Here is a 144,179-nt window from a genome sequence, read left to right on the forward strand (position 1 = left end):
TGTGAATCTTTTCTGTACTCTCTCCAATGCCCTCACGTCTTTCCGAAAGTGCGGTGCCCAGAACTGGACGCAATACTCCAGCTGTGGCCGTGCTAGTGTCTTATACAGGTTCAACATAACTTCCTTGCTCTTGTACTCTATGCCCCTAATAATAAAGCCCAGGATACTGTATGCTTTATTAACCACTCTTTCAACCTGTCCTGCCACCTTCAGAGAGAGAGAGGGGGGAACAAAGAGAGAGAGAGAGCAAGAGAGAAAGAGGGGTGCCAGAGATAGAGAAAGGGGGGACAGAGAGAGAGGGGGAACAGAGAAAGACAGGGGGAGGGATAGAAAAAGAATGGGGAGACAGGGAGAGAAAGGGGGGGGGGTGACAGAGAGGGGGGGACAACACAGATAGGAGGGGAACAACATAGAGAGGAGAGGAACAACACCGGTGGGGGGTGGGGGAAACAACACAGAGAGGGGCAGAACACAGGGAGAGACAGACTGAGAAGGAGAGAGAGTGATCAACATCACTCCTGACAGATGGACATCTATTTGCATTACAACAACAATTGTGTGGGCAAACATTGACTACTTGTGCAAGCAGGGATGTGCAAGGCAAGTTCTTTACACAGAGGGTGGTGAGTGCCTGGAACGCTGCCAGGGGAGGTGGTGGAAGCAGGTACGATAGCAACATTTAAGAGGCATCTTGACAAATACATGAATAGGATGGGAATAGAGGGATACGGTCCCTGGAAATGCAGAAGGTTTTAGTTTAGACAGGCATCAAGATCGGCGCAGGCTTGGAGGGCCGAATGGCCTGTTCCTGTGCTGTACTGTTCTTTGTTCTTTGTTTGTTCAAGCAAAAAAATGCCAGGTATCTCACTAAATCAGTGTCCAATATAGTGATGAGAAAGCAAGTCAATAAATTAGTCTCCTCATTTAAAGCTTCTTCACAAAAATGCTTATTTGTTGTTATTTTGATTAATAGTAAGATAAATTTTTAATGTCTTTATCTTTCCGAAATTGCCTTAATGGCCCCCTATGTAAGACAAAAATTATAATGTGGCTTCCTCCATGTGAAAAGGTTGGATAACCCCAGTTTAAGGGATCAGAAGCGAGGACAATCACATTCTAGCTTAACTGGGTTTAGGTGGCTAACTTAATCTCTGTGAGTTTAGCTGTAAACAACAGACATTGTTCAGCTGGCAGTGCACTGCATATGTATTGGAAACATTGGGCTGCAGGCTGGATTTGAGGTTAGTCAGAGACCACCATCTACACACACAAGGTGGGAGAAACAATTTAACGACTTCAAGCAGCATGTAAACCCTTTCAGGTGTGCAAATTCTGACTTAAGGAGCTGAAGCTGTAAAGAAACCCAAGGATAGGCAAACAAAGGCTGTTTGGCTATTAGCAGTTTTGCTGAAAGTTCATAAGGGAAATGAAAAGAATGAGAAATTGATGCAAAAATAGTTAAAGATGGAAGCAAGATAGTGGAGTCAGAGAATGACTTACAGAAATGTTATGAAGTGGAAGTTAAACTGCTGTAGGAGAATTAAATTCAGGAGTTTAAAGATATGATTGTTGAACAACAAAGAGCAGGAGTATTTTTCTGAGATTTTCTACTTAATGGATAGGATTTTACCATGGGCTTTGGAATCCCGATGTCGGGATGAAAAGGGGGGTCCCAGGCCCGCACCTGCTGGCAGTGGGACCGACTCAGCAATTTCACCAGAGGTGGCCTCCTAATTGTTTGCCCCCAAGCTCACTGTCCAATTAAGGACAGCAGGTGGGGTCCCAATGCTATCGGCCCAATCAGAGGCCCAGCAGCCCCAGAGCCTCAGCAGCCCCATTGGGAGAGGTGGGCACTGCAGAGGTAGCTCGGACAGATGCAAAAAATTTAAAATCAGAGGGGCCAAGCAGGGGCCCCCCCTCCCTGGATGCCCCGTTGGGTCCGGGGGCAGCCTTCCCTGCCCCCTCTTTAGGGCATAAAACCTCCAACTTTAATGGCCCCTATGGACGTCACAGGGAGGCGGCCTCCCCACAAGGCGGGGTCTTTTCCGCTGTTGGCAAAATACCTGAAGAACTGACATTAAGAAGGTCTTTAATTATTCAAATTGGCTTCCTACCTCCATTCGGCGAGTAGCTGATGCACATCCAGTTCCGTCACTGGGAAACTTCCCCAGCAGCAGAAATACGTTAGGGGGCTTCCCGACGTGGTTCCATGCTATTTTCCCACTGCACCCCCAACCCCCACCCCCACCTCTTAGTCTGCCACCCGGAACTGGCAAAATCCTGCCCAATGTTTCAGTAGGAAGGAACAATCTCAAAACTGAAAATAGAATGTTTACGAAAGGGAAATCATGCTTGACAAATCAACTGAATTTTTTGAGGATGTAACTAGTAGAATAGATAAGGGAGAACCAGTGGATGTGGTGTATTTGGACTTTCAGAAGGCTTTCGATAAGGTCCCACATAAGAGATTAGCATGCAAAATTAAAGCACCTGGGATTGGGGGTAAGGTACTGACATGGATAGAGAACTGGTTGGCAGACAGGAAGGAAACAGTAGGAATAAACGGGTCTTTTTCCAAGTGGCAGGCAGTGACTAGTGGGATACCGAAGGGCTCAGTGCTAGGACCCCAGCTATTCATAATATATATTAATGATATAGATGAGGGAATTGAATGTAATATATCCAAGTTTGCAGACGACAGAAAGCTGGGTGGGAGTGTGAACTGTGCGAAGGATGCAGAGAAGCTCCAGTGTGATTTGGTCAGGTTGAGTGAGTGGGCAAATACATGGCAGATGCAGTATAATGTGGATAAATGTGAGGTTATCCACTTTGGTAGCAAAAATAGGAAGGCAGATTATTATCTGAACAGCGATAGATTGGGAAAGGGGGAGGTGCAGCAAGAGCTAGGTGTCCTTGTGCACCGGTCACTGAAAGTAAGCATGCAGGTGCAGCAGGCAGTTTAGAAGGCAAATGGTATGTTGGCCTTCATAGCGAGAGGATTCGAGTACAGGAGCAGGGATGTCTTGCTGCAATTATATAAGGCCTGGGTGAGACTACACCTTGTGTATTATGTGCAGTTTTGGTCTCCTTATCTGAGGAAGGATATTCTTGCTATGGAAGGAGTGCAGCGAAGGTTCACCAGACTGATCCCTGAGATGGCGGGACTGAAATATGAAGAGAGATTGGGTTGATTAGGCTTGTATTCGCTAGAGTTTAGAAGAATGAGAGGGGATCTCATAGAAACCTACAAAATTCTAACAGGACTGGACAGACTAGATGCAGGAAGGATATTCTTGATGGCGGGGGAATCCAGGACCAGGGGTCACAGTCTAAGGATAAAGGGTAAGCCATTTAGGACTGAGATGAGGAGAGATTTCTTCACCCAGAGAGTGGTGAACCTGTGGAATTCCCTCCCACGGAAAGCAGTTGAGGCCAAATCATTAAATATGTTCAAGAAAGAGTTAAATATAGTTCTTACGGATAAAGGGATCAAGGGATATGGGGAGAAAGCGGGAACAGGGTACTGAGTTTGGCTGATCAGCCATGATCATAATGAATGGTGGAGCAGGCTCGAAGGGCCAAATGGCCTACTCCTGCTCCTATTTTTCTATGTTTCTAAAATGTATGTGGTGGAAAGGATCAGCGAGAGAAGAAATGTGAGAGACGTAACTATAGTCTAAAGGAATGTAGAATGGAAGCTGAGACTGAGACCCTCAAGGAGAGAGGCAGTTGTGGCTGTTCTGGAAAGTGAACCGAGAAAGGGACTGGGACACTTGACTGGTTTCCCAACACCCCTTCCCCTTACTCTAAATCATTGCACCCCCTCCTACCCACCAACAGAGAAACAAAGACATTGTGCAGCAGGACAAAGAGTTAAATTCAACCCTTTTACGCCAGACAGACAAGATTGCTTGGTTAGATCCACCAAGAATAACAAAAAGATCAGGGAAAAGAGAAAGAAACTAGAAGCCTACAAAACTGCTGCCCGAACCTTCACCATACACCATTCAGGTTAGGACACAAATGGTAAGTCTGACGTTTCGAATCAGTACAGAATGGAGTTAAGTAGCAACCATCAGAATTGAAAACTGTTCTGATAAAAAAAAATGGATAAGTAAAACACTACAGGATTTCTTTTGTTGTCAGGGTACTGTGTTACAACCAGGTGAGACAGGCATCAAGAGGTTCCCTCTCAGCCTTTGCTTGGTTTGACGGTAACAGGCTTAAATTTTTAAAACACTGTGTTTTTACTCCGCCTCAGTAAATCCTTGTTCACTGCTCTCTAATTGTAAGGCAAAGAAATTAACCAGACAGGTTTTCTTAGATTTAAACAAAAAAGGTGTAAGTTTATTAACGTTAAAACTGTAATTCGGTTAAACCTACTACAAATACACGATGCAACCATACTAGCATGCATACACAATAAACATGCATAGATAGAGACAGAAAAGTAGAAAGAATAAAGGGGAAAAGTTTGAAGCAATAGCTGGGGTTTATTTACTGTCCTTTGAGTTCGATGTCGCATCTTTGATTGCAGGTAACTCTTGCCATTTCGTTGGGGCCCAGTGCACGATTTCAAACTTGTTTTGATGTAGGAGTCTTCACTCTTGAGGTTTAAGTGACTTTAGTGGATCTGGAAATTCGTGAGAGAGAGAGAGGGAGCCAGGCAGGAGAGAGTCTCTTTCTTCAAGTTCAGTTGCAGTCTGACCTCAAACTGTTCTGTGAGCAGTTCAAAACCAAACCTGGGCTAGAAGGTTATTCATGTGACTAGTTTTTTTTAAACAAACCCTCCTGCATTTTGTGGATTCTTTTCATCTTTGCAGACACCCGGAGTGGGGGAGGCGGGGAATGGGGGTGGGCAGGGTGGGGGGAGGTGTGGGGAAATGGAATGCTGGCTTGTTCCACGTTCAATGTCTGGTGATCAAAATCCATTTGGGTTAATTGGATCAGAGAGCAGTTCTATTGTCTCTCCAGACAACTGTCTCTTAATATGCAAAAATATTTCCAGCCACTGCTGTGATTTCTTTAAACAAGTTATATTTTCAATCCAGCAACAATTTAAAATCAATGTTCATATGACGAAATTAATATGCCTCATTCTTGGCAGGTGGGGTCTTCATGACACCTCCACACCCAAGGGAATGAAATGCGATTTTTAGAAGAGCATTTCATTAAAAGGGACTAGATAGAAGAGTAGGTACATGAAAACACAGACATGCATCTCCTGCCTGTCTTTTCTTGGTAGTAGTGCTGCTTTAAACTGCACTTTTTGGCATACCAATAAACATGTGATATTTGGGGAACTTTTTCAGTTTGCACATTTCAATGACTGCCTAAGGTGTCTTTGTTCCTGTTGAGGTCTGCAGGGGAAGGGTTAGATTTAATTAGCCCTAGGTTGGAGTTCTGCTCATGGGTGTCTGCAGTGGGTGGATCCACTGTGAACTAACTTTCAGTGCTTTGATGAGTCATGCAAGGGCTTTTCACCTTAGGAGAGGTATGGTTCTTTTTTCTCCTGACTGTGGGGGAAGATTCTCTGCTAATCTTCCCTTTGTCCTCTGGGACACTCCTGCTCCCAGGTATTTGTCCAGATTCTACTGCATACTCCTGTGGCACTTCGACTGGGTGAGGCAACATCCTCACAGTTTCCCGGCCCTCTTGAGGACTTTCTTTATCTCTGCAGGTTCCTGTAATTGCTGTTAGCAACTCTGGTGGGGTGCTTCTGGTGTCTGCTTTAACATAGGAGGATGTGGGATCTAACTTTTCAAATATTTCGGGGTTGGCTGACCAGACAATAGGGGTTTTCATCTGGAATTCCTCCCAGACTTCCTTTAACCTGCCCTCTTTGTCCTTTATCCCCCTTTCCTCTCTTGCCTTTTGCCAGCCTTATGCCTACCTCTATCCTTTTGATCTCATCAGGGGTCCCTTACAGTTCACCAGCCCTCTGCTGTAGGGCCCTCCTAATACCGGTACAGGACTTAGGGGTGCAGATTTCACTGTATGTTGGGGTTTTCCCTCAACCTGGCACATGTGGCAACTCCTGCAGTACTCCACCACATCTTTGTGGAGTTTTGACCAGTCAAACTGCTGTCTTATGTGGGCTTTGGCTTTTCACATACTGACATATACCGCCACTGTAATCTCATGGCCCATTCTTAATATTTCTCTCCTGTACCTCTGCGGCACCACTAACTGGTGAACCACTGTCCACTCCTTTCTCTCAGGTCTGTGAGGAGAACTCCATTTCCTCATCAGCACCTCATTCTTTAAATAGAAGCAGTTAGGGACTCCCTGTGCTTCAATTTCAGACTGGGCAGCCTGTACTAACCCTTTCAATACTGGGTCAGCTCACTGAGTCTCAGCTAGGGAAGATTTATTTAATTCATGCTCTGGGTCTTCTAACTTTCCAAAGAAAGTCTCAGACAGACAGACCTCATGGTAATCTGCCTGCAGTACCAATTCAGTCTCCTCCTGGGGAGCTGGTTTGATCATGGTCTGATTCACTACACATTCAGGGAAACTGCAGGGACCATCTCCTGCCACCGCCCTGTCTCTCTGACCTCCTGCAGTCTCTCTTTCACTACTTAGGAAGCCACCACCTTCACCCCCGCCAGATCATTACCTAGGAGCAGTCAACCCTGACCACAGGCAAACTAGGGACAATCCCGAGAGTCACCGGTCCCTAGGTCGCACTCCAGGTGCACCCGGTGTACAGGTACAGGCATATACTGCACTCCAATACCATTCACTACCATTCTGGTGTTCACTGCACTCTCTGGGGGAAAGGTCAGGCCTTTTCCCAGTAAAAGGAATCTAATGGCCCCTGTATCCCTGAGAATTACTATGGGCTTGCTTGCCCCACTTGAGGGGTATGGGGTTACTCTCCCTTCAGACACAAAACCCTGACAACCTTCAGGAATCCTATTAAATTTTCCTGCATTTGCTGCAGTAGGCTCTTTGGATCTTACTATTACTGCAGTTAAAGCCACAGCTTGTTCTGCTGTGCTTTCCATCAGGGCCCTTTCTCTTTCACTGAGCGGGTGTGCCCTCATTAACCCTACAGGTTTTCCCTTTAGTTTCCAGCAGTCAGCTCTTAGCTGCCGTGCTTTATTACAATGGAAGCTCACAGGTCTCTGGGTCTCACTCCTGCTCTCAGCGCCTTCCTTTTTGGCTGGAGGAGGGCCCCCTGTGTCTCCTGCTTTTCCTTCTCTCCCAGGACTGCTTGGGCTTCTATCACCTTCCCATCCTATGTCCTTTTCGGATTTGTGGGGGTGACTAGGAAAGGCTTTCTCCTGGGGAACCGACTTAAAAAAAAGAGAGCAAATTCATCAGCCAGAACTGTGGTTTGCCGAGCTTTATGAACTTTTTGTTCCTCTACATGTGTCTTTATGAAGAGTGGGAGAGAGTTTTTAAATTCCTTTAACAGAATTACCTCTCTGAGATTTTCATAGCTGGGCTGCACTTTAAAAGCCCTCAGCCACTGGTCAAAAGCCAGCTGCTTACTTCTCTCAAACTCCAGGTAAGTTTGATCAGCTTGCTTCTTGAGGGTTCTAAACTTTTGGTGATAGGCTTCCGGTACTAACTTACATGCCACGAGGATAGCATTTTTGTCAATTCATAATTGGATGAACTCTCACCTGGCAACATGGAATCAACCTCATGGCCTTTTCCTGTTAGTGTGCTTTGTAGCAGGAGATTTCAAGCCTCTTTAACTGCCTTGCAAGATTTTAAAAAGATATAAAAAATGCTTCCACGTCTCCCTCATTGAATTTTGGAATCAATCGGGAAAATGTTCACAATTCTGTACCCAGCCCTGAATTACAATCCTCCATATTGGCTGTTAGAGTGGAATTGACTAAAATGAACCACTTGATGCTCAGGTCTGTTCCAATCGTCAAAAGTGGGGAGTAAGACGATGGGTTTACCATGCGCTTCTCCACTGAACAAAGGAAAATCCACAATAGTTATACAGTTACTCAGCCCATCCCGGCTGGACACAATACAATCATAACGGTTATTGATCACATACATTACATTCATTACCAATAAAATTATTAATTATGCATCATATGGTTGTGGGGATAGTTCATGGTACGCCCCTGACCATCTCAGCTTGTTTACCAAACCCCCCTTATCAACTATCCTTGAGTCTTCACAATGAATCCTTCTACGTCTATCAGGCCTGCATTCCTAGTTGTTATGTGTAGTCCGCAATTAGACAGAGCAGCTGTCTTGTGCACTGATATGGGGGGCCCTCTTTGGTCAGGCTGATTGCCTGTGCTAAGCAGTACCATGCTCAAGGCTGCAAGCTAACTAACTTGTCCCACAATGCCTTGGGTAAATACCCCATTTTGTAACAATATGTGGCTACACTTATATCTTGTATATATGTGTTTATTTATTTAGCTGCATCGGCCACAATTTTTCTCTCTACATTGGTCATACTTGCACTGGGGTTACTCTGTTGCCCCCTAGTTAACTCAAGCCGCCTCAGCAATCTTTTCACATTCCTCCTGGAAGGCTCTCTCTTTCTCTCTCTCCTCTCTCTATTTTTCTTCACTTTCCTTCTGAAAGGTTCGTTCTTTCTCTTTCTCATCTCTCTCTCTCTTTCTTCAAATTAAAGTTTCCACTGTTTTAATTGTATCTTTGCTAGCAGTACCCTGTCGGAGTCTATCTCTAAACCTGTTTCTGCTTATTCAGATTCAAGGGAAAAATGGTTGGCCACTTGTTTTATATTTAGAGATACAGCACTGAAACAGGCCCTTCGGCCCACCGAGTCTGTGCCGACCAACAACCACCCATTTATACTAACTCTACAGTAATCCCATATTCCCTACCACCTCCCTACACGAGGGGCAATTTACAACGGCCAATTTACCTATCACCTGCAAGTCTTTTGGATGTGGGAGGAAACCGGAGCACCCGGCGAAAACCCACGCAGACACAGGGAAAACTTGCAAACTCCGCACAGGCAGTACCCAGAATCAAACCCGGGTCCCTGGAGTTGTGAGGCTGCGGTGCTAACCACTAGTCTTAGGAGTTCAGACTTTCTAGCCTTGGCACGGACCGTGATCCCACACAGTTCAGCCATTTTCCTCAACTCTTCCATAGACAGTGCTTTTAACTTATCCCAAGTTATTTCACCCTGGCTTGGGGAGTTACTGACTTTAGCCGCAGACATCTTAGTATTCTAGTACACACAGCCATAAGAAAACCTGTATTGAAATCTTTTCTCTTTTTGATTGCGATCAATTTGACTTCCCATTTCCAATATCTCATTTGTCTGTGGGTCGAATCCTGGACGAGCCCCCAAATTTCTGTTGCAACCAGGTGAGAAAGGCGTCTAGAGGTTCCCTCTCAGCCTTTGCTTTGTTTGATCCTAACATGCTTAACGTTTTAAAAAACCATGTTTTTAGCTCCCCCTCAGTGAATCCTTGTTCACTGCTCTCTAATTGTAAGGCAAATAAATCAACCAGACAGGTTTTCTTAGATTTAAGCAAGAAAGGTGTAAGTTTATTAACCTTAAAATTCTAATTTGTTCAAAACTACTATGAATACGTGACGCGACAACACTGGCAAGCATACGCAATAAACACAAACGTAGATAGAGACAGAAAAGTAGAAAGAATAAAGGGGAAAAGTTTGAAGCAATAGCTGGGGTTTATTTACTGTCCTTTGAGTTCAATGTAGTGTCTTTGATTGCAGGTAACTCTTGCCATTTCGTTGGGGCCCAGCGCACGATTTCAAACTTGTTTTGATGTAGGAGTCTTCACTCTTGCGGTTTAAGTGACTTTAGTGGATCTGGAAATTCATGAGAGAGAGAGAGAGAGAGAGAGAGAGAGAGAGAAAGCGAGCCAGGCAGGTGTGAAGCTCTTTCTTCAAGTTCAGTTGCAGTCTGACCCCAAATTGTTCTGTGAGCAATTCAAAACCAAACCTGGGCTAACAAGTTACTCATGTGACTAGTTGTTTTTAACAAACCCTCCTGCATTTTGTGGATTCCTTTCATCTTCATAGACACCCGGAGTGGAGGAGGGGGCGCGGGGAAATGGAATGCTGGCTTACAAAGAACAAAGAACAAAGAACAGGACAGCACAGGAACAGACCATTCGGCCCTCCAACCCTGCGCCGATCTTGATGCCTGCCTAAACTAAAACCATCTGCACTTCCGGGGACTGTATCCCTCTAATATTCTAAGTGTGGCCTAACTAAAGTTCTGTACAGCTTGCCGCATGACTTGCCAATTTTTATACTCTATGCCCCGACCGTTGAAGGCAAGCATACCGTATGCCTTCTTGACTACCTTATCCACCTGCGTTGCCAGGACGTGGAGGGCTCCTGATCCAACTGGCTCACAAATAGTGCTGCAAAGCCACTTACCTTTTACTGAAAACTGTCCTCACTTTCCTTTATCTGTTGGGCTTGCCGAGGATTGGGAAACCTGTTTGATCAGGGCTAAATCTGCAAAAAAACATTAAATTTGAGGCTGCCAGCCTCATTATAATATTTAATGGACAACTGGCCTCCTGGGAGTAGTTGGCAGACCACCCTCTGTACCGTCTCTGTTAAATACGGAAGCGGGCAGGTTGGAGACGGTTTGGATTAGGATGTGAAATTTTCAACATTTTAACATCACACTAGACCGTAACCCACCTGCTTTTGGAGATTAAAACTCACCCATAAGTAACTATGTAACTACAGGCACGCCAAAGAAGTGAACAAGAGGAAGATGACTTGTAATCTATTGGGTATTTGTAAATATGTGCTGTCCTAATCTTGCATGTGTTCGTTATTTTGAGATATTAGGTCCCTCTGTAATTGAGTTGGAATTGAATTAGAGTAACTGAAGCTACCCTGAGTTTACAGACCATGTGTGCATTTTGACTTTGTATGATAGTGTGGGGCGGGTTGCTAACGGGATCAAAATCTACCCAACACTGAGCAAATTAGTAAATTATGTTCTTCCATTGAGTTCCTTTAGTTTTTTTTAATGCTACCTATGCTAACAGTAGAAGAATATCATCAAATATTACAGCATGGTGACAAAGTCAAGTAGAGTTTAGTCTCTCAAAAGCTGTGTCTTTTATCAGCTTCTGACACACGTCGATTGAAGGGACAGAATTCTTTGAAATTGATGTGATATATTAAAAGGGCCTAAGAAGAATTTAATTAATTAAGTAAATGTATGCATACATTGGACAAAACTGAGGACTTTTAGTCTAAATTTTATGGGCTATTGATTTTTTGGCTCTTGAGTAGTCATGTTCCTCTAGGGTTCATGAACAAGATGAAATGGTAATATGGTCAGAACATGTAACTTACATTGACATGAGCAAGCTACTAAGTGTGTGAGGTATAAACAGGAAAATTGCACCACCAATTGGAGTCTAAAATCAATGCTGGCTTACAAAGAACAAAGAACAAAGAACAGGACAGCACAGGAACAGACCATTCGGCCCTCCAAGCCTGCGCCGATCTTGATGCCTGCCTAAACTAAAACCTTCTGCACTTCCGGGGACCGTATCCCTCTATTCCCATCCTATTCATGTATTTGTCAAGATGCCTCTTAAACGTCGCTATCGTACCTGCTTCCACCATCTCCCCCGGCAGCAAGTACCAGGCACTCACCACCCTCTGTGTAAAGAACCTGCCTCGCACATCCCCTCTAAACTTTGCCCCTCTCACCTTAAACCTATGTCCCCTAGTAACTGACTATTCCACCTGGGAAAAAGCTTCTGACTATCCGCTCTGTCCATGCCGCTCATAACTTTGTAAACCTCTATCATGTCGCCCCTCCACCTCCATCGTTCCAGTGAAAACAATCCGAGTTTTTCCAACCTCTCCTCATAGCTAATGCCCTCCAGACCAGGCAACATCCTGGTAAACCTCCTCTGTACCCTCTCCAGAACCTCCACGTCCTTCTGGTAGTGTGGCGACCAGAATTGCATGCAATATTCTAAGTGTGGCCGAAGTAAGGTTCTGTACAGCTGCAACATGACTTGCCAATTTTTATACTCTATGCCCCGACCGATGAAGGCAAGCATGCCGTATGCCTTCTTGACTACCTTATCCACCTGCGTTGCCACTTTCAGTGACCTGTGGACATGTACGCCCAGATCTCTCTGCCTGTCAATACTCCTAAGGGTTCTGCCATTTACTGTATACCTCCCACCTGCATTAGACCTTCCAAAATGCATTACCTCACATTTGTCCGGATTAAACTCCATCTGCCATTTCTCCGCCCAAGTCTCCAACCGATCTATGATCATGGGTGATAACGATCATGGGTAAATTTTGAGATAACCAGATCCAAAGGGTCAGGAACAGATGTGTGAGTATATCCAAGAAAAAATATAAGTCACCTGAATGCACTAATCAAAAATCAATGAACAGGCACGTAAGAGTAGTTAATAATAGGTCATTAATAGTTTTCTCTTGGAGATTGGCTATAATGAACAATGAAAAGAATGTATTTTATGTATTTTGTAACCTGCCAATTACCTGAAACATTGGGGCCATGCAGGGGGAGATAATCAAAGATCTCCTGAAATATGGAAATGGCTTGTATCTGATGTCATGAGTGGCATGATCTTGGAATAGTGCTATGTGCACAAATATGATAAATTGTGCGTGAGGCAGCTAGTATGCAGAATGCATGATGAAGTTGGACTGAAGATGCTCAGTCACATTGACAGCACAACAACATGAAATGGCTAATGTGGTTGTGGAGCATGAGAACATAAAATGTAGCACTACTGATTAAACTTTAAAATGTTTGTTGAATGAGATGTTAAACCGTGTGTTGTCTCAGGTGGACATAAGAGCAGGAGAGTTCTCCCCAGTGGTTTGTCCAATATCTATCCCTCAACCAACATCACTAAAACAGATTTGTCTGGTCATTATCTCATTGCTGCTTGTGGGAGCTTGTTGTGTGCCAATTGGCTGCTTTGTTTCCTACATTACAACAGTAACTACACCTCAAAAGTACTTTATTGGTTGCAAAGCACTTTGGGATGCATTGCGGTCATGAAGTGCGCTAAATAAATCCAAGTTAATCAAAGCACTGGCATATGCTCCTAGAGAAACCAAATCTTCACATTCAAATTAATTAACAACCAGGATAGAGTTAAGCACATGGATATCTGTCAGAGGGATTGATCAAATTTGTAACTCTAAAATTCAGGATAGTGTTCTCTTGAAATTGGGACAACTGAGGGCTGCGAGAAATAGTACTAATTCAGAATTATTCACAAAATGGATAATGGTTAAAAGGAGTGCTGGATCTTTTAAGTACAGGGAATATTTTCATTATAATACAGTAGTATTTTGTGGAGTTTAGTATATTGGTAGTTTTCTGTACAATGTATTGGGTCACATTGTGCTGTGGCATCATCTAATGTATTAGTTAAACATGCAATTGCACATTTAGGGCTGGATTTTATGGGCCCCATTGAGCTGGGGTCAGAGGCAGGGGGTACCCATAGAATCGCGATGGCTGGTGGGAGCGGAGGGTCCATTGTTGCCCCATTGCCAAGTGATTTTGATGGGACCAGGATAGGCCAATGATGGCCTTCCCATCAGAGGTTAACTGAGGCCCTTAAGTGGCCTATTAATGCCAACTCAAGGGCCTCTTCCCACTGGGATCTAACCAGAGGTGCAGGGTGCCTCTGCCATGTGGGGAGGGCATCTTGTAAAATGAGGCATCCTCTCTGTAGGCCTGGGGTGGGGGGGGTGGAAGTGTCCCTCATCTGTGGGAAATCTGTGGCCAAAACTCCACCTCCATGGATCCACTCACCCCTGGACTTCAAGCCCACCCTCCCATACCTCCTCACCGGACTGGCCCCAGAGACCCAGCCTCACTTACCTGAGGTCTGGGGTTCCAGAATTGGGCCTCAGCCTAAGGCCTGTGCAGTACAGGCAGTGACATAGACTGGTTAAACCTAATTAGCACTAATGCTGTGGGAAACAAATTCCTGGAATGTATACGAGATGGTTTTCCAAAACAGATGTTTGAGGAACCAACTAGAGAACGGGCTATTTTAGATGGTATTGTGCAGTGAGAAAGGATTAATTAATAATCTTGTTGTAAAGGAGCCTTTAGGAAAGAGTGATCATAATATTATAAAATTTTACTTTAAGTTTGAAAGTGATTTAGTTCAATCTGAAACTAGGGTCTTAAATCTAAATAAAGAAAACTAAAAAAGTATGAGGGGCAAGTTAGCGGTGGTAGATTGGGAAACTACATTAAATGATATGACGGTCGACAGGCAATGGCAAGCGTTTAAAGAATTAATACATGGTTTACAACACATTTACATTCCTTTGAGGCACAAAAACCCAGCAGGAAATGTGATCCAACAATGGCTAACAAGAGAAGTTAAAGATTGTAATCGATAAAAGAAAGAGGCTTATAAAGTTGCCAAAAAAGTAGTAAATCTGAGAATTGGGAGCATTTTAGAATTCTGTAAAGGAGGACCAAGAAACTACTAAAGAAAGAGAAAATAAAATATGAAAGTAAACTAGCGAGAAACCTAAAAATGGACTGTAAAAGCTTCTACAGGGATGTAAAAAAAGGAAAAGATTAGCAATGACAAATGTGGGCCCATTACAGGCAGCAACAGTGGAATTTATAATGGGGAATAAGGAAATGGCAGAGAAATTAAACAAATATTTTGTGTCTGTCTTCACTGAGGAAGATTCAAAAAACCTCCCAGGAATACTTAAGAACCAAGGGACTAGCAAGAATGAGGAACTTAAAGAAATTAGTATTAGCAAAAAAGTAGTACTGGAGAAATTAATGGGACTGAAAGTTGATAAATCCACTGGACTTGATGCTCTATATCCCAGAGTGTTGAAAGAGGTGGCTGTAGAGATAGTGGATGCATTGGTGATCATCTTCCAAAATTCTATAGATTCTGTAGGGGTTCCTGAAAGTTGGAAGGTAGCAAATGTAACCCCACTATTTAAGAAAGGAGGAAGAGAGAAAATGGGGAACTACAGAATGGTTAGTCTGACATCAATAGTAGGGAAAATGCTAGAATCTAACGTAAAGGATGTGATAACTGGACACTTAAAAAATAATGGTCGGATTGGGCAGAATCAACTTGGATTTATGAAAGGGAAATCATGTTTGACAAACCTGTTTTAGTTTTTTGAGGATATAACTAGCAGAATAGACAAGGGGGAACCAGTGGATGTGGTGTATTTGGATTTTCAGAAGCCTTTCAATAAGGTTCCACACAGGAGCTTAGTGAGCAAACATGGAGCACATGGGATTGGGGGTAATATACTGGCATGGATTGAGAATTGGTTAATGGACAGAAAACAGAGAGTTGGAATAAACGGGTCATTCCAGGTTGGCAGGCTGTGACTAGTGGGGCACCGCAAGGATCAGTGCTTGGGTCCCAGCTATTCACAATCTGTATCAGTAATTTGGATGCGGGAATCAAATGTAATATTTCCAAATTTGCTGATGACACAAATCTAGGTGGGAATGTGAGTTGTGCGGAGGATGCAAAGAGGCTTCAAGGGGATTTAAACAGGCTAAGTGAGTGGGCAAGAACATGGCAGATGGAATATAATGTGGAAAAATGTGAAGTTATCCACTTTGGCATTAAAAACAGAAATGCAGAGTACTTCTTAAATGGTGAGAGATTAGGAAGTGTTGATGTCCAAAGGGACCTGGGTGTCCTTGTTCATAAGTCACTGAAAGCTAACATGCAGGTGCAGCAAGTAATTAGGAAGGCAAATAGTATGTTGGCCTTTAATGCAAGAGGATTTGAGTACAGGAGTGCAGTTGTATAGAGTCTTGGTGAGACCGCATCTGGAGCATTGTGTGCAGTTTTGGTCTCCTTACCTATGGAAGGATATACTTGTCATCGAGTGACTGCAATGATGGTTCACCAGACTGATCCTGGGATGGTGGGATTGTCTTTTATGAGGAGAGATTGAGGAGACTGGGCCTATATTCTCTAGAGTTTAGAAGAATGAGAGGTGATCTCATTTGAAGCACACAAAATTCTTACATGTCTCGACTGAGTGAATGCAGCAAGGATGTTTCTCCTGGCTGGGTGGTTGTGGCGGGGGGGGGGGCGGGTGCATCTAGAACCATGGGACACATTCACAGCATAAAAGGTAGGCCATTTAGGACTGAGATGAGGAGGAATTACTTCACGCAGAAGATGGTGAATCTTTGGAATTCTTTACCCAGAGGGCTGTGGAGGCTTAGTCATTGAGTATACTGAAGACAGAGATTGATAGATTTCTGGATATTAAAGAGATCAAGGGATATGGGGATAGTGCGAGAAAATGGTGTTGAGGTACAAGATCAGCCATGATCGAGTTGAATGGTGGAGCAGGCTCGAGGGCCCAAATAGCCTACTCCTGCTCCTATTTCCTATGTTCCATTGTGTTGTGTGGCACTACCACCATGCTAAATGGCATATATTCAGAAAAGATCTGACAGCTCAAAACTGGGCATACATAGAAACATAGAAAATAGGAGCAGGAGTAGGCCTTTTGGCCCTTCGAGCCTGCTCCGCCATTCATTATGATCATGGCTGATCATCCAACTCAGTAACCTGTTTTCGCTTTCGCTACATGAGGTACTGTGGATCATTAGCAGCAGCAGAATTGTATTCATGGCATTGAGGGTAGCATATTAGCATGGATAGAGGATTGGTTAGCTAACAGGAAGTAGAGAGTGGGGATAAATGGGGCATTTTTGGGTTGGCAAGCTGTAACTAGCAGAGTGCCACAGGGATCTGTGCTGGGGCCTCAGTTATTTACAATTTGTATCAATGACAGACTGTTCTGATGAAAGGTCACTGACCTGAAACGTTAACTTTGCTTCTCTCTCAACAGATGCTGCCAGAACTGCTGAGTATTTCCAGCATTTTTTGTTTTTATTTCAGATTTTCAGTATCTGCAGTATTTTGCTTTTATAAAAGTAGGAATGTTTTGCTACAGTTGTATAGGGTATTGGTGACACCACACCTGGAGTACTGTGTACAGTTTTGGTCTCTTTATGTATGAAAGGATATAAGTGCTTTAGAGACAATTCAGAGAAGATTCACTTGACCAATACCTGGGATGGGAGTGTTATCGCATGAAGAAAGGTTGGACATTGGGTCTGTATCTATTGGAGTTTAGAAGAATGAGAGGTGATTTTATTGAAACATATAAGATCCTGAGGGGACTTGACAGGTTAGATGCTGAAAGGATGTTTCGCCTTATGGGACAGACTAGAACTAGGGGACAGTTTAAAAATAAGGAGTCTCCCATTTAAGACGGAGATCAGGCGATAATGTTTCTCTCAGAGGGTTGAGAGTCTTTGGACCTCTCTTCCCCAGAGACCGGTAGAGGCGTGGCATTGAATATTTTTAAGGCAGAGGTAAATAAATTCTTCACTAACAAGCGAGTCCAAGGTTATCGTGGGTAGGCGGGAAAGTGGAGTCGAGGTCACAATCAGATCAGTCATGATCTTATTAAGTAGTGGAGCAGACTCAAAGGGGCCGAATAGCCTACCCCTAATTTGTGTGTTTGTATGTTCGTATTCAACCACAATCTGTAACCTTATCCCCCACTCTACAGTTATCATCAAGCCAGGGGATCAACACTGGTTCAATAAAGGGTGCAGGAGAGCATGCCAGGAGAAGTACCAGGCAGACCTAAAACTGAAGTGTCAGCCTGGTGAAGCTACAACACAGGACTACTTGCACGCCAAACAGTGGAAGCAGCATGCAATATACAGAGGCAAGCAATCCCACAATAAACGGATTCAATCAAAGCTCTGCAGTCCTGCCACATCCAGTCATGAATGGTGGTGGACAGTTAAACAACTAATTGAAGGAAGAGCCTCCACAAATATCTGCATCCTCAATGATGGAGGAGCCCAGCACATCTGTGCAAGAGAAAAGGCTGAAGAATTTGGACCATCTTCAACCAGAAATGCTGTGTGGATGATCCATCTTGGCCTCCTCCTGAGATCCTCAGCATCACAGATGCATTTGCTTCTGGCTTGTCTAATCTCAGCATGTATACATTCTATTACTTCACAGCTACTACCAGGGGGCCTGTACAGAATTCCCACTACATTCTTAAATCCTTTTCTATTTCTTAATTCTACCCATAACAGCAAAATGTGGTTCCATAATGCCACTGGTGCTGGACCTAAGGAAACACGAAAAGCAGCAGCCGAACTACTTCTGGCCGCTTTTGGCGCAGTTCTCCACGATTGTAAAGGCATGAGCGCAGGTGTGCTCTGTGTGTGCCAGAATCATGCAAAGTGGGCAGATTGTGACATCAGACAGCATCTAATAGTGATTTGACATTTGACCTGTCATTTTGGACCTCGCCATTTAAAGGGATCACCATGGGACTTCCAGATGAGGTGCTTTTGACTTCCTTATGCTGCTGCAGAGTTTAATGAGAGGAGTTTGGAAAAGTTTCTGGATTGAGATGGGAGTAGCGCTGGACTCTGACAAGGAGGTCAGAGGAATTTGAAGGCCTGGCAGCAGAAAACCTGCTATCACTGATAGAGGCTATTGTTACAGTTCTCTTGGACTGCAGCACAACAGGGACATTGAGCTCAGGTAGCAGGGAGAAGAAACTGCATCCAGAGGGAAGAGGAGGAGCAGGAGCAGGGCTCTCAATAGAAGGACATTCCCACCAAGCGTCTTCAGCGAGCACTTTCCCTACCTCCACCAAATCCAGGAGCAGTGTCGAAGGCAGCTACATTTCACCAAAGAGGTGGTCACTGAACTGTGTCACCTCCACAACCAGCCCTTCAGCCAGACAACAGGGTAAGGACGGCACTGTGAAGATCACAATCATCCTCAATTTCTGTGCCCATGGATCCTTCCAGGTGGCAGCAGGCAATATTACCAACATTTCACAGTTCACCATACATCACTGCATCAGGGAGGTGACAGAGGCCCTGTACAGGAGAGGGGACTTTCATAATCTTCCCTCTTACCAGAGAGATGCAGGAGTAATGGGCATGTGGCTTTTCCAGGCTAGAGTGTAGGGAGCTATTAACTGCACACACATAGCTCTGCAGGCCCCACATATTAACAAGGGGATGTTCCACAAACGCAAGGGCTACCATTCTCTGAATGTGCAGTTGGCGTGTGACCATTCACAGGACATCATGCTGGTGAATACTTGCTTTTATCACAGCAGCCCTGAGGCTTTTATCCTGTGCCAGTCACCCATACCCGGTGTATTTGAACCACCACAATGAACCAGAGGTCAGTTGCTTGGTCACAGGGCTGCCCGCTCTACACCTGACTCATGACTCCCCTCCACCAGCAGGCCATGTATGAATAGTGCAGCTACAATGAAAGCCATGCTGACACCAGGAACTTTGTGTAGAAAACCATCGTTGCAAAACAACAGTTTCACTGCCTGAACCACTCGGGAGGAACCCTACAGGGCTCACCAGAGCAGTGTCTCCAAATTCATGGTGGTCTGCTGTGTCCTCCACAATCTCACTCTCATGAAGGTAAAGGCCTTGACACCAGGTCTTTGGCAGACACCTCGGGAGGAGGAAGAGGAGGAGGAGGAAGAGGAGGAGGCATCCGGGACCTGTTCACTCTGGACGGGTTGTCCCTGATAAGCTACTCAACCTCTGATTCGCTTAAAATCTTATCTTAATTTTCCACCTTTTCATCCCTCTGCTATGAACTATCACAGTATCCTCTTGGCCAAAATGTTGAAACAAGGCAGCACGAAAAGAAACTTTTGCAAACAACTTTATCCGACAATTCTTTTGGGCCTCCTTATCTCGAGAGACAATGGATACGCGCCTGGAGGTGGTCAGTGGTTTGTGAAGCAGCGCCTGGAGTGGCTATAAAGGCCAATTCTGGAGTGACAGGCTCTTCCACAGGTGCTGCAGAGAAATTTGTTTGTTGGGGCTGTTGCACAGTTGGCTCTCCCCTTGCGCCTCTGTCTTTTTTCCTGCCAACTACTAAGTCTCTTCGACTCGCCACAATTTAGCCCTGTCTTTATGGCTGCCCGCCAGCTCTGGCGAATGCTGGCAACTGACTCCCACGACTTGTGATCAATGTCACACGATTTCATGTCGCGTTTGCAGACGTCTTTATAACGGAGACATGGACGGCCGGTGGGTCTGATACCAGTGGCGAGCTCGCTGTACAATGTGTCTTTGGGGATCCTGCCATCTTCCATGCGGCTCACATGGCCAAGCCATCTCAAGCGCCGCTGACTCAGTAGTGTGTATAAGCTGGGGATGTTGGCCGCTTCAAGGACTTCTGTGTTGGAGATATAGTCCTGCCACCTGATGCCAAGTATTCTCCGAAGGCAGCGAAGATGGAATGAATTGAGACGTCGCTCTTGGCTGGCATACGTTGTCCAGGCCTCGCTGCCATAGAGCAAGGTACTGAGGACACAGGCCTGATACACTCGGACTTTTGTGTTCCGTGTCAGTGCGCCATTTTCCCACACTCTCTTGGCCAGTCTGAACATAGCAGTGGAAGCCTTACCCATGCGCTTGTTGATTTCTGCATCTAGAGACAGGTTACTGGTGATAGTTGAGCCTAGGTAGGTGAACTCTTGAACCACTTCCAGAGCGTGGTCGCCAATATTGATGGATGGAGCATTTCTGACATCCTGCCCCATGATGTTCGTTTTCTTGAGGCTGATGGTTAGGCCAAATTCATTGCAGGCAGACGCAAACCTGTCGATGAGACTCTGCAGGCATTCTTCAGTGTGAGATGTTAAAGCAGCATCGTCAGCAAAGAGGAGTTCTCTGATGAGGACTTTCCGTACTTTGGACTTCGCTCTTAGACGGGCAAGGTTGAACAACCTGCCCCCTGATCTTGTGTGGAGGAAAATTCCTTCTTCAGAGGATTTGAACGCATGTGAAAGCAGCAGGGAGAAGAAAATCCCAAAAAGTGTGGGTGCGAGAACACAGCCCTGTTTCACACCACTCAGGATAGGAAAGGGCTCTGATGAGGAGCCACCATGTTGAATTGTGCCTTTCATATTGTCATGGAATGAGGTGATGATACTTAGTAGCTTTGGTGGACATCCGATCTTTTCTAGTAGTCTGAAGAGACCACGTCTGCTGACGAGGTCAAAGGCTTTGGTGAGATCAATGAAAGCAATGTAGAGGGGCATCTGCTGTTCACGGCATTTCTCCTGTATCTGACGAAGGGAGAACAGCATGTCAATAGTCGATCTCTCTGCACGAAAGCCACACTGTGCCTCAGGGTAGACGCGCTCGGCCAGCTTCTGGAGCCTGTTCAGAGCGACTCGAGCAAAGACTTTCCCCACTATGCTGAGCAGGGAGATTCCACGGTAGTTGTTGCAGTCACCGCGGTCACCTTTGTTTTTATAGAGGGTGATGATGTTGGCATCGCGCATGTCCTGGGGTACTGCTCCCTCGTCCCAGCACAGTGACCCGAAACGTTAACTCTGCTTCTCTTTCCACAGATGCTGCCAGACCTGCTGTGTGGATCTTATGATGTCAGTCTGAGCATCCACTGCATCATTCATACATTGGGTGGCTTCTGCCTGTGTTGCAAAGGAAGTTGTGACATCAGCCACCAGATGCTGCATCATAGCTGGGTCCATAATTGCTGTCATGGAGTTGGCCACTAGTTCCACGCTGTTAAGGATGAGCTCCAAGCTCTACGCGAAGCCCTTTGCCAACTGGAGCCCAATTCCTCCATGCTCCTTGACAGTGACAGGACCTCTCTGGCAGTTCTGCCAATGTGCCAAGCATCTCAGTGTGCACGTCCATCAGCCTTCTCCTGTATGCTGCCTCATCAATATCCTCATCTACAGTAGAACTCATCTCCAACCTCACTCTCCAGGGAGCTGGCACATGTGCTATCTTTCCTGCTGGTCTGACTGCAGCCCACTCATGCCGATGATTCACCCCATGCTGATCCCAACTCTACACTAGTCTCTAAAGTATGTGTTGCTGGCTGCGATTATCAAGTGACAGTGCTTCTTCAACAGATGTCTGCTGTTGTTTGCACCCTTCATGGTGAGGCTGCACTGCTGGCCAGGCAGCAATTCTTGAGTATTTGAAAGCAGAAATGCTTTGGGCGAGGGAAGTGGGGAGGGGTGGAAAGCAAGAAACCCATGGTCATACCCCCTGCAGCTGCACTTCATGCGAGATAGCAGGATTAAGGCGAAGTGGGATTTGAGAAGGTGCATAAGGCAAGAATATACCATCATCCTGAAAGTTTTTGGTGACACTGGATGTAATGTCCTCAGTCACTGCTGGTCCTATAATGTAGAGCATCATCTCCTCCAAAGGGCTCAGGAGATGCAACCACGCATGTCCCTCACTGGTTCTCTGTTGTTTCCTCCTGTTGTGTGCCACCTTGTCCTGCAAGAGAGAGTAAATATGTCAGCGAGAGTGTTGCAATGTGTTTAGATGATGTGCCTGCCATAGCTGAATTGCTGACATTATGTAGAAGCACTGGGAGGTGGGTGTGAGGCTGGCAGCATTGGTAAGTGTGTGAGGGTTAGGAGTGTCTGAATGTTAGGTATGAGTCCTGATTGCTGTTGGGTGAGTAATGGGACTGTAGTGCATTGAGCAGTATGCGAGGTTGCTCATGCAGTGGGTAGGAGGTGTCATTTGAAGATGCATTCACTGACCTTGACCACTCCTGTGAGATCATTGAACTTTTTCTGGTATTGCAGCCAGGTTCTCGGGCCCAGACTCGAGAAACTCCCCTGACTGGCCACCCACTCCCATTCTCTTCTCAGGGTTTGTCTTGGTGGCATCCCGGCTCCTGTGGAAGCATGACCTATTCCTTCCTCGCCACCAGGTTTGGGCTGATAAGTGGCAAGTAACATTCACACCACACAGGTGCCAGACAATAACGATCTCAAACAAGAGAGAATCTAACAACTCCCCTTGATGGTCAATGGCATCGAATCCCCTACTATTAACATCCTGGGGGCTACCATTGACCAGAAATTGAACTGCAGCAGCCACCTAAATGCTGTGGCTAGAAGAGCAGGTCAGAGGCTGGGAATTCTGTGATGAATAACTCATCGCCTGACTCCCCAATGCCTGTTATCCATCTACAAGGCACAAGTCAGGAGTGTGATGGAGTACTCTATACTTGCCTGGATGGGTGCAGCTTCAACAATGCTCAAGAACCTCCACACCATCCAGGATAAAGCAACCCACTTGATTGGCATCACATCCACCACCTTCAACATTCAGTCCCTTTACCACCGAGGCACAGTGGCAGCAGTGTGTACCATCTACAAGATGCACTGCAGCAACTCACCAAGGCTCCTTTGACAGCATCTTCCAAACCTGCAATCTCTACCACTTATAAGGACAAGGGCAGCTGATGCATGGGAACACTACCACCTGCAAGTTCCCCTCCAAGTCACACACTATCCTGACTTGGAACTATAAAGAACAAAGAACAAAGAACAAAGAAAATTACAGCCCTTCGGCCCTCCAAGCCTACGCCGATCCAAATCCTCTATCTAAACCTGTCGCCTATTTTCTAAGGGTCTGTATCTCTTTACTTCCTGCCCATTCATGTATCTGTCTAGATACATCTTAAAAGACGCTATCGTGCCCGCGTCTACCACCTCCGCTGGTAATGCGTTCCATGCACCCACCACCCACTGCGTAAAGAACTTTCCACGCATATCCCCCCTAAACTTTTCCCCTTTCACTTTGAACTCGTGTCCCCTTGTAATTGAATCCCTCCCTCTGGGAAAAAGCTTCTTTCTATCCACCCTGTCTATACCTCTCATGATTTTGTACACCTCAATCAGGTCCCCCCTCAACCTCCGTCTTTCGAATGAAAATAATCCTAATCTACTCAACCTCTCTTCATAGCTAGCACCCTCCATACCAGGCAACATCCTGGTGAACCTCCTCTGCACCCTCTCCAAAGCATCCACATCCTTTTGGTAATGTGGCGACCAGAACTGCACGCAGTATTCCAAATGTGGCCGAACCAAAGTCCTATGCAACTGTAACATGACCTGCCAACTCTTGTACTCAATACCCCGTCCAATGAAGGAAAGCATGCCGTATGCCTTCTTGACCACTCTATTGACCTGCGTTGCCACCTTCAGGGAACAATGGACCTGAACACCCAAATCTCTCTGTACATCAATTTTCCCCAGGACTTTTCCATTTACTGTATAGTTCACTCTTGAATTGGATCTTCCAAAATGCATCACCTCGCATTTGCCCTGATTGAACTCCATCTGCCATTTCTCTGCCCAACTCTCCAGTCTATCTATATTCTGCTGTATTCTCTGACAGTCCCCTTCAGTATCTGCTACTCCACCAATCTTAGTGTCGTCTGCAAACTTGCTAATCAGACCACCTATACTTTCCTCCAAATCATTTATGTATATCACAAACAACAGTGGTCCCAGCACGGATCCCTGTGGAACACCACTGGTCACACGTCTCCATTTTGAGAAACTCCCTTCCACTGCTACTCTCTGTCTCCTGTTGCCCAGCCAGTTCTTTATCCATCTAGCTAGTACACCTTGGACCCCATGCGCCTTCACTTTCTCCATCATCCTACCATGGGGAACCTTATCAAACGCCTTACTGAAGTCCATGTATATGACATCTACAGCCCTTCCCTCATCAATCAACTTTGTCACTTCCTCAAAGAATTCTATTAAGTTGGTAAGACATGACCTTCCCTGCACAAAACCATGTTGCCTATCACTGATAAGCCCATTTTCTTCCAGATGGGAATAGATCCTATCCCTCAGTATCTTCTCCAGCAGCTTCCCTACCACTGACGTCAGGCTCACTGGTCTATAATTACCTGGATTTTCCCTGCTACCCTTCTTAAACAAGGGGACAACATTAGCAATTCTCCAGTCCTCCGGGACCTCACCCGTGTTTAAGGATGTTGCAAAGATATCTGTTAAGGCCCCAACTATTTCCTCTCTCACTTCCCACAGTAACCTGGGATAGATCCCATCCGAACCTGGGGACTTGTCCACCTTAATGCCTTTTAGAATACCCAACACTTCCTCCCTCCTTATGCCGACTTGACCTAGAGTAATCAAACATCTGACCCTAACCTCAACATCCGTCATGTCCCTCTCCTCGGTGAATACCGATGCAAAGTACTCGTTTAGAATCTCACCCATTTTCTCTGACTCCACGCATAACTTTCCTCTTTTGTCCTTGAGTGGGCCAATCCTTTCTCTCGTTACCCTCTTGCTCCTTATATATGAATAAAAGGCTTTGGGATTTTCCTTAACTCTGTTTGCTAAAGATATTTCATGACCCCTTTTAGCCCTCTTAATTCCTCGTTTCAGATTGCGCCTACAATCCCGATATTCTTTCAAAGCTTCGTCTTTCTTCAGCCGCCTAGACCTTATGTGTGCTTCCTTTTTCCTCTTAGCTAGTCTCACAATTTCACCTGTCATCCATGGTTCCCTAATCTTGCCATTTCTACCCCTCATTTTCACAGGAACATGTCTCTCCTGCACGCTAATCAACCTCTCTTTAAAAGCCTCCCACATATCAAATGTGGATTTACCTTCAAACAGCTGCTCCCAATCTACATTCCTCAGCTCCTGCCGAATTTTGGTATAGCACTCTTCCTTTAGGACCACTCTCGTCTTTGTCCATGAGTATTTTAAAGCTTACGGAATTGTGATCACTATTCCCAAAGTAGTCCCCTACTGAAACTTCAACCACCTGGCCCGGCTCATTTCTCAACACCAGGTCCAGTATGGCCCCTTCCCGAGTTGGACTATTTACATACTGCTCTAGAAAACCCTCCTGGATGCTCCTTACAAATTCTGATCCATCTAGACCTCTAACATTAAGTGAATCCCAGTCAATGTTGGGAAAATTAAAATCTCCTATCACCACCACCCTGTTGCTCCTACAGCTTTCCATAATCTGTTTACGTATTTGTACCTCTATCTCACGCTCGCTGCTGGGAGGCCTGTAGTACAGCCCCAACATTGTTACCGCACCCTTCCTATTTCTGAGTTCTGCCCATATTGCCTCACAGCTCGAGTCCTCCATAGTGCCTTCCTTCAGCACAGCTGTGATATCCTCTTTGACCAGTAATGCAACTCCTCCACCCCTTTTACCTCCCTCTTTATCCTGCCTGAAGCATCGGTATCCTGGGATATTTAGTTGCCAATCATGCCCTTCCCTTAACCAAGTCTCAGTAATAGCAATAACGCATCATACTCCCAGGTACTAATCCAAGCCCTAAGTTCATCTGCCTTACCTACTACACTTCTTGCATTAAAACAAATACACCTCAGACCACCAGTCCCTTTGCTTTCATCATCTGCTCCCTGCCTACTCTTTCCCTTAGTCACGCTGACTTCATAATCTAGTTCCTTACAGGCTTTGGTTACTACATCCTTACTCTCCACTGACCTCATTTGGTTCCCATCCCCCTGCCACATTAGTTTAAACCCTCCCCAACAGCATTAGCAAAAGCACCCCCAAGGACATTGGTTCCAGTCCGGCCCAGGTGTAGACCGTCCAATTTGTAATAGTTCCACCTCCCCCAGAACCGGTCCCAATGTCCCAAAAATCTGAACCCCTCCCTCCTGCACCATCTCTCAAGCCACGCATTCATCCTGACTATTCTTTCATTTCTACTCTGACTATCACGTGGCACTGGTAGCAATCCTGAGATTACTACCTCTGAGGTCCTACTTTTTAACTTGGCTCCTAACTCCCTAAATTCTGCTTGTAGGACCTCATCCCGTTTTTTACCTATATCATTGGTGCCTATGTGCACAACGACAACTGGCTGTTCACCCTCCCCCTTCAGAATGTTCTGCAGCCGATCTGAGACATCCCTGACCCGTGCACCTGGGAGGCAACATACCATTCGGGAGTCTCGTTTTCGACCACAGAACCGCCTATCTACTCCCCTTACAATCGAATCCCCTATGACTATAGCCCTTCCACTCTTTTTCCCGCCCTTCTGAACAGCAGAGCCAGCCACGGTGCCATGAACCTGGCTACTGCTGCCTTCCCCTGGTGAGCCATCTCCCTCAACAGTATCCAAAACGGTATACCTGTTGTGGAGGGAGATGACCGCAGGGGACACCTGCGCTGCCTTCCTGCTCTTTCTCTGCCTTTTGGTCACCCATTCCCTTTCTCCCTCAGCAATCCTAATCTGCGGTGTGACCAATTCACTAAACGTGCTATCCATGACTTCCTCAGCATCGCGGATGCTCCAAAGTGAGTCCATCCGCAGCTCCAGAGCCGTCATGCGGTCTAACAAGAGCTGCAGCTGGACACACTTCCTGCACGTGAAGGAGTCAGGGACATCAGCCATGTCCCTAAGCTCCCACATTGAGCAAGAGGAGCATGTCATGGGTCTGAGATCTCCTGCCATTTTTAGTCTTAAGCTTAATCTTAGTTAAATGAAAAAGGAACGAAAAGTTTTTTACCAATTACACGCCGTTCCTTCACTGTCGCTGTGACAAAACCCTGGAACTGCCTTCCTAGAAGCACTGTGGGTGTACCTACACCCCAAGGACTGCAGCGGTCCAAGAAGGCAGCTCACCACCACCTTCTGAAGGGCAATTAGGGATGGGCAATAAATGCCGGCATAGCCAACAGCGCCCACATCCTATGAATGAATGAAAAAAACCTCCTGTACTAAGGCCTCCAACCACTACCTTAAACAACCTGGGTGCCCTCTCTCTGGGTTGCTGCCCCATTGACAGTCTCCTTCCTTCCCTCAAAGACTTTCTGACACAGTTCCACCAGCTACAATAGCCTGAGTGCATCTCCCCTCTAAGAGGGGCAGGCTGCCTTTATGAAGTGCAGGCTAGATAACCTCGCACGCACCAGGGCCCTGGCTGAGCATACAACCAGTCAGCAGTGTGTTTCGTTTAGTGCTACAATCATTAAAATGAGCAGACAACACAAAGTTTGTGTTACACCTGCCTTAACACAACTTGGCGCGGAGTAGTCAGCATGCTCACTAACAGGAATTTTTTAGCCCATAAGTTCACCACTGCCTGCTTACCTCTCATTATATCTTCTCTTATCACGGAAGTGTTTTCATCCTTAGTCACAAAGGCTACTCCTCCCCCTCTACTATTTTCTCTATCTTTCCGGTCGACCCTATAACCTGGTATATTTAGTTGCTGGTCCAGACTGCCTTGCAGCCATGTCACACCCACCAAGCTGAATTTGTACCAGCAGTTGGTGAACTAATACATAGTTTTAAAGTATGATTCCTTTGCCACTGCCAACTAATTTTATCAGGCAGCGAGCACTCGGCTTCACCAACAACTCCTGAAATTCACCTGCAATTCTTTTCACAGACTTACATCAAAGTATGGATATAGGATTATTTAGGGAAAATACCATAGTCCAGAGTGTCCAATACAAGACTGTTATTATTGTTACTGGTGGAGTGTTCTAAGTTACCTTGCTCAACAAACTTCATTTTTTGTTGTTTAATTTCAGCTTAATTTAGAATTACGTAAGAATCCAAAATAAATTTGCCGCTAATAGTACCACTGTGTCAGTTAGGTAGCTAACGCTTCCTGCAGCACAGGTCCAAGTCTACAGACATTGCATATTTGACCGCCAGCCAAGGTTCAGTGGTAGTACTTTCAGCTCTGTCATGAGTTCACGTCTCACTCCAGAGATTTCGCATATAATCTAGTCTGACATTCCACTGCAATATTGAGGGGTTGTTGCACTGTCGGAGGTTCTGTCTTTCAGAGGTCTGAGGCCCCAACTCCCCTCTCAGTTGGACATAAAAGATCCCGTGTCACAATTTGAAGAATAGTTTTCCTCAGTGTGCTGGCTTATATTTATCCTTCAACCAACATCACTAAAAAGATTATCTGGTCATTATCACTTTGCTGTTTGGGAGCTTCTTGTGTACAAATTGCCTGCCTCATTTCTTACATTACAACAGTGACAAGACTTCAAAAATACTTAATTAACTGTAAAGTGCTTTGGGACATTCTTAGGTCATGAAAGGCACTATATCAATGCAGGTCTTTCTTTTGTTTTACTCAGCAAAGTTACCTTCAGAATCTTTCCTATAGAAGACTCCGTGCGGGTGCAGAGAATAAGGACAGAATGCAAAGTTTTTGAAGTGAATTATAATCAAATCTTCCACTCTGCTCTTAGTTACATAGGTTTAGGAACCTCAGTCGAATATGTTCCATCAGTAAACTGTTTATAGATAGCTTTCTTATACAATTGTCCAATCCTGCGTTCACCCCCTTTCAGAAACTCTGCTGCATTCCTATGTATAAACAAAAATAAGATTAGGCCTCTTTTTAAAATGCGAAATCAAAACTTCAATTCAAGACTGGGTGCTGAATTTTCACTTATATATCTGTCCTAACAGAACAGAGGAAAGAAAATGTTATGAAGAGAAAACAGATTTAAATTGGAAGATTTCAGTCTTGGGTGTTTTAAAAAGATCTGCCTTTAGTTATATATAAAGTTATGTGGTGGTTTTTGAATTTCATTGGAGCTGAAATGAAAGCCCTCTTGCCCTATTGGATATAAAATAAAAGGCAATTCTCAGGAGAAAAGGGTCAGAAGAGATGTTTGGCTAGTCATTCAGAGAGATTGTAGAGACCATAGCCCTGATTTTAACTCTGGATGGGAATCATTTGGGCGGCAAACCCCCCATGTGGTTGGCATGGTGCCTGTGCCAGTTTAACTCCTGAGCCTCATTAACGTTTGAAGGGTGGGCAGGCCCATTATGTCCCCTGAGAGTAATATGGAGAGGAACCATTTAGGACACCCCAGCAGGGGACAAGGGGATGCCACTAGCACCTGTCTCCTGTTGTTCTTTGTGCAAGGTCTAACTGTGTTCCTCTTTCTGATTGCAGGGAAAACAGGCCCATAACTTCACGGAGACATCTAGGACTGGCGATGGGATCCCTGATGGGTGTCCTCTGACGCTGGCAGAGGAGGAGGCTCTGGAGCTAGCGGGGGCCCCGGACACTGTGCAATCACTGATGGCGAGACTGGTGTATCCACACAAGAGTTTAAGGAGACATTATATTGCTGTGTCCACCACCACTTCTGGAGATCCACATCACACATGGTTGGCATGAGGAGATTGTACCAAAGTAACCCACAAATGTTTGTGTTCTCTCTCACAGATCATGGAACATTGGCGGCAAGCACAGCTGCTGGGACAGAGAGCCTGCAGTCGACCTCTGATGAGCAGGAGCAGTCAGAGGATGCACCGCCACATCATTCCCCTGCACCTTCCACTGGCACAGATACATTCACGTTGGGGGGTATGCGCTTGGGCTTAGGTTCAGGGTCACAAGCTGGTGAGAGCCTCACACACACACGCCCAAGCAGCTGATGGAGGCTGTGACAGCCAGGGCCACTGATGGTCGGAGGACTGTAGGTAGCCAGGCCCTTGCTGAGCCCCAGGCTCATGACAAGCCTCTGGTTTCGGCAGCACAGTACATGCTGGAGTTGCATAGATAGGAAAAGGAACATCTGGCAGAGCTTCCAGAGGCAATGAACAGCCGAGCAGATGATGGAGAAGTTCATCCATACCATGTCTCAGGCATGTGAGCGCATGGCTTCCTCCATCGAGAGGTTGATGACCCTCGAGGAGAGCCAGATCCCACAGATGCATGCAGGCCTGCACACCATTGCCTTGGCCATGAGTTGAACTCAGCAGTGACAAGGTGAGAGAAGGATGAGGCACCTGGAGTCTTCTCCAGCTCCTCATCCTTCTATGGTCATCAGGGAAGTTCAAGTGAGCCTTGAAAGGGAGGAGGAGAGGCTGACCTCCACATCTGGGGGCTCCCTTCAGGGGGCTCTGAGTGTGGACAGCGACTCCTCAGCCCCTCCACCAGTGAGGCCAGTTCCAGTAGATGCGACAAGGCTCCTGAACCTGTGCAGGAACCTCTCAGCCAGCCGGGACCTTCAGGCCTCAAGCAGTCAGAGGACATCTGCCAAAGTCATCACAAGCCAAGGGGCAGCCTGATCAGCAGCCTTCCTCCACCTCTTCTGCCAGTGCAGAGGTCACCCTGTGTAGAAGCATACAAAAGCATATAAAGAGCACCTAGACACACTTGGGCTCCACGGGTGTATTAATTGTGGCCTTTGCATTGATTGCTACAATTGAGGTAATAAATAGATGTTAGATTTATTGCTGTAAATGACTCAGGCATTCATTGTTGACTTGTGAGATGCAATCTTCCCCTTGCTCCCTTAATGGGCTGCCCGTTTAGGCATAGGCCGCATTTGGTCAGCATCTCAGATGTGTCAGAGGGCGTGGTGAACCTGCACACTAGGTACACGAGTGCGATAGGAAGAAGGCGACAGGCGGAATACAGTGAGATAAATTGAAAAGATGGGCTTCGAAGAAGTCAATCATCTTCTGCAAACTTCCCTCCTGTCGCTCATTGTCATTGATTACACTTAGCCCCAAGGAAGTGGCAGTGGTATAATGGAAGCAGTACATGTTGACCTTTCTCCAGAGGTCTGCATGATCTGTGGCTGAGCCTGCACAAGCTTGAGCATCCAAAAGTCACTGGTCACGAGCATTTCAAGGAACTGCAGCCTTCCACCAGCTCTGCTCAGGCCACTAGGGAAGCACCTCATAAAGTACTAGAGTCAGACAACCTTCTTGGGAAAAAAAGATAAAGGTTTTAAGAAACTCACAATGGACTGAATCACTTGAATGGGTGAGAAATAAACGGGAGGTAATTATTATGTTTTGCACTCAATTAATCACCTTTATCATATTTGGCACTTTGGTCTGCAGTGTGGTTTTATAGCAGTTCACACCCTGCATTGTCAGATAAGGACTGTTTTGGAGGGAGGTTCTGTGTAAGAGCTCATGCAGGGGTGTGAGAAGTTCAGCAGAATCATCGGGTGATCAACTGATCGCTGACATCACTGGCTGCAAGGCACTGATATGACCCTCCTTCCTCTGCCGATTCCTCTTTCCCCGCTGTGTTTTCCCCATCTGATGATGCCTGCTGTTGTTGTTCTTTCTCCTCCAAATGTCAGCCTCTCTGTAATGCAATGTTGTGCAATATGCACCACACCACAACCATCTGTGATGTTCTATCTGTGACATTTTGCATGGACACCCCCCACCCCAGCCCCCACCCCCCACACTGCCGAGTCATCCAGACAACTAAACCTTCTCCATCTCCTCCTGAACCACAATAAAACTTCAAATGCCTTTTTAAAACATACATTACTGGGCCATTTCTGGCCCTCGATGGAGCTGCTGTTAGCTTTGTTTGGCAGGGAAGCCATCACGAGTGTCCCATTTAGACATCAGGCAAAATATATTGTTGGAACTGATAATGTGATTGGAGGCTGATTTTAAAGAAGGAGTTCAGTGGGTGTCTTTGCCCCTGCAATTTCAAATTGCTATCGGTATGATCAGTGCACGAGATGGATGGATAAGTTGTCTGCTCCATTTCAACTCCCCCTTTAATACCATAGTGTTTCATTTTTGTAACAAGTCTATGAGTGCTTATGATAGTTCAGTAGAAATGGCTGAATTTAAATCTGCCACGGTGGGCGGATGTCAGTGTGTGCGGGAGGTGAAAGAAGTGTCATGCTAGGCCCCCATCTGCCAAGAATGAGGCACATTAATTTTGCCTTGAACGTTGATTTTAAACTGTTATTGGAGTGAAGAAAGGACTTGTTAAACAGATCAGCTGTGTCTGGAAAAGACACTTGCGTATTAATACACAGTGTTTGGAAGGACAAAGCAGCCATTCCCTGACACATTCAACCCACAATAGACTTTTGATCATCAGACATTGAAGGTGGGGGAGCTCCCATTCCAGGTTGCTAAGATGGCCGAAGACACAAGCGGACATGGTCAAACCAGCTAGTCACATGACTAACCTGCTGGGCAACCTGAGTTTTTTGAATTTGTACAAATAGTTTGGGCAGAAAGTCTGTTTGTTCCTGGACTGAGAAGATCTCTCTCCTGTCTGCTCCCATCTCTTTCCCACAAGCCTGTAAATCCACTGAAGACAAATGAATGCCAACAGAGAAAAGTCTCCTACAGCGAACAAGGTTTAAGAAGAACACTGGGCCCTGAAGAAAAGCAAGATCGACCTACAATCAAGGACTCGAGAGTGAGCTCGAAGAACCATAAAAACAACTCTTCAGATATTGCCTCAAACTTTTCCACTTTATTTTTCTTCTGTTCTTTTCTGTCTCCATTTGCATGTGTGTATCGCGTATGCATGTTAGCGTGGGCGCATCGTGTATCCATAGGCATCAACCGAATTAGAGTTTAGGTTAACGTTTAATAAATTTCAACTTTTCTTCTTTAAACCTAAGAAAACCTGTTTATGCTGGTTTCTTTGTCTCAAAATTGGAAAGCGGTGAACAAGGATTCACTGAGGGGGAGCTAAAAACAGTGTTTAAAAATAAAATCCTGTTACAGTAAGACCAGGTGAAGGCTGAAAGGGAACCCTAGACCTCTTTATCACCAAGTCATAACAGAAGCAAAAAAATGCCAGTGTGTCGGGAAGCTGACTAGAATCCACCAACTTACGTATTTAACCCCTTTGTGTTCGTTAGTGCACATGGGAAATACCCCGTGAGAAAGGCAGGTCTGTGATTAACATACGTTCAGAGATTTCATCTTTAATGTTGGTTTTAGTTGAACAAGGTGAGATGGCAGCTGGGATTGAAAGGGCTGAGCAACTGATAGGCTGTAGAGCCTTTAGACACTGAACTATGACAGCTACATCTTTGCCGAAATGAAAAGTTTTTGCTCAGAGGACTTGTTCTGAAAATGAGCTTTCACTTCTGTGGAGGTGATTCTGAACACTTGGAAGATCTTTTCAGCCACCTTAGACTTTTTTGACTTTGATCTGCACTGCCAAGCAGTTGGCCTTCTCACCAATATGGGAGCTGCTTATGTTGCTCTACTTTAGACCCCTGATGAAGAACAAGAGGAGCAGCACCAACAACACCAACAGCAGGAGCAGCTGCCTTCTACTCAGCCATGTGCCACTCCACTGGACAGAGAAAATGAACACAAATCTCCAGCTAGAAGGAGGCGATATCCCCCAGTACAGGGCAGACCGACAGACAGAGGATTAGCTTTCTCATTACGACAGAGCAATACTGCCTCACAGCAAGTCATTGCTGACATCTGCAGCCTCCTGGAAGAAGACCTCCTGCCAAGTGAACCAGGTGGGCGTGCATTGCCAGTGGTGATCAAGGTTGCCACACCCCTGAATTTCTTCACCTCCGGCTCCTTCCAGGGATCTGCTGATGACAGCTGCAGCATTTCACAATTTGCTGCAAACAACTGCAACTACCAGGTGACCAATGTCATGTTTGCCAGGGTCGCCACTTATGACCAGTTCATTACAGATGAGGGAGGCCAGTCAGAATGAGAGGGTTCTCGGATTTGCCGCTCTAGCTGAATTCCCAAAGGTCCAGGAAGTCATAGACTGCACACATGTGGCAGTCAAGGTGCTCTCAGATCAACCAGCAGCATTCATCAATCGAACGGGATTCCACTTCATTGTTTACCTCCTATGTGATGACCAGAAGGTTCTCATGTATTTCTGTGCAAGATACCCAGGAAGCTGCCACGATGCCTTCATTTCTTGACAGTCAAGTCTCCCACAGATATTTGTACCTCCAAGCAGAGTCAGTGATGGCTCCATAGAGACAAGGGTTATCCTCTAGGGACTTGGCTAATGACACCTGTGAGGAGCCCTACCATTGACACACAAGAAAGGTACAACTGAAGCCACGTGAACACAAGAATCGTCACTGAACAAACCATTGTCAAAGATGCGAGTCAGGTGACTGGACAGATATGGGGCGCCCTTCAGTACGCACCAACAAGGAGGTCCCTGTTGATAGTGGTCTGCTGTGCCTTGCACAACATAGTGCATGAAAGAGGGCTGGAGCTACAGGAGGAGGATGATGATGACCACTCTGCATATTCAGAGGATGAGAAGGAAGAGGAGGGGAAACAGGAGGAGCAGAAGGAGGAGGAGCCTGACGTGTCCAGAATGCGTGCAGCTGCAAAACCTGCAATGTGGAAAATTGCCCAGGTATGTCATGTACACAAAAAGCAGGACAAGTCCAACCCAGCCAATTACTGCCCCATCAGCCTACTCTCAATCATCAGTAAAGTGATGGAAGGTGTCACCAACAGTGCCATCAAACGGCACTTGCTTAGCAATAACCTGCTCACTGATGCTCCGTTTGGGTTCCGCCAGGGCCTCGCAGCTCCTGACCTCATTACAGCCTTGGTTCAAACATGGACAAAAGAGCTGAATTCAAGAGGTGAGGTGAGAGTGACTGCTCTTGACATCAAGGCAGCATTTGACCGAGTATGGCATCAACGAGCCCTAGCAAAACTGAGGTCAATGGGAATCAGGGGGAAAACCCACCGCTGGCTGGAGTCACACCTAGTGCAAAGGAAGATGCTTGTGGTTGTTGGAGGTCAATCAGCTCAGCTCCAGGACATCACTGCAGGAGTTCCTCAGGGTAGGCCTAACCATCTTCAGCTGCTTCATCAATGACCTTCCTTCAATCATAAGGTCAGAAGTGGGGATGTTCGCTGATGACTGCACAATATTCAGCACCATTCGTGACTCCTCAGATACTGAAGCAGTCCATGTAGAAATGCAGCAAGACCTGAACAATATCCAGGCTTGGGCTAACATGTGGCAAGTAACATTCGCGCCACACAAGTGCCAGGCAATGACCATCTCCAACAAGAGGGAATCTAACCATCTCCCCTTAACATTCTACGGCATTACCATTGCTGAATCCCCCACTATCAACATCTTAAGGGCTACCATTGACCAGAAACTGAACTGGAGTAGCCAGATAAATACCGTGGCTACAAGAGCAGGTCAGAGGTTTGGAATCCTGAGGCGGGTAACTCACCTCCTGACTCCCCAAAGCCTGTCCACCATCTACAAGGCACAATCAGGAGTGTGATGGAATACTCTCCACTTGCCTGGATGCGTGCAGCTCCAACAACACTCAAGAAGCTCGACACCATCCACGACAAAGCAGCCCGCTTGATTGACACTCCATCTACAACCATTCACTCCCTCCACCACCGACGCACAGTGGCAGTAGTGTGTGCCATCTCCAAGATGCACTGCAGCAATGCACTAAGGCTCCTCAGACAGCACCTTCCAAACCCGTGACCTCTACCAACTAGAAGGACAAGGGCAGCAAATGCATGGGAACACCACCATCTGCAAGTTCCCCTCCAAGTCACACACCATCCTGACTTGGAACTATATGGCTGTTCCTTCACTGTCGCTGGGTCAAAATCCTGGAACTCCCTTCCTTACAGCACTGTGGATATAGCTACTCCAAATGGACTGCAGCAGTTCAAGAAGGCAGCTCACCACCACCTTCTCAAGGGCAATTAGGGATGGGCAATAAATGCTGGGCTTGCCAGCGACGCCCACATCCCATGAATGAATACAAAAAAACTTAGCTGCCAGGAATGCCTGTGACGCACTTCAGCTAATCTGAGGCAGTGCAGCCATGTGGCTGCACCAATTCAGAACCCACGGTGCCCACACCCAACCCCCAGCACAAAGTAGTCCCACATTCAACAATCCATCCCTCTCTCTGACACCCATTGCTCATCTTCTACTATTCTACTTCTACTTTATTTCCACACCATTTTCCTAAAGGCTAAAGGCCACTTGGCAGGCGACAGGCAACAATGGAGATGACTGGACAATGGAGATTAGAAATAAAATTTATGGTGCATAAATATTGACAATAAACCAAACTTTTAAAACATCCAAATGATTTCCCATGTGAAACTACAAACTCTTTCTCTTCCTTTTCCTATTACTCCTATGTGGTGCTGCCCCTGTGGTTTCAGCAGAGCTGGAGACAGGCTGCTCCTTGCCCTGCTCTGACTGCTCAGATGTGATTGATGTCCTCTGGGTTTTGGAGACCCTGAGGGCCTTGCCATAGACTACCCCATGTGCACCTGTGCAGGGGCAAACTTGGTCAGCGGGATAGGAGACAGCTTGTGGGACTCGGGCTGAGGGAGCACAAGGGAGCAGGAGTGGGAGTGCCACAAGTAAATTCCCCACTTCTGTGTGTCCTTTCCCCATCTTCCCGCTCATGACCCACCCACACTTCCCTGCTAGCCAAGAGCTAGAGAGCATTTTGCTGCACTTCAGCGAGGTGCTGAACAGCCATGCTGAGACTTTCCTCCATCCTTAAGCTGGCAGACAGTGTGTGCAGGCCATTAGTGAGGGCCAGTATGTACTTGGTTGCCTGCTGCATCTGATGTTCCAGGCAGGTGGTTACTCTTACCATGGAGGTGGACATCAGTGCAAATGCCTAAGATAACATGGCACTCACAGTGGAGATGGACTCCTGCAATATCTCTCCAATTGTGCACAGTGCCTCTGGAAATATTGACAGAACTCTACATTTTCTGTCACTGCTCCAAGATAGTCTTCTTTATTGATGGCTGCTGAGGCTTAGCATCTACATCCAACTGAGCAAAGCTTGTAGGGTCCTGCGCCCTATTACAGGGACTCTCCATTCTTATCCCTGGGCTGAATTTTACAGACCCGCACCACCCCCCCCTCACCCCGATGTCAGGGGTCATGTCAGGGGGCAGCTGGAACATGCCTCTTGGCGGCCCCGCTGCCACTTGGCAACGGAAGCCCAATTTGAATCGGTAAATTAATTTAAATAGCCTAATTAATTATGGTTGCGCTCCCACCATCCATCCCAGAGCAGTATTGGTGACGGTAGCTGGCACTCCCCTGCCTAGGCGGAACAGTGGTGGGAAGGGGGGAGCAGGTAAGTTTGTCAGTGCGGGTTGGGGGGATGGGGAGCAGGGTCAAACTTATCTGATTGGTGTAGGGGAAAGTGGGAAGGGTTGCAATGCACAGTTTATGATCTTTGGTGGGCAGAAGGTCAGGTGCGGAAGTTAAGTGTTTTGTGGGGGGGAGGAGGGCAAGGAATTAATTCTATGGTTATTGGGGGAGGGGGAGAGGGGCAATTGAAATAGATTTGAATTTTTCCATTAATCCTACCTTGAAATATTTAAATTGTAAGTTAGGGCTCGAAACCCTTTACAAATGGCATCATGCCTGTGCCAAGGCAGCTGACGCCATAGCTGGGAATGGTCAGTCTGCCCCCTCCATGTCATTGGGGAGGGGGTTCTGCCCCGGCCATTTACTTGATCGGCCACGTTTAATATCGCAGTGGCTCGGCGACATACCGCCCACGCGGGCGGACTGTCATTGTTTATGTCCGCTGCTGTAAAGAATACATTTTGGCCCCCTGTCTCCAACATCTGCTCCTGCTCACTTGTGATGTGTGGTTCGCCATATGACAACCCACCCACCTGACATGGAGGCCCTACTGAGGTGTGTGTATCTGACCTGGTGGAGGGTGCATGAGGCATTTGACAGTGCTTCCTCAGAAGCGCACAACCTCCTCAGAGGAGTCTTTGTCTTCCTCCCAGCACCAGCTTCTGTGTGAAATATGAATGGCCTACGGGAGATGAAAGTCATAAATTAGAATGGACAAGGGGAAAGGGTTCAAACTCATCATTGTACAGATCATCATGTTTCAGTGGCTGCTGCCATCAAGTCAACATGAGTGAGTGGAGTGTGCCTTGTGGCTGTGTGATATCTATTTCTGTCACCAGTTTTCTGGGAGACCCCCATCTCTCCATCGCAAATGACCATGCATTCAGAGACTCTGCTTATCTCCAGTACTTCATCCTCCGCTGCTGTCGGGATGGCTATGACTGGAGGGCCAGCCCGGTTCAGTGCCTTTCCTTTGTGTTCTACACGCTCTTCTGCAAGGAGAGTGTCAGAAATAGAATGTGTTGAGAGGATGGAACAATAACATTTGTGGGTGATGATTGTGCACGATGGGTGCGATATGGCAGTAAGATGAGGGGGGAGTGTCAGTGTTTGCTGTTCAGTTGGGGATGTGAGGAGGTGCCTCAAGCGAGAGGAGTGGGTGGAGGTACAAGTTATGTTGGTCTGAGGAGTGCTTTGCAGGAGAAGGCTGGGAAGGCCAGAGTGAGGGGGTTTGGACTTGAATGTGCCATGCCTTTCCTGGCCTGGTAAGGTCACTGAACCTCTTGCATCAGTGAAGGACCACAATCCTGCTGCTCACCTCCTCAGCCACCTCCAGCCATGCTATTTCGAAGGCAGACCTTCCTCCCGTCTGCTGGGAGCAGTATTTCTCTGCAGGCCCTTGTAGCCCACAGCATGGTCTCCAGGGATGCCTCAGAGAACCGGGGATGGGGCCTTTTCTCTTTGAAATTCCATCACTCCAGTTGTTGTCTCAGTTATCAGTTGCAGAGTGCTTCCATTCTTTCCCTCACTGGGGTCCCTTTAAATACTGAGACTTCAGCAGGCAAATGTAAGTCTTGATCAAGCCTGCCTGCTCTGATTGGTTGAGAAACCCAGAAGCAAGATGCTAATACTGTGGCTCAGTTAAAAAGCCATGGAAAACCCCCATTCTCAGCCCAAAATGTTTTAAATGTGAAGAGAGTCTACTTTACAGAATGTCTACATGAAGCATGCATTTGATGTTCAAAGCTTAGCTGAAATTAGCCTCATCTGAATTGCTGTTTTCAGAGTCAGCCATCTTCTCCCTCATTTCCTCACATCCACTGGGTTTGGGAAACTGCACTAACTCTGCCTGCAATTTGTTCAAATGTGTTAAACCAGACACTTCTGGGGATAGCCCCTTTAGTTCCACACAGTAAAGCTCTTTTATCTCTTATTTCCTGTATTAGCAGTTCCAGCACCTGATGTCAAAGTGTCTTTTGAAAACCCTAGATGCCTCTATTGTAAATCATTGAGCAATCTCTTAGCCTACTTACATCTGCACAAATGCACAGATTTAAATGCTCTCTTAATATAGTTAACAACAACTCTCATTCATTCAGCACCGTCAACATATCAAAAAGTCTCAAGGCACTTCACATTTTGCAGACCCAAGCAGGAATAGGAGGGGGATCAAGGGATGTGGACAAGAGGTAGGTTTTGAAACCATTTTGAAATTTAGCAGAGATGTAGCAAAAGCGAAGGACTCAGGGAGGCAGCTCTTTGATGTGGACAAAACCGTTTTTCGACAGATAGTAGAGAGAGGAGGAAAGGTAAACAGGCAGTAAATCAGCACCATAAGATTAGATGGATTTGTAAGGACTGGGTGCTGGAAGTGGTTTTAAAGGCAGGCAGTGAGAGATTGGAAGGTAAATATGAAGATTTTGAATTTGGAAGATTGAGGGACAGGGAGCTAATGGCATAGGAGCAAATTGATAGTGGGAGAACTTTTGAGGATTGTGGGTAACATCATTGCTTAAACTTATCTCCTGGGGCTTTTTGTGCTCCAATATATTATTTAGCCCAGGGTTGTCCAACCTTTTCACGGAGTTGGGGGGGGAGCACATTGCAATTTTTGTCTTACATGGGGGGGCCGGTGAGACAATTTCGGAAAGATAAAGGCACTAAAAAATAATCTTACTATTAATCGACACAACAACAAATATTCATTTTTGTGAAGAAGCTTTAAATGAGAATATGAATTTATTGACTTACTTTTTCATCAGGATGTGGCCACTGATTTAATGAGATACCTAGCATTTTTTGCTTGCACAAGGAGTCAATGTTTGCCCACATAATTGTTGTAGCAATGCGAATAGACGTCCATCTGTCGGGAGTGATCTTAATCACTCTCTTTCCCTGTCTCTGTCTGTCTCTCCCTGTGTTCTGCCCCTTTCTGTGTTGTTTCCCCCCTCCCCCCATGTTGGTTCCTCCTATGTTGCTCCCCCTTCTCTCTTTGTCTCCCCTTTTAACTCTCTATCCCCATCTCTCTGTTCCCTCCTCTCTCTGCCCCCTCTGTCTGTCTCTCTCTGTCTCTGTTCCTCCCTCCCTGTCTCTGTTTTCCCGCCTCTCTCTGTCTCTGTTCCCCCTCTCTCTCTGTCTCTCTTTGTCTCTGTTCCCCCTTTCTCTCTGTCTCTGTCTCCCCGCCCTCCTCTCTCACTCTCTCTGACAGTTGCAGGGAGTGGGAGCGCTCAGCACAGCAACTTTGTGGTTGGTCAGTTCTTTTTAAAGCATCGCACTGTCAGTTTCGCAGCTGACAGGCACTGACATCGGGAACAGCAGATTCTGAACTTCAGGCAGATTCAGGGTTTTCCGGAGGGGGTTCCAACTTTTTAAAAAAATATCCTGCCAGAAAACCCCGAATCTGTCCGAAGTTCAGAAACCGCTGTTCCCGATGTCAGTACCTGTCAGCTGTGGACCTCAGTGCGATGGTTTAAAAAGCCGGTCTGAAAGAAGAAGTTAATGGGAAAATCTTCATCTCTGAAATACATCTGCGGGCTGGATGGAAACCTCTGGTGGGCCGGATCCTGACCCACGTGCCGTATGTTGGACAACTCTGCCTTAAAGGGCAGAGTTATAGGGCGGCACAGTGGTTAGCACCGCAGCCTCACAGCTCCAGCGACCCGGGTTCAATTCTGGGTACTGCCTGTGTGGAGTTTGCAAGTTCTCCCTGTGTCTGCGTGGGTTTCCTCCAGGTGCTCCGGTTTCCTCCCACATGCCAAAGACTTGCAGGTTGATAGGTAAATTGACCATTAGCAATTACCCCGAGTATAGGTAGGTGGTAGGGAAATATAGGGACAGGTGGGGATGTGGTAGGAATATGGAATTAGTGTAGGATTAGTATAAATTGGTGCTTGATGTTCGGCACAGACTTGGTGGGCCGAAGGGCCTGTTTCAGTGCTGTATCTCTAAACTAAACTAAATTAGACTAAATGTAGCCTCTTTGCATCTCTAGCCAGTCTAGGATTTTGTCCAGACTTTCCCAGGCAACTAGACTGATATCTCTTAGCCCAATTTGGCTCTCCGTTGATCTTAAAACTTTTGCGTCACGGGTTTCAGCACCAAAGTCTGTCAGCACTCAAATGAAAGACAGTGTCAGGCTGAATTTGGCATCCATTAGGACTTCCAGATACTGATATGAATTAACAATTGGAACTGATATTCCTATATCTTCTAAACAATATCTCAATGATGCTCTCTTGGGTCATGCAAGGTCATAATATTGCATTATGGGGCACCCAACACTGGTCAGTCCATATTTCAAGATAGTGGGTAGAGTACTTTAGTTCAGCAGGTGAATCTGTAAAGACACAATATCGTCTTTGAAAAGGAACAGTGCAATTCTTTGAGAAATGCCTAGAGCAGTCTCTCCACTAGAAGTATAATGCCGACAGTGGCCCTAAAGTAGGTTGCAGGTGGTGTGGAGTGGGGTGAGGTGGGGTTGCAGGTGGGGGGAGGGGCGCGGTGGATTGATAGGGAGTTAGCATGGGCTGACAGCCGGCTCAGGAGTGTGATGCAGCTAGGAGGATCACTCTTCCTCCTCCTGGCTCCACATGAGGTAACATTTTTTTTTAAAGTACCTATTTATTGGTGGCTGCTGGTTAGCCCGCAGTAAACACTATAAATATTTAAGCAGAGCATGCCTGGACAATGTCCTTAAACAGGTGCTAGGCTCATCATTAACATAGTGAAGGAGACTAAAAATTGCCTGCTTAATGTCCCTCAAGGATCTATTCTTGGTGTCCTCCTATTTTTCATCTACATGTTGCCCCTTGGTGACATCATCTGCAAACACAGTATCCATTGTAATATTACTTGTCCCTTGCTGTGTGATCTGTTTTTCAGAGTCACAGGACTATAATTAATATACAAAATAAATTTGGGTTGTATTATAACTAAATTGGAACATATATGTACAAATAGTTACTGCACGAGCACATTTAAATATGTATTATTTTGTCGGGCTCCACCCACAACTGCCTGGTCACATGTGATATGACATCACTTCCTCTGGTGACCTTCGCATACAGTTCCATAAGGTGGTCCGGTCTTTAGGTCATCCCACATCAGTTTCCACCTGTATGCAGGCGACACCCAGTCTACCTCACCACCATCTCTCTCGAACACTTCAATGTCACTAAATTGTCAGATGGCTTGTCTGTCCTTCAGTACTAGATGAGCAGAAATTTTCCTCAATTAAATATTGGGAAGACCAAAGCCATTGTGTTTGGACTGTGCCACAAACTCTGTTCCCTAGCCACTGACTGCAATCCCTTTCCCTGGCAACTGTCTCAGGCTAAACAAACCTTGTTGTCACACTTGACCCCAAGATGAGCTTCAACCACATACTCGTGCCATCACTAAGAGCGCCTATTTCCACTTCCATAATATCACCTAATCTGATCACTGCCTCAGCTCATCTACTGCTCGAACCCTCATTGATGCTTTTGTTACCTCTGGACTTGACTATTTCAATGCCCTCCTGGCTGGTCTCCCACATCCTACCCTATGTAAACTTGAGGTCATCTAAGACTCTGCTACCCATGTCTTAACTCGCACCAAGACCTGTTCACCTGTCACCCTGTGCTTCTGGCTCCTGTTTAAGCAACAGCTCGAGTTCAAGATTCCAATGCTTGTTTTCATATCCCTCCATGGCCTTGCCCCCTCCTATCTCTGTATTCTCCTTCAGACCCACAACCCTCCAAGATATCTGCACTCCTCTAATCATGGCCTCTTGAGCATCCCCGATTTTAATCACTCCACCATTGGCAGCTGAGCTTTCAGCTGCCTAGTCCCTAAGATCTAGAATTTCCTCCCAATCTTTCCATCTCTCCACCTCTCTTTCCTTCTTTAAGACGCTGCTTAAAACCTACCTCTTTGATCAAGCTTTTGGTCATTTGCCCTAATATCTACTTGTGTGACTCGGTATCAAAATTCTGTTTTCTAACACTCCTTGACGTTTCTTGGGACTTTTCATTTTGTTAAAGGTGCTATATAAAGACAAGTTGTTGTTGTAGTTTATGGGCACTGTCTGGAATGCCTGAATATCATCTGAGGCCAAAAGAGCATGGGACGTAGCCTGTGAAATTGTCCCTTTTTGTCTCCTTTTTCCACCTGAAAAACATATGCAACACGGATGCACTTCTCCCCCAGTGAATCTCCCATCCATATTTACATGCATCTTGGAGCTGGGATAAATCTTCTTATTACAGTTCAAGATTTGGCCTTGTATTCCCACAGACTCCAGCTTTTTCTTGAGGGCTGCATGAGGCTTTAGTTCAGTGGTTGCCAGGTCTGTGAGGATAACTGGTGAGTGGGAATTGTGCACACCTGGTGCTGTCTGCTCTGTCTGCCATTCATTTGTTGGTTCTCCCCTTCTGGTAAAAAGCTCAAAAAGGGAGATTCATATTGAGAAACCCATTGGTTTGGTGAGAAGGAAAACAGTTGCAAGTGGCAGTAGAGAATTGTTGGGAAATAACCTCAAAACTGTCCAATGAATCATCTTACTATGTTCTGCAAATGAACATGGGGGTCATTTTGACTGTGCAATAGCCAGTCTAAACAGTCTACATCTCTCCTGATTGTTCTTTTCACTGAAGTCAGCATTACTCCCATGTGTCTACAACTGATCCTTGAGTGACTCTGAATGCTGGGTGTGAACATTACTCACCTTGATTCATGAATGTTCTGCAATAGTGCACAAGACAAACTGATGTTAACCCTTTCTAATTCCCATATCAGAATAAATTTCCTGACAGTTTTTTTCTAGCCCTAGAAATGTGTGTGTGATGCATAATGAGGAATATCTGGCATTATGGATCTCTACCCAAACTTCTGATTGGAGGATAGAGGATCCAGTATTTGTAGGCAGCTAAAGGTTCTCGGAGACAAGAAGCTCTCAGTCACTCTGTAATAATGATAAAAAGCATCACATCTTGACATAAAATGGTCACGATTACTGTGAATATATAAAAATGATGGGGATGAATTTCCTCAGCCTTCTTCCATTTCATCATAATTTCGGCATGAGAGCATCTGAAACCTTGTTTTTGTGCAAATTGGGAGTTCCATCACATTTCTGCTGAAGTTACAGCAATAGTGTAGGAGAAGCAGGAAATAAATCCTCAACATCTTTGCTGAAATCAGGTATCTGCGGAGCAAATAAATGCTGAGATTGTTACATGTCGTTCTTGTCAGGCTCCAGTTTAGGATTGTTGGTCTCATTTAAAGTAATCTGCTCCTCTGGTGCTGCAGGTAATGCCTGAGTTCTATCAGTAATTTTAAAAACATCAAATCTTACAGGTAGAAGCTTTCTCTTGAATACATACGAGACCAGGTATGAAAACATCACATTAGAAAGTAAGGACAGCAGCATTGTGAAAGTTTTAAATGGAAAGAGTTGCTCAAAGGCCTCATTCTCAAAGGAAATGCCGGGATATTGAATTAGAGGTGGGATTTGAAGGAAAGGTTCACCAGCTAATAGTCGCAAGGTTAATCCAACAAAATATCCTGCAGCTGATCCATATGTATTTGTGTTTGGGATGAATAGGACACAGACAAGCTGTGGAAACAGTATGGCATACACTATATCTGCACTCAGGAACCATAGGCCATAGATTGAATTTGTTAGAAGTGCCAATGTTGTCGCTGCAGCTCCAAACAGAACTACCCCAGTCCGCATAATCCATATCACTTCATTCTCAGCAGCCTGTGGGTAAAATATATTTGATTAGTAAAATACGACAACATTTTGCTTTTTTCCTTAAACTCCAGTACACATGAGTATGGTTCATGCCTGTGAGTCCCCATTTGACTACTCCCCAACTCCAGCCATTATTTGGTGAACAGACTGATCAGAATCCCTCCCTGCAGGGAGGGTAAATGAGAGGAGCCGTCACCCTGCATCTCTCAGTTGCCAGCTTCAGTATTGCAATGGTACCTATTTGCTTTCTCAGCTGAGGAACTTTTGTGTCATGTAGTGACCTGAAACATAGTTGGAAATAGATTCAAAAACAGGGAAGTGGAGCTCAAATAGAGATACACAATTAGATCAGTCACAAAATACATTGGATGGTATTTAATGAGAGATTTTTAGAATACGTAATTTTTTTCACATTTGTTTTCAGAACGTGGGCGACACCAGAAAAGCTGCATTTATTGCCCATCCCTAATTGTTTTTGAGAAGGTGGCGGTGGGCCTTCTTGAACCACTGCAGTCCTTGTGGTGATAAGCTGGAGAAGGATTAGTTGGAGCAAATGGTTTAATCACCATGGACTGTTCCTCCAATATGTGGATCTCCCCTGTCCTATTAAGCACAGTTTGTGCAGGTTTCCATCAAACAAAGAAAGAAAGACTTGCATAAAAAGCACCTTTCACAATTTTATTAAGTCCCAAAGCATTTTATGACCAATGAAGTACTTTTGGAGTGTAGTCACTGTTGTAATGTGAGAAATGCAATAGCCAATTAGAACACAGCAAGCTCCCACAATCAGCAATGTGATAATGAACAGATAATCTGATTTAATGATATTGGATGCATATGATCAGAAATAGTTTACATTTTAAGTGATGTCTACTGTCCTCTTGATTTGCCCACATTCGTGTGCGACAACAGGTGATGCTAATTTGTCAACATAATTAGTTTATTTTGATAATCTGGATATTATTGATATTACAGCAAAAAGACTGAATGAAATATTCTGAAATGGAACTTTCCAGAAGTCCATTAGTCTAATCTAAAAAGAAAACTAAACCCTACTTGCAGAATATTTGTCGTAATGAAGTTTGTGCTTATATTTCTTTTAGAAGTTAAATTCATCTATCTCTGGCACAATGTGAACAATATTGAGTTATTGAAGCAACTGCTTATAGTGCAACACCACGGGCTGGATTTTATGCTCTCCTACTTGACCAGTTTGAAGGTAGGGAGAGCATTTAATCGAGTGGGATGGTGGCAGGTGGGGACTCCACCACATTCCTGCCTCCACCCCAATTCAGTCCATGGCACGAAGGCCTGTGGACGGCCTTCCCACCCCATGGCCAATTGAGGCCCTTATGTAGGCAATTAATGCCCAATGAAGGGCCTCATCCTGCTGCCATCAGTATTAGTACAGTGGTGGACAGGCCTGTTGCCACATTTGGAGCAGGACAAGCAGACCCCTCTGGGTGTGGGGATCCTTCATTCAAAGACGCTTAGTGCCTGATTGAGGGACCCTGCATCAGGAAGGGGGTGGACCTGCTGAGAGCCATCCCCTGCCCTTGCTGCTGACACTCCTACACCCCCTACCCTGCAAAATCGCTCCCACCATCACTCACCTGTGGGCTGGGTCCATCAACAATCTAGGGCCTCTGCAGTGGTGCTGCTGAGTAAAAGAGCTGCTGGCTTCTAATTGCCCAGCAGTTCTCTGCGGGCGGGACTTCCGTTGCTGGGGTCTTTAATCCCAGGGAAAGCCTACTGCTGCCCAGTTAAGTGCCTGATTGGCATGTAATGCGACAGACCTTTCCAAGAAGAGGTGACATGGGACTTTCGCCAGCTCTAGAGCTGGTGGCCGAGATCCCGGTCGTCTACATTAAATACCACCCCCATCACACAATCTTTGCTCACTAAGGAAGCAACTGAAAGGAAGTTTGAAGTTAGGCAGTGGAGTAACAAAGAACACAATTTACCATGTGCTGCAATTTCTAGATACAAATACAATCCATTGCAAAAATAATGAAAAGTCTAGAATCTGAGAACAGCTGGATGCACAAGATACACAATATAGTTGGGTTTGATACTGGAGTTCCCTTTAAGAGTAAGATAGGGGACACTTTTTTCAGTCTGATCCTGCTACTTGTCTGCTGTTGGTCTACTTGCCAGACAAGCAGCTTGACTTATAAGCCAGCTTCAGGGTTCTTTGTGCACCATGTATGACAAATTGCAAGCATCAATGTCACAGAAATTTGCCAGCAATGCTTCTTGATATGTGTGAAACATTTTTCTGGCTGTCAGCAAAAATCATTGAGCTGTGTGAAGAACTGAACCTCAGGAGACTAAATATTTGCGGTAAGTTCCATGATGGAGCAAATTGCCAATATCTGCGGTGGAGCATATTTGCTTGCCTTTCCTCATTGCATGTTTTACTTATATGATCCAGTAATGCTGGTGGTACACAGGCATTAGTGTGTATCTGTGCACAAGTGAGCTAAGCTTTCCAGATAAAGAGAGTTCATCCTATTTGCTTCACTTCCTGGCACTCCAAACGCATTTCTCATGATGCATTGGAAACGCTGGGCTGTATTGTTGAGCACAAGAGGCCAGTTAGGGGTTGCTGTCTGTCTGCTGTTCACTGAGCTCTTTCCTGACTTGGGCAGAGAGACAGTGGGCATGGGCAGGGGTGGAAAAGAGGCAAAGGAGCAAGTTCCAAACAGACACTGTGTGGCTGGAATGCTGCGCTAGCATTCCAACTGTATGATGGAGCAGCTACTTCATTTACATTAAAGTGAGGTACCTGACGAACCTCGTGCACAGTTGTCCAGACCCTTTATGTTCACTGCTACATTGGGGCACATTTGGCACCTTGGGTGGGCCGTTGGCCGCGGGCTTCAATACATCAGGCATCCAGCATTGTATTTCCAGCTAGGCTTGGTTAAAAAAAGCAGATGACTTGTTTTAACAAAATAGCGTCATCGGGTCCTATAATAATTACTCTTAGCCATGATCCAGTTGGCAGCACACTCACCTCTGAGTCAGAAGGCTGTGGGTCCAAGTTCCACTCCAAAGACTGGAGCACAAAAATCTTGGCTGGCAGTCCAGTACTGATGGAACGGTACACTGTCGGGGGTGCCCTCTTTTTGGATGAGACATTAAACCAAAACACTGTCTGCTATCTCAGGCAGACATAAAAGATCACATGACACTATTTCAAAAATGAGTAAAGGAGTTATCCCCATTGTCCTGACCAATATTTATCCCTCATTCAAAATCATTAAAAAAAACATTATCTGGTCATCATCATATTGCTGTTTGTGGAAGCGTGCTGTGCACAATTGGGCTGCTGCATTTCTTACTTCTTCGTCTTCTTAGGCAGTCCCTCGGGAGCTCACAGGGAATTTGTGGGTCCACTGTATCAGATTTTTTGTTCATTATGTTGCCAGCCCACAATGTGCCAAGCGACATTCCCTACAAGCATTGGTCCATGGTAAGAGGACTCCACTGACTATTCATTTTCTAAATATTTCAAACAGATGCTCACCTTTTTCCTAATAATAGTCTTGTAGATATTGCGTGCAAACATTGAACTTGCTGATAAAAGTGATGAGTCTGCAGATGACATAACTGCTGCTGAAATGGCACCAATTCCCAATATGGAAATGTAAATAGGGCACAGGTATTGAAGGACAATGGGTAATATCATACTTGCTTCTTGTCTTTCATTTGGAGTTGGTAAACCATAGCTTGTTTGATTCCAATCTGCAAAAAAAGTGATATTTTGCATTTAAAATTGCTTTAGTCAGTATTTTTGTCACACAAGGTCATGGGGCCTGAAAGAAAATAACTTTTAATTGACTTATATGGAAAAACCAAAAAACTATGTTATATAGGGGTAGGAAGCAGATTCTCATTCAGGATCTCACACATAATGAAGTTATCTCAACCATGCCATTATCTGCAAGCCCTGAATAGAGCTCTGACACTTCCCCATAGGTCATGGGGGATGGGAGTGTGGAGGCCACTGTCATATATCTCCAGGTAGATACTTACAGGATAACAAGAAATTATTTCCTCACATTTTTTGCTGAATAACCACAATTTTTTGATTATATTATTGGTCCTTTGATGGAAGATAGTCACCATATGAAATGAATGCTCATAATGTATTCAAATTGTTAGACCTATGGGTCAATGGTGGGCACTGATGTACTGGGTTATTAATAGAGGTGGAGGCCTGTGCTCTTCAGCATGATGAACGGACATAGCACAGTTGAAACGCATTAGCAATATCAAAGATATTAAATTATTACTCCTCCCCATAATGGAATGAAGGTGAGGGAAGGGTATAGGGTCATAGAGACATTGCTGTCACTGTAGGAGGCCATTCGGCCCGTCGAGTCCATGTGGCTCTCCACGGGGCTATCCATTCAGTCTCACTCCTCTGCTCGATCTCCATCACCCTGCAAGTCTATTTCCTTCAAGTGACCATCCAATTTCCTTTTGAAGTCATTGATCATCTCTGCTTCCACCACCCTTGTGGGCAGTGAGTTCCAGATCATTACCACCCGCTGCGTAAAAAATGTTCTTCCTCATTATGGGGAGGAGTACTAATTTAATATCTTTGATATCGCTAATGCGCTTCAACAGTGTTATGTCCGTCCATTCCCCTGCATCTCTTGCCCAAAACCTTCAATGTGTGTCCCATGTCCTTGTACCATTAGTTAACAGTTTTTACTTATCTAACTTATCTGAGCCTGTCGTAATCTTGTACACGTCGATTAAATCTCCCCTCAATCTCCTTTGTTCTTAGGAGAGCAAACCAAGCTTTTCCAACCTAACCTTGTAACTGAAACCCCCCATCCCTGGAACCATTCTTGTAAATCTCCTCTGCACCCTCTCAAGGACCCTCACATCCTTCCTAAAATGTGGTAACCAGAACTGGATGCAATACTCCCGTTGGAGCCTAACCAGAGCTTTATAAAGGTTCAGCATAACTTCCCTGCTTTTGTACTCAATGCCTCTATTTATAAAGCCCAAGATCCCTTATGCTTTACTAACCACTCTCTCAATATCTCCTGCCACCTTCAAAGATTGATGTTCATGCACACCTTGCCTTTGAAAAAATATTTAATTTTTTGCTGTCTGGTCCACATCTCCTTTCCTTCCCTTTTCACCCAATTCTCCCCTCCTTTCCTCCTCATCCTCCCTACCCAATACCATCTCCCGACTCAAGAAACCTGCTGGCCCTTCAGTGGCTGCTGGTGCCTGAAATTCCAGCCCTTCCTTAATTCCTGCTGCCCTCAGTGCATCATGAGAGACATGCTGGGAACACCAGAAAAATATTCAAATAAGCCTACAGCATATTATCTGACAAGACTATTTTATTTATAGTGGAGCAATTAGGGACAGTGGTCTCGGCAGGACTGCAGTAGAATGGCATTATTATTGTGTTTATATCTTAACGTAATGAATTTGAGACACTGGTGTAGCGAGTTAAACCTGTCCTTTAATTTATGGGACCTAGGTTTGATTCTGAATCAGACTGACCAGAAATGGGATGAGTTTGGGAAGTCTCCACCAGACTGTTGCTGTGCGTAAGCCCTTGGCCTACTCCGAGTTCTAATTTGACACTAAAACAGAGCAATTATGTGAATATTGGCTAATGAACATGTAGTGTGTTCATATGACAGTATTCTGTCCATTATTTTAAGTAAAAGAACACTAGAAATAGAAGCAGGAGTAGACCATATGGCCCATCGAGCCTGCTCCATCATTCAAAATGATCGTGGCTGATCTTAGGATTAGGATTCTCAGAATTAATGCTTTCAATAAAACAATAGCCAGAGGAACATCACATAAACAGATTATGTATTCATCTGCTAAAATTATCCATAGTAGTTTCTAGCCTTAACATGGACCTTGGTCAGAGATTACACAACAATGGTTGGTGCTGGTGAGAGAAATAGTAAAGATCAAACCATTTGCTGGAAATTGGAAGGTTTACTATCAAAATTATCATTTGCAAACTCAAACGTTCTTGGGTTCACTACTTATTCTACTAAATTTTCAAATAGCTGAGCAATATTCCTAAGAACCATATGAATTTTCATTCAAAATATATTTTAGTTATTAAATTATAACTTTAAAGCTAAAATTTAAAGACATTGAGCTGAATGTACAGGCATTTTTCAATATGGAGATACAATGGCAGCTGTTCTGTCCTGCTTTCAGCCCACCAAATTTTCTTGTTCAAGTTGGGAGGTGAGCCAATCATCTGCCAACTCTTTCAGCAGTGCAGATATTACAATTGGATAGAAATAATGGAATGAAGTCATATGTTTGAATCTGTATAGTTTAGTTTAGCTTAGTTTAGAGATACAGCACTGAAACAGGCCCTTCGGCCCACCGAGTCTGTGCCGACCATCAACCACCAATTTATACTAATCCTATACTAATTCCCTATTCCTACCACATCCCCACCTGTCCCTATATTTCCCTACCACCTACCTAAACTAGGGGTAATTGCTAATGGCCAATTTACCTATCAACCTGCAAGTCTTTGGCATGTGGGAGGAAACCGGAGCACTCTGAGGAAACCCACGCAGACACAGGGAGAAATTGCAAACTCCACACAGGCAGTACGCAGAATTGAACCTGGGTTGCTGGAGCTGTGAGGCTACGGTGCTAACCACTACGCCACTGTGCCGCCCCTAATTTTCTTCCCCATTGCAATCTATCTAACCTGAGGCATTATGATTGCCATGGTCAGCTCATCCTGGCACAATGGCTGCATTTAGAGGCGTTTACTGCAATTTTAGCCCATATCACAGGTTTGACTGCATATTTTGGTAATGTTATTTTCCTTGAGGGGCTACTGAGGTGAGCTTTAAACTGACAGAGTGAGGGACTTCATGGTCACATGCAGATTTATAAACCCCACCCACAGCAAAGCATGTTATTGGGTAGCATGGGTTTCATCATGAGGATTCCTCTGCATGCAATGATAATGGAGAAGGGGATGATCAGAATGGCAACATTGTAGAAGGCTGAGTTCAATTCAAACTATCTCTTTCCCCAAGGAATTCTTGTAAGAGTCTGAGTGAGGATTTCTGCCTTCACAGAATTTATTTCACACTTCACAAAGGAAGCTATGGATGACGTGTGCCAGCTTCTATACACAGACCTATGGTCTAGATCAACTGCTCAACCAACTCTATCAAAATGGGTACTAGTTAATGACATTGGCTCATCCAGTCTTCAACAGGGGATTTCTGTAACACCCAGGGTACCCAGGGTACCATTGCCATCTTCACAAGAATTGGAATATTCATCCATTTTGGGATGACTATTAGGAAGTAGCAGGAAAGGTTTTCTAAGAGTTCTGGAACAATAAATGGGATCTAGATTGCACTGTGAACCAATTACATTTCTGAAATAGAAAGGGATTTGCTATTTTGGATGATCAAATTGCTTGTGACCAGAAACAATAAAGTCTTCATGACAATGGCAGATTTGTAGAGAGTCTTAACATTGGTTTTATCATGAGGTAGTCCAGTCTCTCAGTTCTATTCGGGAAAGACAGTTAAGGATGGATTTTGGGCAATAAGACATAACTTTGCTTTCATGGCTCATGACTCCACTTTGACTTGGATGTTAACAGGGGCTAGTTACAAAGGCCGACTGGCAGAGTTTCAGAGGGAAGTCAATTAGTCCGTGTTTCCGTGATGTGGAGTTTAACTCCACAGTGTGCAGCTTTCGTCAGACAGTTTCTCAGCCTGGAAGTGAGCCTGATTAACATGCTGGTGGGAAGGACACTGAAGTAAGCTGCAGAAGCAGATAGGTTTGAACTGTGAACCTGGGGAGAGAGAGGAAGGTCCAATTCAGGGGGAGGATGTCTGAACTCCACCCCCCAGATGGTTTTCCAATTCTGGTTGGAATACAATTCCTGACTCCAGTGGTGTCTGATCCCCAATCCTAGGAGGTGTCAGAACTGTGACTTTGTATGGGGGGGGGGGGGGGGGGGATGTTCTGATGGGGGGAGCTTGGGGTCCTGGGACATGGGGAAAAACCTTCTGCTCCTCCTGGCCCACAAACAGTGCTGTAAAGGCAATTACCCTCCCCCTGAAGCTGTCCTCGCCTCCCTTCTGCTGCCTGAAAAGCAGGTTAAATCAGAAGCTGTCAGCCTCATTAAGATATTGAAAAGGCCAACCTACCTCCAGGGATCATGTAGGCTCTCTGTCTCCTCTGCTACCTTCATTAAACCAAAAAATGGGCAGAGTGGAAGTGGCTTGTGGCCATGTTTCAGATTAAAAAAAATTTTTTTTACATCTGACCCAACCCCAACCCACCTGTTTTTGGTTGTTAAAATTCACCTTTTCGAGTGTCATCCTGCTGGTATGAGACATACTCAACAATTGGAATGGTCATGTGAGATTATTAGGTGTTTGAAAGAAAAGTTTCAATGCTTTGACAGATCAGGTGCACTCCAGCATGTCTCTTACATTATTGTACTCTTTCTGCACTCCACACCACTCCACTATTCGGAAAGAATAGAATTGAATACCTGGAAGAGGGAGGTTCAGCTACTGAAGAGACTGAGGAATCTGGAATTCAGTGTGCGAATAATCCTGGCACAGAGGATGCTATCATCCTGGCTGCCAGGAAAATTCATTAATAGATTCATAGAAATACATTCTCCTCAATTAAAGCAAATTTCCATCAATATATTTCCCCAACCATCATGCCCAACAAATCCTTCAATGAAATCCTTCTAGGTCGGAGGCCTGGTAGGACTGCTATCCTGAGATACAGATACATCAAGTCAGTTGATTCCAGCCATGCCACTGGCACTCAACCTAGGTTGAAGGTTGCCACTGTTCAGCGAAAAAGAAAATCAAATGGTTCCTACCAGTCCCTAAAAGCCCTAATAGAGTAAGTCATTTAACCTGACTCCAAATAGCTGAAGACTGAAAAGCAATATTCCCTCAAATCCATTCTCAAGGTTTCAAAGGGCTGCAGTCTGTGCTTCCAAAGGACCAACTTGTCTTGCGCTACTGCTATAGGGTGGGGAGGGTAATGGTTGCAGGCTGCAATGAAGCTTTCAGATATTCCATTGGTGTCTTCAATTAAGGAAATGCTTCCCTGTTGCTGGTGTACATGAGAGCAGTGGACTCCAACATTACCCCTACCATCCACTGTATCAGCCATGGAGAATGGAACCAGGCTTTTCATTGCCATGTTGCCATCATCAGCATCATAATAATCATCATCTCACACCTCTTCCTCCTCCTTGTCTTCCCCCTGTTACTGCAGAAGAAGAGGAAATGAACTAGGAATGTCTCTGCAACACTTAGTAATTGGGTTGGAGAAGGCTCTAGATTTTCGTGAAAGTGCTGTACCAGGTGAAAACACAGCTTTGCACTCAATTGCCTACAATTGGCACCAGCCCACTGACCTCAGCATCACTGACAGCCAAGCTGGAATAACTTTCCAGCAACTCCTTAGCCTGGTCAGCTGTCTTACGCCTGCAATCACTCTGCTGGAGTAAGTGCGCTCGAAGCACTTAGTAACAGGAGAGGCTGGAGTTGTGAGGGATTGCATTTGCAAAAAGCAGCCTTTGATGGGAGTTTCAAACAAGTTCCAAACTTAGACAGTCGCTGAAACACTATCTATTATGCCTGACGAATTGTCATTCCATTTACAAAGTGAAAATTAGAGGGTCCAAAGTATCAAAGTGAAAAGGCGAAGGTAGCAGCAGTATTACTTTGTCCGCCCTTTCAGGTCAATGAATTTTTCTAGCACTGGTCTGCTACACTGGAAGCAAGAGAGAAGTGACATTCAACACCACTCAGCACCATTGCTGACTCCCTCCAGATAGCTCAGGTTACTTCCTTCAGCAGTTTCTCCCATGCAACCCGAACAATCACTTACAGTGCCATTTGCTCTATGAGGATCGCATGATCTACATCAGGAGAAAGTTGTGTTTAGTGCTTAGACCTTCTTGGCATGATAGACCACGCAACTTAGAACACACTTCTCAAGTTACAAACAATAGAAATGATTCATAAAAGTATAGAACAGTCTGGGGCTGTTTTCCATGAGTTGATGAGGATGAAACAAAATGTCTTGGTTCCTAAAAATTCTTATGCCTGTTGTAAAAAGGGTCTTGAGAAGCTTGGAATTCATTGATAATAATTCTTTGCATTTTAACATACTGACTAAAGATGTGGGAAAAGGAAGTTATCTGCTGATGCTTCAGGAAGCTGTTGTCTCCATAAATGCTGTCAGACTTTTAGATCTTACAGCAATAAGTTTCCTCCCCCAAACCAACAGAGGGACAGGTGAGCAGGAAAAGGAGGAGAAGGATGATGATTATTATGATGATGGTTTACATGGGACTTGTGCCTCCAGTGCACCAACGATTACACAGATAAGTTGACCTGCCTATTCTGATGGTCTCAGCTGTGTACCTCATGGGTGGTCAGAAGTCTCATTGCATTGCTGTTCTACATTCCTAAAGGCCCTGAGAAATTTAGGTTCATTATGATTGACAATGTATAGTTCATTTCTTGCATTTTGTGTAAATGCAATCAACAATCTTCCTCTCTCCTCAGAATGCTGGTTTTATTGATTAGAAACCAAATGCCAGTTGAATGTAAACGATACACTCTAAGTGATGACTAATTTACTGTGCTCACTTCAGTCAAGGACCATCTTAATTCAAACAAGTGTCTCACATACAGAATCAATTACACTAGAATATTGTATAATCTCACAATATGATGGGTTATATTCCATACCTGTAGAAACAGCAACTGCACCAATAAGAATGGAAGGGAAAGCCAACGTGAAGCAGAAAGCACCAGCAATATAAGATGTTTTTTGTGCTTGAGAAACTGACGATGCAGCAAGAACTCGCTGAAAATACACTTGCCAAGGAATACCTCCCAGAGTCTGAAAGAAATTAATGAGAAGTTAACAAAACAGAATAAAACAAAGTTATTCAGGAAGTCAATTATTTAGCAATAAATATTTCAGTGAAACAATATTAATTGCATTATTTCATTACAATATCTCACACACAAAATAATTACAGATGACCAACATTTGTTTAACCTCCCCGGTGTACCTGACATATCTCCTCTATCTCCTCTGACACTATCTCCTCTTCTGTCTGCTCTGTTTCTTTTAAACACACTAAACCCCTGAATGTTATAATCGCCTCCATCCTCTGGATTCCCACCATATCGCTCCCTACTGCTACAATAGCCATTTATTTCAGCATTTTATTTCTAAAGCTTGTAGTTTTTATGTACACACATTTGCTTTGCCTTCCCTCACATACCCCAGTATCTGCTTATTCCTGATTTTCAGTTCATTTGTGTCTTTCTGAGTATCTGAGTTTGTATCAACCTTTTGATTACTTTATCCTACCATTGGTCTTGTCTGAGATCCTGTTTGTACTCTGTCCTACATCTCACCTGTGTAGCTTAAATGGTTTTTCTATTGCTGCACCGATGTTCCTCACGGTTCTCTTTGTGCCTATTGGTTTCATTGTAGCTTGCCTCCCCTGTACTAGTTCTTTAAACTCTGGAAGGATTCAAAGTTATTTATGAAGTTGATATTATTGTACATTCACTTATTTATCTCTTCATTTTTTTGGCAAACTCCCCTTCTTCTCCAAATACAGTAATTATACCAAAGAACGTTACTTTGCATCTTTATCTTAAGTTTTGAGTCAATCCTCACAAATGTAGCTCTTAAAGCCCCTATATTATTTCTCCCTATGCCATTTACCTCTATCTGGACTACTGTCCCTGGATCTCTCCCTATGCTCTTCAGTGTCCATTTAAATCTTTCCTCAATTCCTCTGGACAGCTCAACATCCTGTAGCTTACAATACACATGGGGCTGGATTTTATCATGCCAGTGGGGCTCATGGCACCAGGCTGAAAAGGCGGGGCAACTCTACTTTGCCCTTTCTGAATCCCCCCCAGGAGTGATATTTTGTTGCTCTGGCACTTAAGTGCCCTGCACCGAGATCCCGTCCCTTTAAAGTCGGGGATCCTGCCTCCAAGAGCTGCTGGCCAATTACAGGGCTGACAGCTCAGCAGTATTGGCAGCACCAGAGGGAGTGGTGGCCACTGCCATACTGCAGAGGCCTTGGACCCAGTGCCCAGTGAGGCGGGGTCACCAGCGCTAGTCTGGAAGGCCCCTGTGAGGTGGCGGTGGGGGGAGGTGGTTGGTAGGTGTCGGGGGAGGGGTTTCCAGCAAGATGGAAATTTTCCTGGCAGGGGCCCTCCATGGCCACTGATTGCCCACGGAGGAGATCTCCCCCAGGTCCGCAGGTAAGTCGCCTCATCTTATTGGGCGACCTCCCTTCGTGGTGGAGACCCCATACCCTCCTTCAACCACTGGTTAAATCTCAATGGCAGCAGGAAGAGGCCCTTAAGTAGCTGGTAATAGGCCACATAAGGGCATCAATTGGCCTCTGCACGGGAGACCATTGTCAACCTATCCCACCTCCGCAATTCTATGGGTCCCTCCTGCCTCCGAACCCATCTCATAGGGTCCCAGAAAATTTAACCCATGGTGATCTACTTTCTTGAGCAATCCCTCTGTGATCTGAAATGTCTTTGACTAGGGTGCTCTATGTGGCTTTCTAACTTCCTTTTTTCTACAAATACTACATTCGCAATGTTGGACGGTGCTTGGTATCTGTTCAATAATATAGGTCTTGATATTAATTTTGTGCGAGCTGGGAGCAGATGGCCCAATAGTATGTGCAAAATCCAGAAATAAGTGCAGTGGATTTTTAACTCAGCTGTCTCATTATAATTTTACTCCCGTGTTTCCCACCCAATCATTGGCAGTGGGCGTAATGTACGTGATCTGAACACCAGTATTTAAAGGGAAAATCCAAATATGCAAGTTGTAGGAATTTGCAGTTGGGAAGAAAAGAGAAACAAATGGCAGAATGGAGTCCAGACAGGCAAAGGCTGTCCCTCCCTGGATGTGCTGCTGGGAGCTGTGAAGAGTCGGATAGCAATATTGTTCTCACCAACGGGAGGAAAAAGCCTGCAGCTGAGACCAAGAAGGTGTGGATGGAGGTTGCAGAGAAGGTAAGCAGCAGGAGTGAGATACCGCACTCCTTGATTCAGTGCAAAGAGTGCTTGACTGACCTAAACAGGTCAAGGAAAGGAGAATACAGTGGTACCTTCACCAACATCCTGCACTGCAAAAGACCAAGCCAAAGTGTTTTCAACCATCTTCAGCCAGAAGTGCCCAGTGCCTGATCCATCTCGGCCTCTTTCCAGGATCTCCACCATTATGAATGCCATTTTCAGTTAATTTAATCACTTCATGGCATATCAAGAAACAGCTGAGCGCAAGGAATACAGCAACGGCTCTGGACACTGACAACATCCCAACTGTAGTATTGAAGACTTGTGCTCCAAGACTGGCTGCAGATAACACAACAAACTAACTGAAGAGGAAGAAGCTCTGGAAATAAGCAGAGGTTCAGTGTCCCTGGCTGTTGGAGATGATGAAATGGCTCGGGTGCTCCTAGCTACCTGATTACACAATGAAATGTTAGCTATCCACTTCTCATAAGGCACACAATCACGCTGACTTAGTTTCAACAGCAAGTGAAATATGGGGCAGAATTTTATGTTCCATAACCATAATTGGTGGCGGCTGCTATATTGAATGCAGCGGCTCATTTAAGTGGCCGAGGCCAACCACCACCACCTCCCCCGCACCCACCCCCCAACACCGATGATGTGGAGGGGGCGGTCGTTCCATCCTTGGCAACGGTATCAGGCACTACTGCGCAGGCACCAACACCATTTTTAAAGGGCTTCCAGCCGTCAGTTACAATTTTAATTTTTAAAGAAAAAAGACTTTGAAAAATCAAATAAAATTATCCCGAGCCTCTCCCACCCCGAACCCCCGAACTGACCATCAGATTCCTTACTTGCCCTCTCCTTTCAAAAAAACTTAACTTGTGCGCCCAAACTCTCCCTGCTCAAAGTTCAAAAGCTTTAACCTTTACCCCTTCCGACCACCCCCGTGCCCAATCAGATACACTGGGATCAATGTCGGGAGCAGGCAAGTAATTAATTTAGTACTTCTAATACATTAACATATTTAAATTTTGAGCCTGTTGCCAAGTGGCAGGGGTCCGTGACGAGGCCCTGCCACTGCCAGCAATATGGGGCCGGGCCTTCCCAGCGTCGAGGCCAGTGGTTGGCCTCTCCTGGAGGCATGTTCTGGCCCCAAACCACCCTCCCCCAACCCCGCCATGATCCCCGATGTTGGGGGGTCTGTAAAATTTGCCCCATGATCATCTTTCATAATAACTTGTAGCATTCCTACCTTGCCATGACTAATTCATATCTTTTATCTCCTGCAGAGCTTTCACGTGTGCAGCTGGAGTTGGTGGATGTTGTGGCTGATGAGTCCTCAGAGGAGCTGAGTCCTTCAGAGGGTACATGGTCACAAGACTCATGCGGACCATGGAACAGCTCAGCTACACACACTTCAGTGGGACCAGTAAGGCAAATAGTTGGGTTTTCACCTTGTGACTCATACTTTACAAGTAAACAAGAGCACTTGATGGAGACAGGGAGAGCAGTGCACTGTCTGTATCCGAGGTGCAGCCCTCTCCAAGCTCTGCTCAGCTGGACAGAGATGCAATATCTGGGGGCCATTGATGAAAAGGAGAATCTTTGGGCAGCAGCAGGCAGTGAGATGCACTGACAGGCCTCCAAAGCAGAATCACCATAACTGCAGAGAGATTGGAAGAGTCCACCTCAGGCATGAGGAGGATGTCGCACCCCATTGAGATGATGTCTTTTTCTGTGGATAGAATGGCCAGTGCCATGGACTTTAACACTCTCCATTTAAATGAGTCCATGCATGCCTTCAACACCACTGTGTCGAGTCTGGAGGCCAACATGTCTTCCACCTTAAACGAGTTGACAAGACACCTTAGCCTTGGCCTTACAGGGCCGCACTGATCTGCACCAAAGTGTTCTCCATCGTAGTGGTAGCAGTCAAGTGTGGCTGGGCAATGAGAGGGGATAGCAAAAGGGGCCATGGAAGTAGAGACTCCAGTCAAAGAACTTCCACTTTTCACTCACAGCCTTCAGCCAGTAGCCCACATGCTTCCTCATTTCCTGATGGCCAAGTTTGCTTCTGCACAGGTGGAGGTGGAGCAGTGTTTAGCAGGGCCATCACAGGCTCCAAAACCCAGAGGACATTGGCAAAGAGCGTCTCAGCAGTCAGAGCAAGGATCTAAACAGTCTGCCTCCATCTCTGTTGAAGCCACACAGGCGACACCATGTAGGAGTAACAGGAAATGGGAAAGTAAGGCTTTGTCGTTGCACACGGGTGTCGGAGAAAATGTTGTTTAGATAAGTTTTAGTTCTTTATTTAGGTCACCACATTCCTGTCTTGACCATTCTTGGGTGTTTGGTGGTAAGCGGCCATCTAACTCATTTGATGATGAATGGGAAGACAGGAATTGTTTGGGATTAATATGGGGGATGATGAAAGGGTGGTTGCTTGGTTGCAGAGCTGCTTTATGCCAGTGACATGCAGTGGGTTGGGGACGAGGGTGAAGAGTGACCATTGCATTTTCTTGGTGAGATGGCTGTACTCGTGCAACCTAAATGAACCTTTCATTAATAAGGGTATAGTGCACTTATAGGTGGCAGACTGGGAAATCCTGGTTAGGTCTGTGAGGACGGATTTTGAGAGGGGTGCTCACTTTGACAGCTACTGGTAACACATGACCTCCAGGTCCAGCAGGCAGCAATTCTTCTTCTAGGAGACTGCTGATGTCTCTGACATCGGACCACCTGAGGTAACATCCTGTGCCACTGGTGTTCAGACATGCCAAGGAAACTAGCCCGGGAAACCTGTGGACCCAACATTAAGTTCAAAACAATGTGCCAGCATTGGTCTAATAGAGTGATTAGTGTGTAGAAACTGACAACCTGCCTCTCCCAAGGGGGTTGCTCGCACGTGGTCTAACTTACTGCAGTGAAATGCAGAAGTTGGTGGGTTGGAGCTGGCTTCCCGATATGCTGTCAGTTTCGCTATTTTTCATCCCCACCCCGCCTCCCCACCACCTGCTCCCAAACCCACATGCTCCAGCAGACTAAAATTTAGCCCATAATCTCTTGGATAACTTCACATGGTTTTCTACCTTTCTTGCTTCTTTAGTCAATGTTAATCTATGCAGTATCCCATTTCCTTGATTTCCTTCAGCACTTGTCCTCCTGTTATAACAATTTCGATCCCATTTGTACTGTTTTCCAGAATTAATCTGTAAAAATACATTTTCTCCTCTATTGCTCTTTGATCTTCCCATACCATACATTCACCTTTGCCAATGTAGTACTGTTATGACCAGGTGATAAAGGGGTCTAGGGGTCCCTTTCAGCCATCACCTGGTCTTAACTGTAACAGGGTTTAATTTTAAACACACCTTTTTTTAGCTCCCCCTTAGTGAATCCTTGTTCACTAACTTCCAATTATAAGGCAAAGAAACTAGCCAAACAGATTTTCTTAGGTTTAAAGAAAAAAGGTTGAACTTTATTAAACTTAAACTCTAATTCAGTTAACACCTATAGATACGTGACATGCCCATGCTCGCATGCATACATGATACAGACATGCAGATAGAGACAGAAAAGAGCAGAAGAAATAAAGTGGAAAAGTTTGAGGCAATATCTGAAGATGGTTTTGATTATTGTTCTTAGAACTCGCTATGAAGTCCTTGATTGCAGGTAGGTCTTGCTTTTTGTTGGGGCCCAGTATTCTTCTTAAACCTTGTTCGATGTAGGAGACTTTTCTCTCTTGAAGTTCATGTGTCCTTAGTGGATCCAAAGGCTTGTGAGAAAGAAATGGGAGCAGACAGGAGAGGTCTTCTCAATCCAGGAGCAAAGTCTTTTCTCCCTTCAAACTCTTTGTAAAATTCAGAAAACCCAGGTTGCCAAGCAGGTTAGTCATGTGACTAGCTGGTCTGACCTCGTCTGTTTGTGGATTCTCTTGTCTCAGCTGACCCTGCAATATCTCTTCTTACTCACAATACCTGGTGCTCAAAGTCCATTATGGGTTAAACTGGAGCAGGGAATAGCCCCTTTGTCCTTCCAAGCACTGTCTGTTAGTATGCAAATGTTTTTTCCAGCCACAGCTGATCTATTCAGCAAGTCATTTCCTTGCTCCCGCAACAGCGTAAAATCAATGTTCATGTGACAAAATTAATATGCCTCATGCCTGTCAGGTGGACGGGGGTCTGCATGACAAGTACAGATTTATTTTTACTGAGCATCCTAAGTGAAAGGCCAAAGCTCATCTACCAACCTTGCAAAGGCAAAAGATGGAGTGAAAACAAGAAATACTGATGACGTGACAACAAGTTGGATTTGAAAAGCATGTGGATTCTTGGAGTAAGCTAAGACTGAGCGAGGTAGGTATTTCATAATCTTGAGTTTCAGAAAAGAATGAATTGATGAATGTGTGCTGAACATCAATAGCACTGTGAGGGTTCAACATAGGATGGTGCTTTTTAAAAATTCATTCATGGGATGTGGGCATCGCTGGCCTCACCAGAATTTATTGCCCATCCCTAATTGCCCTTGAGAAGGTGGTGGCGAGCTGCCTTCTTGAACCGCTGCAGTCCATGTGGGGTAAGTACACCCACAGTGCTGTTAGGAAGGGAATTCCAGGATTTTGACCCAGCGACAGTGAAGGAATGGCGATATAGTTCCAAGACAGGATGGTGTGTGAATTGGAGGGGAACTTGCAGGTTGTGGTGTTCCCAAGTATGTGCTGCCCTTGTCCTTCTAGTTGGTAGAGGTCACGGGTTTGGAAGGTTCTGTCTAAGGAGCCTTGGTGCATTGCTGCAGTGCTTCTTGTAGATGGTACACACTGCTGCCACTGTGCGTCGGTGGTGGAGGGAGTGAATGTTTGTAGATGGGGTGCCAATCAAGCGAGCTGCTTTGTCCTGGATGGTGTCGAGCTTCTTGAGTGTTGTTCGAGCAGCACCCATCCAGGCAAGTGGAGAGTATTCCATCACGGTGGACAGGCTTTGGGGAGTCAGGAGATGAGCTACTCATCTCAGAATTCCTAGCCTCTGACCTGCTCTTGTAGCCACGGTATTTATATGGCTACTCCAGTTCAGTTTCTGCTCAATGGTAGCCCCTAGGATGTTGATAGTGGGGGATTCAGCGATGGTAATGCCGTTGAATGTCAAGGGAGATGGTTAGATTCTCTCTTGTTGGAGATGGTCATTGCCTGGCACTTGTGTGGCGCGAATGTTACTTGCCACTTATCAGCACAAGCCTGGATATTGTCCAGGTCTTGCTGCATTTCTACACAGACTGCTCCAGTACCTGAGGAGTCATGAATGGTGCTGAACATCGTGCAATCATCAGCGAACATCCCCACTTCTGACCTTATGATTGAAGGAAGGTCATTGATGAAGCAGCTGAAGATGGTTGGGCCTAGGACACAACACTGAGGAACTCCTGCAGTGATGTCCTGGAGCTGAGCTGATTGACCTCCAACAACCACAAGCATCTTCCTTTGTGCTAGGTATGACTCCAGCCAGCGGAGGGTTTTCCCCCTGATTCCCATTGACCTCAGTTTTGCTCGGGCTCCTTGATGCCATACTCAGTCAAATGCTGCCTTGATGTCAAGGGCAGTCTCTCTAACCTCACCTCTTGAGTTCAGCCCTTTTGTCCATGTTTGAACCAAGGCTGTAATGAGGTCAGGAGCTGAGTGGCCCTGGCGGAACACAAACTGAGCGTCACTGAGCAGGTTGTTGCTAAGCAAGTGCCGCTTGATGGCACTGTTGATGACACCTTCCATCACTTTACTGATGATTGAGAGTAGGCTAATGGGGTGGTAGTTGGCCTGGTTGGATTTGTCCTGCTTTTTGTGTACAGGACATACCTGGGCAATTTTCCACATTGCAGGATGGATGCCAGTGTTGCAGCTGAATTGGAACAGCTTGGCTAGGGGCGTGGCAAGTTCTGGAGCACAGGTCTTCAGGACTATTGCCGGAATATTGTCAGGGGCCATAGCTTTTGCAGTATCCAGTGCCTTCAGTCGTTTCTTGATATCACGTGGAGTGAATCGAATTGGCTGATGTCTGGCATCTGTGATGCTGGGGACTTCAGGAGGAGGCTGAGATGGATCATCAACTCGGCACTTCTGGCTGAAGATTGTTGCAAATGCTTCAGCCTTATCTTTCGCACTGATGTGCTGGGCTCCCCCATCATTGAGGATGGGGATATTTGTGGAGCCACCTCCTCCAGTTAGTTGTTTAATTGTCCACCACCATTCACGGCTGGATGTGGCAGGACTGCAGAGCTGAGATCTGATCCGTTGGTTATGGGATCGCTTAGCTCTGTCTATCGCATGCTGCTTACGCAGTTTGGCATGCAAGTAGTCCTGGGTTGTAGTTTCACCAGGTTGACACCTCATTTTGAGGTATGCCTGGTGCTGCTCCTGGCATGCCCTCCTGCACTCTTCATTGAACCAGGGTTGGTCTCCTGGTTTGATGGTAATGGTAGAGTGGGGGATATGCCGGGTAATGAGGTTACAGATTGTGATTAAATACAATTCTGCTGCTGCTGATGGCCCACAGCACCTCATGGATGCCCAGTTTTGCATTGCTAGATCTGTTCGAAATCTATCCCATTCAGCACGGCGATCGTGCCACACAACACGATGGACGGTATGCTCAATGTGAAGGCGGGTCTTCGTCTCCACAAGGACTGTGCCGTGGTCACTCCTACCAATACTGTCATGGACAGATGCATCTGCGGCAGGCAGATTGGTGAGGACGAGGTCGAGTATGTTCTTCCCTCGTGTTGGTTCACTCACCACCTGCCGCAGGCCCAGTCTAGCAGCCATGTCCTTTAGGACTTGGCCAGCTCAGTCAGTAGTGGTGCTACCGAGCCACTCTTGGTGATGGACATTGAAGTTCCCCACCCAGAGTACATTTTGTGCGCTTGCCACCCTCAGTACTTCCTCCAAGTGGTGTTCAACTGAGGGAGGGTGGTAGGTGGTAAACAGTAGGAGGTTACCTTGCCCATGTTTGACCTGATGCTATGAGACTTCGTGGGGTCCGGAGTCGATGTTGAGGACTCCCAGGGCAACTCCATCCCTACTGTATACCACTGTGCCACCACCTCTGCTGGGTCTGTCCTGCCGGTGGGACAGGTCGTACCCGGGGATGGTGATGGCAGTGTCTGGGACTTTGTCTGTAAGGTATGATTCCATGAGTATGACTATAGAACATAGAACACAGAACTGTACAGCACAGTACAGACCCTTCGGCCCACGATGTTGTGCCGAACCTTTAACTTACTCCAGGATCAAACTACCTACATACCCTTCATACTACTATCGTCCATGTACCTATCCAAGAGTTGCTTAAATGTCCCTAATGTATCTGCTTCTCCTACCACTGCTGGCAGTGCATTCCACACACCCACCACTCTCTGTGTAAAGAACCTACCTCTGACATCTCCCCGAAACCTTCCTCCAATCACCTTAAAATTATGCCCCTGGTGATCGCCCTTTCCACCCTGGGAAAAATTCTCTGGCTATCCACTCTATTTATGCCTCTCATCATCTTGTACACCTCTATCAAGTCACCTCTCATCCTTCTTCGCTCCAATGAGAAAAGCCCTCGCTCCCTCAACCTTTCTTCGTAAGACATGCCCTCCAGTCCAGGCAGCATCCTGGTAAATCTCCTCTGCACCCTCTCTGAAGCTTCCACATCCTTCCTATAATGAGGCGACCAGAACTGAACACAATATTCCAAGTGTGGTCCAACCAGGGCTTTATAGAGCTGCAGCATAACCTCGCGGCTCTTAAACTCAATCCCCCAGTTAATGAAAGCCAACACACCATATGCCTTCTTAACAACCCTATCAACTTGGGTGGCAACTTTGAGCGATCTATGGACATGGACCCCAAGATCCCTCTGTTCCTCCACACTGCCAAGAATCCTGTCTTTAAGCCTGTATTCTGCATTCAAATTTAACCTTCCAAAATGAATCACTTCACACTTTTCCAGGTTGAACTCCATCTGCCACTTCTCAGCCCAGCTCTGCATCCTGTCAATGTCCCGTTGCAACCTACAACAGCCTTCCACACTATCCACAACTCCAGCAACCTTCGTGTCATCGGCAAACTTGCTAACCCAGCCTTCCACTTCCTCATCCAAGTCATTTATAAAAATCACAAAGAGCAGAGGTCCCAGAACAGATCCGTGCAGAACACCACTGGTCACCGAGCTCCAGGCTGAATACTTTCCATCTACTACCACCCTCTGTCTTCTATGGGCCAGCCAATTCTGTATCCAGACAGCCAACTTTCCCTGTATCCCATGCATCCTTACTTTCTGAATGAGCCTACCATGGGGAACCTTATCAAACGCCTTGCTAAAATCCATATACACCACATCCACTGCTCTTCCTTCATCAACGTGTTTTGTCACATCTTCAAAGAATTCAATAAGGCTTGTGAGGCATGACCTGCCCCTCACAAAGCCATGCTGACTGTCTCTGATCAAACTATGCTTTTCCAAATAATCATAAATCCTATCTCTCAGAATCGTCTCCAATAATTTGCCCACTACCGAAGGAAGACTGACTGGTCTATAATTCCCAGGGTTATCCCTATTCCCTTTCTTGAACAAGGGAATAACATTTGCCACCCTCCAATCATCTGGTACTACTCCAGTGGACAGTGAGGACACAAAGATCATCACCAAAGGCGTGGCAATCTCTTCCCTCGCTTCCTGTAATATCCTTGGGTATATCCCGTCTGGCCCCGGGGACTTATCTGTCCTCATGTCTTTCAAAATTTCCAGCACATCCTCCCTCTTAACATCAACCTGTTCGATCATATCAGCCTGTTTCACGCTGTCCTCACAAATGACCAGATCCCTCTCTCTCGTGAATACTGAAGCAAAGTATTCATTTGGGACCTCCCCTACCTCCTCCGACTCCAGGCACAAGTTCCCTCCACTATCCCTGATCGGCCCTACCCTCACTCTGGCCATCCTCTTGTTCCTCACATAAGTGTAGAACGCCTTGGGATTTTCCTTAATCCTACCCGCAAAGACTTTTTCATGTCCCCTTCTAGCTCTCCGAAGTCCATTCTTCAGTTCCTTCCTGGCTACCTTGTAACCCTCTAGAGCCCTGTCTGATCCTTGCTTCCTCAACCTTAAGTAAGCTTCCTTCTTCCTCTTGACTAGCTGTTACACATCTCTTGTCATCCAAGGTTCCTTCATCCTACCATCCCTTCCTTGCCTCATCGGGACAAACCTATCCAGCAGTCGCAGCAAGTGCTCCCTAAACAACCTCCACATTTCTGTCGTGCATTTCCCTGAGTACATCTGTTCCCAATTTATGCTCCCCAGTTCCTGCCTAATAGCATTGTAATTTCCCCTCCCCCAATTAAATATTTTCCCATCCCGTCTGCTCCTGTCCCTCTCCATGACTATAGTAAAGGTCAGGGAGTTGTGATCACTATCACCGAAATGCTCTCCCACCGAGAGATCTGCCACATGGCCTGGTTCGTTGCCAAGCACCAAATCCAACATAGCCTCCCCTTTAGTCGGCCTATCCACATATTGAGTCAGGAAACCTTCCTGGACACACCTGACAAAAACTGCTCCATCCAAACTATTTGCACTCAGGAGATTCCAATCAATATTAGGGAAGTTGAAGTCACCCACGACAACAACCCTGTTACTTCTGCACCTTTCCAAAATCTGCCTCCCAATCTGTTCCTCCGTGTCTCTGTTGCTACTGGGGGTCTATAGAAAACTCCCAATAAAGTGATTGCTCCTTTCCTGTTTCTGACTTCCACCCATAATGACTCAGTAGACAAACCCTCCTCGACGACCTCCCTTTCTGCAGCTGTGATACTATCACTGATTAGCAATGCCACTACCCCACCTCTTATACCTCCCTCCCTATTCCTTTTGAAACATCTAAACCCCGGAACATCCAACATCCATTCCTGCCCCTGTGATATCCAAGTCTCCGTAATGGCCACAACATCGTAGCTCCAAGTACTGATCCATGCTCTAAGTTCATCACCCTTATTCCTGACACTTCTTGCATTAAAGTCAGGCTGTTGCTTGACTAGTCTGTGGGACAGCTCTCCCAACTTTGGCACAAGCCCCCAGATGTTAGTAAGGAGGTCTTTGCAGGATCGACAGGGCTGGGTTTGCTGTTGTCGTTTCCGGTGCCCAGGTGGATGCCCGGGTGGTCCGTCTGGTTTCATTTCTTTTTATAGACTTTGTAGCGGTTAGGTACAACTGAGTGGCTTGCTAGGCCATTTCAGAGGGCATGTAAGAGTTAACCACATTGCTGTGCTTCTGGAGTTACATGTAGGCCAGACCAGGTAAGGACAGCAGATTTCCTTCCCTGAAGGACATTAGTGAACCAGATGTATTTTTACAACAGTCAACAATGGTTTCATGGCCATCATTAGACTAGCTTTTAATTCCAGATTTATTAATTAAATTCAAATTCCACTTTCTGCTGTGGTGGGATTCGAACCCATGTGCCCAGAGGAATACCCTGGGTCTCTGGCTTACTAGTCCAGTGATAATAGCACTACGCCACCGCCTACCCTGCATGGAGACTAGGTGGCAGCAGAACAACAAGCTCAAAAGAACAATAATTCTAGTATTGATAAAAGAAAGAAACACAAAAATTATGGAAGAATAGAGGTCAATGGGAGTTGGATTGTTTATCAAAAATATGTTTTTGACCTTATCGCAGATATCCACCAATTACATATTAATACAGCGACTAAGAGATGTACAACAGCAGCCCAAGATTTGCTCCCTTTCCCTGATTTTACATTTCTCCTTGTGAAGAATTATCTGGCTTCTGTTCAGGACCCAATGTTGGAGGCATACGTAAAACACATAGCTCTGAATGCAAGAGCGAGGGGTACTTTATGTCCACAATTCTGTGGCACAACGGATTAATGTACCAATAGCCTACATCAACATGCCATCCAAGCGTGGACAATTATGTTGTCAGTTTTACAATAAAAGTTGCCACAAAAGTTTTAGCAATTTTAATTATGGACTAAATAGAATCATTTTAATACTAATGTTTGATTTGTGAAGAGTACCAACCATAAAAATAAGATCATCAATCCATCGCCCGATCTGGTTCACTTCTATTTTCCCGATCCATGCACTCTGGTAAAGCTCATTTACTACGGTATATTTGATGTCTGCAACTGCTGTATTTGTAATGGCGAAAGGCACACAAAGCCACTAGTCAGGAAAAAAATGAAATAATTGTAAGTTCTCCCTGTGTCTGCGTGGGTTTTCTCCAGGTGCTCCGGTTTCCTCCCACAAGCCAAAAGACTTGCAGGTTGGTAGGTAAATTGGCCATTATAAATTGCTCCTAGTCTAGGTAGGTGGTAGGGAAATATAGGGACAGGTGGGGATGTGATAGGAATATGGGATTAGTGTAGGATTAGTATAAATGGGTGGTTAATGGTCGGCATAGACGCTGTGGGCCGAAGGGCCTGTTTCAGTGCTATATCTCTAAACTAAACTAAACTTAATCCTGTTTTACCTGCATAATCCACATATTCAGAGAGTCACCAATACACTTTTTATATATGATTCTTTTGTCAAACAGCCAGAAATATTTTATGGCATTATAAATGCAGTAACAGTGGTGCAATACAATCTACAAACTATGGTTATCAGTTTTATGGACACATAAGTCAATGTAACTCTGTAGCTATGAAGCAAATTGTAATTCTGTATTGAGATGTCTTTTTGGACTGTTATTTTTGATTCTTTGTGTAACTAAGTTCAAAACAAATCCTGTTGTGTTTCCTGTCAATCATGTTCTAATCATGTTCGTGCTTTGATCTGGTGTTTAATTAAGAAAATGGGCCAATTTATACAAGGTGTCAAACACAGTGGCTAAGCACAGTTTAAGACTGTTCCTCCTGCACTTTCACATTAGCATTCTACAGTGGACTCTTGGTAACAAATTGTCCCCAGAAATCTACAGGGTGTGATCACAACATTTATGAGATCAGCAGGAAGGCACCTAATTTCAACAGGACTATTATGGGTTGATCTCTGGGACACACCTGCCCCGTGCTGCAAAAATCTACAGCTTGGCAATTTGGGGGTTCCTCGGCTCTCCTGAGATCCCTCTACTTTGGACTCCTGTATAAAAGGGGTCAATACAGATTTTAGTTGATAAAATGTTGTTCTTTCTTTGGGGGTCTTGTTTGGACTTTCAGTAGAACCCATTTGCATCCATCCAGTGGCTAGTCCACTTGATTTCACTCAGTTTACTGACCTCCAGTCTCCTGGCATAGGGAGTTCTCCCCCAGGCTCAATTTCGGTGCAGAGTCTAGTTGAACCATCAGGTTTAGGTATTAATACTATTGGTGAACTCTAGCTGCTTTGACTGGGTTCAATTAGGTGGTTTTCTAGCATGTATTGGATTTCTGCTTTTACCTCGGCCTGTTTCTCTGGACTTAAGCAGTAAGGATGCTGTTTTATAGGATAGGATTCCCTTACATCCACACCATGTGTGGTTAAGGTTGTACATCCTGCCTTATCCCTACATACTCTTTTAAATGCTGTGAATAGCCTTGTTAGCTCTTCTTGTTGTTCTGCATCTAAATATGAAAGCATCGTGTCCAATCTCCCTAACAATTCAGTATTAACTAACTGGATAGTAGGAGGTTCAATTTAAGAATTGTCTAAGCCTCCTTCTGCCTCATCCTGACTATCTTTTTCAGCCTTCACTGTCCCTACTACCTGACATACCTGTACTTGCTTATCCTCCTCCTGGCAATGATATTGTTTCAACATATTGATATGACACAGTAGATTCTTTTTCCAGTAATCTGGGGTGTCAATCAAACAATTTAATTCACCAATTCTCGCCCACTTTATATGGACCACTGAACCATGCTTTCAATGGTTCATGCTGTAAAGCCAGTAATACCAGCACCACATCCCATGGTTGAAATGTTCAGGTCTTGGCATGCTTGTCTGCCTATTTCTTCATGGTTGTTTGGGAAACTTTAAGGTGTTCCTGAGGCACTTGGCAAACTCTCATGAGCCGTTCCCAGAACATGGATACATAATCTAGCACAGAAAATTCATCCCTCTGTTCAAAAACCTTTCTTTAATTTCTTTCTTATCGCATGTCCATAACCTATTTCAAAAGGACTAAAACCAGTAGATTCATTAAGTGAATCCCTACTGGAAAACAAAAGAAATTCTAGCCCTTTATCCAAATCATGGCGCTATTCATGACAGTCTGCCTGATCACCATTTTGAGGGCCTGATGGTGCCTTTCTGTAGCTCTTTGTCTGTGGGTGGTATGCTGAAGACTTTAACTGTGTTACACCCAAATTACCCATAACTTCCTGAAAAATTTTAGACATAAAATTAGAACCTTGATCCGACTGAATCTCAATCGGTAATCCATATCTAGTGAAGAACTGGGTTAACTTCTCTACCACTACATTAGCAGAAATTGTTCTTAAGGGAATGGCCTCTGGGAACCAAGTAGCCATATCCATGATAGTGAGTATATAGTGTCCCGCTTTTGTTTTCGGTAAAGGTCCTAACCAGTCTACCAACCCCCTACTAAATGGTTCCCCAATAACTGGTATGGGAATTAGAGGTGCTGGTTTTATGGCAGGTTGAGGTTTTCACACAATTTGGCACGTATGGCATGCTCTACAAAACTGCACCACGTCCTTGGAAAGATCTGGCCAGTAAAAATGTTGACTTATATATGATTTGGCCTTCAGGATCCCCACATGTCCCGCTTTAGGAATTTCATATGCTATCCTTAATAGTTCCTGGCAATACTTTGGTGGTACCACTATCTGATGAATGACCGTCCATTCTTCATCCACAGGTCTGTGAGGAGGTCTCCACTTCCTCAGCAGAATCCCATTTTTAATATAGTCACCTTCTGGTACTCGTTTGCCTCAGCTTCTGTTAGAGCTCATTGTGCCACTTTATTTAACTCTGGATCAGTTTGCTGAGCCTTGATCAGAGAAGATTTATTAAACATTTCTTTCGGATTATCCAAATTCCCAAAGAAAGTTTCAGATATTCGACTATCTGACGGTGCCAATTTTACCTTCGACATTGGTTAGCCATTGCTCAGGTCACTACTTCACACGAAGAAAATATTCCTGGAACCTTTTCCTACAATTGTTCTGTCTCCTAACTTCACTTGGTTTTTCCGTGACTATTGGAGAAGCTACTACCTTTGCTCCAGCCAAATCATTCCCCGGGAGTAGATCAACTCCGCCCACTGGCAAACTATGGCCAACTCCTACTGCTACTGTTCCAGACATTAGGTCACACTCTAGGGGCACCCAATACAAAGACACGGGTATATACTCCCCACCAATAGCATTCACTCAAACCTTGGCATTCAGTGCGCTCTCTGGTGGAAATGTTATACCTTTCCCGAGCAAAAGAGTTTGGGTGGCTTCTGCAACCCTAAGCATAATTATAGGTTTGCCTGCCTCGCTTGAGGAATGAGGAGTTACTTTTCCTTTCAACATGAATTCCCTATAACTCTCAGGTATCTTATTCACAATACCTGCACTCACAGTGGTTTTTGGATTTAGTCTTACAGCTGCAGTCAGAGCTATAGCCTGATCAGCTGTACTTTCGGTCAGGGCCCCTTTCTCTGCATTGGCTTTGTGTACCCCAGTAAGTCCCATGGGTTTACCTCACAACTCCAGCATAGTGCACAAAGGTGTCCCACCTTGTGACGATGATAACACTTAGGCTTGCAGACCTCACATCCATCTTCAGCATCTTTCTTTCTGGCCTGAGGAGGAGAGTCTGGAGCTGTCCCTTCTTGTCCCTGCTACTTACCTTCCTTTCATCCTCCTACCTTCTATCCTTTGTGGGGCTGACGGACAAAGGGTTTGGGCTCAAACACAAGCTCATAATCATTAGCAATTTCTGCTGCTTGTCTGGCCATTGAAACCTTCTGGTTCCCTAGATGGGTTCTCACTAACGGAGGGATTAAATTTTTAAATTCTTCCAGGAGAATTAGCTCCCTAAGGTTGTCATAAGTGGCCTCCATCTTTAGTGCCCATATCCAACAATCAAAATGAATTTGCTTTACCCTCTCAAATTTTATATAAATTTGTCCAGACAATCATTGGAGGTTCCTAAATTTCTATCAGTAAACTTCAGGGACTAACTCATACACAGCAAAAATAGCCTTTTTTGCCATCTCATAATCTGCAGAAGCCTCCTCAGAAAGCATAGCATAAACTTCATGAGCTCTCCCCATCAACCTGCTTTGCATAAACAACGTCCAGCTTTCCTTTAACCACTTTATCTGTTTGGTTATCTTTTCAAAAGAAATGAAAAATGCCTCCATGTCCCTTTCCTCAAACTTAGAGAAGGCTTGAACAAATTTAAACAGCTCTCCACTGGGTCCTGGACTGGAGTCATATCTTTCCTCACCAGAACTTTCCTTGAAGTCAAGGGCACCCTGTTGTCTTAGTTCCAGCTTTTTAACTTTGAATTCCCTTCTTTCTCTTTCTAGTTGGAATTCTAGTTCAAGTTTTCTCATTGTCAATTCTTTTTCAAGCTCAAGTTTTTTCAATTTTTTTTCCTGCTCAAGTTTTCTCATTTATATTGCTTTTTCTTTTTCTTTGTCAAGTTCAACCTGCCTCATCTGTAACTGAATTTTAGCTATTTCTAATGCACTCCCTCTGGTTTGCTTTCTTCTTCTTCTAATTTCAAAGGGTGTGTTATTTCTTCAATTATGTCTGCTTTCGTAGCTCCTGGTTTTAACTCTAACACCAACAGTTCTGCCAAATCCTTTAGTTTCACCTTGGTTAAGTGTCTCAAATCATTCAGACATACATTCTCCTTCCCCAAAAAAAGTCACAGCAAACGTTAAAGACATTCCAGTAGAGTAAACATTAATCTATTGGCCATGTGAGCCGCATGGAAGATGGCAGGATCCCCAAAGACACATTGTACAGCGAGCTCGCCACTGGTATCAGACCCACCGGCCGTCCATGTCTCCGTTATAAAGACGTCTGCAAACGTGACATGAAATCGTGTGACATTGATCACAAGTCGTGGGAGTCAGTTGCCAGCATTCGCCAGAGCTGGCGGGCAGCCATAAAGACAGGGCTAAATTGTGGCGAGTCGAAGAGACTTAGTAGTTGGCAGGAAAAAAGACAGAGGCGCAAGGGGAGAGCCAACTGTGCAACAGCCCCAACAAACAAATTTCTCTGCAGCACCTGTGGAAGAGCCTGTCACTCCAGAATTGGCCTTTATAGCCACTCCAGGCGCTGCTTCACAAACCACTGACCACCTCCAGGCGCGTATCCATTGTCTCTCGAGATAAGGAGGCCCAAAAGAAAATCTATTGCACAAGAAACCTGTTTTCTTTTGCTTTTCCTTTTCTTCTTTTCAATTATTTTTACCCCACTTGCAATTGTACGTCATCGGCATTAGGTTTATCCTGCAAAGAGCCCCCAATTATATGTTATGACCGACGCGGGAGAGGTGCACTGTTCATTCTCGTCCCACTTTTCCATGGGTCACAACATATATTTAAATTTTACCACTTACTGATATGCTGAATCATATACTCTTGTGACAAAAAACCCACATGCCAAATGGAAAATATTCATTTCATCACGTGGAGCTTTGCCTGAGACTATTACTGAGACTGTTACAAATAACTTTTAAAAAACAGAACAGCGAGCAGCCAAGATGGCCATATACAATTTGCACATGAGAAGCCAAATGCAGGCTGGAGACAAAGGTGATTACCCAGTCTATCCAGAACAATGGAGTACTCTCTGATTCACATTTCTGGAGTAACCTTATCAATGGGGGTCATCAAAAGCCATCAACACCCACTGATTTTGAAAGAGCCAAATCCCAACCTCCCGCAACCCATCGAACAGCTTGAGGAGAGCCTTGATTTTCAAAGACCTTTCCGGAAGCTTCTGTTTCAAACACAAAGAGGTGGTCACATCACATGACTGCTTGGGCCACTCTGGAGATTTGCGATTGATGACTCAGAAGATAGTTTGTTACTGAGACCCAGCAAGAAAGCATCTCTCTCTCGGCCTCTCTCCAGTAAGTTCCCAGAGAAGCCTCGGTTGCAGCTACTAAGCCTCAAGACTACAGATCCTTTCAATCAACAACTAAAGGGAGGTGGATAAAGCCCTTCTTCTGCCTTCTGGAACCAGAGAAGCAAGCCCGAATTGTGCTTATGGCCCAGCAAGGACTACAGTACCACAATTTCAATGAAAGACACTGAGACGCAGCATTTAAATTCCATTTATTATGGACTTTACTCCAACCTCCCAACTCTGCTTTTCCCTCTTTAATCTATTTGTGTGCGTGTGCGTGTGTGTGTGCGTGTGTGTGTGGCTCCTGTGTGACCATGGGGCATGAATGCACTGCGTAGTTCAGTAATTTTTAATCGGTTTAGAGTGCTAAGGTGAATAAACTTACATCTTTCTTGTTTAAACTCAAGAAAACCTGCCTGATTAGTTCATTTGCAATTATATTGGAGGAACAGGAGCAAGTGTTTACTGAGGTGGTATGTTAAATGACTATGTTCAAAAGATAAAACCTATTGCGGTCAAATCAGAGAAGTGGTGAAAGGGGAGCCTGAGAGCCCCTTCCTCAGCTGGTTGTAACACTCTATTTTTCCCAGAATAAAAGACACTAACCAGGTTTCTTGAACAAACAACAAAATTATCCGTTTATTGTAAAACAAGTCTTAACCAGTAATGAAGCAAAGCATAAACATACAGATTGAAATATGAATGTTCCCTTTTCAGCTTAGCCCCCTCTCTCATACACACACACACACACACACACACACCAGTTAAGCAGAAAAATAAAGGGATTTTTGTTTTTAGAGCTCTATTACAGACAAAAATACACTTGGGCTGAATATTTGCTCATTCTTGAAGAAACAGCAGATGAGATATGTTGTGTTCCTAAACTGGAACACAGTCTGGCCTCCAAGTACACATAGACGGGTCACTGGGATCTTTTAGAACAGTTCTTTTCAGGCGGTGTTGAGAATTAATTTAGAAGTCTTTTCTTCAATGACAAGAGATGCGATGGGTTGATGGAGTGGACTCCTCAGGATCTTTTAGAGAGGTGTTGGAAAGCTTGAGCCGGTTTGTTGTCTTCTCTCCTTCCTTGGGAATTCTCTTTTCTCCTTGGAAGTTCTCTTCTTCTTCTACAGGCTTTTTTTTGAAGAGATGGAACAAGCTGGGCTGGACTGGGGTTCTGTCCTTCAGTTTTATTTTTAAAACTCTAACCCCTTTTAAACAGTTCATTCCCAACTCCAAGCTATTTAAAAATGAAGCCAGAAATAGAAAGTCCACCATCTGACCTGTCACTTCTCTGCCCACATCTTCTCCAACGACCTGGGTTTCTGTTCTATTTTTAACTTGAATCGTGTGACAACCAGTAAAAGTTGTTGTCAAACAAATCCTTTCAGTGTCCTCTTGATGACCCTCTTAGAAAAAACCGGTCGAACATTTCTCCAGTTTGACTATGAATTCCTCAAAAAATGTATTTAGCAAAAACAGAAGCACTGTCATAACACCCTTTAAAGTTGGATTGTATCCTAATCACAGGTAGAACATTTACAAATATACGTTAGCTTTACTAATATACATAAAATGGCCTGAGAATATTAAGATGTGTGGAATTAGGAGGAAGGATAGGAAATTGGATGACAAACCTGTTAGAAGAGAGGAAACAGAGAGTAGGAGCTGAATTTTATTCGAGGCGCCGCACTCTGTGGCGGCGCTCTTTAAACTCAGCGTGGAGCCCGCATTCAGCGGCTGCCGATGACCCCCACCGATAGTGGGGGTGGGGGTGGGGGTGGAGCAGCCGCCCCTGATGACATAGAGGGGGCAGCCACCGTGTCCCCGGCACTTCGCAGACACCGGCACCATTTTTAAAGGGCTGTAAGCTCTTAGGAGAAATTGATATTTTTAAAGGTAAATCATGAATAATTATTGAATAAAAATTACAGAAATACAGGAGGCCCTTTCCCACCACCAACCCCCCCTCCCCCCCCCCACCCACCCCCACCAATGTTCTTTTAAGGGACATTGGCACAAAATGAAACTTTACCAACCCGCACTTTCCCTCCCAATGTTGTTACATTTGCCCTTCAACCCCTTCCCACCATCCCCACATCCAATTAAAATTGATTTCCCCGATGCTCCACCCCTCCCACCCTGAAAATTTTATTACTTCCCCTCCCCACAAGGCTCTCACCAGGAATTCCATATGGAGTTCTGAAGGCGGGCGGAGCACGAACGACGGCCGTAATATCAGAGTGGGACGGCCGCCGCCTGCAGGTAAGTTAATTTAAATATTTTAAATATTCATTTGCATATTTAGATGAAGGGCCCGCCGCTGTGCAATATGCTGGTAATATGCGGCAGGTCCTTCTTGGCGTCGCAGCGACAGGCGGGCCTCTCTCCACAGCATTTTACCGGCCCCTGCACTGCAACCCGCGGCATTGAGGGGCCGGTAAAATTCAGCCCTAGGAGTTAAGGGCATCTTCTTAGAGTGGTTGAAAGTGGGTAATAGTGACCTCACCAAATTCACTTCTGAGACCACTGATGCTCACTATATGTGTCAATGATTTGGATATAGGGCTAGAGGGAGCAGATGATACTGAAATAAGAGTCAGTAAACAATTATGAGGACCAAAGGAAGCTGCAAAGGCATTATGATAAAATGGTGGAATGGGCAAGAAAGTAAAAGATAGAATGCAAAAATGTGAGGTTTGTTACTTTGATTTATAAAGTAAAAGTTAGTACTTTGATTGGGGAAAAGCTGGGTCATATGGAAGAGCAGAGGGACCTGGGAGTTCAGACTCATAAGACCTTAACAGCAGCGCCTCTGGTGGCAAAAAAACTAATGAAAACTGCGTTTTATTGCAAGAGATATAGAATATAAAAGTCAAGATTTAATGGTATGTATGAAACCTTAGTAAAACCACAGTCAGAGTACTGTGTGCAGTTTTGGGCTCCACACTAAATGAAGCAATCGAAAAATTAATGGTGAAGAATCAATGGATACTGCACATATGAGGAAATATAAATAAAAGAACTTTAAAAATAAAGGTTGCTTGGAAAGAAAAGAGGAGTTTTTGGAATGATTTGATAAAGGTGTTTAAAATTATGAAGAGATGAGACAGAGTAGATAAAAAAACAGACACTTTCCAGTGGTTGAAGAGTTTACAATAAGGGGACATAGATATAAGATTAAATATAAGAGATTAAGAATTGAGAACAGGAGAAACCTTTCTACACAGAAGTTTGTGAATCTGTGGAATGAGCAATCAGAGTTAGCGATTGAAGCAGGGACCATGTGAACATTTAAGAATAGGTTATATAGGTGGTTTAAGGAAAGGTGAATAAAGGGAAATGGGAAAAGGGCAGCCACATGTGGAGGATAAATATGGAAAACAGAATAGTTAGGAGAAACAGATAGTTTCCATATTGTAATCGCTATATTATTATATGTCACATATATATGTAACACATCAATATATCTTGGTGATAATGACAACCCATCCATTATTTGAAGGACTAATGCAAAATTAAAAAGATCTAGTTGAACGATCTATGGAAGAATTGTCTGAAGGAAAATCAATTCTATATCCTCTGACAGATTCCCCACTTTCAGGGGTCAACAGGATAGATAGGCTTAGATCTGCTTTTTGATTGTTATCTAGGTAAAAGTGTGTCAGCACTAGATTTCCACCTACAACATGGATGACCAATTTTTTGGTCATTACAAAGTCCCTGAAAAATGATTGCTATGTCAATTAATTCCTTCCAAAAACGATTGATGTCTGATAAAGAATGAAATTGAAGGTTATACACAGATAGAAATAGATAAAACTGACATAAACAGCTGAGGATGTGATGCCACAAGAATGACTGAAAGGAAAGAGAAAGGAGAAAAGAAGTAAGCATCATATGTACACCATGGATTATTTCCCACTGTCACGAACACTCCACCTGCCATGAATGAGGCATATTGATTTCATCTTATGAAATATTAATTTTAAACTGTTGCTGGACTGAAAAGATGATGTTTAAAGAGATCACAGCAGTGGCTGGAAACATTTGCATTTTAAGAGACAGTTACCTGGAGGAGACAATGGAACTGCTCCCTGATCCAATTAACCCAAATGGGTTCTGATCACCAGACACTGAATGTGTAACAAGCCAGCATTCCATTCCGCCACCCCTCCCCCCACAACTGAGGGTGTCTGCTAAGATGCAGAATCCACAAAAACCTCAGGAGAGTTCATTGAATAAACCTAGTCACATGATCAACCTGCTAGCCCAGGGCTTTTGAATTGTGTTCACAGAACAGTTTGAAGACAATAGAGACTGCAATTTGAAGACAATAGAGAAGGAAGGTCTCTCCCTGGCTCTCTCTCTCTCTCTCTCACGAATTTCCATATCACTGAAGCCACTTAAACCTCAAGAGAGAAGACTCCTACATCGAAACAAGTTTGAAAGCATGCACTGGGCCCCAACAAAATGGCAAGATTTAACTGCAATCAAAGACTCTACATTGAACTCAAAAGACAGTAAATGAACTCCAGCTATTGTTTCAAACCTTTCCCCTTTATTCTTTCCCCTCTTCTGTCTCTATCTGCATGTGTGTTTATCGCGTATGCATGCTTGCGTGGTCACGTCACATATTCGTAGTAGTTTTAACCGAATTAGAGTTTTAAGGTTAATAAACTTACAGCTTTCTTGTTTAAATCTAAGAAAACCTGTCTGGTTGATTTCTTTGCCATTACAATTAAAGAGTAGTAAACAAGGACTCACTGAGGGGAAGCGAAAAACACGTTTAAAAAAAAAATTTAACCCTGTTGTGGTCAAACCAGGAAAAGGCTGAGTGGGAACCCCAAGACCCCTTTCTCAGCTAGTCGTAACACTGTTATTGACCATTTTTGAAAAACAGATCCTGCTGGCTTCAGATCTTTTTCACATTTCACTTTTCAAAGCCAGTGCATATTCAGTGAAGTCAGTTTTTCTACATAACAGACTGTTTAAAAGTGTTCCCATTGAGCAACCAAGGTTTTACACAGGCAGTCCTGAGAGTGGAGCTCAATAGTTTTCTGGGAGGGCTTGAGTTTTCAGTTATGTGAGTGACTGTGTATTCTGAATTATATTTTCATGCAAGCAATGTACAAAATGTCACTTAATGTTTAACTTTTGAAAAATATTTAAAATTGTAGTTTCACTGTACAGCTATATTTCCACAGAAGCAAATTACATCTTTTCTACAATACATAGTTGACATGAGATAGATGGAGGTGAGTAAATAATCTCTGGGCCTTGAGTTTCCTCCATGGGTGCAATCGGAAAATTGTGTTTAAAATGTGCTTGACACTGTACCTGTCTGGCTGAAGTGAAAGTGCACTCAAGTTTCTGCACAAGCTAATTAACATAAGACTAAACATAAAATCTCTGATGAATTTGTGCAATCAGCCAGCATAATCGAGTGTAATCGATTCAAGACTGGAGCAGAGCCAATGGAATTTCAAGGTTCTAGGGTGGGTTAGACCAAAAGGTAGGGGGAAAATTCCCTTCTGAGGGAGGTTGAAGACTGCTAATTTCCCTGTCCTGCAAATTTTTACAGTATTTGATTTAAATCGTTCTGTACAAATTCTGATGTATTTTTATTTTTCCCTCCCTGCGAGGAATAGCCTGAAAATGAGCAATCCTTCAATTTTTTTTTAAGATGCATGATATCTGCAGCAGCAGGGCAGGTAGGAGGCTTTAATTCACTTCTAATCAGCTGATTTGCACTGGATTCTGAGATTTGCATCTGAGAACCCGGGGCACAATGTAATGAAACCAACCCCTCCCCCCATCCCAAACAATTGCAATTGGATGAAATTAGTATTTTGGTGCTAGCGGCATGGACAAGTTTGTGGATGTAGGGTTCAATGAATGCACTGAAAAGATTGCGAATATTTGGCCATAGTTACAAATAGGGCTCATCTATTTATGCCCAAATTTTTACAATCTTTTATGTTGTTTGATTTGTTTTTATCCAGGAGGAAGCTCTTTGCCAATAGCTTTAATTCTGTTATAGTGATCGGAAATCAGATAATACATAGTAAACACTTACCAGGCTGATGACAATAAAAACCATTTGCATCACATCTGTGTAGGCCACAGAGTAGAGACCACCCAATAATGTGTATATTATAACTATACAAGCTGATAGAATGATGGACAAGTAGGTTTCAATATCCAAAACTACAGCCATTGTAGCACCTGAAATAAATATGAATCATTGTTAATCATGGAATTATGATAAATAATCTGGTCAATAAATACATTATATATTTGTATATAATTTGTATATATTCAACAACTTTTTAAAACTTACCTAATGCTGCAAGAATAGCCGCTGACCAAAATATATCTGCTAATACAGCTGGGATAAAGAGTAGACTGCTCATGGCATTGCCAAATTTTATCTGGAATGGGTCCATCATGGTGACATATTGTTTGGTCCTCATTGGTTTCACAAAGAAAAGGCCACCTGCATTCAAAATAAATACAGTTGTTATATTTATAAGGACAGAAAACCTACAAGTTGCAATTCTGTTGGTTTTGCGAGCATCTGCTTTGCCAGTGCCCTCCAGTGTTGACCCCATCAGAGTTGACGGGACGAGTGGGTGGGCACCATATTAGCAATGAGTGAAAATGCCACTTTGGACACAACATTGTCCATGGCACTCAAATACTAAATCCCCACTCTCCCTCCCCTCCCTTCAACCTCCCCAACTCAAGCTACATGGCTCCCTGATAAAAGCAGCTTATCTAATAAATATTTTTTAAATGGAGTTTCACTCTCTTCAGGTGCCCGAGCTGTTGGGGCCCACTTTCATCCTTCTGAATCCTGGTATGGCTCTACTTGCTCAGCACTGATGCACCTGGTTCCAACTGAGCCAAAGCAGTGGAAACTTATGGATGAGCTGGTTTCTGCTCCTAGTTCTGCCTTTTTGCTCTCATTTGTCATATAAGAACAGAGTGAAATTTCAACTATTCCAAGACAAATAGGAGTGATTCCCAATCCCAAAAATGTCAAAGACCTGGTGGAACAATGACAAATTTTGACTCCCTAATATATGGCACTTGCATCTTGTACACATGCTAAGATTGTAAAGAACTGTGTAACAATTTGGCACATCAAACTAATTCCTTGTAATGAACCACATATTGGGCTGGATTTTACAGGCCCTCCCACCCTCCCGACGCAGGGGCTGTTTTGGGGGTCTTGAAAACGCTCCCAGGAGAGGCCCATCAGTGGCCTTGACTCCAGAAGGCCTGGCCCCATATTGCCGGCAGCGGCAAGGCCTCACAGTGGCCGCCACACCCCCCCACTCCTCACCCCCCCCCACTCCCCTCCCACCCCACCCCAATCCTCCCCCCCACACTCCCCCCCACCCCACCCCACTCAGCAATGGAACCAACATTACCATAGTCAAAAAAATGCTAATCAATGAATTAAATACTTACCCACTCCCACGTCCGTTCCGGTGCCATATTGGAGGCGGCGGCCAGCACTGCCATGCCTTTGGATCTCCGCTTGGAGATACGATGCGGGACACTGGTTGGGAGGGGGGAACAGCTCAGTATTTCAGTGTTGGGAGGGGGGGGAGTGGATTCAAACTATTCTGATTGGTGGAGGGATGGTGGGATGAGGTTGAGAGTGAAAGTTAATGAACTTGAGTCGGTGGGGGGGAGGGTCAGGTACACAAGGTAAGTATTTTGGGGGGTTGAGAGGGCAAGAAATGAACTAAATGGATATGGGGGGGGGTGGTGGGAGAGGGGAAAGAAACATTTCTTTAACTTTTAAATTTAAATCTAAAGTGCATATTCCTTAAAAAATTTAAATTAAGTGCAAGGGCTGGAAGCCCTTTATAAATGGTGTCGACGCCAGTGCGATGGACTGCCCGCCCCCTGCACGTCATTGGGTGGGGGCAGTCCTCTCTGACCACATAAATGAGCCACTGCATTTAATATTGCGGCAGCTCCATGGAGTAAAGCCCACGTATGCACGCCGCCATCTCTGAAGCTCGCCGGTGAGCTTGTAAAATGCAGCCCCTCATTTGAATTGGCAGAGACTCTTACAAATTTATTTCAACTCTGATGGTAAACCTTTGGGTTGTCTCCAGGTTACTATTTACAAAGGAAAATAAACTGTGAATTCTTTGCCTGAGCTCAAAAATAATTGAGCAACAATTCCATATTTTCAACATCCGTAATATACAATATTCAACTGACAAGTGCTCTGCTGATGACATTCTGATGGTGCCAGCAAGAGTGGAATTATAGAATGCATTATAATATTTGACCATCTATGGGTGGTCATACTTCAGTAACAATCAACCTCTTACATAACCATATCCTTTTTGTAAAACTATTTTGTTTTTCATCCATTCCCCTCTTGATGGTTTCCTCACATTACTCACCATCAGGCAAGTGATCCACTCCCAGAGCTCTGCTAATGGTACATTTCAATTAGATGGCACTTAAGAACAATCAACTTTCTCTCCAATTTTCCTTCCTTTCATGTAAAAAGTGCCTGGTCTACACCTGCTTGCTTGCTTGCTTATAACTATACAGCTGACATCAAAGATACACCACTTCAAGGATTGTAGGTGAAAACCTGTGTCCTACTGGTCTGTGGTGAAACACATTAGAGTTCCAGTGTTCCTTTATAAACTACTTGAACACCTAATGTTTTGACTATAACATCATTCACTGTGCTCTTGTTATCCAATGGGCTTTAGAAATGTTTTATTTAAGCCAATGCAGCTTATAAACACAGTCAAAAGATTAAATACATTCCTTAGGTGTAATGAATTGCATAATACTTTCTTCAGGATACCAGCTGAGAAATGACAAAGTTCATGGTCACACACACATACTTTTGTTCAAGAGAGTTGCATCTTTCCTTGCATTCAAATCTATGTTGGACTAATCTTGTATTGTGTTAGTACTGTTTTATTTATTACTTCTTACCAACGAGAAGGCTCAAAGAATAAGATATGGGCGCATGTGTCCAGCTTACTCCACGATGCGGCAGATAAACTATTTCAGCAATTCCATTGATAAAGCCTCCTCCGACCCATGTTGCTGTAAAAAGCAAAGCTCAAAAGTAAGACGTTTTATATGAACTTGTAATTTGATGCTGTAGCTGCGATAGCCACTACTACATTTGCATGATTCCCAAATGAGCAGGTATGACAGATTTAATATGTGTTAAAAATGTGTTCACTTCTACTTTAGGTACATTGGGCTGCAGCCATAAACAACGGCATCAGGGGCCGCTGTACAGGCGCTGATGCCATTTTTAAAGCTACAGTGTTTGTAAAAATTGAAATAAATTTATGCTGACCTTCTCCCACCTCCCCCAATAGACATGGAAATAAAAACCTGCCCTCTCCCTCCCACACAAACACTTACCTTGTGCTCCAGACCTCCCCCCCACTCCCCAAAGTTCATCAACTTTAAACTTTACCCCTTCTCAGCACCCCCTAGACCAATTAAATACATTTTACACCATTCCCCCAACTCCTGCACAGAGCAACTTACTTGCTGCCCCCTCCCCCACAGTGTTCTGCCTCAGATCTCTAGACAGAGATCCGAAGGCGTAGGAGTGCCAGCCACCGGCACCAATATGGCGTCGGAATGGACGGTGGGAGCTGGAAAGTAATTTATTCATTATTTTACATTTATTTAAATATTTAGACTTGGCTCCGGTCACCGAGCGGCGAGTGGGCCGCCACGAGGCCTTGCCATCGTCGGCAATATTGGGCCGGGCCTTCCCGGTGTCAAGGCCCATGGTGGGCTTCTGTGGAGGCATTTTCTGCTCTCCCCCCCCTCACCATGACCCCTGACCTCGGGGGGGGGGGAGGTGGTGGTGGGGTGGTGACTGTAATATCCATCCCATTCATTAATATGCTTGTGTAAAATTCCCATGTTATTAATTTTAATGAAGTGTCTAACCCATTTCAAATCATTATAATATAATTGGTCTAAATTTTCCTGGCCCATTGACAACAGACTGGGAAGCGGGAGGGCAAGGGAAGGCATCAGGATGGGAGCTTGACGTCTTACCACTGCCATGCCATATTGCCTGCAGCGGGAAAGCTGACAGCCAAGTAAAGGCCATTTCCTGCCTCTGCAGGCATTTTGCCCTCATCGGAAGGGCCCAATACATGGGGAGACTGCCCGATGAAACCTGGCAGACTCCTAGTGGGCTCCGGGAGAGGGAGAGTGCGCCCTACTTTATGGGAACTTCATGGCCCATGGAGGGACTTCCAAGCCACACTGGCTGGTCTCACAGCAATGGCGCTGCCGGTGCCCGATGAACCCTGCCCCTAATTTCGGGGGCTGCCCAAACACAGTGACCCCTGCCATTGAGGCGTCCTCTCCTGGTGTTGGACCCTCAGCCGTGGCCACCCCTAATCCTGGCGCTGCTGAAGCTGCTGAGCTGCCGGCTCTCTGATTGTGCTCGCAGATCTTGGGGGTTGGCTACCATCCTTAATTGAGCAGCAGCCCCAGTGGCAGCCTCTTAATTGGCCGCCACCAGCAATATGCTGGCCCGGGTCCTGCCACCACAAAATTCCGCCCAATTTCCTACATCACTACAATGACTACACTTCAAATGTGTTTCATTGACTATAATGCGCTTTGGCATTTTCTGAGGTCATGAACGGCGCTATATAAATATAAGTCTTTATTTCTGTTAGTTATGGCTCTGTGGAGAGGTTAGGCAGGCTGCACTGATCATCTCTGGATGTACTGAATCTGATTAGCTCCTGTTTTAAAGGACATATTGGGGAGTTGTTGGGTGGGTGATTTGGGTGTGTAGGAATAGGCACAAATTGCTTGTTATTCTCCTTGCTTCAGTACAGTTACAGCACAGGCATCTACCTGACAGTGTGGAATATTACCCAGGTCTGTCCTGCCCACAAAAAGCAGGAAAATCCAACCCATCAATTACCTTTCAATCTACTCTCAATCATCAGTAAAGCGATGGAAGGAGGCACTGACAGTACTATCAAGTGGCAGCTACACACCTATAACCTACTCACCGATACTTAATTTAGGCTCAGTAAGGACCACTTGGCTCCAAACCTCATTACAATGTTGTTACAACATAGAAGAAAGAACTGAATTCCAGAAGTGATGTGAAAGTGCAAAAACAAACGAGTTCCAGACAGACCCTTCACTTGGATTGACATACACCTGTATTCCAAAAATTCTTTATCCATATGTTCGTTGTGGTAGCATTTGCACCTCACCACAGAATGGGATTCATATTTTTTCTGCACAAATTTATACACTGTGAGGATTTCTGTCTTTGGCAAAGAGGCTGTGCAAATTTAGAATTGGGTTTGAGGATATTGGGCTGAGTTTTCAGGCCTCGTTGAGGTTAGGAATGGAGGTAGATGGGGCCTGAACATACCGACACTGGCTGGCATGCAAGTTTCCCAACTCCTTTCCCACGCCCACCATATTTGTCGAGGTGGGTTGTAGGGCTGGTGGAACTACCCACCCCAACAAGGCAGGTAGTCAATTTGACTAATTAAGAGCCTTGTTAAGGACACTGAAAGAAGGCTCACTGCAATTTTCAAGTCAGCCTCCAGTTTCCTGACGTGATGGTGGCAGTTTAACTGCCAAAAGCTGCCCTGCAAAGGGATTCTTCCTCCACAGTGGTAGCCTAGCAGCTTTTCTGTTTTTTATTTACATTTTTTAAAAAGTTGGTGAGAGGGCACCTCCATGTTGAAGCATCCTTTCAGTTACTTACCCTTTACTGCAGCCTGCTGCTCCTCTTAAGTTGGAAGGCCAGTGATTTGCAATCCATCTTTGAAAGCGCACCTGCCACCCTTAATTGAACAGGGAACTGTCCCCATGCAAATTAAGGGGGTGTCTCCATGTAAAATCTAGGTCAGTGACTGTCTCGGAAACAGTCTCAACTCTTATTTCCCACATGCAAAGCAAAGGTTCAGCCTATTACAAGGTCATTCATGGTTTTTGTTGCTTTCTGGTAAGGTTTAATATTGTGGCATAACCTAAAAAGATGAAGGTCTGCACCCTTACTTGTTACACCCCTTCAGCGTAGTGTATAGGTGCCTGCAGGAATTTCCCTTGGCTGCGGATGCAGAGCTGGGATTTGAGATGATTCTGGAGTTTGTGGAATGGTGTTGAGCATGAAAGTATTGCTTGATTTGGGGTTTGCAGAATAAATCACAAAAATAAGTATAGTTGAGCTCATTTAGCCCAGCTATTTCATCGCAGCATCTAATTGTCGACATTTCTTGCCTCCAACCTTATCTCAGCCCCCATGCTGCTGAAACTTTTATGCATGTCTTTGTTATCTCCAGACTTGACTACTGCAATGCATTTAAGACCTGCTGTGCCACACTTGCAGTAGTGGAGGAGTGACATAGTAATTTTTTGGCCATAGTCTGAAACCACAAGATGAGCTATTCTCTTCTCCCACCAGTGGCAATAAAGCACATTATTCTTTAGCACCATCTTTTTCAAGTTAGAAAGGAGAAGGGTACACTTGCGTTAGAGAATTCAGAGACGACTTTGGGCACTATTACTGTCTAGACCAAGATGGAAATCCAGAGCACTCCAAATTAGGGAGTAAAAAGCGGGGTTGGACAGTTAGACGAAGTTTTAATCCCATTTCTTATGTTCTGTTATTTTCTATTGGGGGAGGGGTGGTTCTGTGAGCAGATCATCTGGCCACTGCCTTGCTAATGAGGCATGTCTGGATGATTCTGCTTGTTAAAACCCATTCCATCTTTATAAAACCTCAGGAGAACTCTTGCCATCTAAGAATTTGTATGATTCTTGTTGCAGGCCTTACAAAAGCCCCTTTCCTTTATTTGGAAAGGTTGTGATTCCAAGAGAGGACTGTTTGCATTCAGTAAGAGGTCCACTTGTTCCACAGAAGATTTAAAAAGATTTTTAATGGGCCCTTCCTTGGCCTTCTCTTCACCAGTGGAGCAGCTTGGCATCTTTGCCAAATGTTCAGGATAGGTTCCCTTGAGGCACCATGTGCCTGTCCCACATATGTAAATAATTATATTCCCATGATTTAGGATGGGGTCTGAATCTCTCCATTCAGCAAGACTACTATTGCTATTCCACCAGGTGGAATGGTCCCCCAGGAATTTCAGACCCTCTTATCGATCCTTGACTCCAACAGTATTTCATAGAATCAAAAATACTGACCCTCTATTAAAATAGCTTAACTGGGCTGTATGAAACATCTGTTCAAATCCTTTGGCATATGGTATTGTCTCTTCCATGCAATCTTTTCCTAGACTGTGAGAGGCCAAAGGAGAGTATGAAAACACAATGAAGTTCAGCTTTAAAAGGAGTTCAGGCTTGAGGTGCCAATGGACAAGACTTTTTTTCTCTATAATTAATAGATGTGTGAAGTGAGTAAGAGGAGTATTGATTGTTGTGAGAAGATGAGGTGTTTGTGGATCTTACTCCCCAAACTGTGTTCAGCTAAGAGGCAGTGCTAGACATGTCATGACAGAGGGATAGTATAAAAAAAAAGAAGCAGGTGCAGCAGAGGGAGACAGGGCTCAAGTGCTCAAAGAACCCATGAGTTAATGGAACTGTTCAACAGATACTTACAGTGTTGGATAAGTGTAAGGTGGATAGTTTCAGCAACCAAGAGAAGGGTGGCCATGAGTAACTTTGCATCACTGAGGAAAAATGGACATATTAGGGAAAGGATGATTGAGAAGATCATTATAGAGCATGTATAACTGATACAGGATGATGTGTTCACATTCTTGGGCCATTAGAATGATTTCCTTCTTGACTTCTCTGCAGCCTTTGACATGGTAAACCAAACCAATCTCCTCCAAAGCCTTTACAATGTTCAAGGATAGTGAAATTTCCTTTATTTGGTTCTATTCTTAGCTGTCCAATCGTAGCCAGAGCATCTCGAGGAATGTCTTCCCTTCTTGCCACCACAATGTTACCTCTGGAATCCTCCAAGGATCTGTTCTTGGTCCCCTCCTCATGCTCATTTGCCTCTTGCTATTATCATCCGCAGACATGGGTCAGCTTCCACCTTCCACTTCTACACGATTGACAACCAACTCTATTTCTCCACCATCTCTCCCAACCCCTCCACTGCATCTATGTTGTCAGATTGCTTGTCTAATGGCCAGCCTTGTATGAAATGCAGTTTCCTCCAATTAAATGTTGGGAAGGCTAAAGCATTCACATTTGACCCAGTTACATGCTCAGTATCCTCGGCTGGGATTTTACATCGGGCCAGAGGCCCTGCCCACCGGCAAGAAAAATCTACCACATATAAGGGCCAGGAAGCCACACTGAGGTTTTACGTGGCCCAAGCCCTTTATTGGCCTCGGGCAGGACTTCCACTCCTCTGAGGCAGGAAGTCCTGCCAAAAAATGCTGCTAGCCAATCAGCAGGCCAGCAGCTCTTCAGTTCTATCAGCGCCACTGGGAGCACTGGCCACTGCTGGGACTGCACCCAGCCTGAACTGGTAACCTGGTTGAGGCTCCAGATTGCAGATAAATGTGTGGTGCCTTGCTGGGGATGATCAGCTGGCCCCCAGCGAGGTTGTGGTGGGGGCGGGTTGCTTCTGGTGGTGGTGTTGCACAAGAGGTGGGGGAAGTGCTTATTTCGTCTGGGGACCCTCTATTGGGCACAGGGTGCCTGATCAGGAGGGCTGACCCACAGCCTTCTGAGATACTGGACCGCCTGCCCGCCATTAGTATTATTCCAGTGGGGTCGGAAGGAAGCCCTTAAGTGGCAATTAATTGGCCACTTAAGGGCCTTAATTGGCCTGGGGCAGGCAAGCCTTTTATCAGCCCCCCACTGGTAAATTGTAGTGGAGGCGAGAAGGCGACGGGAAAGACATCGCCGGCCTCCAACTCAATTTTATGCCCCCCCACCCCCCACCCCCACCTCCAGCCCACTCCTGCAGCGTTGTAAAATTCCGACCCTCATCATGGATTGCATCCATCTCCCTTGCCATTGTCTAAGGCTGAACCAGAATGTTTGCAAGCTCAGTGGCTTGTTCAACCTCAATCTGAGCTTCAACCTCATCACAACGACCTCCGACTTCTACTTTTTCTTTATTTGTTCATGGCATGTGGGCATCAATGCAAGCTCGAGGAGCAGCACCTGATCTTTCGATTAGGCACTCTCCAGCCTTGCGGACTGAACATTGAGTTCAATAACTTCAGAGCAGGACTGGCCTTTTTTTATATTTTTACATTTTTTATTTTATTTTTATTTTTTAACCATGTGCCTGTTTTTCATGCAGTCAGAGCTGCTCATTATTCCGCTATTAACACTCTCTCTGGACTAATGCTTTGTCTTTCACCACAAGCATTAACACACTCTTTGCCTTGGTCCCAGCACAGCTTTGTTATTTAATCTATCCTGCCCTCTGCCTATCATACTCCTTCCCTTTTGTTCTCTTCTCCACAAATCCCCACCAACGGCCCCTCCCATCCCACCTCCACCCCCTTCACCTGTATAAACCCAATTCTTTTCTAACCTTTGCCAGTTTTGATCAAAGGTCACAGACCTGAAACGTTAATTCTGCTTCTCTCCCCACAGATACTGCCTGACCTGCTTAGGATTTTCCAGCACATTCTGTCTTTATTTTAGATTTCCAGCATCTGCAGTATTTTGCTTTTATTATAATGACGATGGTAGTTTCTGGGACATTGTCTGTAACGTATGATTCTGTGAGTATGAGTCTGTCAGGCTGTTGCCTGACCAGTCTGTGGGACAGCTCTCCCAATTTGGGCACAAGTCTCCATATGTTAGCAAGGAGGATTCTGCAGGGTTGACAGGGCTGGGTTTGCCATTATCGTTTCCAGTACCTCGGTTGATGCCGGGTGATCCGTTTGGTTTCATTTCTTTTCTTAGACTTTGTAGTGGTTTGATACAACTCAGTGGCATGCTAGGCTATTTCAGAGGCCATTTAAGAGTCAACCACATTGCTGTGGGTCTGGAGTCAGATGTAGGCCAGACCAAGTACGGACAGCAGATTTCCTTCCCAAAACGACATTAATGAAACAGATGGGTTTTTGGAACAATCGATAATGGTTTCATGGTCAACATTACATTAGCTTTTAATTCCATATTTTATTAATTTAATTCAAATTTCACATCTGCCGTGGTGGGATTTGAACCCATGTTCAATGAACCCATGTCCAGTGACATTTCCACTACGCCACCACGTCCTTAACATCAAGCTCCTCGGGCTCTGCCTCAGCCCATCTGATGTTGAAACCTTCATCCATACATTGCCATCTCCAATCTTGACTATTCCAAAGCCCTCCTGGCCAGCCACATATCTTCCATTCTCAGTAATCTTCAGTTCATCCAAAACTCTGCTGCCCATATCCTATCCCAGACCAAGTCCTGCTTATATATTACCTCTGCCTTTGCTGAGTTACATTTGTGCCCAGTCCTTCAGTGCCTCTAACATTAAATAAATTCCTGCATCAAATGGAATGAGAGATACTACATTTTTTTTTTATTTATTCATTCGAGGAATGTGAGCATAGCTGGCAAGGTCAGCATTTAGTGCTTATCCCTAATTGCCTTTGAAAAGATGATGGTGAGCCACCTTCTTGAACTGCTGCAGTCCATGTGATGAAGGTATTCAGTGCTGTTAGGTAGAGAGTTCCAGGATTTTGACCCAGTGACGATGAAGGAACAGCACTATAGTTCCAAGTCAGGATTGTATGAGACCTGGAGGAGAACTTGCAGGTGGTGGTGTTCCCATGTGCCTGCTATTTCTTTCCTTCTAGGTGTTAGAGGTTGTGGGTTTGGGAGGTGCTGTCAAAGAAGCCTTGGCAAGTTGCTGCAGTGCATCAAGTAGATGGTACACACTGCGTACTGGTGGTGGAAGGAGTGAATGTTTGAGGTTGTAAATGGGGTGCCAATCAAGTGGGCTGTTTTCTCCTGGTTGGCTCTGACTTTGCTGAGTGTTGTTGGAGCTGCAACCATCCAGGCAAGTGGAGAGTATTTTATCACTTTCCTGACTTATGGCTTGAAGGTAGTGGAAAGGCTTTGGAGAGTCAGGAGGTGAGCCATGCCCTGGAGAATACCCAGACTCTGACCTGTTCTAGGAGCAATAGTATTTCTGTGACTGGCCCAGTTAAGTTTCTAGTCAATGGTAACCCCCAGAATGTTGATGATGCAAGTGAATGTCAAGGAGATGGTGGTTAGGTTTGTTGGAGATGGTCATTGCCTGGCACTTGTATGGCATGAATGTTACTTGCCACTTATCAGATCAAGACTGATTCTTGTCCAAGTTTTAAGCATGAGGGCACAGACTGTTTCATTATCTGAGGAGTTGCAAATGGTACTAAACACGGTGCAATCATCAATGAACAGCACCACCTCTGACCTTATGATGGAGGGACGGTCATTGATGAAGTAGCTGAAGATGGTTCGGCCAAAGTCACTATCCTGAAGAGCTTCTGCAGTGATATCCCAGAGCTGGGATGATTGGCCTCCCAGAACCATAACCATTTTCTTTGTGCTAGGTATGACTCCAGTAAGTGGAACATTTTCTCCTGATTCCCATTGACTTCCATTTGACTGGAGCTCCTTGATGCCCACTCAGTCAAAGGCTGTCTTGATGTCAAGGACAGTGTCTCTAATCTCACCTCTAGAATTCAGCTCTTTTGTTCATGCTTAGACCAAGGCTATTATGAGGTTTGGAGCTGAGTGGCCCTGGCAGAACCCAAACTGTGCGTTAGTGAGCAAGTACAAAAGCAAAGTACTGCGGATGCTGGAAATCTGAAATACAAACAGCAAATGATAGAAATACTCAGCAGGTCAGGCAGCATCTGTGGTGAAAGAAACAGTGTTAATCCCTTTCATCTGAACTGTTCTGATGAAAGGTCATCTGTTTTTCTCTCCACAGATGCTACTTCAGACAGCAGGTTATTGGTGAGTAAGTACTGCTTGATAGCACTGCTGATGACCTCTTCCGTTATTTTGCTGATTATTGACAGCATACTGATGGGCTGATAATTGACTGGATTGGATTTTGCCTGCTTTTTTGGGACAGGATACACCTGAGCAGTATACCACTTTGTTGGGTAGATGCCAGTGTTGTGGAACAGTTTGGCTAGAGCTGTGGCTAGTTCTAGACTTTATGTCTTCAGCACTACAGCCAAAATGTTGTCAGGGCCCATAGCCTTTGCTGTATCCAGTGCGTTCAGCCATTTCTTGATATCACATTCAGTGAATCAAATTGGCTGAAGTCTGGCATCTGTGGCACCTGATACTGGGTGACAAGTTTTGAATTCATTTCGTACGAGGATCTTTTGTTTCTTTTAAAGTATTTATAAAGTTATTAGAAAACAGGGATGAGCTCTTTGTTTTTGACGATTTTTTTTTTGGTGGGTGCCTCAGGAGGAGGCCGAAATGGATCATCCACTCAGCGCTTCAGGCTGAAGATGGTTGTAAACCCTTCTGCCTTGTCTTTTGCTCCTGGTCTTTCACGTGCTGGGCTCTGCCATCATTGAGGACGGGGATGTTCGTGGAGCCTTCTCCTCTCATTAGTTGATCAATTACATACCACCAGTCACAACTCGATGTGTCAGGGTTGCAGAGCTTTGATCTAATTTGTTGGTTGTTGGATTGTTTAGCTCTTTCTATCATGTGCTGTTTCTACTGTTTAGCATGCATCCAGTGTTGTAGCTTCACCAGTTTGGCACCTCATTCTCAGGTACGCCTGGTGCTGCTCTTGGTATGCTGCTCTACATTTCTCATTGAACACTGCCCAGTAAAACAGAGGACAGGGCACATTAGAAACCAAATGAACATTCTTCACACTTGTTGATTGAATCAGTGGATTAGATTTTACCTAATCCCATCATAGATTAATCACTTTAAAAATAAATAACTAAGATCTGCTGTGGTGACTTGTTGGACTCTGCCATATGCAATTGCATAACATAGGAATGGTTGGGCACTGCAGCTTGGCCACTCAAAAGTGTTTGGAATTTGAATTTCACAACTTTTGACACCTAGAAGACTATTTTTATTTGGCAATTAAAGTGACATTCAGCAGCTTTACTTTTACAGATATGTCTATTTACCTGTCATCGTAAAAATTCCAACCAAGGTCCCAATATTTCTCCCTCCAACCATGGCCACCTCACTTTTGTTTCCAGAGCATTTTTTCTCTTCCTGCTTTGATTTCCGAGAAGCCCAAATTCCAGTTGCAAGAATTAGCACGTAGAAGACAATGACTGCCACAAGTCCAGGGATGTTAACAGCCATCTTCTTTAGTAACCTTCTGGATGACAGGAAGTGTTATTTTCAGCCAGCTTCTCATCACATAAATACTTACATTTTCTAAAGAAACCTGCCTTACAATTTTTAAAATTTGTTTATGGAAGACAATTCTGATCATTTCACACTCTGGATTGCAAAGCTACTATCTAAAATTCACCAGACGTATTGACCACTCTTTTGTTCATCAGGTTCTTTCTTAAAAATGGTTACTCTAAAAATTATTATTTGATTGTATTGGTTGATTAGCACCTGTTTGAATCATGCTGAACTTAAAAGAAATCTCCCTCAGCTGTAAATAATCAGAAAAGCTTAGCAGCCATTTTATTTATCTTGAGGTAGATGTGTGAAGCAAATGTCTGATGTCAATCAATATGTTTTGAATCTGTAGTTCTCTAGTTTGGGCAAAGCTAACATGTCAAGTTCAAACTGTGAGAATCTCCATATATTTGAACCACTGAAACTTTTAACATTAATCTATAACTATAATCTATCTTCATGATAACCCAAACTGGCATTTCCAGAGAACCAGAGCTCCAAATAAGGACTATAGTTTCAAACTGAGCTGCTCCATTTAACCCCTGCAAATATGAAGTCTAATGCTATAAGATATGCATTTGAGTCATCATAACATAATACAAAGAGATCTAATGGATATTAATAATATGCATCCTGGAATGTAACAGCTAAGTTAGATCAGTCAAAGTCAAATAGATTTTTATAGAAATTAAGGAAAAGAAGAATGATCAAAGCTGATTCATAGAATCTTATAGCACATAACGAGGCCATTCATCCAGTTCTTTGAAGAAGCTACCAAATAGTCTTCACCCCTGTTCTTTCCCCATAGCTCTGCAATTTTTCCCCTTTGAAGTATAGATCCAATTCTCTTTTGAAAGTTACTACTGAATTTGCTTCCAGACATATTGCATTCCAGACCTTAACAACTTGTAGCATTAAAAAATCTCATCTCCCTTCTGAATCTTTTGCCAATTACCTTAAGTCTATGTCTTCTGGTTACTAACCCTCCTGGCAGTGTAAACAGTTTCTTGTTACTTACTGTATCATAATCCTGCATAATTTTGAACACCTTTATTGAATCCCAGTTTCTCCAAGCTCTGTACATAACTGAAGTCCTGTAGTGGATTTTAATCCTAGCCCCTTTTTGGGACCATCCCAGATCAGGCATACTTCTCAGATGATCATTCTCGCTTAAGGTTGAGAAAGACAGATCTCACAGACACTTAAATGGGTCTGAAGGACTGATCTAACTCTCCACAAAGGAAAGGAATTAACCGAGAATATCACCACCCTCCAGATAGCCTTTGTGACAAGGTTTAGCCAGATTATAACAACCTGTATATCATTATGGTCTGGGTATTTCTCCTCAGTAATATATCTCCACACCAAACAGTGTACGGAGATGGGTTTATATATTACCAATACAGACGACTATGTGAAACAATATAATTTCTAACTTATATAAAATTTTATTAAAAAACTGAACATGCAATTCACAATTGGTCAGAAAGTCAATCGCAACATTAAAAGTTCTAGGAAAAGAAAGTATAATCTTGTTTCCAGTAGAGAATCAAATTTTTAATTCCAAATATTGTTACTGTAAAATATTTAAGATATCCATCAACATTTAAAATAACATTTACCTTAAATCCCCAAGTAGAAAGCGACAGAGTTTAGCGAGATACCTCTGTCCCAGTAAAGGGGAGAACTATCGAGTTCAATGAAGCTAAAAATCTAAATATTGTGTGGTTCCAATATTTATATAGTTTCTAAGTTGCATAACTAACTTTTTTATGTTTGGGGGTAGTAACTCTTTTGCAAGTCGGTTCGTCCCCCTTTATTTCCCAAATAAGGCAGTATATCAGTTAATTTCTAGTTAAGATCCACCTTCTTTGATTTCTAAGAAAGGCTCAGCCAGCAGCAAGCTGGAAGTGCTCGTGCTGCCCAATTTCTTGATTAGTCGCTTAATTACGTTTCAAGATTATAATTCACTTTCTTGGGTTTGGTCAGTTTAGTCGAGAATTCGGCTGACGTTGGTTTAGGACTTTCTGCATAAGACACCCTTATCAACTGTGACACTGCGGTAGTTTATGTGATGTTTATAAAACTGTGTTATTAGTGCTTTACTGTCTGATAAGCATTTGGACTTTAAGAAGTGAATCCCTCTTATCAGAAGCTGCAGAAGCTGCCTTTATGAGGCAAGTCCTTTACCACAGAGACTTGTCAGAAGCATGCCTATGAAATTCTTTAACCTTTTAGGAACATGAACTCTGCTTTTAATTTTTTAAGTCCTAATTCATAGGAAAATAACTCTTTAAACCTTATAACCCTTTATGGCCGGATTCCTACACGATCCCTCATCCCTGGTATCATTCCAGTAAATTTCTTCTGAAACCTTTCCAAAGCTTTAACATCATTCCAAAACTGTAGTTCCCAGAATTGGACACAATGCGCTGAATTTTAATGTGTAGACGCGCTGGGAGCAGTGTGTGTCCAACAGCATGTGGGAAACCCAGAAATATGTTAAGCGCGTCTGTCAGCCGCTTTTAAACTCAGCCACCTCATGATCATGTTCCTTTCACATTTCAGTCCAGTCAGTGGCAGTGGGCATGATGTAGACTAACATGATGCAATCTCAACTCCTGTATTTAAAGGGGCAATCCAAAGATGCAAGTTAAAGGTGCTGGAGTTGGCTGTCAGAGAACCAGAACTGTTACAGTGGAGTCAAGATGAGCAAAGGCTACGTCTGCTTCACGGACGCCTCTCTGGATGTGCTGCTGGGCTGTGAGGAGCCTGAGAGAGATACTGTTCCATACCCAATGGGAGCTTTCTACTGAGCCAAGGAAGGTGCGGTTTGAGGTTGCTGAGGTTAGCAGCAGGAGTGTGATGCCACACTCCTGGATTCAGTGCAGAAAGCAATTTAATGACCTAAGCAGGGTAGGAAAGGTGAGTACAGTGCCACATTCACTTACATACTGCTGTGTGCATCACCCCATCCTCTTTCTCTGCTTTCTCAAGCCTACATCATCATATTACTCCTCACAGCTACTTGCCTTGCAGGTACACCCATCTTTCCTTTTGCCTTCCTCATATCCCCATCTATTCAGCTACCATGCCCACTCACTCTCATTCTTGTACATGTCATACCTCTCCCTCATAGTGACCCTCACCAAATGCACTCCATCCATCGGGTGAACATATGCCATTACACACACTCGTATGCCGTTCTTTCTGTCTTTCCCTCCTTACAGAAGAGAGTACAGAACACTAGGGACAGAGCAGGAGATGACCCTCCACAGACCAGCTGACAACTGCGGATGAAGAGGCACTGCAGATCAGTGGTCTTATGTCGTCCCTGGTTGTTGGAGATGGGGAACTCCCAGCTACATGTTAATGCAATTAAACAAAAGCCACCCACACATCATATGGCACTCAGTCATGTTGTCTTGGTTTCAACAGTGAGTGAAATATGACCTTTATCACAACTTGCAATATCTTACCTTGCTATGACTAATTCATGTCTTGTATTTCCCACAGGGAGTTCACCTGTGCAGCAGGAGTTAGTAAACATGGCAAGCAACAAGTTCTCAGAACAGTTGAGATCTTCTGATGGTGCATCATCACAGGACTCATGCAGACCATGCACCAGTTCAGATTCTCACTCTTCAGTGGGACCAGTAAGGCAGAGACAAAAACAAGAAATGCTGGATTCACTCAGCAGGTCTGGCAGCATCTGTGGAAAGAGAAGCAGAGTTAACGTTTCGGGTCAGTGACCCTTCTTCGAAGAAGGGTCACTGACCCGAAACGTTAACTCTGCTTCTCTTTCCACAGATGCTGCCAGACCTGCTGAGTGAATCCAGCATTTCTTGTTTTTGTTTCAGATTTCCAGCATCCGCAGTATTTTGCTTTTATTACAGTAAGGCAGAGAGTTGGGTTTTCACCTGTTGACTCACACTTCACAAATGAGCAAGAGTAGGGGTAGCAGTGAAGATTCCCCATCAGAGGAATCTTCATCACAGCCCTCTCCAAGCTCTGCTCAGCTGAACATGGATGCAGTAGCTCGGGGTCATCGAGGAAGAGCAGAATCAATGAGTAGCAGCAAATAATGTGTGGTGCACTGACAGGCCTTCAATGTACACTCACCACAATTGCAAACAGATTGGAGGCTTCAGCCTCGAGCATGAGGGAGTGATGTCACAGGCCATTGAGATGATGTCTTTTTCAATGACTAGAGTGACCAGTGCCATGCAGCATCATATCCTCCAATCAGGTGAGTCCATGCACATGGATGGAATTAATGTAGGATTAGTATAAATGGGTGGTTAATGGTCAGCACCGCCTCGGTGGGCCGAAAGGCCTGTTTCAGTGCAGTCTCTATGACTCTATGACCTGGAACCCCACTGTGCAGACTCTGGATGTCAACATGCCTGTCACCTTAAACAGGCTGACACATACGTTAGCCTTGGTCTTATCGGGCTGCACTGATCTCTGGTGGCATTAAAGTGCAGCTGGGCCATGATAGGGATAGTGAAAGGACTCATGGAAGTGGGGACTCTACTCAAAGCACTTTCACTTTTCACCCACATCCCACCTCTCAGAGAGTATTCCACATTTTTCCTTATTTCCTGATGTTTGAGTTTGTCCCAGCACAGATAAAGGTGGAAGAGTCTCTGACAGGGCTCTCGCAAGCTCCAAAACACAGAGAATGTCGGCCAAGAGCATCTCAGCAGTCAGAGAAGGGATGTGAGCCGCCTGCCTCTTCCACTGCTGAAGCCACACAGGTTACACCACACAGAAGTAGCAGAAAAAGTAAGAGTAAGGCTTTGTATTTGCACAAGGGTATGCAGATGAGTGAGAAAATGTTGTTTGGATTAGTTTTTGTCTTTATTTACTTCACATAAATGTTATTCTTTTTCACCATTTCACTTCTTGTCCATTCTTGTGTGTTGGATGTTCTAACTTGTTTGATAATGAATGTGAGGACATGAATTGATGGGGATCAATGGGTGGATGTTGAAGGGCTGGTTGGTTGATTACAGGGCTGCTTTGTGTCAGTGGCATTGGCGAAGGGGAGGAGGAGTAGGAAAATGATGTTTGCATTTCCTTGTAACATGGGTCCACTGGTGGAGCCTAAATGAAACTTCCATTAATAAGGGCATCCCTGACTTCCCAGGCAGAAGTGTGGTGCATTTCCCTCATCATCTGCTTCCTCCTCTTCTTATTATTCCTTCTCCCCCTCTGTATCATCTCATGAGCATCTGAGCTCTTTGCCTTGTTCCTCCTGCAGATCCAAGCCACACTGCTGTGCAATGTTGTGCAGACCACAGCGAACCACCACCTTTCTGGAGCTCCTGGCTGGTGCATACTGAAGGGTGTCTCAAGATCTGTCTAGGTACCTGAAGCACACCTTCAACATGCTGACAACTTGTTCATTCACACATCTGGTGGCGATAAGTAGCTTTGTTGGGCTTCAGTAGTTGGATTTCTGACGGGTGTTATGAGCCACATTTGCAGCAGTTCTCTTTTGTTACCTAGCAGCCACCCTTTAAGACTGCTTCCAGGTGTGAAGAGATTTGGGAGGGTGGACTGCTATAGAATGAAAGCATCATGGCAGCTGCCTGGGAACCTTGTGCACACCTGCATAAACAGGTCTGTGAGCAGCAGTCTGCTGCAGGTGCTTTATTGATGTTTTTGTTGGTCATCTTGGCCCTTAACAGAGGTCCAATCAAAGGCAGCATAAATGGCTCCCCCATCCTGAGGTGATAGAAGAACTCTCCAAGGTCCAGAAAGTAACCACCAAAGTGTAGAAACGTAAATACTGCGGCTCCAAGAGCAGGACAGAGGTTGGGTATTCTGTAGCAACTAACTCACGTCCTGACTCCCCAAAGCCTTTCCACTATATACAAGGCACAAGTCAGGAGTGTGATGGAATATTCTCCATTTTCCTGCTTGTTTGGCACCCAATCCACTACCTTAAACATTCACTCCCACCACCACCGGCGCACCGAGGCTGCAGTGTGTATCATCTACAAGATGCACTGCAGCAATTCACCCAGGTTTCTTTGACAACACCTTCCAAACTCGCAATCTCTAGCATTTAGAACAGAGTTGTCTAACTTTTTCGGGAGGAGGGCCGCATTGCGATTTTTGCTCAGTCCAGGGGGCTGGTGAGCAAATTTCGAAAGATAAAGGCATTAAAAATGTATCTTATGAATAAAAACAACAACAAATGTTCATTTTTGTGAAGAACCTTTAATTGACAAGACTAATTTATTGACTTACTTTCTCGTCACTATACTGAAAACTGATTTTGTGACATATCTGGCATTATTTTTGTTTGTATGAGTAGTCAATCTCTGCCTGCACACTTGATGTAGCAATACAGAGTATTCTGGATAAATGTCCATATGTCAGAAGTGACCTTGATCTCTCTCTTTTCCTGTCCCCCCCCCACTGCCCCCATATTGTTACCCCTCCCCCCCCCCGTGTCGTCCGAGCTTTCTGTGTTGCTCCCTCTGTTCCCCCTCTGTCCCTCCTCTCTCTCTGTGCCCCCTCTCTCTCTGTTTCCCCCCCCCCCCCACCCTCTAGTCCCCTCTCTCTCTCTCTCTCTGACAGTTGCACTGAGCGGGGGCGCTCAGCACTACAGCTTTGTGGTTGGTCAGTTTGTTTAAAAACATCGCACTGTCAGTTTCACAGCTGACAGGTGCTGAAGCAGGAATGCACTTCCCAACATTGGACAGGTTTTCCGGTTTTCCGGTGGGCTTTTAAAAAAAGACGGAAAACCTCCAAATCTGTCAAAGTCGGGAAATGCACTCCTGCTTCAGCAGCTGTCATCTGGAAAGTGACAGTGTGATGTTTTTAAAATGGCTGGTCTGCAAGAAGAAGACAAATCTCCAGCTATGTAGCCCTGGTGAGGATGAGGAATGGCCCTGGGTACAGTTTACACCCGCAGGCTGGATGGAAACACTTGATGGCCAGATCCTGGCCCGCGGGCCGCATGTTGGACAACCCTGATTTAGAAGGACAAGGGCAGCAGGCACATGGGAACACCATTACTTGTAAGTTTCTCTCCAAATCACATGAAATCCTGGCCTGGAACTATATTGCCATTCCTTCATCATCACTGGGTCAATATTCTAGAACTCCCTCCCTAAAAGCACTGTGGGAGTACCTACACCACCACATGGACTGTAGCAGTTCAAGAAGCTCACTCCACCATCTCAAGGGCAATTAAGGATGGACAATAAATGCTGGCCTTTCCAGTGTTGAACACATCCCAAGAACGAATTTAAAAAAGTAACTTTCAAGTATAGAAAGTAACCCTCAGCATTGTGAAGTGCCATAAACAAACCCTTTCCCACTAGCAGCTAAGAAAGCAGCTGTGAGTACAGACATGTTTCCTGAGATTGATTCAGCCCCCTCAGTTGCTTTCACTGAAGATTTTCAGGAAGCCCAGAAACTTGTGATCCTGACATTAAAGTTAAAAAGTTAAAGTCAGTATCACTCTAGTTGAGCGATTACCATATTTTAATTGGCAAACCGCCTGAAGCCCAATGTGTTCAAGAGAAATACAGAAATCAGCGAACTGGGCCCATCTTCCTCACCCCATGACATTTTTCTCCCCACCCGCACCCAAACCTATGGGTTTTTCCAGGTTAAAATTCAGCCCTTTATTCCAACCAAGGCCTAATTAGTGATGTATAAAGATTAGCCTAACATCTTTGTTTTTATACTCTTTGCTTCTGTTTATAAAGCCAAGGATCTGGTATGCTTTTTTTTTAACAACCTTATCAACTTGTCTTGCCAACTTCAAGGATTTGTGTATGTGGACCCCAGGTCTCTCTGTTCTTGCACCCTCTTTAAAATTGTACATTAAGTCCATTTCTCCCTCCATAGATGCTGCCTGACCTGCTGAGGATTTCCAGCAATGTCTGTTTTTATTACAAACCCACTTCTGCTTGTTTAAATTTTTATAAACACAGATCAGTCCATCGCTGAAGCTCCCGCAAAAGGCTGCTGGGGGTCTCATTAACTTTGAAAAGTCTTCGACCTCGTCCAGCCTCAATGTCCTCTTTAATTTGGAGTTTATTCGGAATCCAATCACAGATCTTACTGAGTTTGGTTAAAAGTGCTTGATTCAGTTAATCGCCTGCTGTAGCATGGTTTACATTCTTACATGAAGTGAGAAGCAGCAGAAAGCCAGATTCAGTGAAATAAAATAAAGCTAAACACATCCTTAGGCTGACCTGTCAGTTCCATTTCTCTGACCTCTTCTGTGTCAATTAGAACCATAGAACAATTATGGCACAGAAGGAGGCCATTCAGCTGATCGTGTGTGTGCCGGCCGAAAAAACTAGCCGCTCAATCTAATCCCACCTTCCAGCACTTGGTCCGTAGCCTTTCAGTTTACAGTACTTCAGGTGCAGGCCCAAGTACCTTTTAAATGAGTTGAGGATTTCTGCTTCCATCACCATTCCTGGCAGTGAATTCCAGATACCCCCACCCTCTGGGTGAAAAAGTTTTACCTCATGTCCCGTCTAATCATGCTACCAATCACCTTAAATCTGTGCCCCCGGTAATTGACCTCTCCACTCGGGGAAACAGGTCCTTCCTGTCTTCTGTATCTAGGCCTCTCATAATTTTGTACACCTCAATTAAGTCACCCCTCAATTGATTGAACATTATACTATGTGTCCCACAAGTTTCTGACTTTTTTCATCAGGTTAAGTAACGCTGTGGCGTTTTCACAACTCTGTCACAACATGTTCTCCTTTCACTTGCAGATGTTTGGTTTTTGGGGTCTCTTAGTTTTTCCTCTTCACTTTCTCGCACTATGCGATGATTCCAGTTCTCTGTCTTGGTTGTCCTCTGGGTTGTCTGCTGATTGTCGTATCACCAGTTCATCAACTCTCTCTGATGACTGATTCTCTTGCATTTCTTCCATTTGTTTCTTTTGTGGAATTGGTACCAATAGTTTTCTGTTCCTTCTTATCATCTCCAGGTCAGTCTGGACAATGTGTGATCTTGGATATGGTGATTTCTCTATCACTTCTCCATATCTGCCATGGTCTTTCACCCAAACTGATTGTCCAGTTTGGATGTCTGGCAGATTTCTCATTCTGCAGAGGCTATCATAATTCTCAGCTTGAACTGACCGCTCTCTATCCTCTCTCTCCCTCACTAATCTGTGGCTTTAGTGTACCTGGGAGAATAGGAAGTTGTTTCTTCAACCTTCTTACCATTAATAATTCACATGGGGGTAACCCATTCTGAAATGGTGTAGATCACAGTACCAGTTGAAAATCTTCATTTTTCTTCAATAACATCTTCACAGTTCATACACCATTGGCTTCTCTATTGGCCTGAGGTAACCTCGGTGAACTGGCGACTTGAACAAATCTAAATGTTTGAATAAACTCTTCGAAACTTTCGCTCACAAATTGCGGCCCATTGTCAGATATGCCACGTGTAGCAAAAGATTCTCTTAAAGATTTGATCACAGCCTCTGAACTCTGGCCATATAGTAGCTTAATTTCAACCCATCTCGAGTAAAAGTCAATGGCAATAAGGAACATCTTCCCTTTCTGCTCTAAGAGATCCATTCCTAGACGCTCCTGTGGTCTGGATGGAAATGAAGATGATATAAGTGACTCTCTCACCTCCTGTCTGGTAGGAGCACATGTGATGCAACTGGATACCATTTCTTTGATACGTTTTGATTTCCTGGGCCACCATACTGAGTTTCTGACTCTTGCTCTACATTTAGTGATCCCTAAATGATCTTGGTATAATTTCTCTAAGATATCCAATCTAAAGCTCTTGGGATAACCAATCTTTTGCTGTAGACTAGCAAATCATCCACAATACTCAGCTGGCCTCTTTGCTCATGATATTTCCTTAAAACCATATTATGTGGCATATATGCTGGCCAACCATTTTGACAATATTCTCTTATTCTACCGCATATCTTGTTATCTTTTTGCAAGTTTCTGATTTCACTCAATTTTTTAGCTATTGCTGGTAAATTCTTGGTTATTGTTAAAGCAATGACTTCTACTTCATCCAGAAGTAAGACATCTCTTTCTTCAGGTCTTCCAATTGTTGCTCTTGATAACGCATATCTTGTTATTTGTTGTTTATCTGGAACATATTTGGCTGTTGAATTAAACCTCATTATTCTTAGTCGAAAGCTTTGTACCCTTGGAGTTAACTTTGCTAGCTCTTTCAAATTCAACAATGTTATGAATGGTTTCTGACGCAGTCTGAAAATTTTTCACATGCCCACATTGCTGCCAACGCTTCCTTCTCAATAACTCCATATCTCTGTTTGGTTCCAGTTAACGTAATTAGTGCAAATAGTTTGGATGGAGCAGTTTTTGTCAGGTGTGTCCAGGAAGGTTTCCTGACTCAATATGTAGATAGGCCGACTAGAGGGGAGACTATGTTGGACTTGGTGCTTGCCAACGAACCAGGCCAGGTGGCAGATCTCTCGGTGGGAGAGCATTTCGGTGATAGTGATCGCAACTCCCTGACATTTACTATAGTCATGGAGAGGGACAGGAGCAGACGGGATGGGAAAATATTCAATTGGGGGAGGGGGAATTACAATGCTATTAGGCAGGAACTGGGTAGCATTAATTGGGAACAAATGTTCTCAGGGAAATGCACGACAGAAATGTGGAGGTTGTTTAGGGAGCACTTGCTGCGACTGCTGGATAGGTTTGTCCTGATGAGGCAAGGAAGGGATGGTAGGGTGAAGGAACCTTGGATGACAAGAGATGTGGAACAGCTAGTCAAGAGGAAGAAGGAAGTTTACTTAAGGTTGAGGAAGCAAGGATCAGACAGGGCTCTAGAGGGTTACAAGATAGCCAGGAAGGAACTGAAGAATGGACTTCGGAGAGCTAGAAAGGGATATGAAAAAGTCTTTGCGGGTAGGATTAAGGAAAATCCCAAGGCGTTCTACACTTATGTGAGGAACAAGAGGATGGCCAGAGTGAGGGTAGGGCCGATCAGGGATAGTGGAGGGAACTTGTGCCTGGAGTCGGAGGAGGTAGGGGAGGTCCTTAATGAATACTTTGCTTCAGTATTCACTAGTGAGAGGGACCGGGTCGTTTGTGAGGACAGCGTGGAACAGGCTGATATGCTCAAACAGGTTGAGGTTAAGAGGGAGGATGTGTTGGAAATTTTGAATGATATGAGGACAGATAATTCCCTGGGGCCAGACGGGATATACCCAAGGATATTACGGGAAGCGAGGGAAGAGATTGCCGCGCCTTTGGCGATGATCTTTGCATCCTCACTGTCCACTGGAGTAGTACCGGATGATTGGAGGGTGGCAAATGTCATTCCCTTGTTCAAGAAAGGGAATAGGGATAACCCTGGGAATTATAGACCAGTCAGTCTTCCGTCGGTAGTGGGCAAATTATTGGAGACGATTCTAAGAGACAGGATTTATGATTATTTGGAAAAACATGGTTTGATTAGAGACAGTCAGCATGGCTTTGTGATGGGCAGGTCATGCCTCACAAGCCTTATTGAATTCTTTGAAGATGTGACAAAACACATTGATGAAGGAAGAGCAGTGGATGTGGTGTACATGGATTTTAGCAAGGCGTTTGATAAGGTTCCCCATGGTAGGCTCATTCAGAAAGTAAGGAGGCATGGGATACAGGGAAAGTTGGCTGTCTGGATACAAAATTGGCTGGCCCATAGAAGACAGAGGGTGGGAGTAGATGGAAAGTATTCAGCATGGAGCTCGGTGACCAGTGGTGTTCCGCAGGGATCTGTTCTGGGACCTCTGCTCTTTGTGATTTTTATAAATGACTTGTATGAGGAAGTGGAAGGCTGGGTTTAGTTTAGTTTAGTTTAGAGATACAGCACTGATACAGGCCCTTCGGCCCACCGAGTCTGTGCCGACCATCAACCACCCATTTATACTAATCCTACACTAACCCCATATTCCTACCACATCCCCACCTGTCCCTATATTTCCATACCACCTACCTATACTAGGGGCAATTTATAATGGCCAATTTACCTACCAACCTGCAAGTCTTTTGGCTTGTGGAAGGAAACCGGAGCACCCAGAGAAAACCCACGCAGACACAGGTAGAACTTGCTTTAGCAAGTTTGCCGATGACACGAAGATTGCTGAAGTTGTGGATAGTGTGGAAGGCTGTTGTAGGTTGCAACGGGACATTGACAGGATGCAGAGCTGGGCTGAGAAGTGGCAGATGGAGTTCAACCTGGAAAAGTGTGAAGTGATTCATTTTGGAAGGTCGAATTTGAATGCAGAATACAGGCTTAAAGACAGGATTCTTGGTAGTGTGGAGGAACAGAGGGATCTTGGGGTCCATGTCCATAGATCGCTCAAAGTTGCCACCCAAGTTGTTAGGGTTGTTAAGAAGGCGTATGGTGTGTTGGCTTTCATTAACAGGGGGATTGAGTTTAAGAGCCGCGAGGTTATGCTGCAGCTCTATAAGGCCCTGGTTCGACCACACTTGGAATATTGTGTTCAGTTCTGGTCGCCTCATTATAGGAAGGATGTGGAAGCTTTAGAGAGGGTGCAGAGGAGATTTACCAGGATGCTGCCTGGACTGGAGGGCATGTCTTATGAAGAAAGATTGAGGGAGCTAGGGCTTTTCTCATTGGAGCGAAGAAGGATGAGAGGTGACTTGATAGAGGGGTACAGGATGATGAGAGGCATAAATAGAGTGGATAGCCAGAGACTTTTTCCCAGGGTGGAAAGGGCTATCACCAGGGGGTATAATTTTAAGGTGGTTGGAGGAAGGTTTCGGGGAGATGTCAGAGGTAGGTTCTTTGCACAGTGTGGTGGGTGCGTGGAATGCACTGCCAGCGGTGGTAGTAGAAGCAGATACATTAGGGACATTTAAGCGACTCTTGGATAGGTACATGGATGATAGTAGAATGAAGGGTAGGCAGATAGTTTGATCTTAGAGTAGGTTAAAGGTTCGGCACAACATCGTGGGCCGAAGGGCCTGTACTGTGCTGTACTGTTCTATGTTCTATGAGAAGCGAAATACACAGGTCTGCATCTTCCATCCTTCTGGACTTGAAACAAAACTGCACCAATCCTGATGCTGATGCCTCTGCTGCTATTATGGTTGTTAGCTCTGGATCATAGTGTATTAACACCTCTAACAAAGTTAACATATCTTTAATTTTCTCAAAGGACTTTTTCTGGCTTTCTCCCCAACACCAGATATTACTGCTCTTGAGCAGTTGTTGCAAGGGTTTGTCATAATTAAATTTGGTAAGAATTTCCCCACCTGATTCACCATTGCCATGAATCTTTGTGGTTCTGTTATGTTCTTTGATTATGAGAAATCTTTTATTGCCTTTGTTTTCTGTGGTTCTGCCTTGATGCCTGACCCATCAATTATTTGACCAAGGAACTTCCCTGTTGTTTGCAAAAATACACATTTCTCATTTAACTCGAGAGCTGCTTTTTCTAGCCTTTGTAATACAGCTCTTGCCCATGTGTTGTGTTCTTTTTGGTTTGCTCCATGAATTAGGACATTGTCCATGTGACAGATTATTCCTCTAAGTCTTCCAGGATTTTTGACATTGTTCTCTGAAAGATCGCCGGTTCCAATGTTATACAACATGGCAACCTGTTGAAACAGAATCTCCCAAATGGCGTTATAAATGTTGTCAACAATTTAGAATCTTGGTCCAACGGTAACTGCCAGAATCTACTGTTTGCATCTGATTTTGTAAATATGGAGCTTTTTCCAGTTTTGCTAAACTTTCATCCACTTTCATTCACCATAGGGTGAATCTCTCTCTCTAATGCTTTGTTAAGTTGAGTGAGGTCTCCACGGATTCTTATGGATCCATTTGGTTTCTTTTCATGAAATCATACCAAAACATCATCTAGTTCATTTAGTTACTGCTGATGTTACTCTTTGGTTCTCTATTGCTTCTATTTCTTTTTTTAACCTTTTCCAGGAGTGGGTGTAGGACCTTTCTCGGTGTGAATAAAAACACACGCTCTGCCTCTTTTCTCAGACTTATGTGATATTCTGTCTTCAACTTTCCCATTCCTGTAAATAGCTTCAGGAATTAAGTCTTAAAATCTCTTGGTTGTTTCTCTTGTCCCTAAATTTCTTCTACCCTACATATCGGTTATAGGTCAATACAAGCCTTCAGGCTGAGTAATAAACAACTCTGATTCTTAATATACAGTGTTTCCGGAATCTCTGTATTCTTGTATCTGAAAGTCAATCTCGGTTCCCCTACAATAAACAGCTCTACGCCTCCAGGTCTATATAGCTTCCTGTTTATTATTTTAAAGCTTCCCTTCTTTCGCCATGGTTCATTATCCGATAGAACAGAAACCACTGCTCCCGTATCTAACTTAAAGCTAGTTTTATCTTCTCTTACCATGAGATCTGCCGTCCAGCAATTTTCATTTGCTCCTTGTAATTCTCCTGAGAAGGGAGTTTCAATCATTTCCTCATCTTGTACCTCATTTATTCTCTTGTTTAAATGATCTGTCGTTTTGCTGGTCTGCAGCATTTGCTTCTTGCTGTGACACATAGACTGGAAATCTCCCTTTTTTTACATAGGAAACATTCCAGTTCCCTGGCTTGGCAATTTTCCCGCCAATGTCTCTCTTGGCCATACCTATAACAATTCAGTGCTGCCGCCTCTGGATGCCTTTCTGGCGCCGTTCTGTTCCGTTTTTTTGGCAAACTCCACTGAATCTAATGTCTGCGAGACCAGACTCTCCCCGTCCCCTTAAACAACAGGTTGGTGATATTTTCTAACCCCCCCCCCACTGTCTGCTTAACTGAATGGCTTTTTGTAAACTCAAGTCTTCCCTCGACTGTAGTTGTTCTGATAGCGCATCGTCAATAACTTCGACTACGATTCTATCTTGAATCAACTCCTCATGCAAGCTTCCATACTCGTAATTTTCAGCAATCTTGTATAGGTCATTAATAAATGATTCAATGCTTTCCCCTATTCTGTGGGTGCGATTATTAAACTTTGCCCATTCAACGATTACATTTTTCCTGATTTTGAAATACCCTTCTAAAGCCTTCATGACTTCAGCATAAATAGTTTGCTTCTCATCGATTCCTTGGGTATGAGAACATTGTCTGCACACTCCCCCATGGCATATAATGACGTACTGACCTGCTCTTCATCTGCTTTCTGTGCTAAACCAGACACAGAACGGTACCTCTCGAACCTCCGGATCCATTTCGGCCATGCCTCGGATTCGTTCAGACCTGCTACTCTCTCGAACGCCTCTGGCAAGGGCAATGAATTTTCCATCTTCTGTTTCCTTTGTTATTTTGGATGTTATCATTTCTTCTCTTCTACGATCACTTTTCCACTGCTACCATGCAATATCCGGGTTACTATTGTTACGACTGAGGCGGGAGGAGTGCACTGTCATTAGGATAAACTACACAGTTAGGAACACTGGCTACCACTTGATTCATTAGTCTCTGAAAGTTTTCTGGGCCATTTTTTAGCCCAAATGGCATCACTCAGCACTGATAAAGACCGTCTGGTCTGACGAAAGCTGATATTTCTTTGGCTCGGGCTGGTAAAGGAACTTGCCAGTATCCGTTTAACAATTCTATCTTTGTAAGAAACATGGCACTGCCCATTCTGTCAATACAGTCTTCCAAGAGAGGAATTGGGTAGAAGTCTGCCTTTTATACTGCATTAACTGTTCTGTAATCAATGCAAAGTCCAGTTGAACCATCAGGTTTAGGCATTAATACTATTGGTGAACTCCAGCTGCTTTGACTAGGTTCAATTAAGTTGTTTTCCAGCATGTATTGGATTTCTGCTTTTACATGGACCTGCTTATCTGGACCTAAGTGGTAAGGATATAGGAATGGATTCCCCTACATCCATATCATGTGTAGCTAAGGTTGTACATCCTGGCTTATCCCTACATGCTGTGAGTAGCCTTGTTAGGTCTTCTAATTTTTCTGCATCTAAATATTAAAGCATGGTGTCCAATCTTCCTAGCAATTCTGTATTAGCTAACTGGATAGTAGGAGGTTCAATTCGACTATCTGTCGAACAATCGTCCATTCTTCGTCCGTAGGCCTGTGAGGCAGTCTCCATTTTCTCATCAGAACCCCATCATTAACATAATAAGGAACTCCTTTTGCCTCAGCTTCTATCAGAGCTGATTGTGCCACTTTATTTAACACTGGAGCAGCTTGCTGAGCTGTGATCAGAGAGGATTTATTGAACATTTCATTTGGATTATCTAAGTCCCCAAAGAAAGTTTCAGATGTTCTGCTATCTGTCTGTGGTGCCAGTTTTACCTCCGACAATGGAACTTGTTTAGCAATTGCTCGGATTAGTACACACGAAGGAAGAATTCCCAAAACTTTTTCCTGGAACTGTTCTGTCTCTTTAATTTCACTTAGTTTCTCTGTGACTACAGGAGAAACTAATACTTTTGCTCCAGCCAAATCATTCCCCAGGAGTAGGTCAATTCCATCTACCAGCAAACTATGGACAACTCATACAGTTACCATCCCAGACATTAGATCACACTCTAGGTGCACTCGATACAAAGGTACTCCCCACCAATACCAGTCACGAAAACGTTAGCATTCAGTGCGCTCTCTGGTGGAAATGTTATACCTTTCCCCAGCAAAAGAGTTTGGTTTCTCCTGTATCCCTAAATATAATGATAGGTTTGCCTGCCTCACTTGAGGGATAAGTTTTTACTTTTCCTTTCGACAAGAATTCCCTATAACTTTCCGGTATCTTATTCTCAACCCCTGCACTCATATTGGTTTTTGATTTTGGTTTAATAGCTGCCTTCAAAGCTACAACCTGATCTGCTGTACTCTCAGTCAGAGCTGCTTTCTCTGCATTAACTTTGTGTAACCCAACAAGAAAACATGGCATAAACTTCATGAGCTCTGCCCATCAACCTGTTTTGCATAAGCAGTGTCCAACTTTCCTTTGGCCATTTCATTTGTTTGGTTCTCTTTTCAAAAGAAATGAAAAATACCTCCTTTCAAATGTAGGGAGAGCCTTTATAAATTTAAACAGCTTTTTGCTGGATCTTGGACTGGATTCAGATTCTGGAGTCAAGACCATCCCTTTGTCTAAGTTCCATCTTTCTTAATTCACACTCCCTTGCTTCTTTTTCACTTTCTCTTTAAAATTCAAGCCTAAGTCTTTCAATTCTATTTCTTTTTCTGTCTCCTGGTGAAGCCTAAGTTTTTCCATTTCTTGTTCCTGCTCAAGTTTTTTTCCATTGTAACAGAATTTTAGCTAATTCAACTGCACTACCCTCTGATTTACTGTCTTCTTCTTCCAACTTCAATAGCTGTTAGGCTATTACTTCAATTATGTCTGCTTTTTTAGCACCTGATTTCAATTCTAACCCCAATTGTGCTGCCAAATTCTTTAGTTTAACCTTAGTAAAGATTCACAAGTCACCAAGGGATACATTCTCCTTCCCCAGAAAAGTTTCAGCAACTGCTAAAGACATTCCAGTGGTGCAGACTTTACCCTATTACACAAGAAACTTGGTTCTTTTATTTTCCTTTTTCAATTATTATTACCCCACTTACAATTGAACATTATCAGCGTTGGGTTTAATCCTGACAAGATCCCCCAATTAATATTGTACAACCAAGGTGGGAGGAATGCACTGCCAATTCAGTCCCACTTCTCCACAGGTCACAGAAAATCAATAAATTTTCCCACTGACTGAAACAGCAAATTAGATACTCTATTTGTCCTCAGAATAAAGCATACCAACCAGGTTTCTTTAATAAACCACAAAATTATCCATTTATTATAAAACCAAGTGTTAACCAATAATGAAGTAAATAGATATACATGAATTGAAATATTAAAACCCCATAATTTTTATATATCCTAGCCCTCACACACACACACACATGCATCCAAAAACCAGTTAACAAGGAAAAAAGGGATTTTTGTTCACAGCTGTTACAAAGAAATAGAAGGAATAAAAAAAACTTTTACTGAAAAGATATGGAAGGAAGTCCTTTGGTTTGGTGAGGTGTCCCAAAGTCGACTATTTGGCTGCCGTTAGGAATTATGCCAGGCGAGTTTGATGAACAGTCTGTTTGGGTAGGCGTTCAAAGAAATTCAACTGCAGAAGGCTTCACATAGGTCTTCCATCAGGTATGCAGCAACAGGTGTCAGTTCTTACATACATTCAATACAAAAGTCCTTTTGAAGATGCCAGGTTTCTGCAAATATTCAGGGTTTCTTCAAAAATGCAGGAGGCAACAGCACCACTTCATACAGGCTTTTGTTTTTCAATAGCAGGGATTCTTCAAAGAAAGGTAACAGTTATCTGGTTTTTCTTCTGATCTCCTGGCAGGTCCATATGCAGATTCCAACTGCCTGCTTTAGTACAAACCCATTGGCTTTTAACAGTTCAAAATGAAACTAACTTTTCCAGGCAAGTCTCATGCTAGTCTTAAATTCTGTTTTGTCACAACAGAGAATAATTCTTAACTCAATATCCTGTGGTGTTTACTTGCAATCACCTGTTTTCCAGTATTTGTTTACTGGTCAAAACCAGAGCCTCTTGTTGACCTTCCTTTTTAAAAAAAAAATTCCTAAAGTTCAGCTATCTCCAGATGTTTCAATGTCCACTAAATGTTTTTTAGTTTTTAAAAATATAGATTCCCAAGTTTTAACACAAAAAATGGAAATTCCATAACACTATATTCTTTGTACCAAATAAAGATAATAGTCCATGGGTTAAGGTAACTAGTGTTTATTTACAAACGCCTATCATCTATCGCTGCCACTACAATACTCCTCACACGAGGCTCTGTACAATCCGTGATATCATATCCTGTAATGATGCTTCCAGTCTATTTACATACATACCTCGCAACAACCTACATCACAGTATACTACATTCAGTTCAAAGGTATTTACAATTCAGGCGAAAAGTTGAAATCTTGTTTTTGATTATTTGTAATGCTTTGCAACTTGCGGATAATTCTTTGGCAACAAGGAATCATCAAAAGTGAAAATTAAATCCAAAGAAAAATGTTGATATATTCATTTTATTAATGGGTGAATTGTCTCCGCTGCCTGCAGCGTGCAAAGGCCTGTTTCTACTTTTACTATTAATGACAGATTTACGGGCATGTGCTGTTGACTAATACGTTAGTGCCAATAGACTTGGACAACAGTGCCTTGGTGTAGAAAAAGATCCAAAATGCTCAGTGAAAAGAAGTACAACTATTAGGAGCGAGGGTCTGAAATTGCTTGGGGTAATTTTAAGTTGGAATTTTACCAGCCCTGCCCAGGATTTGTTCCTGGTGCTGTGGAGATTTTGCCCATTATCCTGTGAAAACTGTATATAAGTTGCTTTTACTTTATATATCTATATATATATATTTCTTTATCTAGGTATTTAATTTTTTATTCCATACCATTTTTAAAGCTGGGAATATACAGCAAAATGCTATGCAAGCTGCAGCATTTGGAAGAAGTTAGCTGGGGTCTGAGAATCCCCAGGCAATGCTGCCAGTAATCAGTTCCACTAGATTGTATCTACGATGCCTTCCAGCACTGGTCATATGGAGAATGGTATGACAGTGTGAGGACATCTCATTTTCGTAGGGTTAACATGTACCCACATCACCATGGCTGCATCTCAGTTACCCACCAGCATCATGTTGCCAGAAATTTTGGCACCACCAGAATCTGGGGGCTCTCCAGTCTCCCTCGCTGGAGAAAGCTTTCCTCAGTCCCTGTTGGTCCATTACAAAGTGGGTTCAACATAAAGTTTTCCACCAAAAAGTTATTTCCTTTTTCTGAGGTCTAAGTCACTTCCCTGGCCTGAACACCATCTCCCACCCAGCTGTACTCACTTGTGCCTTCTGGAGACCAGTAAGCCTCATCTCATTGGGATTATTGGCCTCAAGACATACACTGGAACATGCATGGATTGGACAAGTGGGAAGTCGCAGTAAAGGGAGTCCCTGCCTGCACCTAACCCTCTCTCCCACCTCAGCCCCTCAACTACAGTGATCTTTTATGGGATAATCAAGAACTCCTCGCCGAGGTTGGGACCTGGTATATTACCAGAAAGTATTTCAGTGTTTTGCGGCAAATAGATAATGCAGCGCCATCTGGTGACTCAAAGCAGTCGCAGAGGTTGGAATTTTACCGGGCATTTAGAGGCAGGATCAGTGTCAGCCCAGCAAAATCGTGGAAATAGACATTGGGCAGGTAATCCAATGGTTTCCCGCCTCTGTCTGGATTCCCCAAGGATGGGTTGACAGTGAGGTCAGGAAGCCCCATGGGTGAAACATGCAGCCAATTACTACAATTAAAACGCCGCTGAAGAGCCATTTTACAGGTGAATTTTTCTCAACAGTGCATGGGTTACAAGACATATTAGCAACCCGGCAAAGTATGGAAGGCAGGAAGAGATTGAGACATCAAGCTGCCATCATTGCAGCACTATAAAGGGGGAAACTGACAGTAAGTGGGCCAGCCATAGTGTAAGGATAGTGCTAACCAGAGCAACTCCCTGAAGCAAGTACAAAGAACAAAAGAATAAAGAACAGTACAGCACAGGAACAGGCCATTCGGCCCTCCAAGCCTGCGCCGATCTTGATGCCTGCCTAAACTAACACCTTCTGCACTTCCGGGGCCCATATCCCTCTATTCCCTTCCTATTCATATATTTGTCAAGATGTCTCTTAAACGTCGCTATCGTACCTGCTTCCACCACCTCCCCTGGCAGCAAGTTCCAGGCACTCACCACCCTCTGTGTAAAAAACTTGCCTCGCACATCCCCTCTAAACTTTGCCCCTCTCACCTTAAACCTATGTCCCCTAGTAACTGACTCTTCCACCCTGGGAAAAAGCTTCTGACTATGCACTCTGTCCATGCCGCTCATAACTTTGTAAACCTCTATCATGTCGCCCTTCCACCTCCGTCGTTCCAGTGAAAACAATCCGAGTTTTTCCAACCTCTCCTCATAGCTAATGCCCTCCAGACCAGGCAACATCCTGGTAAACCTCCTCTGTACCCTCTCCAAAACCTCCACGTCCTTCTGGGAGTGTGGCGACCAGAATTGCACGCAATATTCTAAGTGTGGCCTAACTAAGGTTCTGTACAGCTGCAACATGACTTGCCAATTTTTATACTCTGTGCCCCGACCGATGAAGGCAAGCATACCGTATGCCTTCTTGACTACCTTATCCACCTGCGTTGCCACTTTCAGTGACCTGTGGACCTGTACACCCAGATCTCTCTGCCTGTCAATACTCCTAAGGGTTCTGCCATTTACTGTATACCTCCCACCTGCATTAGACCTTCCAAAATGCATTACCTCACATTTGTCCGGATTAAACTCCATCTGCCATTTCTCCGCCCAAGTCTCCAACCGATCTATATCCTGCTGTATCCTCTGACAATCCTCATCATTATCCGTAACTCCACCAACCTTTGTGTCATCCGCAAACTTATTAATCAGATGTTGGAGAATTTTTCTGAGCTTTGCTAATTATTACTTAACTTTGTAGAAGCAGAAAAACAGGACACAGCTTGTAGCTAATCTAACCACAACCAAAGGTCAGAAAATGTAGACAGAGCAGCTAACCACAGTCAGACGTTACGGCTAAATATGGTATCTGGAGTGGGCATTGAATTAAGGAACTAACTTGTTATTGTTGAAACTGATGTTTTGCTGACCTCGGACTCTGCATGGTGCACAGTCACATAGGTGGTCTTGTGATCATCTTGTGGGTGCTTATCTAATTGTGAAACTGTTAGCTCTGCCTCTTTTATACTATATAAGTCCACGGCGATCTGTAGCTTTTTGGAGTAGCACTGGACCGCCTTTTGGAAAGGTGCGCACCCCATGATATCATGCAATAAAGTGTTTATTCTCAACGTCTAAGTCCGGAGAATTTGTTCAACAATTGGGCATAATCTGGATTTTCTCCAACATCAGACCAGCTACATTTTCCTCCAAATCATTTATATATACTACAAACAGCAAAGGTTCCAGCACTGATCCCTGCGGAACACCACGAGTCACATCCCTCCATTCAGAAAAACACCCATCCACTGTTACCCTCTGTCTTCTGTGACTGAGCTAGTTCTGTATCCATCTTGCCAGCTCACCTCTGATCCCGTGTGACTTCACCTTTTGCACCAGTCTGCCATGCGGGACCTTGTCAAAGGCTTTACTAAAGTCCATATAGACAACATCCATCGCCCTTCCCTCATCAATCATCTTCGTCACTTCCTCAAAAAACTCAATCAAATTAGTAAGACACGACCTCCCCTTCACAAAACCATGCTGTCTCTCGCTAATAAGTTTGTTTGTTTCCAAATGGGAGTAAATTCTGTCCCGAAGAATCCTCTCTAATAGTTTCCCTACCACTGACGCAAGGCTCACCGGCCTATAATTTCCTGGATTATCCTTACCACCCTTCTTAAACAAAGGAACAACATTGGCTATTCTCCAGCCCTCTGGGACCTCACCTGTAGCCAATGAGGATGCAAAGATTTCTGTCAAGGCCCCAGCAATTTCTTCCCTTGCCTCCCTCAGTATTCTGGGCTAGATCCCATCAGGCCCTGGGGACTTATCTACCTTAATGCTTTGCAAGACACATTGGATATATCAAGTACATTGGATAGTTTGCAGTGAGGGACTTGGTGTCATTGTACTGAGGTCATTTGGAGAGCTAAATGGCTGCATCTACCTTTAAAGTTGTGTCCTTACACTTGTAAATGGGTTTCACGTATTCTGTGATGGGGTGGTTCACTGAGGAGGAACTACAGGGCTCTGAAGGTCAGCATCCACAGCTGCAGTGGATGCAAGCTCTGCAGAGGCACCAGCTGCAGCATCCAGCACAGGGAACAGCATCTGGACACAGTAGAGGGCATAGCCGAGGGTCTGCATCCAGAAGAAGGTGTTACCCTTTGCACAGAGTCGACAGGTCAAGGGTCAACTTCCTCAACCTGTCTGAGCAGCAGTGCCTCAGAAGGCTGTGGCCATCAAGTCAGGTGATGGCTGACCTGTGCACCCTGATGGAGGATGACCTAATGCCATTAGGAGCAGGAGGCCACACATTGCCTGTGGTGACGAAGGTGCCCGTTGTCTTGAATTTTTATGTATGCGGGTCAATTCAAGGCTGAGCTACAGAAATCTGTTAAGTTTCACAATCAGTAGCTACAGGCGAGGTACTAGAGGATTGGAGGTCTAGGAACATTGTACCATTGTTGAAAAAGGGTGCGAGGGATAGGCCAAAAAATTATAGGCCAGTCAGTCTGACCTTGGTGGTGGGTAAATTATTAGAATCAATTCTGAGAGACAGGATAAACTGCCACTTAGAAAGGCATGGATTAATCATGGACAGTCAGCATGGATTTGTCAAGGGAAGGTAACGTCTTATTAACTTGATTGAATTTTTGAAGAAGTAACAAGGAGGATTGATGAGGGTAGTGCAGTGGACGTGGTCTACATGGATTTTAGTAAGGCATTTGACAAGGTCCCACGTGGCAGACTGGTCAGTAAAATGAAAGCCCATGGGATAGAGGGGAATGTGGCAGGTTGGTCCAAAACTGGTTCAGGGACAGGAAACAAAGGGTAGTAGTCGACAGATGTTTTTGCCAATGGAAAGTGGTTTCCAGTGGCATTCCACAGGGCTCAGTGTTGGGTCCCTTGCTGTTTGTGGTATATATTAATGATTTGGACTTAAATGTGGGAGGCATGATTGGGAAATTTGCAGATGACACAAAAATTGGCCGTGTCGTTGATAGTGAAGAGGAAAGCTCAATTAAAAGGTACCTGGACATGTACCTGAAGTGCTGTAACCTGCAAGTCTACGGACCAGGTGCTCAAAGGTGGGATTAGATTGGATGGCTAGTTTTTTCAGCCAGCACAGACATGATGGGCTGAATGGCCTCCTGCAGTTCCATAACTTTTCTGTGGTTCTATGGTTCCAGAACTCACAAATGTCAGGACACAGATGCCTTGTATTGGAGAGCAGCCCAGTACATCAAGTTCAAAACAGATGGGGCCAGTCAAGTCCAGAGGACTGTAGGCTTCATCTCGATGGCTGGTTTTCCTCAGGGCCAGGGCGTCATCGACTGCACCCATGTGGCGATCAAAGCTCCTATGGACCAGCCAGGTGTATTTAGTAATCATAAGGGCTTCCACTCATTCAATTTCAGCTGGTATGCGAACACTCTAAAAGGATCCTGCTGGAATGTGTGATGTTTCCAAGGAGTTGTCATGGTGCCTTTATCATCTGGAAGTCTCAGATGCCTCAGCTCTTCACAGCTCTACACAACCTCAGAAGATGCCTCCTGGGTGACAAAGGTACTTCCTGATGACCAGGCTGCTCACACCATTGTGTCACTCCATCACCAAGCCATTAGCTTGCTCAGAATGTGATTCAGGTGCCTTGGCCGATCTTTTGATGCCCTTTAATACAAGCTGACAAGGGTTTAACGCACAGTGGTGGTGTGCTGCCCCCTGCATAACGTGGCACTTCAAAGAGGAGTGAATCTGGTGCCAGAGAATGTTGAGGATAGACAGGCTTCCTCAGAAGAGGAGGCGCGTATGACTCATCCTGGCATAAACCTGCATGCCTCAGAAGCACACTACACCCTCATCCAGACATGCTTCAACTAAGAGCAGTGAACCTATCTTTGCCCTCATGTCACCCGTTGCCTTGGCACTCACACAACATCCTCACATACCACCCCATTCCTGCAAACAAAGGTCTCTAAAACAATAAGACATCCCCACATTACGTCTTTCACCCTGCATTGAGAACCTACAGTATCCTGGCACTCCCAACTTTAACCTACTCATGGTCATTGTGGGACTGGAAATAAAGTTGACCATGACACATCCGAGGAACAAGACATGTGTTATGACCAGGTGAGAAAGAGATCTAGGATTCCCTTTCAGCCTTCACCTGGTCTTACTGTAACAGGGATTTTTTTTTGAACATACTATGTTTTAGCTCCCCCTTGGTGAATCCTTGTTCACTGCTTTCCAATTATCAAGTAAAGAAATGAGCACAAACAGGCTTATTCAGATTTAAAGAAGAAAGGTGAAATTTTATTAAACTTAAACTCTAATTCGGTTGACGCCTACGGATATACGACATGCCCACGCCTGCATGCATACGTGATACACACATGCAAATAGAGACAGAAAAGAGCAGAAGAAAAATTAAAGTGGAAAAGTTTGAGGCAATATCTGAACAGTTGTTACGGTTCTTCGAGCCCACTGTAGAGTCCTTTTGTAGGTAGATCTCGCTTTTCTTTGGGGCTCAGTATTCCTCTTAAACCTTATTCACTGTAGGAGACTTTTCTCTTTTGGGGTTCATGTGTCTTCAGTTGGTTTTCGGAGTTCCATGAGAAAGAGATGGGAGAAGACAGGAGAGGCTGTGGCGAGCCAACCAGGAGAGGTCTTTTCAATCTAGGAGCAAAGAGCTTTCTGCCAGTCCAAACACTGTCTCTACATTTAAAACTCCCCAAGTTGGCCAGCAGGGTAGTCACGTGACCGACTGGTATAACCACTTCTGGTTTTATGCATTGTGTGTGTCAGGGAATGCTCCTTTGTCTACACACACTGTCTGTTAATATGCAAAAATGTCTTTCCAGCCAGGGGACTGGCAACACCTTATAACGCCTTCTCTTCTTCACAGCAACAATTTGAAATTTAATGTCCAGGTGGCGAAATTAATATGCCTCATTCTTGGCAGGTGGGGGCCTGCATGACACATGGCTCTTTGAAATAAAAAGTTTATCACTCGCCAATAACATTAAAAGCTGTGAATTACTTTGTGCTACTAAGACTTGTTCTGTGTCTTCTTTCTCTTACTTCCACGTGGTGCTGCCCCTTGACTGCAGCCAAGCTGGAGGCAGCCTACTTCTTTCCAGGTTCAGACACGTTGGATGGAGGCACGGTGGCAGAGAGGTAATATTACCAGACCAGTAATCCAATGGCCCCAACTAATACACTGGGGGCACGAGTTCAAATCCCACCACAGCAGCTGGTGGGATTTAAATCAATTTAATTATTAAATCAGGAATTAAAAGCGAGTCTCAGCATTGGTGACTATTGTCATAAATTAGTACCGGATTGTCGTAAAAACCCATCTGATTCACTAATATTCTTTTGGTAAGAAAATCCGCTGTCCTTACCTGGTCTGGCTTATATGTGACTCCAGACCCACAGCAATGTGGTTGACTCTGAAATGGCCAAACAAGCCATTCAGTTGCACCAAACCACCACAGAAAAGCTGAAAAAGAATAAACCGATGGACCACCCAGCATTGATTTAGACACCGACAATAGTACACACTGCCCCATCGACCCTGAAAGTCCTCCTCACCAACATACAGGGGCCTTGTGCCCAAATTGGGAGAGCGGTCCCACAGATTAGTCAAGCAGCAGCTTGACATAGTCATGCTCACAGAATCATACTCTACAGCCAATGTCCCAGGCTCCAACATCACCAGGAGTGGCGGCACAGAAGTATATAGTCAGGAGGAGTGCCCTGGGAGAACTCAACATTGACTCCAGATCCCATGAAGTCCCATGGCACCAGGTCAAACATGGGCAAGGCAACCTCCTGCTGATTACCACATACTGCCCTCACTCAGCTGATGAATCAGCACGCCTCCATGTTGAACAACACTTGAAAGAAGCACTGAGGGTAGCAAGGGCACAGAATGTACTCTGTGTGGGGCACTTCAATGCCCATCACCAAGAGTGACCTGGTAACACCACTGCTGGCCGAGTCCTGAAGGCGTTTACGACCAAGGTGGGAGGAGTGCACAGTCATTTCTAGTTCACTTCTCCACGGGTCACAACATATATTTAAATGTTTACCCAGATACTGATATGGTCAATCATAGACTCTATCCTTTATCTGAGAATAAAATACACCAACCAGGTTTCTTTAATAAACAACAAAACTATCAGTTTATTATAAAACAAATCTTAACCAGTAACGAAGCAAAGCATTAACACAAAGATTGAAATATGAAAGTTCCCTTTTTACCTTCGCAGCACAGAGGGGAGAAGCAGAGAGGGGAGGAGCAGAGAGGATAGCAGTAGAGAGGGGGGAGCAGCAGAGAGGGAAGGAGTAGAGAGAAGAGCAGCAGAGAGGGGAGAAGCAGAGCAGGGAGGAGCCGAGAGGAGAGCAGCAGAGGGGACAGCAGCAGAGAGGAGAGCAGCAGAGAGGACAGCAGCAGAGAGGGGAGCAGCAGAGAGGAGAGCAGCAGAGAGGGGAGAAGCAGAGAGGGAGCAGCAAAGGGGAGCAGCAGAAAGGAGAAAAGCAGAGAAGGGAGAAGCAGAGATGAGAGCAGCAGAGAGGGGAGAAGCAGAGAGGGAGCAGCAAAGGGGAGCAGCAGAGAGGGGAGCAGCAGAGAGGGGAGCAGCAGAGAAGGGAGATGCAGAGAAGGGAGAAGCAGAAAGGGGAGCAGCAGACAGGGGTGGAGCAGAGAGGGAGCAGCTGAGAGGAGATAAGCAGAGAGGGGAGAAGCAGAGATGAGAGCACCACAGAGAGGAAAGAGCAGAGAGGGGAGCAGCAGAGAGGGGAGAAGCCGAGAGAGGAGCAGTAGAGAGGAGAGCAGCAGAGAGGAGAGTAGCAGAAAGGGGATGAGCAGAGAGGGGAGCAGGAGAGATAGCAGCTCAGAGAGGAGCAGTAGAGAGGAGAGCAGCAGAGAGGAGAGCAGCAGAAAGGGGAGAGGCAGAGAGGGGAGCAGTAGAGTGGGGAGGAGCAGAGAGGATAGCAGTAGAGAGGGGAGGAACAACGAGGGAGCAGAGGAGGGGTGCAGCAGAGAGGAGGAAATCAGAGAGGGGAGAAGCAGAGATGAGAGAAGCAGAGAGGGGAGCAGTAGAGAGGAGAACAGCAGAGAGGGGTGGGGCAGAGAGGGAGCAGCAGAGAGGAGAGCAGCAGAGAGGAGAAAGGCAGAGAAGGGAGAAGCAGAGATGAGAGCATCAGCAAGGGGAGCAGCAGAGGGGGAGAAGCAGAGAGGGGAGAAGCTGAGAGGGAAGCAGTAGAGGGGTGAGCAGCAGAGAGGAGAGCAGCAGCGAGGGCAGGAACAGAGAGGGAGCAGAGGAGGGGTGCAGCAGAGAGGAGAAAAGCAGAGAGGAGAGAAGCAGAGATGAGAGCAGCAGAGAGGAGAGCAGTAGAGAGAACAGCAGAGAGGGGAGCAGCAGAGAGGGGAGCAGCATAAAGGGGAGGAACAGAGAGGGGAGCAGCAGAGTGGGGAGGAGCAGAGAGGATAGCAGTAGAGAGGAGAGCAGCAGAGTGGGAAGAGGCCGAGAGGGGAGCAGTAGAGAGGATAGCAGCAGAGAGGGGAGAAGCAGAGAGGGGTGCAGCAGAGGAGGGGTGCAGCAGAGAGGGGAGCAGCAGAGAGAGGAGCAGTAGAGAGGAGAACAGCAGAGAGGGGTGGAGCAGAGAGGGAGTAGCAGTGAGGAGAGCAGCAGAGAGGAGAAAGGCAGAGAGGGGAGAAGCAGAGATGAGAGCAGCAGCGAGAGGAACAGTACAGAGGAGAACAGCACAGAGGAGAACAGCCGAGAGGAGAGCAGCCGAGAGAAGAGCAGCAGAGAGGGGAGCAGCAGAGAGGGGAGCAGCAGAGAGGGGAGGGGCAGAGAGTGGAGGAGCCAAGAGGAGTGGAGAAGTGAGGGGGCACAGAGGGGAGAAGCAGAGATGAGAGCAGCAGAGACGAAAGCAGCAGAGAGGATAACAGCAGAGAGGAAGAAGCAGAGAGGGGAGCAGCAGAGAGGGTAGGAGCTGAGAGGGGTGGAGCAGTGAGGGGGCAGCGAGGGGAGGAAAGCAGAGAAGGGAGAAGCAGAGAGGGAGCAGCAGAGGGGAGAAAAGCAGAGAGGGAGAAGCAGAGATGACAGCAGTACAGAGGAGAGCAGCAGAGAGGGAGGAGCAGAGATGAGAGCAGCAGAGGGGAGCAACAGAGATGAGAGCAGCAGAGGGGAGCAACAGAGAGGAGAGCAGCAGAGAGGAGAGCAGGAGTGAGGAGAGCAGGAGCTTGGGGAGGAGCAGAGAGGGAGCAGCAGAGAGCAGAAAAGCAGAGAGGGAGAAGCAGAGATGAGAGCAGCAGAAAGGGGAGCAGCAGGAAGAGGCACAGCAGAGAGGAAAGCAGCAGAGGGGGCAGGGCAGAGGAGAGCAGTAGAGAGGGGAGGAGCAGAGAGGAGAGCAGTAGAGAGGGGAGAAGCAGAGAGGCGAGCAGCAGAGATAAAAGCAGCAGAGGAGGCAGAGCAGAGAGGAGAGCAGTAGAGAGGGGAGGAGTAGAGAGGAGTGCAGCAGAAAGGGGAACAGCAGGAGCAGCAGAAAAGGGAGCAGCAGGAAGAGGCGCAGCAGAGAGGAAAGCAGCAGAGGCAGAGGAGCAGAGAGGAGAGCAGTAGAGAGTGGAGGTTTAGAGAGGAGAGCAGGAGAGAGCAAAGCAGCAGAGGGGAGGAGCAGAGAGGCGAGCAGTAAAGAGGGGAGGAGCAGAGAGGAGGGCAGGAGAGAGGAACGCAGCAGAGGGGAGGAACAGAGAGGCGAGCAGTAGAGAGGGGAGGAGCAGAGAGGCGAGCAGTAGAGAGGGGAACAGCAGAAACAGGAGCAGCAGAAAGAGGAACAGCACAGAGGGGAGCAGCAGAGTGGAGAACAGCAGAGCGGGGAGCAGTGGAGGGGGGAGCAGCAGAGCAGAGAGCAGTAGAGGGGGAGCAGCAGAGCGGGGAGCAGTAGAGGGGGGAGCAGCAGAGCGGAGAGCAGTAGAGGGGAAGCAGCAGAGGGGGGAGCAGCAGAGGGGGGAGCAGTAGAGGGGGAGCAGCAGAACGGGAGCAGTAGATGGGGAGCAGCAGAGCGGAGAGCAGTAGAGGGGGAACAGCAGAGCGGACAGCAGTAGAGGGGGAACAGCAGAGCGGACAGCAGTAGAGGGGGAGCAGCAGAGGGGGGAGCAGCAGAGGGGGGAGCAGCACAAGAACACAAGAAATAGGAGCAGGAGTAGATCATATGGCCCATCGAGCCTGCTCCACCGTTCAATACGCTCACGGCTGATCTTAGGATTCAACTCCACTTTCTCACCCATCGCCATATCCCTTGATTCACTCAGAGAACAAAAATCTGTCCATCCCAGGCTTAAACATATTCAACAATAGAGCATCCACAACCCTTTGGGGGTACAGAATTCCAAAGATTCATAACCCTTTGAGTGAAATAACTTCTCCTCATCTCAGTCCTAAATGATCAGCCCCTTATTCTGAGACTGTGCCCCCATGTTTGAGATTCCCCAATCAGTGGAATCAATCTCTCAGTATCTACCCGATCCAGCCCCTTTAGAATCTTATATGTTTCAATGAGATCACCTCTCATTCATCTAAACTCGAATGAATATAGGCCCAATTTACTTAGCCTCTCATTATAGGACAAACCTCTCATCCCAGGGACAATTAAGCGAACCTTCACTGTATTGCCTCCAATGCTAATATATTGTTTCTTAAATGTGGAGACCAAAACTGCACACAGTATTCCAGATGTGGTCTCACCAAAACCCTGTACAATTGTAGCAAGACTTCTTTATTCCTGTACTCCAATCCCCTTGCAATAAAGGTCAACATGCACTTTGCCTTCCTAATTGCTTGCTGTTTCCGCATGCTAACTTTTTGCGTTCCTTGCACATGCACTTTCAAGACTCTTTGAACATCAACACTTACAAGCTTTACACCTTGTAAAAAATATTCTACTTTCCATGTTTACAACCAAAGTGAATAACTTCACACTTCCTCACATTATACTCCATCTGCCATCTTGTTGCCCACTCACTTAACCTGTCTATATTTCTTTGCAGCCTCTCTGTGTCCTCCTCACAGCTTACCTTTCCACCTAGCTTTGTATCATCAGAAAACCTAGACACATTATTCTCTGTCTCTTCAACTGACATGAAGTGTCACAAGTGCCACGCAATAACCATCTCAAACAAGAGAGAACCCAACCCTCTCCCCTTGATTTCAATGGCATTGCCATCGCTGAATCCCTCACTATCAACATCTTGGGGGTTACCATTGAACAGAAACTGAACTGGACCAGCCCTATAAATACAGTAGCTACAAGAGCAGGTCAGAGGCTAGGAATTCTGTGGTGAGTAGCTCACCTCCTGTCTCCCCAATGCCTGTCCACCATCTATAAGGCACAAGTCAGAAGTGTGATGAAATACTCCCCACTTGCCTGGATGGGTGCAGCTTCAACAACACTCAAGAAGTTCAACACCATCCAGGACATAGCAGCTCACGTGATTGGGACCCCATCCACCACCTTCAACATTTACTCCCTTCATCACCTACGCACAGTAGCAGCAGTGTGTACCATATACAAGATGCGCTGCAGTAACTCACCAAGGCTCCTTCGACAGCACCTTCGGGGGAGCAGCGGAGGGGGGATGCAGAAGGGGAGGAGCAGCAAAGGGAGGAGCAGCGGAGAGGGGAGCAGCAAAGAAGGGAGCAGCAGAGGGAGGAGCAGCAGAGAGGGGAGCAGCAAAGAGGGGAGCAGCAGAGGGAGGAGCAGCAGAGGGAAGCAGCAGGGGGAGGAGCAGCAGACGGGAGCAGCAGAGGGAAGCAGCAGAGGGGAGCAGCAGAGGGAGGAGCAGCAGGGGGAGGAGCAGCAGACGGGAGCAGCAGAGGGAAGCAGCAGAGGGGAGCAGCAGAGGGAGGAGCAGCAGAGGGAAGCAGCAGAGGGAGGAGCAGCAGACGGGAGCAGCAGAGGGAAGCAGCAGAGGGGAGCAGCAGAGGGGAGCAGCAGAGGGAGGAGCAGCAGACGGGAGCAGAAGAGGGAGGAGCAGCAGAGAGGGGAGCAACACAGGGAGAAGCAGCATAGAGGAGAGCAGCAGAGAGGGGAGCAGCAGAGGGGGGGGGTGCAGAAGGGGAGAGCAGCAGAGCGGGGAGCAGCAGAGGGAGGAGCAGCAGAGCGGGGAGAAGCGGGGGGGGGGGTGCAGAAGGGGAGAGCAGCAGAGAGGGGAGCAGCAGAGGGAGGAGCAACAGAGCGGGGAGCAGCAGAGGGAGGAGCAGCAGAGGTGGGGCGCAGAAGGTGGGGGCAGCAGAAGGAGAGGAACAGAGCTCACAGGAGGCATAATGTGTGCACAAGTACAAGCTCAGCTTCCTTAATGTCTTGGAACAGCAATCCTTCCAGAGGCTGAGGTTGTCACATCAGATAGTGGCAGACATCTATCGTCTCCTACAAGAAAACCTGCTCCTTCCTGGACCTAGTGGCCATACATTACCAGTGGTTGTGAAAGTGACCACTGCCATCAACATTTTTGCCTCTGGATCCTTTCAGGTCACTGCGGGAGACATAGCCAGGATCTTCCAGGTGGCTGCAACAATTGCATAAGGCATGGGTTGTTTGCCTGGGCTAGCAATTAGGTCAACCTCGCTTGTGATGATAGCAATCAGAATGAGCGGGTGTTCGGGATCGTGTCTCTGGCTAGCCTCCCACAGGTGCAGTGAATCATGACAGTAGACATGCGGTAATCCCCGCACTCCCGGATCAGCCAGGAACACTCAGGAACTGCAAGGGATTCCATTCCACCAATAGTCAGCTGGTGTGCAAGCAGAACAACAAATAAATGTAGGCTTGTGCTAGATTCCTGGGGAGCTGCCATGATGCTTTAGTCCATTGGCAGTCCAAACTCCCTGACCGTAGACTAACGGGGTAGCTGCTAGGAGACGAAGTATACCCCTTTCAAACTGGGCTGATGACATCAGTGAAAAACCTAACCAATGAATCGCAAGAGCAGTACGATGACAGTCACATGACCTCCAGATGTGTCATTGAGCAGGCGATTGTCAAATTCAAGATGTGCTTCAGGGAACTGGACAGATTCGTATTGACTCCAGCATCAAGGAGCCCTAGCAAAACTGGAGTCAGTGGGAATCGGGGGAAAACTTTTTGTTTGTTGGAGTCATACTTAGCACAAAGAAAGATGGTTGTGGTTGTTGGAGGACAATCATCTGAGTCCCAGAATTTCACTGCAAGAGTTCCTCAGGGTTGTGTCCTAGTCCCAACCTTCTCTCCATCAGAAGGTCAGAAGTGGGGATGTTCACTGATGATTGCACGATGTTCTGCACCATTCATGACTCCTCAGATATGCAGCAAGACCTGGACAACATTCAGGCTTGGGCTAATAAGTGGCAAGTAACATTCGCGCCACACAAGTGCCAGGCAATGACCATCTCAAACAAGGGAGAATCTAACCATCTCCTCTTGACGTTCAATGGCAAGAGCAGGTCAGAGGCTAGGAATCCTGCAGCAAATAACTCACCTCCTGACTCCCCGACGCCTGTCCATCATCTACAAAGCACAAGTCAGGAGTGTGATGGAACACTCTCCACTTGTCTGGATGGGTGCAGCTCCAACAACATTCAACTTGATACCATCCAGGACAAAGCAGCTGGCTTGATTGGCACCCCATTCACTCCCTTCACCACCGACGCAGTGGCAGCAGTGTGTATCATCTACAAGGTGCACTGCAGGAATGCACCAAGGCTCCTTCAACAGCACCTTCCAAACCCGCCTCTACCTCCTAGAAGAACAAGGGCACCACCACCTTCTCAAGGGCAATTAGGGATGGGTAATAAATGCTGGCCAAGCCAGCAACACCCAGATCCCACAAAGGAAAAAGATCTAGATGCACCCTCAGTGCTCACCAGTCAGGGTATCCAGAATAATCATGATATCCTGCACTCTGCACAACATTGTGCAGCAGTGAGGATTGGAGTTACAGGTGCGAAGATCGTCTTCAGATGAACCCAAGGAGGAAGATGAGGAAGGTGACACCAATACAGCACCAGCCACTCACATTGCTGCCCGAAATGCCAGGGGTTCAGTTAGGTTCAGTAAGGTTTAGTTAGTTACCACCATAGGACCGATGCAACAATTACATTCAATTCACACTCTTATTCCCCCAACTCTCCATATCCTACTGAACACAAAGCAGTCCTACAACCAATCATCCACCCATTGCACATCCCTTTCATTGGGCCCCATCAATTCATGTATGCCCATTCATCAACAGATAACCTAAAAGGTGAATTGGCACACAGCAACCAGGAATGGGTAACACAGTGAAGTGGCACAGATTCCTAAATTTTATATGATTCTCCTAAAGAATGGAAACTTAACAAGATAACATTTTCTCATATAGCCATGAGGATAACCTTGTGCAATTACAAAGCTTTACACATTCTTTTCCTGCCGGTTCTATGTGGTGCAATCCCTGTGGCTACAGCAGAGGTACAGACTGGTTGCTCAAATCTCTGCTCTGACTGTTGAGATGCTCTTGGTTGGTGCCCTCTGGATTTTGCAGCCCGTGAGAGCAACGCCAAAGACTGTGCAGCGGAAGACTCAGCCATCGGGAGAAAAGACTGCCTGTCAGGTACTAGCTGAGGAGGGCACAATGGGTAAGAAGTGGGAGCGCTTTGAGCTGAGTCCCCACTTCCATGTTCCCTTTCCCTTTCTCATGGGTGAGCCACGCTTCACTCTGCTGGAGACTAGCTTGGTGCAGATCAGTGACACTCCATAAGGCCAAGCCTAAAGTGTCTGTCATCCAATTTAAGGCATCAAAAATGTTGGCATTCAGAATTTGTATGGCTTTGGTCAAGGCCTGCATGGACTCAATTGATTGGTGTGATTGATGTTCCATGGAAGAAGACATTCTCTCAATGCCCGATATCAACCCACACATGCTTGAGCTGGACTCCTCCATTCATTCTTCAGTCATGGACAGTGTACGTGGAAGGCTTGTCAATAAGTTGCAGATTTTCGGCTGCCCTCAATGATTATCCTTTTCCTCAATGGCCCCCAGGATACAGCATCAGTTTCCAGCTGAGCAGAGTTTAGAGAGGACTGCACCCTCTAATGTGGACTCTCCACATCTGTCCCTGTCACTACTGTCTGCGCTTGCTCACTTGACAGCTGTAAGTCACGAGGTGAAATCCCAACCCACTGCTTAACTGTATGCACCAAAGTGTGAGTATCTGAGCTTGTGCAGGGTAAGATTGAGCCCCGTAGTTGTGAACCCTCAGAACCAATCAGCTTCTGAGGATTCATCATCCATGAACTCCACCGACTGCTGCTGCACATCTGAAGGCCCTGGTGCGGAGAAAATATGTGAATTAGTACTGGAAAAGTAAGAGTGTTGCAACTTGGCATTATGGAGATGATCATATTTCAATTGCTGCTGAAATCAAGTCAACATGACCGAGTGTTGCAAGACATGTGGGTCGATGATATTTAATTCTGTCACTAGATAGCTGGAAGGTCCTCATCTCCCCATCTCCAATGCCAAGATGGCACTGATCTCCAGTGCTTCTCCTCTGTAGTTGTTAATTGGGAATCAGTGGAGGACCACTTCTGGTTTGCTCCATCTCTCTGTGTTCTCTTCTCCTGCAACACAGTAAATAACAGACCTATGAGCAACTGTAATGGATGCAGTGCATTTGGTGAGGGTGACCTGGGGAGAGTACCTCTCTCTGACTGCTCACTGCCGCCAACAGTACATCAAGTGAGTGCAGTCTTGGAACACCCAGAGTCTATATTCTGCAATTACTATCTTTGTGTAAAAATCCCAACTCCTCCCAATTCTACCTTGGGACTAGTCCTTTAACTGCTTGAGTTGATATCGCACCATACAGGTCAGCAACAAGCCAGCTGCTGTGCATACGATGCCTAACCCGGAAGTAAGATTATAATGAGGTGTCTACATTAAAATGTCAGACATATTGAAATTCCTTCCGGGTTTCCCTTGTGATATCAGACCCTCCCCACTCCAAATGTGCCCCAGGACTAATATCGCGGCCAATGTGTGTAACGTAACTACACAGACAGATCCAACAATTGCCAGATTCAATATTCAATATTTCACTTATTGTAAAACCTGATAAAAAGCTGAATTATTAATAACATCATTAATAAATAAGTCAACAGATGTTACTTTGTCTATGTATATAATGTTCTTTCAAATCTCGCCCAGTATAGAAAAAGTGACTATTAGAATAATTATTTCTGCCACGAACATTGAGAAATGAGCAAGGTGCTTATGATATTACCATACAGCTTCTGAATTGGATCCATCATTGTGACACACTGCTTGAATCTCATTAGTGTGGCAAAGATTACAAAAATAGCTTTGAATTGAACTATATGGGCCTCCTTCTGTATTGTATTATTATATTACATTTGATGCCCTCAACATATACACACACTTTCTGATATACAAACAGTGCCCAAACACCTGAATTCATCCATACTCAGACACTTCAGGATGTGCCAGTAGCTTTAAAATAAAAATGGAGTCAACTGTACGCAGAGGGATAAATAATACAAAGTGATTCTTGACATAAGGTCAGAAGTGGGGATGTTCGCTGATGATTGCACAATGTTCAGCACCATTCGTGACTCCTCAAATACTGAAGCAGTCCATGTAGAAATGCAGCAAGACCTGGACAATATCCAGGCTTGGGCTGATAAGTGGCAAGTAACATTCGCGCCACACAAGTGCCAGGCAATGACCATTCTCAAACAAGAGAGAATCTATCCATCTCCCCTTGGCATTCAACGGCATTACAATCGCTGAATCCCCCACTATCAACATCCTAGGGGCTACCATTGACCAGAAACTGTACTGGAGTACTGTACGGTATAAATACCGTGGCTACAAGAGCAGGTCAGAGGCTGGGAACCCTGAGACGAGTAGCTCACCTCCTGACTCCCCAAAGCCTGTCCACCATCTACAAGGCACAAGTCAGGAGTGTGATGAAATACACTTCACTTGCCTGGATGGGTGCAGCTCCAACAACACTCAAGAACCTCCACACGATCCAGGACAAAGCAGCCCACTTGATTGGCACCCCATCTACAAACATTCACTCCCTCCATCGTCGACACACAGTGGCAGCAGTGTGTACCATCTACAAGATGCACTGCAGCAACGCACTAAGGCTCCTTAGACAGCACCTTCCAAACCCGCCACCTCTACCACCTAGAAGGACAAGAGCAGCAGATGCATGGGAACATCACCACCTGCAAGTTCCCGTCCAAGTCACACACCATCCTGACTTGGAACTATATCGCCGTTCCTTCACTGTCGCTGGGTCAAAATCATGGAACTCCCTTCCTAACAGCACTGTGGGTGTACCTACTTCACATGGACTGCAGTGGTTCAAGAAGGCAGCTCACCACCACCTTCTCAAGGGCAATTAGGGATGGGCAATAAATGCTGGCATAGCCAATGACGTCCACTTCCCATTAATGAATAAGAAAAAAAGCTGGCCGCTGACATCATCAGAATGTGCCAAGCTGCGTACATGTGCAAACGGGCTCCTACTCTCAGCGCGTGCGCTGCGTTCCGCATTGCCAGGACTGGTTGGCGCATACGCAGATGATGTCATCGCATAATGTGGGGAAGCGGGGAGAAAGGGAGGGGAAGCGGGGGGGGTGGAAATGGAGAAAAAGTGGGGGATAGGCAGGGTGAGAGCGGGGGCAAGTGGGGAGAGAGAAGCCGAAGACATTGGTGGCAGTGGGTGTGAATGCGCTCTCCTCCTCCTCCCGCACCCTGCCTACTCTCTCTCCACTCCCCCCACCCCCGCCCGTTCACTCTCTTTCCCCCTTCCAGCTCACTCACTCCCCCCCGCCTGTTCGCTCTCTCTCCTCCCCGCCCGCTCACTCGCTCCCCCACCCGCCCGCTCACTTCCTCCCCCCTCACCTGCTCCTCTCTCCCCCTCACCTGCTCCTCTCTCCCTCCCCCCGCCCGCATACTCTCTCCCCCCCGTCCACTCGCTCGCTTCCCCCAGCTTGCTTTCTCCTCCCCGCCCGTTCGCTCTGTCCCCCACACCGCCTGCTCGCTCTCTCCCCGCCACCCGCTCACTCCCTCCCCTCCGCCTGCTCTCTCTCTCCCCCACCCGCCCGCTCGCTGTCCGCCCACCGCCCACTCACTCCCTCCCCCCCCCGCCCGCTCGTTCTGTCCCCCTCACCTGCTCCTCTCTCCCTCCCCGCCCTCTCACTCCCTCACCCCCCCCGCCCGTTCTCCTTTCCCCGCCTGCTCGCTCTCTGCTCCCCACTCGCTCTCTCCCCCCCACCCGCTCGCTCTCTCCCCCACACGCCTGCTTGCTCTCTCCCCCTCAGCCCACTCACTCTCTTCCCCCCCCACCTGCTTGCTCTCTCTCCCCACCGCCTGCTCGCTTTCTTCCCCCTTTCCGCTCACTCCCGCCGCCCACTCGCTCTCTTCTCCCGCCCGCTCGCGCTGTCCCCCCATCTCACTCTCTCCCCCCTCGCTCACTCTCTCCGCCCCGCCCGCTCCCTCTCTCCCCAAGCCGTCCGCTCACCCTCACCCCCCCGACTGCTTGCTCTCTCCTGCCCACCCACTCGCTTTCCAGCCCACACGCCCGCATGCTCTCTCCCCCTTGGCCCGCTCACTCTCACACCCCCCTCCGCCTGCTCGCTCTCTCCCCCCACCTGCTCGCTGTCTCCCCCCACCGCCCACTTGCTCCCTCCCCCCGCCAGTTCGCTCTCTTCCCTCTGCCTGCTCGCTCCTGCCGCCCACTCGCTCTCTCCCCCACCGCCTCCTCGCACTGTCCCCCCTGCCCGCTTGCCCTCTACCCACTGCTCGCTCGCACTCCCCCCGCCCACTCGCTATCTCCCCCCCCACCTGCTCACTCTCTCCCCCCTGCCCGCTCTCACTCTCCCCCACCCACCCGCTCCCTCTCTCCCCCACCCACCCGCTCACTCTCACCCCCCCGCCCGCTCCCCCTCTCCTCCAACTGCCCGTTCACTCTCACCCCCCACCCGCTCCCTCTCTCCCGCCCTCCCGCTTGCTCTCTCACCCCCTCCCCCCACCCGCTCGTTCTCTCCCCTTCATCCCCTCGCTCTCTCCGGCTATTGTGTGCTGCCATGGATTTACGTTGCCTTTGTGTGATTATTTGAGCAGCGCCATCTTTAGTCCTGGCAGCTGCCTGAACATCGCACACTGTGACGTTTTAGTGTAACAGGCTGCACTTGCGCATATGCCAGTGCAGCGCCACCTAGTGATTACATTGTCAGCCAACGCAGCCTAAATAATAACCTTTCTGACAGTTGTTGGACAAGTCCAAACTTGCAATGGATTTAACTTAGAATTTATATTTAGCAGACCACTTGCTGGGTCAATATAATTTCTCATAGTTGTTAAGCAACCATCTGAGTCCCGTTCACGGGCAGCACAGTGGCGCAGTTGTTAGTACCACAGCCTCACAGCTCCAGTGACGCGGGTTCAGTTCTGGGTACTGCCTGTGCAGAGTTTGCAAGTTCTCCCTGTGTCTGCGTGGGTTTCTGCCGGGTGCTCCGGTTTCCTCTCACAGCCAAAGACTTGCAAGTTGATAGGTAAATTGGCCGTTGTAAATTGCTCCTAGTGTAGGTAGGTGGTAGGAGAATGGTGGGGATGTGGTAGAGAATACGGGGTTAATGTAGGATTAGTATAAATGGGTGGTTGTTGGTCGGCACAGACTTGGTGGGCCAAAGGGCATGTTTCAGTGCTGTATCTCTAAATAAATAAATAAAAATCTCAAGGCCACTTGATCAATTACCAAATCTGTTTCATTTACTTGAAACAGCTCTATCTGAACAGTTTTTTTTATACAGAGGAATGAGAAGCTACAAATTCAAAAATTCAGTGTTCTTTTCTAGGTTGACCAATGAAAATAAATTACTCTTCTACAGAAAGTTCACTACTTCAAGGTGTGAGTAAGAACATGAGATTTACACTCACATGCTGAGAATCACTCGGAGGCTGTTTCCTTCTTCAATAGGAGAACTGAAAGTCTGGGTTTAGAGAATGAGAATATAAGATCTAAAGCTAACATTGAATTCAAAGACCAAAACAATTAAACACCCATACATGGAGTCTGAAAATGACTTCTTTGTATTTCACCATTTCATCGTTCCTGGGCAGACTGAATACAGAATTGTTGTCTTTGTTCACACAGCTGCAGGCTGGGTTATCTCCCAGTGTCACATTGTTTGTATTAAGTTGCAATTAAAGTGGAAGCCTGAGATGTAAGGCTATGAAAATTGTTCTACACTAGGTTTATTTATTAAGCTTCAGGGAAGATTATTTATTTGTTTTATTCACCTGATGGCTTTGAATGTTCAGAAAGTGAATTTAAAACATTGGCTACAAATCCTTTCCATTCTCTCTGCATCAACATTTATTCTGAATGTTCGACCTTCAGTGGTTCAGTATGTAGAATTAAAGTGCATCCTGCTGCTGTTGGGCATTGGGAGGTATCCTGAATCCCAAAATCAGGCCAGCAAAAATGACGGACAAGAAAAGGAACAAATCAGATGTTATCAAAAAGTGGAACAACTGCAGATAATGAAAATCTGAAACAAAAACAATGTTGGAAAAACCAAGGTCAGTCAACATCTGTGGAAAGAAAAAATAAATTAACATTTCAGATGTAGACCCAATTTAACAAAAGGTCTACAGTTGAAATATTAACTTGTCTGTTCTATCCTCAGACAGTGTCTGATCCAGGGAGCATTTTTCCGTTTTCGATACTAATCAGATGTAGCTGAGTCGAAGAAGAAGAATTGCCATTTAATAATCATATAGGATTGTAACAGAATGACAGTACATGATGTTTGACAGAGAGCCAAAAGGGTTATGATTAATTATTAAATTAACTAACAGATAACACTAGAGAAGCAGCCCAGAGCTAGACACACATTAGCTACACAACGTTGAGCTGGAAGCCACAGTGTTCTTTCATTTGTTCAGAATGAACATCAAAGAGATGATTTTAACCCTAGTAACTTGGCAGAAACTGGGCAGGTGGGCAGTTAAAATTGACCAGGTCACTTACCATTTCTGGAGCTGCTGGGCATGATCTACCGCAATTTTAACATGCCTACAGAGCAGGTGGCAAAGACATCCACCCAAGTCAACAGGATTGTTTTTAACGCTCGCATGTCAGGTCATGAGGAGATCACGAGGATCTGACTGGAATTTTTAACCAGGTGGCCTTAGCAGGAAGCAGTAGTTAGTTTCAACTCAGCAAGGATGCAGATTGCGAGCAGAAGAGGTATAAAAGTATTTTTACTTTCTTTGTGGAGCTAGGAGGAACTAGGGCTCCCTTGACATGATCATTCTCCCCATCCCCAATTGCATGGATTAGCCCAGCAGCCAATCCCACCACTTACTGCAACAAGTGGAAAGTCAGCTGGTGGAATTTAAATGACAGCTTATTGATAGTGCAATGTAACACGGTTTTGTAGAGGCAGGTGCTGTGTCTTGAAGAGATTGTAAATAAAATATAATTTATCACTAGTTTTATTTTGTGTATTGTTCTGATGAAGGATCAATACTTTAAAGGCTGAGAGTGACAGATTTTTGGTCTCAGGGAATGAAGGGATGTGGGGAGCAGTCGGGAAAGTGGAGTTGAGGCAGAAGATCAACCATGATCGAATAGAATGGCAGAGGAGGCTCGAGGGGCCAAATGATCTACTCCTGCTCCTATTTCTTGTGTTCTTTTATTGTTAAATGTTAATCTGTGTGTTCTCTTTCCACAGATGCTGCCTGACCTGCTGAATCTTTCAGCAGTTTATGTTTTGTTCCTTATAATGTCTTCTCATTGCGGTATAAATTTCTTTGCGGTTAATAACATAGATATCTTTCTCTTGCATTTTAAAACTCAGTTGCTGTAGTCAGTAGCAAGCTCAGAAATTTTAATATTGACATTCATTCTTTCTTGAATAAATGATTAATACTTTGCCAGGCATGGAAGTTTGGTGGGATGTTGAGGGATGTTCCCTATGTTCAATGTTATCACTTGGAACTTGTTTTGACTGCCTTTGCAGAACGTGAATTGGCCTGTTTTATTTTTTTTTTGGCTTTACCAGGAGATTGGTGGATCACAAGCAGTGGAGGAGGAGGTGGTGGGGAGGGCTATTATTTAATTGTAACACTAGCTGTTTAGATGAGTGAGACACACTCAGTAGACTGGCTGGTCTTTCTTTGCCTTTTTATATGTAACTGTACCCAGCCCCAATATAGCCCTTCAAGCTACAAACAATTCTGCTTCAAAGAACATGGGCAGGATTTTTGTTTTGGGGTCTGGATGCTGGGATCAAATGCAGGTACTGACTCCAATTAAGGACGGTGAGCAGGTTCTCAACACTGGAAGGCCAATAGGAGGCCCTGCAGCACTGAGAGTGCAGCAGCACTGAGAGTGCAGCAGCCTGTGGATGCAGGTTAGGGAGAGAGAGGGCACCTGAAGACGGAGGGGCCCTCTCAGCACTTTTAAAAGTTTTGAAAGTAAAAATCTCCACAGCTGCCAGACCAACATTGTGAAAGAGGAACCCCTCCACAGGGTGGTCTGTAGCCACAGATGTGACCATCTTTCTGCACTGCCAGTGGCGGTGGTTGTGGCGTGGGGGTGGGAGGGCGTTAAATTATTCTGGAGCATTGGCCTGGTCTGCTGCTCGGAGGCCACTTCCTTTCACTGCCATGTTTCAGCTACCATGGGGGACCCACCTTCCTGTCAGCGCAGGAGAGGGGCCTTTTATCTGTTCTGATGAAAGGTCACAGACCTGAAACGTTAACTCTGCTTCTCTCCACAGATATTGCCTAGTTAAAATTTCCAGTTGGATCCTGATGACCTCCTCAGGTTCTGACAGGCAAATGTTAAAAACAATCCTGTTGACTTGGGTGGGTGTCTTTGCCACCTGCTCTACAGGAAAGGTTAAAGTTGCGGCAAATCATTTCCTGGCAGCTCCAGAACTGCTGAGTATTTCCAGCATTTTCTGTTTTTATTTATCAATTGCATGCTTTGACAGTTGATTAGGGGGAGATCACATCTAATTTTACACAAACAAGGATACAGTAGTCTGTATAATATATATATTCATAAATGGTTGAAACGAGACAGAGTGGGGCCAATGCGTTTCAGCTGATGTGTATGCATGCACAACAGAAATATACGGAAAGGGGTATAAATGAAAGAGTGACGAGATCTATCATACAGCGCTGCTGTCTAGAGATTCAAACTCGGTAATACTGACCTTTATTCTGTTAATTGTTGCTTGAATACTGTGTTTGTAAGAGACTCTGCTCATAAAGCCTTGTTATACCCAATTGGGATTGACAGGCCAGATCATTGACAGGACAACCCAGGGCCAAGCATCTCTGACTTCGGAGCCCTGTAACAGTGGCAATCATGTTTTATAAGCTCTTAGCAATTATGAAGCGGAGAACGATTTTTAAAAAAATGTTTCATGGGATGTGAGTGGCGCTGGCAAGACCAGCATTTGTTGACCATTAAAATAAAAGCAAAATACTGCAGGTGCTGGAAATCTGAAATAAAACCAAAAAAAGTGCAGGTCTGGCAGCATCTGTGGAGAGAGAAATAGAATTAACGTTTCAGGCCAGTGACCTTTCATCAGAACTGGCTAGGGCTTTCATTATTCTGTCAGTTAATGCCCTCTCTGCACTAATGCTTTGTATTTCACCACACCATTGACACACTCTTTGTCTTTGCCCCATGACCTCCTTGTCAGTTATACTCTGTGACCCTCTGTCCTATCAACACCTTCCCATTTGCTCTCTTTTGCCCCACCCCCACTTTATTCGCTTAAAACCTATGACATTTCTAACCTTTGCCAGTTCTGATGAAAGGTTATTGACCTGAAAGGTTAACTGAGAAGTCAAGATTACTCACAACATTTATCACACCATTTGGATGATTTTGCTTCAATCGTTTATCATTCAGTAGAACACCTGTATCTTCCAAAGGACCACGCCCAACATTTTGCAAGGTCTCAAAGGGGGGAATCTGTTGAAGAACATGACCAGAGAGTAAAAGTGGTTGAAAGTGGTCTTCAAGAAGAAGGGCTGACACTTAATGATAAGTGTGAATTCTCAAAAATGTTAATTCTTCTTGGGACATATTGTAAGTAGCAAAGGCATAATGTCAGAGCCGCAAAAGACAAGAGCCATTAGTGAATTCCCAAACCCAACTTCAGCCCAACATCTTCAAAGATTCCTTGGAATGGTAAATCAGTTGGCAAAATTTTTACCCAATTTGGCTCAAGTAACTGAACCATTAAGACAACTCTTGAAAAAGGATCAAGTGTGGTGTTGGAACACACATCAAGAGCAGACATTTTGAAGAACTAAAGAGATGCTAGTCTCGCCAGAGATATGAGAGCATTACAACTCTTTATTACCAACTATAATTACAAAGTATATAACGCTTCTTCGACAGGAACAGCCAAATGAATGTTGAAGACCGATCCATTATGCATCTAGAACTTTGTCTGAGATAGAGACAAGGTATGCTGTCATTGAAAAAGCACTTGCAGTCATGTGAGCTCGAGCGAAATTTTCTGATTACATTATTGGATTGAAAATAGTTATTGAGACAGACCACAAGCCCTTGGTTTCCTTACTGGATGAGAAGGAAATTGCAAGGATGCCTTTGAGAAGTCAAAGATTCTGTTTGAGGTTGATGAGCTACACCTACAAGAAGGTATACGTTCAAGGAAAGATGCAAGCTTCTACTGATGCATTATCAAGAGCAACTGTTGACCACCCGACACAACAGGATGTTAACTTTGTGGAAGAGATAGAGTCACATTCACAGTACACAATGTCGCAATAGCCGGCAAGTACACAGAAACTTCAAGAAATTCGTCAAAAACAAGATGAGGAATACAATTGGATATGCCAGTATTGTACACAAGGCTGACTACAGGAACATCCTAGTCAAAAGGTAATCAAAATTTTCTCCGAATTCATGAGACACTTCACAATTGTAGATGATTTGCTGGTGTAGAATGACAGACTGGTCATTTCAATTTCTCTTTGATCGGATATCTTTGCAAGAATCCATCAAAACCACATGGGAATCACAAAGTGCAAAGCACAAGCTCAATCATCTGTTTGGTGGTCAAGAATATCCAAAGACATAGAAAACATGATCTTTAATTGCCAGGTATGCACAGTACATAGACCAGACCAGAGGGAACCTCTGATAACTACACAATTTCCAACCAGACCATGGGAACGTCTAGGAATGGATTTATTTATGTACAATGAAAAATCTTACGTCATAGTGATCAATTATTTTTCAAGATGGATTGAAGTGAAAAGATTGTATTCAACAACAGAATCTGTTATTAGAGCTTCAAAGGAGATCTTTGCAATGCATGGTATTCCTGATGAGGTTGTGTTAGACAGTGGACCACAGGTTGTGAGGAAATGGGGATTTGAACATCTCACAAATTGCCCTCGTTATCCTCAATTGGATGGTGAAGTGGAGAGAGGAGTATGAACTACTAAATCGTTGTTGAAGAAGAATGAAGATCTTCCAACTGCACTATTGAATTATTGATCTACTCCATTGTTATGTGGACGTACACCTTCAAAGCTGTTGATGGGGAGGAAGCTTCCTTTTCTACCCAGAAAATTACTTCTGGGGCTAGATGTACAGGACTACAAAAAAGTGCAAGCAGAGAGAACTCTTATTGGAACCAACAAGCTCGCAATTACAATAAGAGATTTCATACCAGAAACCTACCAATGTTAAAGGATGGAAAGAAGGTATGGATTGAGATCTAGGATGTGAAGGTAGAGTCATCCAGAGAGATGATGCTGATCTGAGATCTTATGTAATACACACTCTCGAGGGTACTATACTTCAAAATAGGAGAAACCGTATCCGTATTCCTCAAACACCAGTCATATATCTGGAGGAACCAGATGATCACGAAATCCAGAGACACCAGGATACCACAAACATTGTTCAAGGCCATCCAAGTTGTCGAGCAACACTTCCGAGAACAACTACTGATCTTCCAAGTCCGACCAGAACACGATTAAGGAGAGTTGTGAAGCCTCCTGACAGACTGAATCTTTAATGTCAGATTTGGGGGGATATGGGGTAGTATGTAAAGTCAAAATGAATGAATATACATATATCAAAAATATATATGGTTAAAGACTTGTGGGAAGATCCAGTATATGGATCTGAAAGGGTTAATATTTGAGACAGTGAGAGTAACTGTTATATATGTTATTTCTTCTTTTGGGCCTCCTTATCTCGAGAGACAATGGATACGCGCCTGCAGGTGGTCAGTGGTTTGTGAAGCAGCGCCTGGAGTGGCTATAAAGGCCAATTCTGGAGTAACAGGCTCTTCCACAGGTGCTGCAGAGAAATTTGTTTGTTGGGGCTGTTGCACAGTTGGCTCTCCCCTTGCGCCTCTGTCTTTTTTCCTGCCAACTACTAAGTCTCTTCGACTCGCCACAATTTAGCCCTGTCTTTATGGCTGCCCGCCAGCTCTGGCGAATGCTGGCAACTGACTCCCACGACTTGTGATCAATGTCACACGATTTCATGTCGCGTTTGCAAACGTCTTTATAACGGAGACATGGACGGCCGGTGGGTCTGATACCAGTGGCGAGCTCGCTGTACAATGTGTCTTTGGGGATCCTGCCATCTTCCATGCGGCTCACATGGCCAAGCCATCTCAAGCGCCGCTGACTCAGTAGTGTGTATAAGCTGGGGATGTTGGCCGCTTCAAGGACTTCTGTGTTGGAGATATAGTCCTGCCACCTGATGCCAAGTATTCTCCGAAGGCAGCGAAGATGGAATGAATTGAGACGTCGCTCTTGGCTGGCATACGTTGTCCAGGCCTCGCTGCCGTAGAGCAAGGTGCTGAGGACACAGGCCTGATACACTCGGACTTTTGTGTTCCGTGTCAGTGCGCCATTTTCCCACACTCTCTTGGCCAGTCTGGACATAGCAGTGGAAGCCTTACCCATGCGCTTGTTGATTTCTGCATCTAGAGACAGGTTACTGGTGATAGTTGAGCCTAGGTAGGTGAACTCTTGAACCACTTCCAGAGCGTGGTCGCCAATATTGATGGATGGAGCATTTCTGACATCCTGCCCCATGATGTTCGTTTTCTTGAGGCTGATGGTTAGGCCAAATTCATTGCAGGCAGACGCAAACCTGTCGATGAGACTCTGCAGGCATTCTTCAGTGTGAGATGTTAAAGCAGCATCATCAGCAAAGAGGAGTTCTCTGATGAGGACTTTCCGTACTTTGGACTTCGCTCTTAGACGGGCAAGGTTGAACAACCTGCCCCCTGATCTTGTGTGGAGGAAAATTCCTTCTTCAGAGGATTTGAACGCATGTGAAAGCAGCAGGGAGAAGAAAATCCCAAAAAGTGTGGGTGCGAGAACACAGCCCTGTTTCACGCCACTCAGGATAGGAAAGGGCTCTGATGAGGAGCCACCTATATGTTATATATTGTTATACTATCTGTAAAGTGTTAGGAACTAATTAGTTAGGAACTAATTATTATGTGTAAGTGTTCCAGTGGGGGGGCCACATTCACGGCTGCACTGGGGAGTCATGTTATATGTAACACAAGAACCAGTTGAATCATGTTCTATGGCACAGAGCATGGTGCTGTATTAAACAAGATTAATTCCACCCTTTTCCAAGTTTAAAGTGTGATTCTTTCTAACATCTGGGAACCAGAAACAGCATAAAGACGAAACATGGTGGCATTCAGTGTCTGTGAGTAAACCTAGAATATTGATAAACGCATCAGATTGAGAAAAGTGACCCAAATTAGTGCCAGAGAGAGAGAAAGAAAAACTGAGTGACTCGTGCGAAAACTCTAAAAAAAAATGAAATGTCAGCCGGGACAGGAATGAATGCACAGCTACAGCCGATCGTGAATTGGGAAGCTGATGATGCTGTAGAGGCATTTGAGAAGTTTCAACAAAAATGCAATTTGGCATTCAGTATTTTCCTAAAAGGCACTAGTGAAGAGGAGAGGGTCAGCTATGTCCTTCTGTGGGCTAGAGATAAAGGATTACATTTATTTAACAGCTGGGGCCTAAGCGAAGAGGACAGCAGAAACCCAGACACAATAAAGAGGGATCACTAGCCTATTCCAACATTGGAAGAAATCACACCAGCACTGGCAGGGGCAAAAGTTTTCAGCAAGCTTGATGCTAGAAATGGCTACTGGAATGTGAAACTAGACGCAGAATCTTCATTGTTGACAACATCGAACACACCCTTTGGATGGTACAAATTCTTGCGTTTACACTTTGGCCTCAAAGTGAACCAGGATGTGTTTCAACAGAAAGTAGACAAGACATACAGGGGATGCAAAGGAGCAGCTAGCATAGTTGATGCTATCCAGATATATGGTGTAGATGAAGAAGATCCATGACAACTATCTACATGAAGCCATGGAGAGAACCAGGAAAGCTGGGATTAAGTTAAAAGCAAGCAAATGCATTGTGAAAGTGACAGAATGCCAGTTCTTTGGAATGGTGTACACACCTGACGGAGTTAAGCCGAGTCCTGAAAGAATCTCAGCCATCTTGGGGATGGAAGCCCCAAGAGATAAGAGAGAGTTGATAAGTTTCCTTGGTTTGATACAATACATGAGCTCCTTTAATCCTCACATGTCGGAACACACAGCAAACCTGCGGGAGCTGATGAAAGAAGATGTAGAGTACCAATGGTCAGAGTCACATGACAGGAGTTTCAACAAACTCAAAAAGGTAGTATGCAAGGAGACAAGTCTGTCATACTACAACAGAAAGAAACCTGTCACTCTGCAAGTAGATGCTTCCACAAAAGGACTGGGAGCAGCCCTGGTACAAGAGGGAAAGCCAATAGCATTTGCGTCCAAAGCTCTGACATCAGCTGAGACAAGATATGCCACCATAGAGAGAGAAATTTTGGCAGTTATGTATGGAGGTGAGAAGTTCCACACGTATCTCTATGGGAGGAAGTTCACAATGGAGAGTGATCATCGTCCACTGGAGCAGATCTACAAGAAAAATCTAAATAGCACCAGCAAGACTGCAGAAGTTACTCTTGAGGCTTCACAGTTAGGGTTTCACTCTGAAATATAAGCTAGGAAGAGAAATGGTGCTGGATGGCACCCTATCCCGGTTGTCACCACTGGAGAAACATGAGATAGAAGCTCTAGGTATAAAGATTCATCACCTAGTGAACGTAACACCACTGGAACTGAGTCAAA

At 45.1% G+C, this 144,179-nt stretch overlaps 1 protein-coding gene across 4 annotated transcripts; it reads right to left on the minus strand.

Moving 5' to 3' along the window:
- Positions 1-44,734: 44,734 nt before the first annotated feature.
- On the minus strand, positions 44,735-97,045 carry LOC137371426 (high affinity choline transporter 1-like). 4 transcript variants are annotated; one of them, XM_068034005.1, is made up of 9 exons: positions 96,715-97,045; positions 94,858-95,054; positions 84,728-84,841; positions 82,083-82,238; positions 81,819-81,967; positions 69,738-69,881; positions 56,341-56,494; positions 49,083-49,300; positions 44,735-45,556 (listed from the first exon to the last, which is right to left on the minus strand). In XM_068034005.1, exons 2-9 carry the CDS (start codon positions 95,039-95,041, stop codon positions 45,026-45,028), a joined length of 1,650 nt encoding a protein of 549 aa, XP_067890106.1. In that variant the 5' UTR covers positions 95,042-95,054; positions 96,715-97,045; the 3' UTR covers positions 44,735-45,025. The 4 variants fall into 4 exon arrangements, with proteins under 4 accessions (XP_067890106.1, XP_067890105.1, XP_067890108.1 ...); XM_068034004.1 differs by having other exon boundaries at positions 94,858-95,057; XM_068034007.1 differs by lacking the exon at positions 84,728-84,841 and having other exon boundaries at positions 94,858-95,057; positions 96,715-97,044.
- Between the last annotated feature and the right edge of the window lie 47,134 nt (positions 97,046-144,179).

The sequence above is a fragment of the Heterodontus francisci genome, chromosome 6, assembly GCF_036365525.1.
Source record: "Heterodontus francisci isolate sHetFra1 chromosome 6, sHetFra1.hap1, whole genome shotgun sequence".
Classification (NCBI taxonomy): domain Eukaryota; kingdom Metazoa; phylum Chordata; class Chondrichthyes; order Heterodontiformes; family Heterodontidae; genus Heterodontus; species Heterodontus francisci.

Coding starts and splice junctions, on each gene's coding strand:
- LOC137371426 (XM_068034005.1), bottom strand. CDS start 95,041: ATGGCTGTTAACATCCCTGGACTTGTGGCAGTCATTGTCTTCTACGTG. Junction 69,882..81,818: donor TTTTTATTGTCATCAGCCTG/GTAAGTGTTTAC, acceptor TTTCCTGACTAG/TGGCTTTGTGTGCCTTTCGC. Junction 56,495..69,737: donor TTGATGATCTTATTTTTATG/GTTGGTACTCTT, acceptor AATTTCTTTCAG/ACTCTGGGAGGTATTCCTTG.